At 36.2% G+C, this 144,179-nt stretch overlaps 1 protein-coding gene across 1 annotated transcript; it reads right to left on the reverse strand.

The window, feature by feature from the left end:
- Nucleotides 1-6,950: 6,950 nt before the first annotated feature.
- On the reverse strand, nucleotides 6,951-113,273 carry klu (zinc finger protein klumpfuss). The gene is made up of 2 exons (XM_081744353.1): nucleotides 113,020-113,273; nucleotides 6,951-27,531 (listed from the first exon to the last, which is right to left on the reverse strand). Exon 2 carries the CDS (start codon nucleotides 27,104-27,106, stop codon nucleotides 24,890-24,892), a length of 2,217 nt encoding a protein of 738 aa, XP_081600479.1. The 5' UTR covers nucleotides 27,107-27,531; nucleotides 113,020-113,273; the 3' UTR covers nucleotides 6,951-24,889.
- Nucleotides 113,274-144,179: the final 30,906 nt, after the last annotated feature.

Consider the following 144,179-nt stretch of genomic DNA (forward strand, 5'->3'; position numbering starts at 1 on the left):
CGAACCCGCCTCGCAAAGAAAAAAACTTCGCAACACGACAAATATTTGTACGCTTTTTAAAAATAAAAACCATATTCGTTTAACAGAGAAATGATTGATATATTATAGATTTAATCCTACACTTCACCTCTACTCTTTCGTTTCTTGTGGGCCACAGAAGCTCAGTGGTAGAGCGTTCACCTCTGGTGCATGACATCCTTGGTTCGATCACAGACCGCACCAAGTGAGCTTTGTGGTGGGCAAACACCATGTGCGTGGATTTTATCCCCCTTTCTTCATTCCGCCATTTCATTCATTTCTCATCTTGACCGTCTCCTTGAGCCTCTCCGGCATAATAATCGTGGGACGGAAACCTGAATTATTTCATTTATTTTTTTTTTTTCATTTCATGCTTATAAGAAACGATCTAGTGTTATCATTTTTTTTCTTTGGGAATATAGACGACAGCACTTAACATTACTTGTAGTCGTCTCATATGCAAAATATCACCTGTTCAACATTGCATAGACGTTGCTTCTTGTGGTATTGGACAAAATCCCGCCAAAAATATTTCCGTGTATGCTTCTGGACAGGACAACTACAGAAACAAGTACTGGTGAACCAAAGTCCGTAAAAAGGGCGAATAAAAATCACTCATATTTTTAGCCCATTTATCGTTCATTTGTTTATCTTGAATAAAAAAAAAACGAATAGTTTCATTGTGCTGTTGGAAACTCTCACTTATTCATCAGTAATTACCCTTAAGGAAAAAAAAAAGTTTTCTAAACTTTCATGCAAGAAAATATGTATTTAAATAAGCATCGGGGTAGAATGACGGGACCATATTCTCTTATCCCATCATTAGAACTGCTCAGGTTGGGTACCAATAGTATTTTTTACTCCAACCCGTAAATTGAAATTATTATCGATTGTTTAGCTGTAACATAAGTACTCGTAATATTTTGAGGAACACTGCATACGACTTTTGTTGTATTAAGAAAAATCAGTCAGTTATTCTGAAATGTAGTAGAAATAGAGATCAAGTAAATTATCAGTATATTAAAAACTGTAAAAATAAATAAAAAGTCACTTACCTTTTACAGCACGCTTTTTTATCAGCGGTAATGTAATTGTCTCGTAGGGAAGTAGTCCCAAGCTCGAGCAAAACTCCAAATAAACATTAGTAAAACATTCTTTTTAATTGACAACTTTGAAATTCTTGTTGCCATAGTAGTTCCCTCATCGCAGAACCAATAACAGAAAACAGCTCAGTTGATTTATAATCTGCAAATTTCTCTTAAGTTCAGATGTGCTTATTGCTTTGTTAACATCGATTTGTGGTACTTATTTATATAAAGCCGCTTTGTGCACACTGTATATTGTTGTTTTTTCTTCTTTCTTGCACCAATAAAGCATATTTTTGAAAAGTTTACATAAACCCAGTTGTATACGGTTTATTTTGAGTGTAGCAACATTGCAGATATTTGTAAAGCTTACATAATTCTCAATGCATTTATTGGTTTTGTTTCAAGTAGTAACGGCCTTTGAGTAAAGGCATGTTTGCAAAAAGTAAACTTTTATCGTCTTTAGTGTAGACGAAATAGTATATGAACTATGCATTCTTCCCTTAGTTTGAAGCTATAAGAGTTTAATGTGACATCCCCCAAAACCCACCATTGCTTCGCAGTAAAAAAATAAATAAATAAATAAATAAAAATAAATCATCGTTTGTGGTAACACTAGGATGTGTTTGTTGTTATGTAAAACGTCATAGCAAAAATATGTATCTTCGAAGACAAGGAAATGAAAAGACAACGAATTTCACAAAGAATCGTTTATTCAAAATATATTCTCAAATGCAATATCGAAGCATTCTGCAGAGAGAATATACAGTGTAGTTTTAAGTGTACAGAGGTGTACGCAACAAAGACATTTGAGCAAATGTGGAAATATAACCGAAGGGATTTTTTTTTTCTTTTGCACAACTTTTTACATTGTTTTACTTGTTACAAAAAAAAGGGTGACCCCTTTTTAACATTACACAATGATGTTACAAGCCACATTTTAGTTCACAGGAACTTTAATAATTGCCGGTCAATGCATATATATTTAAAAATTGCATTTAAATATTTACGATTCATTTTCAAATATATATGCTACATTTAAAAATATGTACTTTTTCCTATGGTACCAATTTTTGTGATAGTTCAATAATTTTATTTTATTTGTAATTTACAGAAATTACTAATCCTTCCAACGATTTTTAGAAAATCGTTACTAGATCCTACTCTACAAATATGTTTATCCTTTTCCCTTTTTACAAAAACAACAGAGGGGTTTTTCAATTATTTTTTTTAACAAATCAAGAACATCACAGTCGATATCCATGTTTATATAACGAGGTACAAACTTATAAATTTATAACTTTACAACTCTTTTAGAGTTGATTTTCTATTTCATTCACGATTGTAGAGGTTACACGACCCTTCAACATTAAACAGTCTTACGGGGAAGGTTTTTTTTTTTTGTGATTTTCAATTACCTTATCTATATATCACTCTGTTTTCAAATTCGGATCATATAAATACTCAATTAACAAATTTCTACAATTTAACACTACTGTTGCTATAAAAGTTGAAGTGTGTTACTTTTTGTGTCTGTTTATGTATGTATGTATGAATGTGTGTGAGTGTGTGTGTGTATGTGTGTTTGAAAACATATAATAAAATGTATGTGAGAATAATAGAAAGATCTCTGCTATGTATGAGTTTTTAAAAATGTATCTTGAATGTTGAATAAAGTATTAAGTTTTCCATTAAATCACAAGATTCTAAGTCACTCTTTTGTGATTAAAGATTTTTTTTAATTAGCAAGATTATGAGTGTACATGTGTTCTAAATCTAATTTTTGAAAGTGGAAGCTAAATCGGTCTTAACTTTATTTTTCTTCTTTTGTAATATTCAAAATATATATTATCACTACTGATATTCAGAGTGAAAAATATATTTTCAAATGCAAATACAATAATGTGTTGAAAGAATTCTTTCTACCGCATTTCTTTCTAAAGAAAAAGTTACTTTGTAAAGAGTTGGACTCTTATTATACAGTATTATGTAATAATAATATGTTGATCTTAATAGATCTATCACAACAGAGAAAAAAGTGCAATAAGATTTATTTCAACAATGCTAGCACATGTCTTGTCTTTCAATCTTTATGTATTGGAAACACGCTGTCGGGGAAACTCGTGTAAAATTTTACCTGTATTCACTGCAACAACACCTTAAAGGTAGGCAACTCAAATTACTTCTTTATAACTAGAGAAACAAGACGAAGCTTTATTTAGATCATGAACAATTGTTGTTCTCAATGATGCTACTTACTAATTAAGATTTTTTTTTCGAATAAACATAATTACAAAAGTGGATTCAAACGATGTTATGTAAAGAGAAAAGTGTCAAAAGGTATTTGAAGTTTAAAAGACAAAACATGTGCTATTCAAATTACTTCAACTACGACCCTCAAGCTATATGTTTGGATTGTAAGGGTACAATATTTCATCTTCCCAAATATGGTAAAAGTTTGAAAAGGCATCGCTATGCAGATGTGTTTCCACAAATCTTAAAACAGATACCGTACAGAGCACTGATTTGAAATGTAACCTAGATACGTATTTACTGGATCCTCTCTAAGTACAGGCGATGAGATGTATCTAATACTTCAATTATAATGATTTGTACTTTTCTTAAAAATTCCTTAATCTATCAGCACTCTACAAAACAACCAATGCACAATTATTTTTATAATTGTTATCATATTCCTGAGAGACATGAAATTTAAATTATCTTTTAGTTACTTCAATTTTACAAAGTATGTATACCCAACATTTTAACGATTAGGCAGTGAAGATTTCTCTAAACTTCTATAAGAAGCTAAAAGGAATGGTATATTTGAAATGGAGAAGCTAGCCAACTGCTTGACATTTTAAGTGGAAAACAAAATCTTGCCCTCAAAAAATCTCACTGACTCTCAATCAAGTTCACAATTGCGATTATTGTGGGCTTAAAAGATACTGCGAGACAAAATCCATATATGTTTAGATTCAACAAGTAAATAAAACCTATGAAAAAGTACAGAATATGTTACATCTTGAGCAAAATATTTTCAGTTTATTTTTATGTTTAAACACTGGCTCTGAAACATTATTGTTATCTACATACTAAAAGTATTTTGCGTGATACTTTGACATTCTTACAACCCACGCATGTAGTTGCGCAGTAAGAAAACATTCAAACAGACGGATAAAGGAGCAAGGATCTGCAAAAATATAAAAATACAAAGGTACTTTTTCTTAATTCTGCATTTGAAAGATTTAACAGCCGAAGCACTGAAATATTCTGTGCTATTCTTATTTTATTTATCTTTTTCATTGTAAGAGAAAATACAACTCTTGATTTTTGAGACATAGAAACGAATAGTTTGGTGATATGTTAGAAGTAAGCAAATAGCAAGTGCAAATTGAGGGCATATGTGGAGGAACCTGGGACTGGAAATGGCGCCAAGTAGAAAATTACCTTACTTTTTTTGATATGATAATTTATATTCAGGTTGACAGCAGTCTTTTGAAAGCTTGGAATACTAATATTTAATTTAATCCATAATATTTATTTTTATGTTTGCTGAAATTGAACGGACATCTTATTGTAAGGCAGTAATTAATAAAATCCTTGTCGTATTGCTCGAATTTTGAGAAGAAATTGAATATACGTTTTAGGAAATTTTACACCCATATACTGTATTACATGCGCAAGTCATCACAGCCTTATATTTAACCCAGAAGCTTACATTGTATGCCACATATGGAAATTATTAGGTGCCATTGCGTTCATAGTATCGTGCAATAAATATATATTAATAGTTTTGTATAATAAACAAGAGATTTCATAGAACAATTCACATTTGTTGTATCGCCTTAAAAGTAGGGAATCCAGTACATGCAGTTTAACCATTTATTGAGTTTAATTGACAATGCGACTAGTAAAATCACTGACAGACATGGATTTTCAGTTTTTCATAACTGTGCAGAGAATGTGAATTTTAAATATAACATCAGTGCAATTAGTTACCAATGATAATAGTAAATCAAAGCGCCGGAGCCCGTACGTCTTTCAATATACTCTTTTTGCCATTGTATTAGACACACAGTTTTTTTCTTTGAAAGTAAGTTCAGAAGATTGGATACCGCCGATACAGAGATATGAATTAGTTCAATTTCAATAACCTTTCCCGACTCTTTAAGATGTTTGACGTCTTCTTGACTCCTCTATATTGTACAACAGCATTCCAGAAAGTTACAGTTCAGTGACTCTGGATATGCAATTTGGATACAACTGCTCCATTTCATAGTAATATTCTTTACCCTTTACGGGCATACGGTACAGACATTTCCAGGCCCGCATACGACTCTATACTTAGTTAAAAATTTGGTAATTCCATATATATATTCATTCTTAAAATATTACTTTTTTGCAAAAAAAAAAAAAAAAATAATAATAATAATACACAGTAAAATATTTTTCCCCAAATTTAAATAAGATAGAGTGGTGTTTATACGCTAGCCAATACGGTAATAGTTTTAAGCCTTCATTAATAAGACATAGCTTCTATTTATTTATCGAATTAGATATTATTTTCCCAGCAATGTCAGGTTAGGCTGAAATGTTCTATCCTTTTTACTTCGGTTACTTTAATTGTGGTAGCTTCGTTGCAGTTCCTCCACAATATTCCTCAATTGTTTGAAGGTAATCTAATATGATTTTAATGGGAATACCTCAGTACTACGGTTGATACCATAAAGGGTATGCTTCAGTAAATGTATACGTTTTCAGAAAATACAATCGTCTCGTATTTATGAACATGAATCATTTGTAAACACTTGGAAACGCCCTATACACTACCACCTGTTTTGAGACACAGGAGCCAAAAAATTCAACAATCATTTTTTTTAGAATAAATTTAAAAACAACAATTTTCTACACCTCTACATAAGTTACTATTCATATATATATATATATACATATATATTTATTTATTTATATATTTATATATAAAACATTTTGAGGCAAACGGGAAAACAGTAAACTGCCTTGACAACAAGGACTTCGACACATTTTAACATTAAATGCCACTGTGTATCATATTTGGGTTATCACATGTGACAACCACTACACCTGAAAGAAGTGAAAAGTGACAATTCCAAACATCTTTGTCCAGTTTTCTTAGGAAATGTTCGGAACGCCAAATTGACAAAAATAAACCAACGTAAGTAGTTGTACTTCATCTCATTGAGAGATAGCGATTCTGGCACTGTGCTTTTCAAAGTTAAACAGCAAAATGAGTACGGTAAATAAAGAAAACATACAGTAAAACCTGTCCATGTTGGCCACGTTTGGTTTTTACAGTAAACGTCTTAACTTATGTAAGACATATATTTAAAAAAAAAACAATGTCCAATTTGACGGAGTACTATTAGCGTATGCCTATATCTACATGGCTTCACAGATATAGCGGTCAAATTAAACAAACGTGGCCAATTTAATTGGTTTCAACTGCATTTAGAGAGCGTATAAATTTGACTGACTACAGAATCATATAATTTACAATTACAGAGTGAGCGTTAAGTTGCTACACTTCTGAAAATAAAAAATAATGCCCTATGTAAATGAACACTTTTTTTTCTTTCTTAGGAACAGATTTATACTTCTGCACATTCTTTTTTCTTTTAATCAATTAAATGATTAAATGAGATGTTTTAATTGATTAAATTATGATCAATTAAATGATTTTAGGTCAATTAAATGACAACACTATTTATTACGACTATATGTGAGATCCTATTGTAGACAAAAAAATCACATTTGTTTCATTTTATTTTTCAAATAAGTATATGGCAAGATACTGGTTGATTTATCTAATTAAAAAAAACTTTCAAATGACGAAACAATTTAATTGCAATTTTGATACAAATGCAATTTGCTTTGTCATGTACAATTTCTGACAAGATCGGAAAACTTAACATTTTCTTTTTTTTTTCAGACATCAACACATCAATTAGAATGGACAAAGATCTGGTAAAATACTGCATGAAGCAGGATTGATGATATTTACAATGGAAACGTGTAAATAGCTCTTACACTTTTTTTTCTGTTTTGTTATTACCATTTCTTTTAAAGCATTTCTCTTCTATCTTTACACGAAGTTGAATGCAATATTCTTATGCACACTTTCCGAGTATCCTCTTTTCTGTGACCTAACATCCGACTTACAGTAGCGCAAAATTTCACCTTTGCTCTAGAAGGATCAAAAATATATAAAATTAACAGCTAAGACAGTTCTGCACGAAAAAAATAATTAAAAAATAATCACTGAAAAAACTGGCACTTGTAATTCAGAATAAAATCCTTATTAAAAAATAAGTATTCTGAAAAATTATTTCTTTGATGAAACTGGCCACCATTATTTGGCACTTACAAAAATCTCAGCGTTGAGTTTGTAATAAAAAAAAAAGAGTGAGTACACTATACCTCGCAATCATTTGCACTCAGCACATAATTATCGTAATTATATTTATTCTGCGTGTGAGTAAATACACTTAACTAAAGAATGCCCTTTTTTATTATTTTACTGTCTTTATGCTGCCTTCCAAGAAGTTGTTAGACAACACATTAACTTTGATTTCAGGTATATTTTAACGTAAAATTTTATGGGTATTTTAAACATAACATGTTGGAATGATCGTTTTAGTTTGGTATTTTTTTAAAAAAAAGCATAATCTACGTATGTAGAAAGTAAGCACACACACACGGAGAGAGAGAGAAAGACAAAAATACAAATATACTGGTAACATAAATATATTATAAATTGCTCAAAAGACGAATTATAATGAACATGTATTTCTTTTTTAAAATTTTGCATCCAACTTTATTTTAGACTACTTTTGTCCAGTAATTTATGTGACAAATTTTACACAATAGTTTGAATCTTATCAACTCAACACAATTTAACATGTTTCCAAATACACAATATATTCACTATTTTTTTTCTTTTCTGTAACAGAAAACCACCATTTGGGTTACTGGCCGTAATTTTTGTGTATGAATGGATGCCCAGGTACAAATATGAGTTTCTCTCTCTCTCTCTCTGTATATATATATATATATATATATATATATATATATATATATATATATATATATATATATATATATACGTGTGTGTTAGTGTGAGTCCTTATACGTAAATTACAATTATGTTTAGATTCCTTCAACTTCAGATATTTTTCTAGCCGAAACAATTTTGAATTACATTTCTTTGCGCCAATGATTCATTATGAAATTAGATAAAATTTATATGATATGTATATTAATATAAACCTTGGTATTTTTTTTTAAAGTTTGAACCAATTAATGATCTAGTTACTAGGTTAAATACAAAAACAAAACCAAGAAATTCTGCAATGAAGAAATTTCATAAAAAAAAAATGAAAGTATACATTGCATATAGCGAATAGTGCTTAAAAATTTATTATATACAGAGCTTATCCCAAGTTCAGTGTCCTCTACACCAGTGGTTTTCAACCGTTTCGGCATAGCGCCTGTTTGGATGAATGCGACTGAGCTTCCCCCATCATCTTAACCCAATCCACCTAAGCATAATGCTGAACGTAAGATTTGGACTAACATATGCAGTCTAACAACCACAAAAGGGATTCAATTCTTAAAAATCCGCATTCAAGAATATATATATATATATATATATATATATATACCAACATCCTTTTTTTTTAGAAATCTGGGGTTTGAATCCAAGATGGTCGCCATGATGAGACTGTACAGTAATGAATACGGTTCTACCTCTATTACTCCTGTCCAACAAATGGTGTTACTTCGTCTAGCTGTTCCACATTTAGAAGGAACCCTTCCCTTATATTGTATATTGTGAATGCATTCAAAACTCGGAGTTCCCTGTGGTACCATTTAATATTTTTGAGTTAATTTTTCTTATGAATTAATTTAGTCTGATATAAAAACATTTAAGGGGTTTGACCCCCCCAAAAATTTAAAAAAAAAAACTCAGAAGTTGAAAAATAAGAACCATCCTAAGATATATGTAAAAAATGAAAGGAAGTCTTGTTTCTATATTTTGTCTTACATTAGCTATGTTTTCCCTTACTTTTCCTTTAGGTGTCTTGCATCAAACGCCCCGTAAATAGTTTATAGCACCTTTTCCTTCCAATGCTCTACACAAATAATGGTTCCTGGATGATTAATTATACTATTTTAAATTATGAAGTGGAAAGGAAATCTTCAATTTTAATTATTTTATTTTATTTGTCTTCTACCGACATACAAAATGTTTTAGAAAGTATATATTGGTTTCTCTGAATTTCACGAAATCTAATCTTTCTCACATAATAAAATAATAATTTTAATAAATTAACACAATTTTAACCAAAAAAAAAAAAGAAAGAAAGAGAAAGAAAAAGAATATGTCAAACAAGACCATGTGAGTTAGTAATCAACATTATCGTGTTTCATAATCGGTTGTTTTCGGGTTAAAACTCGGCACTCGAAATTCAAAATTCAGCTTTTCTCAGGGAACTACCTCAGTTTCCATGTCACTTGAGTTCATTTTGAGTTTAGCGTCCCGTTCAGCAGCGAGGCTATATGAGACATGGATCTACAGTTGAACGTGGGATCCGAAATACATGAGCTTGCGCCGGGAATCAGAACCCGGTCTCCCACGGCAAAGGCGCGTACGCTAACCGCTTAGCTACGAGAGAGCACGGTACCTTCTCTATAGACCCTGGCCTATTTCCTTCCACTATTTTCTTAACTGTTGATATTGTTGTTAATTGTTAATGTCTGTTAATTAATTGGCTTTGTCAATTGTATCTTAAAGTTTATTAAATAGATCAATAAATAAATAGAGTATGTTATAGTACTTTTCCCCTCTTAACTACAATAGGTCTATTAAGTTCATCACCGTATTAGGAAAAAAAATATCGCAACTGTATGCCGTGTAGCGTTGCCAATGAAAGGAGAAAATTTATCGTCTTGTCTCGATCTCGTCTCGAAAGCGTGAGAAGAAAATGAAATGAAATGAAATATTTCCCTAGGAGCAGAGACAACAAAGAACAAACCGTTTGCTGTAAACTTAAATTGCAAGTCGGCCAAGCTTGCATCCAGCTTGACTGGAAAAACATTCAAGCATGCTGCTAGCTGGATTCCAGTAACAAAGTTAGATGGGGGCAACCTTGCTTTCAGTGTTCCATTCAAGCTTGAAGCAAGCGTTTTACATGTCAAGTCAACAGCCAATGAACGACCAGTGATGCTATGACGCTGTGATAAGGGTCTAAAGCATCACTTGAAACTACAACAGAAATCAGATTGTATAAAAGCATGCGTTTCAAGTTCAAGCGTAGAAAGCCAAATGCCAACTAGCCGAAAGCTTTCTTGCTACTAGGGTTAAGTTTTACGTCCCATGATTATGCCGGCTAGGCTAAAGGAGACGGGGATGATGAGAAATGAATGAAATGGTAGAATTAGGAAAGTGGGAAGAAACAGCAGAATCCCGAGAAAACCCCCACACACTGTTTGTCCACCACAAAGCTCACTTGCCGTGATCTGGGATCGAACCAAGGACCCTATGCACCTGAGGTGAACGCTCTACTACTGGAGAGCGAGAGAAAAGTCAAGGCAAGAAGTGTGAATTTTTCAAACTCGACACGCGTCGAGAAATTTTTCGAGTCTCGAGGACAACATTTGTTCAATTATGTCTTAGATCTCAAACTATGAATTTGTAAAGTGATTGCGTGAACACAATGAAGACCATGCATCAACATTTAAAGATACTGGAGTCATTATATAATATCCTTTAATAATAAATATGATTTAAGGTTAGTTTAAAAGGACAATTTTTGCTGATAGATGTCACTACAGTCTTCGCATCTCTCTCATGTATTTTTTACCTTTCACGAAAATTCACGATTTCTCTTACAAATTCCAATCTAGAGATTTCAAAGTTTTAGAGAAGGAACTTCATAACCTATCGAAGACAACAATCCGTGCCGATTTTTTATTTAGAATTTTCTTCATTGTTGAAATGGCTTGTTTATTGAAAGGGATATCCAAACCTTTAACATCATAACTGTTTCAACAATGAAGAAAATTCTAAATAAGAAATCGGCACGGATTGTTGCCTTCGATAGGTTATGAAGTTCCTTCTCCAAAAATTTAAAGTCTGTATGTTAAAATTTGTAAGAGAAATTGTAAATTTTCGTGAAAGGTAAAAAATACATGAGAGAGATACGAATACTCTAGTGACATCTATTGACAAAACTTGTCCCTTTAGACCAACCTTAAATGTTGTTATATCACACCCTTTCATGGATCTCTCGTAACGCGGAAGGATTAGTTTAACTGCTTAGATGAAGTTAAGACGAAAATTCGAGAATAAATTTTGTACATGAATTTACAAAACGTTACAAGAAATGTTTCGAGACGAGACAAGACAAGAAAACGATATTTTTCTTCTTCTCGTCTCGGAGTAACACTAATGTTTTGCAGTGACATTAGAAAATGTAGAAATTGATAAAGGCGTATCTCTGACGTATTACTAAACTAATTAATCGATCCGTATTTAAATCCTTTGACGAAGCTCTATAGGACAAGACCTGCAGTTTAAAGTTGGGTAAGAACAACTTTAGTGCTTTCAATGTTCTCCCATCGGGAACCGAGCCCATAGCCCTAGACTAGCAATGACAAATGCTTCGTTAACGTATAAAACAAACCAATCCAACCTTTATGGGCTTGAGTCGCTCTCAACGCCATCTCATAGCGATTGGCTGAACTACTTCCAGCCTAGCGTCTAACGCGTGGTCAGCGCGCTGCGTCGTCCTGTCTGTGAAATATTGAACTACCTACATACTGTTCTGTAGCCCGATCCCAACCCATTCTACCTAATAATTCAATTTCACTAAAGTGGCTTTTAGCAGTATCCTATTTGGCTCTCGAACGATTACAAACATTAAAACTGAAAATGAAATAAAATATTCGAGTTTTACGTCGCACGTTTATGCCGGCTAGGTTAAAGGAGACGGTGATAATGAGAAATAAATGAATTGAAGGTCGAAGGAAACGGGAGGACCCTGAGAAAAAAAAAACACGCACAAGGTATTTGTGCACCACAAAGCTGATTTGGCGTAAGCTGGGATCGAACCAAGGACCCCATGAACTAGAGGTGAACGCTCTGCCACTGAGCCACCACGGCCCTTGCAAACATTAAAGTCAATCATATTGTACAGTCATGTTCAAAAGTACGTTTTTCGATGTTTTCTTCCCCATTAATTAAAAAAATGATGAACTGATTTTACGATGTTAGAAGAGCTTATATCAATTAACGAATCACGGCTTCCTGTGTTTGCTTCTTTATGGGAAATTGTTGAAATTTTAACGCATTGAAGTGGTTCTGATTCCGGTGGTTTAAACTTTAGGTCTTGGTTTCAAATATCCTCGGTGCCAAACAGTGTTGCTAAACACCAAACAACCAATTAACAAATAAGTGGGTTACGAAATTATGAGAGGAAACCAATTTTTATGCATGATTGTTGGTGGATATTGATGATACTAGAACTCAATAAGACGCGATACTTAGGTTAAGAAACGGAGCCTTCTTCTTAATATCTTTGAAGCAAACAGTATTTAGGAGAAGAACCTCCATATAAAATCTTTGATTAATAATTAGAAATAGAGAGTTTTAACAATAGTAATTGAACTGAGACAAAATAAGCTGTAATTACGCGACACCATATAAACATGTTGACATGTAAAAATTAAACTGTTCAACATGTCACATCTGATCTAAGATATAGATAGATGTTTATCTTAAATTATTATGGATGACAAACCGCTTAATCTCAATATGTTAGCTTTAAGGTGACTTTTGCCAGTTCGGAAGTAAGGGAAATTCTTAATAGCATTTTCATTGCTAACAGTGAGCTCGATGCTGCGAATGCTATGCAAAAAAGATGATAACTTCTGAATGTTCACAGACGTAATCACTTTAAACATCGGTGACAATGCTCTATCTGCTTTCTCTTGATGTTTTTCTCCGTGGGGATCACGTGACCTATATTTCACAGTCCAGCCAATCGATAAATGCAAGGTCGTGGGGGTGGAGCAACGTCCTCTGACGTCAAAGCACCGATCGGAGACTGTCACGTGACATAAAGAACACCCGCCTACGTTCTTTTTCGGAGCCACACCCTTTACCCGTCACACTTCGATGATAAAGCACGTGAGTGCATACCTCTTTTTCGCGCTTATGCTCACTCCGGTGTCGCGAAAACTTTCTCGACTCGACGCACCGTCTTCTTCGCGGTCTAATCACCGAGAGCAAATTACATAAGATTTTTTTCAAGGAACTGTGACATAGGTTTGGGAAAGAAAAAAATAAATTAGATCTTCTAGACTTTATATTATTTTATAAAACACGTTAGAGTAATATCGGGCTAGTACCTTGTATCAGTGATTTCAGATTTACCCGGGGTTGATAAACAGTACTGTGAATATACTAATAACTCACATTGGGCACGAACGGAATTATCTTAGGCCCCCTCCCCCAGAAATCATCGCTACATTGAACGAAAGCTAGGAATAAAGAGCTTTGAATGAGCAATTTCAGAAAGTAAAATGATTTATCCGTATCGGGAACACATCTCTAATCCTAACACAGAGAAAGGAAGAAAAACAAGTTATCACACGTCGAAAAACATTCAGATGGTGTCTTTTTCGTTATGCTATAAGATGAGGGACTCACGGGAGGCGCCATATAGCTCGCCCCCTCTGAAAATCAGTCATCTATTACGTATGAATGTAATGTTAACTCAAGTTAGTCCCCCCAAAAAATGTCATCGCCCCCCTGGTACACAGACAACATCAAGCGTAGACTTAATTTCTCTTATACACCAGATGGTGGTGGACAAACACCGTCGGCGTGGGTTTTTCGAGGTTCTCCCTTTCCATTCCACTTTCGTCGTTTCGCGATTGATATAAGTTTCATCATTACAAATAGTTTAAGATATATCCCAAGCCAATGCAATATGCCAAATGCTCTCCCAGTGGCGGCTGGTACTATATGTTGCATGGTTGTGCAACCGGATATTTTTTTAAATACTAAAAATATTTTTAAGTGTTAAAGTAGTGTATCAGTAAAAAATAAACCTTTGCTCTTGAGCGCAAAACAGTATTGATGCATTTCTGAAAAAAGTCAATTAAAAAACGGAAAGAAAGAGAGAGATTTACCTTTCCAGTGGCAGCGAACGTTGCCACTGGAAGCAGTAACATTGAGCATATGGCAGCGAGCTCCTATCTCTTAACATGGGGAAGTGGATTTATTCTTGCAACGCTCCTATCTTCCCGTATTGGTCGTTTACGGTTGCATTTTTTCCGCAACTGGTCAGCTTCTGTAATAGTTACGAATTCCTCCGCTTAGCAGCGCTTGACTCAGTTGATAGGGTGAGGAAGATACAGACGCGTGGAAGAAAGAAGTTATTCACAAAACATAAACTCGCAAAGAACAAATATAAGTCTGGTGGTAGCAGGGACGGATCCAGGCTGAAAGTTTGGGGGGCGGTCGTTCGAAGTCAATAGATTTTATTTAACATTTATAATACAAAGGTGAAAATTCTTGGGATAAGATTTATTTTTAAAAAAAAATCCTATTCTGGAAGGGGGAGGGGGGTCAATCGAGTCTCCAAGAAGAAAATGTCTTACTACGGGTCTAATTCCTAGCTCTGTGTCCTTCGTGCACATGATTCCGTGTTCGATTTCCGGCGGAGAGCATAAATTAATATCAAATCATTCACTTCCAATACTCATCTGTCTTCTTTAGCCTAATTTGCTGGAATGTTAAACTATTTTTTTTTTTTTTTAATTTTCAAAGGAAAACATCTTAGATTTCATGCTTCTTTACAGACAAAAAATACGTGGTTCCTGAAAATGGACTTTTTGTTCCGTATATTTATACTGTACAAAGAAATGCTAACAAAATGCGTATTGTCGGAGGAGAGAGGTGTTTCTGAACCCCAAAGAAAATAAAGCGGAAAATATTTGCGGTAGCGATGCTTTCTATTCAGAGAAACTTGGCGAGCAGCATTTCAGATTTCAATAAAGTCATAGAAAAATTTGAAGCCCGAAAGATCGAAGAAAGACCTTCCATTCTAAAAAAAAATGCATAGTTTATATAATTAAATAATTTTGTTTAACTGCGTGCATGCAATTTTCTTGCTTTTTTTTTTTTTCTTTCTTCTTTTCGGATTAACGCCATCATTCATGGCTTACAGCACATACTATATATTCAATTTATCTCGTGTCCAATAACATGAGTGCAGAGGTTTTGTATATAAATAGTGTATAAACGTACATTGATAGTGGTTGTTTGAAAAAAAGGAAATAGCTTATATATTAAATTAATATTCGAGAAATAATTTAATCAATAATATACAAATAGAGCTTAAAAGACTTTCCTCTTCATATTTCCTGAATATTTCTTGGATAGGACTCAAGAATGCTGGGGGAGGGGAACACTTGCGCGTACCTACATACCTTTGATATTGCAACATTGCAACCGGTGCTTGTACAGACTACGAGCCGCTACTGTGCTCTCCTACAGGAAATCGAACCCAGGACCCCGTGGACTAAGGGAACACGCGCTAACCACTAGATCAATAAGGACGGCATTACATATTTGTAATTGTTCGTTGATTAATCCATAATTAAAGAATAACAGTGATTCTTCTTCCAATTCTACTAGTTTAAATGCTTGACTTAGCTCTTTTCGAACTGTTACACAAAGCCCCTTCGTTGCTAAGCAGTTCGCGTACGCGTCTTTAGCGTGAAGGACCAGGGATCGACTCCCGGCGGGAACTCATGTGGGTTCGAATCCCACATTAAAGTGTAGATCCACGTCTTATATAGCCTCGCTGCTGAAAGCAATGCTAAATTCAAAATTAAATTGTTATATAAAAAGTAGTATGATAAACTTAGGACTTAGTCATATAACTAAAACGACTTTTTTTTTTAAAAAAAAAGTAATGTATAAATATTTCAGAAAGTAAAGCAATTAAAATACGGCAGGTAATAGCAAAGTCCAATAAACAGAGAAAGAGATTCCTTGGTGTATAGTATTTGTAGAAAAAGATGCCATTTACATTAGGAAAGATAAGAAAAAAAGTATCTAATATTTCTGAACTATTCCTTATATAATGTTTAATTGTCTACATAATTGTGGATAAATTCCCTGTAACATGCACCGTGTGAAATCAATGGAATTTGAAGAATATCCCTTGTGCCAAGCGTTTAGAGAAACCCACCGTCATATGTACTTACAAGGGGGAAAGTGCCCTGGTATTCACTCACTCCAAAATACTGGCAAAGAGGCTTATTTTTTCTTCTGTATACATGTAAAAGGAAGAGAACAAACATTTTCAATTACGAAATGAAAAATCGCCCAAAACCCAATGCCTACCCGTCAACTTGAGGGCCGCTTTGTGCACCTGAGCTCTTCTGTCTGCGGATTCTCCTACCCCCGCTAAGAAAAGGAAACCTAGAACGATCTCTCATCCTGGTAATATTCATATCGTCAAGACATTTAATCGACACGATCCATACAATAACCGTATTTAAAAAGATTTTTTAAAAAATCGCACAAATTGAAGCTTCGAATTAAAAATCATGTCGCGTGTATGCATAGTAGACACATTAGTGTTCGTTTTCAATAGAGTTTCATGCATATATCTCTTTTCTGACTTTTTTTTTTATTAGCTGCGACGAAGAGAAGACGAGAGAAAAAAAAAGTACAAAGCTTGGGCAGAAGTTATCATTCACAGCGTGTTATGACGCAAGCAAGCAGGTGGTGTGTAACCATAGCAACGCAAATATCCTAGAGGCGCATGCTTCGATCTACGCATTGTAATAGCGCGTGAGTGAAAACTGTTTGAGAAGTTGCCAGGGGAATCAGTTGCACCGAGTTTAACAGGCAGTGCGGTGCTCGGTTGCCGGTAGTCGCTACTGGGAACTCCGATGACACCTCGCCGCTTATAAACGGTGCACGTAAAGATAGGTATTTCGACAGTAACACTCTACAAAGTAATTAAGTTATAGCCAAAACCAATAAACAATGAAGTTAATAAAAGGTTGTTCTACTTAGAACTAAAATTTAAGTAATGCACTTGAGTATATATATATATAACCACTTGGCGAAACAACCCTTTTCGTGATCCTGAGCCACTCGAACACCATCTGTTAGCGACCAACTGAACTGCTTCCAACCTAGCCACGAATTTGTGGTCAGCGCCGTCACATCTTTTATTCACGTGGCTCCCCAGTTTGGCACACGACGCTGGGTGGAAACACCGGCCGGGAATCGAACCCGGGACCACGTGGACATGAGTCCGACGCTGTAACCACTAGACTACGGTGTCCCTAAAATACAGTTGAGTATCCCAAGTTAAAATGTAGCATTCGTTATTATATTTCAATTTGTTATTTTGTACCTGACATAGAAAGTATATGCATACAAAATGATGATTTAGATACATCTCAAATTGCGAATTCCAACCGGGTGTCATGAAGATTTTACGGGGAACAAAGTTCAAAAGTATTTCCGTTTCATCTTACTCTTAGCACTTCAGAAGAAAATAAATTATTATTCAACTGATTAATTGTTGTATAATATCCTGATTAATTGTTGTATAATATCCTATACTGAATTTAATATTAAAAAAAAACAAAGAAAAAAGAAATAATGATGGTGAATATAGAAGGCATAATTCATGCTCTTTTGTGACGCAATATTGAACTGATACAAGCGGTTGCCGACAATCATTTAATGTTACAAAAAAAAAAGTGCATATAATCTTAAAATAATATGAAATGTAATTTTGACTTACGTTTATCTCCTGCAAGTTAAAGAAACGAGAGATAAATGCACATGAGTTATTGCGACGAAACGGAAAAACTTCTAGAAAAAAACATGGGCACGATGTATAACGCTAAGGTTTCTTACAAGACAAGATGCGACACAGCTCTCCCGATATAAACAATACACTTCCCGAGACATCACGCTCAAAGACAACTTTTGACCACTGTCTTAACTCTTCTCAACTCCTGTTTTGCTGACAAATCTGTCTATCGATAACGCACATGTCCTGGGAACAAACTAGGAACTTCTCTCAGAGAAGAATACTATCGCGATCCACCGTGGTCCGCTATACAGGGTGTTACAAACATTGTCACAACGTTTTGATTCCTCACATCAAAATAAGAAAAAAAATCATATGAACCTGTGGTCGTAAGTGCAGAGTTTCATAGCAATATAGAGTGCTGAGAACGTGAAAAAAAAATGAACTTTAAAGGTCCATAGTTCCACTACAATAGGACTGATCGTAGTGCCGTCAAGACATCACTGAGAAACTAGTATGTGAACTATCCTAATATACAACTTTCAGAACTTCCGGTACTTGCACATGCACAATCATTTTCAGAGAGGCTGTTTGGGAGTACTTGATCACTCTCCACCTATCTCTCTTAAAAAAAACTAGTGTGCAAGTGCCAGAATATTCTTAAACATGAATATTTGGATAGTTAACATACCAGTTCCTAAGTGATGTCTTGAATCGACTGCGATAGGTCCCATAGTAGTGGAGCTATTAACTTTTAAAATTCACTTGTTTCACGTTTTCGGCACCTTATGACTCCGAAACTATCCGCTTTTGGGCACAGCTCCATATGAACCTCTTTTTTTTCTTATTTTGATGTGAGGAATATATTCATTCCCAGAATATTATAATACATTTTTGTAAACCCTTGTATAATCGTAAAGATTATTTGTAGTAATTAGAATTGTTATCACTTTCACCAGAAAATCCGTTGTTGCATTTTGGGGGGCGCGGTGGCTCAGTGGTAGAGCGTTCACCTCCGGTGCTTGGGGTCCTTGGTTCCATCCCAGCTCGCGCCGTGTGGACTTTGTAGTGGACAAACACCATGCTCGTGGGTTTTCTCGGGGTTATTCCACCATTTCACTCATTTCTCATTATCACCATCTCGTTTAGCCTAACCGGCATAACCGTGGGACGTTACACTTAAAGATTTCATTTCATTTTTTTCCTTGTTGCAATTTGTGATGCAGTCTTGACCTACGTATCTCAGCTAGTCCCTTCGTTTAGGTGAATTGTACGAAGTCTTCTAAAGTTGTTTTGTATACTAATGTTTGTAGTTACACATTCTAATGGAGTATACAGATAAAGCAAAAACAGCAAAATATTGCTCTTAAGTATCTCATGCTCATAAAATTTCACTGATAAAACACCAAACACCATTTTTTTTCGAACCACAACTGATCACAGGTAAATCTTTAGTGCTTCACTAAGAATTCACTTCTGAAATTCAGGCGCACGAAAAAGTGAAAACAGAAATTTACTAATTATATATATATATATACGTACAGAAAAACACAAAACGTCGTTTCAAGCACTTGTTGTCAGATTAAAGCAGACAGTTCCTTCATATAGATGCAATTAAATAATTTGAGATTTCATAAAGTAAGATGATACGCTTAAATGAGACACGGACACAACATAACGACAGGGGCAGAGTTGGAACTCGCAAAACATCGTTCCAAGAGTAAGTACTGCCGTATTGTCAGTCACAACACTCAAGTTCTGTCACGAGTAACACCAAAGCAATGCGGATAATTGTTTTTTTTTTTCACATACTTTGTGAATGTCAATATTTTTGATACACATTTTTCTTTTAAGATGAGCGAATTATTACGGGAGAGGAAAAATGTCCAAAGATCTCATTGTAGTGGGGACACTTGGTCCAAAAAGTGTTATTTTTTAATTAGAGTCATTCTGCGTGAGATTTTCTTGGGTTTCCCTCATTTCCACTAGGCAAATGCCGGGATTGTACCTAACATACAGGTCCCAGGTCGCTTCCTTCCTTCCCCAATCCTCTCTTTCTTCCGTTTCCTCGGATAGTGTGAGCGCCAAGGGACGTTATCCCTCACACGTGACGGATTAATGTCCCGGGTTTGATTCCCGGTGGGGTCACTCGTTCTAAAAAGTGTAACACGCTTTTTCAGGCCAGTCACCCTGAATTAGGTTTTCCTCATTCACACCAGCCAAATGTCCGGGTGGTACCTAACATATAGGTCCCAGGCCGTTTCCTTCCTTCCCCAATCCTTTCTTCCTCCCCTTTCCCCGGATTGTGTGCTCGCCGAGGGACGTCATCCCTCAAATCGTGACGGGCTAAATGGCCTTAGATGCCAAAAGCCAAGAAATCTAAATCCTAAATCCTAGTGACGGATTAACATGGCCATCGACGCAGAAGAGCTGAAAAAACTAATTCCTAATTCTATCCTAAAGGTTTCATTTAGAAATGAGAGTATGTCCTCCTGATTAGTATTTGAGAAAATAGATTCCTTTTGTAAACTTAAAAATTGATCTTGAACGAAAAACATGTTACATATTAACGTGAAACTGATGTTACATATTAACGTGAATTATGCCTTCATTACATCCACAAGACAACATGAAGCTCTTACAACAGAAATGCACGCACTTTTTGAGAGAAGACAGCCTTTACCGAGATGATACAGCTCCAAATATCATCTTATGGGCAACACTATATTACCCCCATCAATCTCATTATGATTCTAACAAGATGATGACTATGCAGTAGAGTTAAAGAGATATAGCCCAAATTTTTAATTGATTATTAGATCTTAATTTCTGATTAACTAAAATATGGTATAAAGATGAAAATTATTTGAATAGGTAGGTCGGATTGAGTTAAAGAAAATAACGGTTCAGGGTCGATTTACATGCGTAGTTTCCGACAAAATCCACAAAAAATGAATTCTTATTGGATTCTAAGAAGAAATCTGTTTTCGATCATTAACAACAGTATTCTGACACCTTAATAGGACATTAAACTTTTATCTGTAATCACATATAAGGTATCCGAAAAATAGTGAGAATGGGAGAAGACTATTTTAAATTGTATTTGCTGTATTTCTATATAGACTGCGTAAGTGTTTCGTATAAATTATTATTTTGTATGGGAGAGAAACAAGAACATTATGAAATAAGCGTAAATGTGGGTGTGGAGAAGAATAACTAAATGAAAAACTCAATGAAAAAGTATTATCAAAATGTGATGATAGTTAAAACAGACAAAAAATAAACTGATTTAAACATTAGTTCTGAAGAAATAATCTAATTAGCGATGTGTTAAAAGATAAAGTAGGTTGTAAAAAAGGGAAGGGAAGAATAAGAGTCCAATTTATATCATATTCAAATATGGCAATTCTTACATCTAAACGAAGTGAGAAACGGAGAACTGTGATAACATATCGGAACTTCCTGCGAGAAGTGACCTGCTATTAACAGACATGGATGTCAAAGTCCGGGACCCATGGGGACTACATTGGGGATAGACGACTCTGGTGATTTCAGTGAGCTCGAATCACATTCAGGATTGCGAGACTGACTCCGAGTAAGTCACAATAGCAAAATGACCATTTCTCGCCTGATGGCTGCTTTTAACCGCCGAGTTAATATGACCCATGAACCTACAGTTTAATAAGAAATCCGTACTACCGTAATACATTCAATGATGTTTTACCGAGATTCGAACCTAGGACCATGTGCACCAAAATACTCGCTCTAACCACAAGACCAGCTGGGAACACAAATAATGAAGATGTGCCCTGCCGTTTGCACAACGAAAATGGCATTTCTCGATTGCAAAATATGATGATTCTATGATAGAACAAAAGCAAGTAAAAATTAAATGTCTCCGATTTTACGTTTAACTTGCTTGTATTGAAATTGGATAACTCTCCAAAGAGAATCCGTACATTAATTCTAGTACAAAACTATTCTATAACTGAAATAATTTATTCCTAAATTTGAAAACATAAACATCCAGTACATTCTACGCTTAACAAAACAGAACGAATTTTATTCACACAACCTGCGTCTTATTTTTGTATCTCGTATCATTATTATTCAGTGATTGCATCATTCTCTTTCTCCCAAGATAAACTTCGAATTACTCCGGAAGTATAACTGCTAACACATTTGCATACCCACTCCTGCATTAACAGATTGTTTTGTCAATCACTTTGGGACAATTGCACTAACAGAAATATAGCTCTCTCTCCACTAGGCCAGTAGCTAGCGCTCTCTCCTTTGGTTCCGGATTCGATCCCCGGTGGGAGAGTATTGAACGCATCAGGGTGGTTTGGATTCCACTTTAAACTGTAGGATCAGGTCTCCTATACAAACAAATAAAGAAACAAATTGAGAAATATTTTTTGTTGATGTCCATCGAATATAATTCTAAGGTACCGAAAGTCACAGTGAAGTGATTTACTCAAAAGAAATAATTAAAAAGAACTGTATATAACCGGCGTGACAACTTTCGTGATGACTATACAATGATAAATAAGGACCGGGTCAAGCTTAAATTGAAGTACATGACAATATGAAATACTTATAATTACTACGAGTACTAACAATGTTAGTTTCTAAAACATTTTTTAAAATAACGAATTTCAATATCCTAAGAAAAAAAACACTTATCTCGTTAAAAAGTGCTAGGATTAGATAATTCTTAGTTTAATTCCCAGTGCCAGACGCCCAGGTAGATATTCTGTCCAGCAAAATCGGGAATTGTTTGTTTGTACGATGATCAGCGCATCTCCTGTAAGTACCCGGGTACTAAAATTACGTACCTAATGATGTAACAGCAAGAGTTTTTTTATTGTCAACGCGAATTTCAGTTACATCCTAGTAACGGAGGGTAAAATTGTACAACTAAACCTACATATGTAGTTTCCGTATGATAGATTTTTGTTTGTCGGTTGAAGAAATTACGAAGGCCTAAAAATTATATTTAAAAAGGTGGATTATTTTGGTCGGTAATAGAATTCCAAATCATTTGTGTACACAGTAATATGCGGAGTTCTTACTTTAACAACAAGCACTGACACTAATGAATCACGGTAGCACACCGATAATTCTACATCAATCAGACCAGAAGTATTGAAGTGGCATAAAATATATATGGTTTTGATTAGACCCGAAACTTGTATCGAGTACCCTAGAGACAATAGCTAAACTTACATGCGTAGAATCGATTTTATTTTGAATAACAGTTTTGCGAACGATAAGTGTAAGATACGTAATAGAATCGGTGTATTCTTTCACAAACAGGAAATTGTTTTGTTCCAACAAGAGCATGCCTTGTCTTACAAACAGCGCGTCATTTTCTTACGCCTAATGTCCCTAGTAACCGTGTCAATTGGTAAGAAATCGTCAGAAAATAATAAATAAATAAATAAATAAGATAATTTCTAATTAATGGCAAAAAGTCAAAATATAGCCTAGACGAAACATAATTAATAATGATAAATATTAATGCATCTGTGAAATCCTCCCCTTTGTTGGTTCCGAACATTCAACAAAATCTTTCTATTAAAAATTCTCTCCAATATACAAACCTGTGCTAATGTCTGATTACAGGTTTATTATTAGTTTTAATTAACATTTGCTAATTTCTAATTGTAATTAACTGCCGCTACCAGAAAAATGGAATGTATTTTAGTCATAGAGAAATAAAATGAACTAAATTCATATATTTTTTCCTACACTAAAACTTAAACAAAACTAAAGTATGGAAAAGAAAGCTAGAAGGCTAATTAAGCTATACGACTGTGGAAGCTGATAGTTTCTTACTTGTACAAAGAAATAAAAGAACATTCAAAAGCGGAACATGAAAGTATAACGCAGAGGACACTGAATGGTAGCTCAAATTAAGTTAACATTTCACTTAAAATAATGAAGTAATTAGACAATAATTTCTGAAAGAGAAGAATTTAAAATATTAATATTCAAACTATCGTTATTTAAGTTCAGATTAGAACATTTCATGTCAACAAACAAAACCATTAAGTAGATCATCGTTTCTAGACAATTAATTTTTAATCAGAAGTTGAAGGATTCGTTCGAGTTATAATGTATATATTAACCAACCAATTCCTAATAGTTCGTACCAAATCTGAAAACAATATACTTTCTCATATACCCAAAAAATTATCTTTCTAAGTTGTTCTATTTTCGTTCACATGTTAATTTTACTTTCTTCTTTTTTACTAACCACAGATTTTGTTCAATATAGAACAAGAAAAATAATAACTTTATAACAATCACAGCATGAATTAAAACAAATCGACCTCTATTCGCCCCAGTTGACGCAACAAATTTCAGTTCACTTTTTCCTAATAACATATAACGAAACACAAGCGTCAAAAAAATTAAAAAGCTAGTGATTTGGAGGGAATATATTAAAATGGATACAGCAATTAAAAGGAAATGATCTCACAACACAAGACAGACAAACCACAGCCACTTATATCCCACAACAATTACACCAGAAAATAATAGCAACAATTAACAACGTTTGATGGACTTATGAAGCTGAACCCGTCAGCTAACATTTCCTTGAATAAACGGCATTTTTGCCTGGGACAATAAACAACAATCAATTTTGCTACTAGTAACATCAAGTTTACCTTCTGAAGATACCCAATGAATTGCCTCTTCTACTCACTTCACAACCTGAATCCCAAAAGACCAGAAATATGCCAAGATATTTTCAACCCTCCTGCTTAATTAAACCGACGCTCTTTGAAGAGCATCACCAACTGACATCAAACATAATGGACGACCCAGTCATCCAAACAATCAAGAGCGGAATCATCAATAACAGGCATTATGAGCCCTTCAATCATTTTCCTTAGCCGTTGTTTCCATCGGTTGAGGCGCTGGTGAATGTACTGATAAGGAACTAATGGCTTGAGACGGCGAGAGCGGTTGGTCGGGAGTTAAGAGTGGCGATGGTGACACGGAGTGTTCTTCTGACAGACTTCTCTGCGGTCCACTCCGTGAAGACTCGGATTCTTCTAGACTACTGGATTCCTGGAGTTCGTATCTTGTGTGGGTTCTCATGTGACGAGTAATCATGTCTCGTCTGCAAGCGGCGTATGGACATTGGGGACACTTGTAGGGTTTCTCTCCCGTATGAGTACGCTGGTGGGTTGAAAGATGATCAGACCGGGAGAAGACTTGCCCACATACTCTGCAAGTGTACGGCTTCACCCCCGTGTGAAGTCGCATGTGCCGTGTTAACATATCACTTCGCGCGAAGGACCGTTTGCACACTTCGCAGAGATAGGCTTTGGAAGCTGAATCCGATTGCCGACTCTTATGCCGAGAAGCCATGTGCTTGGCAAGTCGATCGTGAAGGCTAAACATTTGTCCACAAACGGGACAAACGTAAGCTACATCTGACCCTGGTGGCATTTCTTCCACCACCGGTGATACCTCTAGGTTGTAACGAACAGCTACTGATTCTTTGGTTGTTGGGGATGCTACGTCGCCCTTCACTACCGGAACAGAGACAAGTCCAGCAACACCACGGGGAAGGAACCCTGGACTATCGATGGGCACTCGAGCCACAAGATGGGGTGGCAGTCCTGCCTTAGTGGATAATGATTCTGTGCTTGTGCTACTTCCCATGCGTTCCCTGCTTCCCTTCATAGATAAATCCAGCGGAGAATCTTGAGGTGAAGACTGATCTGATTCCAGGGACCCGCCCTTTTGCGGGATTGTCAAAGGATGAGGCACGGGCCTGCCGTGTCTAAGGACAGTCCCCCGAAAGGGGTCACGTGGGGCAGAAGGTTCCGTCTTTGCAGTTGCCCCTGCTGCACCTTCGAACCACATTTGCAAATCGGAGTCCGAGTGACTTCTTCTTCGGAATATGTCCGGCAGGTATTTGGTGTGCAGATAGTGCTCAAAGCTATATATAGGGGACGGGGAAATCGGGGTACCCGGGGTGTTGGGTGTGTTGGGGGTGAGTGGGGAAACGGGGGAGGCAGGGATTCCACCACCAGGATAAAACCTTTCTTGGGGATGAGAAGGATCCAGAGCTTTCGGATCTCTGACTGTTAACGTTCCGCAATGTGCACACGAACATCCTGTATACCTGAGAGCCGTACATTGGGTGCCAGCACCCATTTCTTCTTCATCACAGTTCTTCACTTGAAGTCGGGGTGGTACTTGAATCACACTAGGGGCTTCTAATCCTACACCTACTCTCATGCCGTCGGCACTTTCTTCTTCTTCATCAATACTACTGTCCTTAATCCTTAACGGACTGAAACTAATTTTGGGCGAATCAGTGGTTGAAATTTGTGGAGAACCTGTGGAGCTATGTGGCGACTTATTGGAAGAGGAAGCAGGGCTAAACACATCTTCTTCCTCTTCGGATATAGCTCCGTAATGGTATCGTTCCCGGTCAAGACTATCAAAACGAAAAACTTCACTTTTAGCTTGTCCCAAAGGACTGGTAGGACAACCCTTCCCCTCAGCACTTGTAGCAGTAAGCGGCATTTGTATCACACTATGACAAACTTGAGGTTCCGAAGGTGCCATATCTGGTTCTGGCCACTCCTTAACACTTTCCGTAATGACGTTTCTGTCCTCCTGTTCGACACCTGACGACTGTCTTTTCGAAACCTGTTCCTCGTCCAATCTCTCACTTTCAAACTTACCTGCGTCCCCAGAATCCAATTCGGGGCGAGAACTGTACATGTGTTTCGTGTTTTTTAGCAAAGGCAGGCTCAACAATGAGTCGCTACCATTGGTATCATTTCGCGAATCAGTATTTCGCACGGTCACTGAAGTACAATTAACAGAAGTGGTTGTTACCTGTGTTGTAAGTTTGTCTAGAACCTGACTAAGACGTTTCCTTTTCCGCTGCTTGTTGTTGCTTTTGTTATTATTGATGTTAGCGGTGCTGGTAGTATTGTTGTTCTCAGGTCCTGGTTTGTTGTTGTTGTTATTGTTGTTGTTGACATTATGTTGTGTTGTTGTTTGATCCAAAGGACTTCGCTGTACCTGGGTTTCTGCCATATCACTTCCCTGAACTTGACGCCACATCCCACCGTACTAGTTCTACCGTCTCCAACAGACTCATCCAAACGGAGCGATACCTTTTCATTGCTAACGAGAGATGCGACACTTCTTGCCGGGCACAGACACCACACACAAGAGCACACTCGCTGAAGTTCTTTTTCGCACTGCCGCCTCTTCAAAGTTGACTTCCCCCCGAACACACACTCACACACACTGCGTTGGCCGACAGTCTATCTCACTCACTCACTCACGTTGAAGAAATCCAGCGCCAGATTGCGCGCGCGCTGCTTGGAGTGGGAGTTGAAGGAGGGAGGCACCGCTAGCCGCAGGGTAGGTGGAGCCTTACCACGCCTGTCCGTGACGAGCCTGGCTTGGACTAGCAGTGCGATTCCGTGTGAGGTCAAGTCAGTTCAGAGTCCACTTAAAGCTGCTGTCCTCTCGGCATCCAGCTGCAAAAGACATCAACATCATTAGTAAATCAAGATCTTCCTACTGTCTTGGAAACAAAACATGCATTATGAAAGTGTCCTACCAAGAAGAGAGAAAAAATAAATGGCATTCATTACATTTATCTGTAACACAGTCAAGTGTTTACCAGCAAATTCTTCCGCCTCTCTCGTTTCATTTTCCACGTGCAGTTCAGGGGATAGTGGAATCGATTCAGGACTGTGTTTCTTAGACTTGTATACATACATATTAAGACACTTAATTCGTACTGTATTTTGATATAAACGTTAATAAATCACTTATATATCTATGTGTAATATGTAGTGAACACTTAAACCAAGACATACCAATAATAATATATAAAAGTACTCCTGAAACTAAACGTACAATAAAGTTTTTAACATTACAATCAACTAAAATATAAAATTCAAAGAAATTAGAATAGTCACAATGTGGTACGAAACAGTATAAGAAAACATCATTCAGATTATGTATTTTCCATCAGTAAGTCACACCATACAACCTGAAATCGAAATCATAACGCTGATGAACTTCCTCGCGGCTAAGAGGTTGGCGTATGCGCTTTTGATGTGGGAGACCAGGGTTCCGTTCCCGTCGGAAGCTCATGTGGTTTGAATACCACCTTAAGTGTAGGTCTACATCTAATATGGCGTCACTGCTAAATGGAGCATGGTAGCTCAGTGGTAGAGCGCTCGCGTTTGATGCGTACGGTTTCTGGTTCGATCCCCAAAAAAATAAGTTTGTAGTGGACAACGTCCTGCTGATGGGTTTTCTCGGGGTACTCCCGTTTCCCCCACATTCTCCTACCAATTATTCGATTGTTATTCACTTTCCTAAATCATCCGTCTCCCTTAGCCTAATGGGTATAACCGTGGGAAGTTAAAATGAAAGATTTTATTTCATTATTTCTTTTCACTTTTGGAATCGGTGGCGGCTGAAGGGAAGTCACATTGGTGACAAAAAAATCAATTTTATCGTTATAACGTAATGGAAGAAAGCTGAATACATGAATGAGTGCAGTAGGTAAGATTTATTCCCTTACCATATAGCGACAAACCATAAAATTTTCTGTGTGAACTGACTTCCTTCTAGGTCCAGCACTGTTTTCAAATACTTTTAGTGTCTTTACAACAAATGACGGATTTGTACTTTATAGTTCTTATAACTAAAATATTTGCACCAATAGTGCTTTTTTTTTTTAAAAAAATCCTTAAACTTTTATAGTTCTTTTTTTAAAAAAATAAATACAACAAATAAACTGGAATGAAATATCGTACACTCTATGTTATATTGCTGACTAATAATACCAGCACATAAACTATTCTCAGAATACATATCATTTATTACAGCCACACTAGTGGGTCTTATAAAATTGTAATGATAGTACGTCCATCAGTTACTCCACAGGATAACTCTGCAACGAAAATAAATTTTTGAAGAAGTTTTCTTGCAATAGACAGCTAGAGCCGTTACCTCGACCTAATTCGTTACTCGAGTCAATCTGTTAACATTTCAAGCTAACGGTGACTCCCATTTAATATCTACAGCATTTCTTAGATTCTATGCAACTTGCAAAGAAGCAAAGTAATATCGGTTGCCTATAATGAAAGGATATATAGATAATTAACTATGATTATTCCACATTCTATTCCGCGGCGGGAACTCACGTGGTTCGGATTCCATGTTAATCAGTAGGTTCACGTCTCATATAGCCTCGCTGGTGAACGGGACGTTAAACTAAAAATCAACTCAACAACACATCCCTTTTAAAACCTATAACATTCCCTAACTTCTATGCAATCTGCAAACTAGCAAAGAAATGTTGAATGCCTAAATTAAAAGGGTACACAGTAGCCTATAGATAATTAATTATCCATATTTCATATCCCATTTAAAATCTATAGCATCCCCTATCTTCTTTGCAACCTGCAAAGTAGCAAATAAATGTTGGTTGCCTACGACAAAGGATATATAGCTTTTCTTATTGCAAATATCCGGTATCCCACACATGGATTCATATTTACTGTCTTTAGCAGAGTTTAGGCTATTAGACTCATTCAGTGAACCATGTGCGATTGTATTGTTACTACGTCCGTCTGTTACTACACATAATAAACCTTAAACGATAATCAATTTTAGAAGTTAGTTTTCTATCAATAGACACTTCAATCCATTAATATATTCACGGGTAACCGTGACTTTAACGGTGAATATCTATATCCGGTTCATTCATAAATGCACGTTTCGCGTGAACTTCGAAATGCAGACTTCAAAATATATAAGAGTTTCGGGTTGCATAAATATCTAGGAGAAAATATTCTTAATTCTTATTATAAATGCAAGGTCATAACTTAATGCTGTTTTAGTGTTAAATAATTCATTACATAAAATCAATAAATTAATGAGGCGATTGTGCGAACGCAGTGACTATCATAGGTATCCTGCCAGTATTGGCCAATCACTTGCTGAAACTGAGAAGCTTCCATGCTCCACGGTCTTCCGCTAACCTTTTCGTATTCACGTACGATTTTTTCTGTTTTGATATCGTCCATTAACTGCAGCCTCCTTCGCCCTCTCCCTCTCTTTCCTGCCACTATACCCTCTAACACGTCCCTCATGATATAAAGCCTGTCACAATCATCTTGGCATTTCAGCTAAACGAATAAAACGCAAGCTCTGACGCGATGTTGCCAAGTGCTAAGGGAAGTGGCTATGGCTAAGCGGACGAACTATAGGGCGATCAGGTGGCAGAGGATAGACGTGGATGTGTACAAAATAAACGTGGCAATACCGCTGGCCTCTCATTTGCTAGTAGCATTTAAAGGGAACTTGGAGCGCCGCCTTCAATTGCCAAGATGTTTGTTACGCCGGCTAGTTCTTTCTTAGCCAATGTCACAATAAGTTTCTCTTTCTCTTCTTATTAATATCTAAAATTGTGTTTTTTTTCACCATTTCTTACACCCTCTCATTCGTTTTTCCGCTCGACCCAGCTAATTCTTTAAATTCTTCTCCACACCCACATTTCGAAAGCTTCCAGTCGTTCGAACACAATAAAGAGTATTTGTAAATGTTTAAGGATACACAATTCGTTATACGATAAAGGCTACTCTAATAATAAACATTCTTTAATTGTTGTTATATCACACCCTTCATTAACCTCTGGCAACACGGAAGTATTCATATAAACTCCAAGTGAAATTAACAACAAAAAATCAGGGTAAAAATTTTGTACCTACATTTACGAAACAATACGAGGAAAAGTTTACTAAAATCGTGATGAGACGGTAAAGGATTTCTCGAGAATCGAGACGATACAAAAGGAAAAAACGAGAGAAGTAATAAAATCTTCTATCTCGTCTCGTGTGCAACACTAATTTACTAACGATTTAGTTTCCAACATTAGCATTGCTCTGTTTTGGTGCAACTATGTATTTTCATTTTTCTTAATTAACGTATAAACTGTGAAGAATCAATTTTATGTGAAGACAGACCAATAGCAAATCAGTATTGAAATTAAAAAAAAATATTTTTACATCCTTACCGGAAGATGGCTCTACTATTCTAGTGGGATCTTAGGTATAATAATTCCAGTAGGCTTTAAACTCACAAAGGAAAAGCGAGCTCTATAGTTATAGGCTATCTAGAGTCCTAAAATAATGGTGGAAGTTCGGTTTTTATTTATGTTCTCTGTGAGTAGCATTGCTATATAGAAGATCTACAGTTTATAGTGAAATCTGGATCAATTTAATACGTTCGATATACTCTCAGAGGAATCCAGTCTGCGATCATGTGCACAGAGGACGCAAACGCTAGCCATTAGACCAGCAAGAGGGGAAAATAATGATCGTGACCGGAGATTATAATTATTTAGAGCTAAGGTTACGGATTATGCGTGCTTCAAGAAGTTTTTATATTGGTTTTACATCTGGTGAAGACACAAATGCATGAATGTTATGAGGTAATTGGAAAGGCATTAAGACGTAGCGAATTCCAGTCTAATGAACTAGAAACAGGGTCAACCAGCAATTAAATAATCAACAAGCCGTTTACAGATAATGAGGACGCTCTGCTTCAATCTTGAGTGAGATTGAATTGGATTGGATTTGAGTTTACCGTCCCGTTCAGGAAGGCTATATGAGACGTCGTCCTACAGCTTAACGTGAAATCCAAACCACATTATGTCCCAGCAGAAATCAAATCCGGGTCTCCTATGCCAAAAGCGAATCTTAAATGAGACCATGAATGGTTTAGATTCCACGTTCACGAAGTATAGAACAAAAATTAAATTAAATTAAATCATCAAGTTTTACGTCAGAGGGTTATTCTGGCTAGGGTAAAGGAGATGGTGATGATGAGAAATGAAGCAAATGGTGGAATGAATAAAGTGGAAGCAAACGGAAGAACCCCGAGAAAACTCACGCACACGGTGTTTGTCCACCACAAAGTTCACTTTGCGTGAACTGGGATCGAACCAAGGACCCCATGCACCAGAGGTGAACGATGTACCACCGAGCCAACACAACTCTTTTGATGCATAGAACATTCACAATGCTGAAGCCGCAGTGAATTTAGCGTCCATTCCCACCACCGAGGCTATGAGACATGAACCTGCAGTTTAAGGTGGAAGTTCCCACAACCGTAATTTATTCAAATTCCAATCGGAAAATCAAACACGGGAACTTATGCTTCAGAGCGCGCTATCCACTAGACAAGAAGTAAGGGCCATTTTCTAAAAGAAAAAAATGCTAATTAATTACTGGATATAAGAAAATGATAACAAATCAAGGTGAAAAATCAACTAGCAGCATTAACAAGTTATTCCAGCAAACGTTTGAATTACTCAATCGAAACATAAACAAACGCCTGCGCATGGATGCAAATATACATGGTGTTTCAAAACAACACCAGCAACGTTTGGGAGGTGATTCCTGACTCCAAGATAAGACAAAAAATATAGACCAACCAGGGTGCACAAATGCTTCCTTTCGGAGTTGTAGGCTGCCGAAAACATGAAAAAAAAAAAAAAAAAACAAGAATTTTAAAGGTATATAGCTGTAAAACTATGGGACCTAGTAAAGTCCGGTCAAGACTTCACTTGGGAACTAGTATGTGCCCTACCCAAATATCCAAGTTTCAGAATTCTCCGCTACTTCCGCAACAATTTTTATAGAGATAGTTGGTGAGTACTTCAAATTATATGCCCGTAGCCGAACTCCCTCTATGAAAATTGTTTCGTGAGACCTTAGGATACTAAAACATGTATTTTTGGATAGTGCACATACTAGTTCCTAAGTGAAGTCTTGGCCCGACTACTGTACATCCCATGGTATTGGAGCTATGTACCTTTAAAGTTCATTTTTTCATGTTTTCGGCAGACTATAACTCCGAAAAGAAGCATTTGTTCACCCAAGTTGGTTTATACTTTTTGTCTTATCTTGGTGTCAGAATCATCTCCCAAGCAGTGTCGGTGTTGTTTTGAAACACCCTGTATAAGACATAAATATGTAAATACGTAAGATAAGAACATAACAATCATTTTCTCACGACATGAAAGGTCCGTTGACACGAACTGAAGCGGAATTAAAGGTTTGATATCGAATTTTTGAAGTTCCGAGAATTTTGTCCTTGAACACACTCAGAGCTTCAGTGACAGCGATGTAATTAGTGCGAAATTTTGTCCCTATGTTCACCGTTTGTTTACACGTAACGACCTTAATACAGAGAGACATCACAGAATATACAGAACGTTACATAAACGGCTTTTTTTCTCTCTTCGTCTCTCCGTTACACAAGAAACATAAACAGAAGGCACACATCTAACAAGTATCTTCCTCCCTCAGTGACTTGATTGAAAGTGCAATAATCAATAGCCCGATTTCCGTCACGTGTTGGACCTTGTTCGGAGAACAAGGCACGTGAAAGTCTTGCTAGTCGCGTGACATCGAAGATGTGCAATGGTTTCCAGTAATCTGGAGAGCAACCCATTTATGCTTCCCCATATCTGCAAGGATCTAAATAAATAGACGTGCATTTTTTCACTCTATCACTCTGATATATTACGTAAGGGCTCATCTAGCTGATTCCGCTCGACATGGAGTCCGTGGATTTTAAATGTTAATGTTTGTTTCCAGTTTTTACATGATTTCTTGAACTTACAATGGTTCATTCGTATCCTCAAAGCATGCAACCTTAATTTAACCCATTTACCGAAGAGTCATACAATGATGAAATTTTGCATGAGTCTTGTAACAATACGACGTTCCATTGTTAGTTTTCTACGTTCATGTATTTTTAAAGTTAAATCTCTTATGTGATTTTGAAGATTGATGTCAGGTTTATCGTACGCAACCAGTTTTCCTCTTGAGTAAAACGGGATTACCTAGTACACAGGGGTAAACTTTGACAAGTTCGAATAAAATTTCAAAATTCCACAATATCTATAACACACCCAATTTTTTTTAAAAAAAACATACTTTCTTTAAATAATTAACTAACAAAATAAAATAAATCATAATAAAATTTTAAAATAAAACAAAATATTAAAAAAAAACTTTTTTTTTAATAACAGACAAAATAAATCATATTAACATTTATTGCACATCTGATGAAATCTGTGCTTTCTAGCTATCTGCAATATCAAGATTAGATTTTGAATATCAATATACAAGCAGAATACACGTTTTTCGTACGAAAAGAATGCGTTTCATTTTGGACATAAAGAGCTGAATTTATATTACGGCATCGGAAGCGTCCCTGTTCCTCTCAACGATCCCAAAAGCTATGGATTCGACACTAACATCGGTCATTTTCGATCATTTTAAAATATATCCACCCTTCTCCTCCCCTAAGTTACACAGTCAAAGTGAAGTAATGAACACCATTCCAGGCCCGAGTCTCATCTATGTTGAAAATTTGATCGAAATAAAATGAAATGAAATCTTTAAGTTTTACGTCCCACGGTTATGCCGGTTAGGCTAAAGGAGACGGTGATGATGAGAGATGAGTGAAATAGTGGAATGAAGAAAGTGGGAGGAAACGGGAGAACTCCGAGAATACCGACGAGCACGGTGTTTGTCCACCAAAAAAATTGATCGAGATCGATCAGGTGGTTCAAACGGTACGAAGTCACAAACATAGTTACTTTCATTTTTTATACATTGCACATCTTTAATAGTTACTTTTCTACACATTTACCAGATTTCGATAAATTATTTTGTCATGAAATTGAAAAAAACAAAAAAATTTAAAAAATCTTTAAACAAATGTAACTTTATATTTAAAATTTATGATGCCTATTCAATAAATTATTCCGTTATGTAAATATAATTTCATTTTTACTAAAAACAAGGGCAGAATGTAACTTCTACTAATCTAAAAGTCTTAATTAAATCGAAAGTGATATTTTATTTTTTATGTAACTTTAATTAATAAAACAACTAATATAACCACTATTAAATTAAAAGCTACTAAGCAAACAAAAATATTAAAAAAGAAAAAAATAAATACAATAGCTGAAAGCGTCACTATCCTGTGTTTTTTGTTTACTTTTATATTCTACACCTTTTTTTTTATTATTGGTAACATGCGGTAACCCCTTTCGGGTAGGCAACCAACAGTGCGTGCTAATAACCGAAGCAGCTAAACACATCGAAACAATTCAAGCATAAATTAATTGTCAATTAATCGTTACACTGACCTTCAAATAATGCAATTTTCAAGTACCTAATACCGTTAAAAAATCAATATGTTTACAGTTCTGTACTTAAAGAAACTAACAATTTCAGTTCATAAAAAAATAACATGTTCATGTTCATGTTCTAATTACACTGTTCGTGTATACTTTTTAATGTCCTGTAAACTGCTAAAAGTGTGAACGTAACATTATCCTCTGAAAGAAAAATATTATGCTTTTAAATGCAAATTTTAACTCCTTAACTTACCATTCATTTCCCACATGCCGGTAAAAATTAATATATTTTCTATTAACAAATCTTTAATGAATGTTGTTGTTATCCTAGTGGCAGCTATACCGCTTTAAGAGTAAGATACTTTAAAATCCGGAATATATTCGTGTCATCAAAATTGTGAATATACAAACTGGAAAATAATTTCTGAAGTGGGTATTTCAGAGTAAATTACCTTTGGAAACTCTCAAAAGTTGTTCAGGAAAATACACATTTTAGTCCAATTACAATGCTTAAGATAAAATTACCGAGTATATTCGGTATCACATTAAAATACCGAGTATATTCGCTTTCTCAGCGCCAGCTAACTGTGAAAGTGAACATTATCCATCTGGAACTAATGGTATCATACAACAACATATTCGTAATTTAAATAAAATTTACAAAATATTTCCATATACCCATATATTCTCATATTCTTCTTCGTACGCTAACCTATAGGAAGCGAGATGTACAAGTAGGTCCGACTTAGAGACCAAGGAGCCAAGCAATTAACAAAATCGGACCCTTCTTTCTGGTGTCTAATCGTCCGAAAAGTAAACTTTATTTTTTCATTAATTAATTAACGTACTTTGATTCTAGAAAATAGACAGGTACACTTAAAAATGACAAATTTATTTTTTATTTATTTCTGATAAATTGATATTATTGTCTTTAGTGTGCATAATTTCATCCTCTAATCTAAGCTCCTCCAAGGCTAGAGTTCCTAGGCTAAAGGTTACCGCTAAGTACAAGATCGTTTCATACAGCTCCTTGAAGTATAGGGACAAAATATTCATTCCAATAAAAGTTAAAGCACGCAAATTACGTAAATAATATTTTACAAGTTTTATTTAACCTTTTTATTAAGAAGAAAAATTAGTTTCCTCATTTTCACATTAAGGGATGCCGTTTTATAAAAAAAAATGGAAAGAAAGATAAAAGAAAAAAGACATTTGGTCTCGTAATGCTCTTTGCTCTAACTGAAGAAGAACACTGATTCATCCTATGAAAGCAATTTGGATAGACACCAAACAATATTTCTTGTGAGAAAACTCTTGATCTTTTGGACCAGTTTGTCGCTCTCAGTGTAAAGAAAGCTTTACAAAGAGCGTTTAGTGTAGTTGGGCTATGAATACGTTACGGAAATAGATTTATGGTTCTTCTTCTCCTGTTTTCAATATTTTAAAATAGATTTCTTTTTCTTTTAATTTTACAATTTTAAAACTTCCGCAATATTATTTGTGTTTAATTGATTTCATTTGATTTTGAGTTCTGCGTCCCTTCTACTGGTGAGGCTATATGAGACGTGTACCTACAGGTTAACGTAGAATCCGAACCACTGAGCTTCCGCCCGGAATCGAACCCAGGTCTTCCACACCGAAGGCACGTATGCTAACCGCATAGCCACTAGGAAGCTATATTAGTATTTAACGTAAAACACCTTGTCCAAAAAAAAAAAAAAAAGACACAGGAAATGTATCCAGGTTAAGTTCTCCATTATAACACTAGCAAGGACAGTAGATAAGTATCGTTAATAAGATACTGCCAAAATGGCATTTTTTTTCTTAAATTTTAATTTCTGATCGACCAAAATATTGTCCAGCTCTAATCAGTCGATTTATGCGGGACATCATATTCTACTGGCTAGAACGTTGGATTCATGTCCGCGTGGTACAGAGTTCGATTCCTGGCCGGCGCTTCACAATATTCGGCGTCCAACCACAGTCGTGAGGCAAACTGGGGAGCCACGTGAATAAAAGACAAACACAAGGTTTAGAAAGCTCATAATACGCTTGTTACAGACAAGGAGTCACAGCGCTTTGGCCACGAGTTCGTTGTTAAGCTGAACGTAGTTCAGGCCGTCGCTAACAGATGGCATTGAAGCGGATCATGCCCACAAAAAACGGCTGTCATGCCAAGTGGTTTGGTTTCTTTCTATCAGTCAATATATGACATCAAGTTGAACAGTATAAGGTATGTGCGAATAAATTGTTATATGCAATTTTTGAGAAAATATAAAATACATGATTTTTTTGACAAGCTAAAGAAATACGCGATTCGCTGCCAATAACAAGTACCAGTTTTCATTTTCGAGCGGGGAAAGGATACATGATTTTTTTTTCTGAAATTTAAATTTAAAATGTATATTTTCCTTTCATCATAATAGTTACATCATTGTCATCATCATCATAGCTATTCTGCGATTATTGGCAGGTTACTTGTCACAACTTAGAAGCTGCCATGCGCTCCACAGTTTTCTGCTGACCTGTTCGTCTTCACGTAAGATTTTTCTGTTTAGATATTGCCCAACAATTGTAGCCTCCTTTGTCCAACAATTGTAGCCGGCACGGTGGCTCAGTGATAGAGCGCTTACCTCTGGTGTGTGAGGTCCCTGGTTTGATCCCGGCCAAGTAAGTTTGTGATGGACAACATTGTGTCCGTGTGTTTTCTCGGGGTACTCCCCGTTTCCTTCCACATCCTCATTTCACTAATTCTTCCACCATTATTCACTTGTTTTAATCATCAGTCTCCCTTAGCCTAAAGGGCATAACCGTGGGACGTTAAAGTGAAAGATATCATTGGAACATTTCGCAAACAACGTATTACACTGAAACTTTTTGAACTTCTCGAAGATGACTTGAGAGTCAAATAAAGTGCACCAGGGCGTCGCGGAGCGCAGTTTGAGAAACTTTGATGTAGTGGACATTTAATTTCAACTTGACAGTTTCTTTGCGTGTCATAATTTATCAATTAGGAATTTATATGCAGAAACACAGTGTTTCTCTAATGTGGCATTTGTCTTTTTCTTTCTTTTTTTTCTTTCGCGGTTGTTCTTTGATCTGTAACGAAGGTGTCAGAGTATCGGACGTAGTTTTTTGGGTGCTGATTACGTAATGAGGCCGTGGGTGGTGACGTGCCTGCTGCAGTGCGTCGTGCGGTGTAGCATGGACAGCTGCAATTCTCTACCGCACTCTCGACACTCAACGCCCCCAACAGTGGGAGGAAGGCATGGGTCTGCATTGAAGACACGGAACTAGGGAGCGCATCGGGATTTAAAGTATAAGCATCCTCCCGCACAAATAACCCTGCATCAAAGTAAATGGGAGGCTTTGTTTGCTTTATTTGGTTTGTATGCAGATATTCAGTGGATTCACCACGCCATTTAAAAGCTGATTTAATCAACAGTACACAAAGTTCATGCCAGTGGCGGATTTAGCCCGGGGCTGAGGGGTCCTAGTCCTCTCCCGATTTTTCAGTGACAAATAACTGACACTATTATTTATATATATATTTTTTTGAAAGTTTATAGTAATTTTTGCTTTTTATTTCTTTATTGGAGTATTTTTGAAATATTAGATATAGTTTCAGTTAGTTTTTCTGTTATGCAATGTGTAAAACAATACTGGAGGTCCACAAGGTGAACGTCCAACCTAGCCATAATATACATCGGAAGAGAGTTAGGTCGGAAACTTCTGTAGGACGCATTGAACAATTGTAAACTCACGATATACCTATCATAGTATGTGTTCTGGCTGCCTCCTTTTCCCAGTTTTCACCTTCTAGATCCGCCATTGGTGTATGCAGTAAGAACAGCACCACTGCATGCAAAATATTTGTTGTATGAAAACATATAAACATTTTACACATATTCATTTATCTGACAAAGTCCTGAAGAGAATGGGGCGTCTTTTCTGTCTGTCCTCGAAGTTCTTGTCTACGTATCGTAGTCACGTTAAGATTACTTAGATCAATTAGAGAAATGTCCCTGTTCGGGAAAATTTTAAAATGAAAGTTAACTTCTGGCGAGAGGGGTCTACGGTTCGACCACATGCCATGTAGTTTTGTGGTGGACAACATCCTGTCCGTGGGTTTTTCCGGGGTGCTCCCGTTTTCTTCCACATTCTCATACCACCAAATTTTCCACTATCATACACTTGCCTTTAGCATTCACCTCGCTTAGACTACAGAACATAAACCTGGGACGTTAGACTGAAAGATTTCAGTTTTCATTGTCAAATGACATAAACAGAAATCGAGCAATTCATGTGTTTGACAACGAATTTACAATGGATTTCGATTTGGATTTCATTTCAGTTTAGCGTCCCTTTCAGCAGCGAGGCTATATGAGACGTGGACCTACAGCTTACGTGGAATCCGAACTGTATGAGCTCCCGCCGGGAATCAAGCCTGGGTGTCCCACGCCAAAGGTGCATACGCTAACCACTTATCCACCAGGGAGCTCCAATTTACAATTCAATCACCAGCAGTGACAATTAACAGAGATGTAATTGGAAGGAAGTCAACCAGGGATTATATTTAAACCTACCATCTGGTGGAACTTGATTAAGAACCTGAATTTTCTATCATAAAATAACATAATGAATTTATTATTTTATATTGCCTTCTTTAGATTGACCAAGAAATTATGTTAAAATTCTATTAGGATAGACTTCTCCAAATGCACTGTATGTTAAGTGTCTTTATATTCTGAAGTAAACTTTTTCTAGTCGTTGTGCCTTCATAGCTCTTCATGCATCCAAATAATCACAATATGTTTCATGTATCTATTCATTTCAGGCACAGGATTTCCAGTGAAACCACCACCTGTATGTCAGCCAGCCAGTCTTGAAAAGCACCTACTGCAACTGACGCTTGTCCTCACTCAATTGATGCCGTTCGCCATGAAAATGAATAAAGATGCAAAATAAATTGATAATTAAATTGCACCTAGATCCTCTTATGATATAACCTGGACCTACTATGCTATTCTTACTCTTAACGAGAAAGGGCATAACCCTCTAAACGGGTAATCGTGGGAAAAACATATTATAGTTCAGAGAGCATAACTGCTGAAATTTCAAATAATATTGCTTGTGTTGCTGACCACACATCCCCGTCCCACCCTCGAGGGCACGTTGGCTGAGTGGTAGAGCGCTCACCTCTGGTGAGAGATGTTGTTGGTTCGATTACAGACCATGGTGGTTACGTTCGATTCCAAACCATTAGTTAGGTTCTGTCGTTTACTACTGCACTCATGTTGTAACAATTCTGTCATAATCTTCGATATTCATTAATAAGTCGTCTCCTTTAGCCTAAAGGGCATAATCGTGGGACGCTAAACTGCAAATTTCACTTTCTTCTCCCCCTCGTACACACACGCACTTTTATATTACCTGTTGGGTTGTTGTATTAAGCTCTCCGGAGTTTCGTACTAGATAATGTTAATGTGAGAAGTACATTTCTCACAGTTTTAGTGGATTAGGGAGAAAGTATAGACTATTATTAATTATCTGTAAGCTCCTTGCTAAGTCTTATAAAGAGAGTAAGTACCCGTCGTTCACCGGTTTTAATTCAGAGTCTGGATAAACGGAAGAGTAACTTTTCCATAACAATTCTCTTCTCTCTGTGTCTATCCTTTGATGCTATGCAATCCCGCAACACCAAAACGAATGCTGGTTGCGTGCAAGACCAGGCGTTCTTAGAAAATAGTGAAAAAAATAAAAATGTGCATATCTTTCTCCCCTGAAACCCCCCGCCTGAGCCCAAAGTTTAAAATATGGGTCTCGTAGGCAGATCAGCTCTGCCATATATGCAACACGTGCATTTGCACCAGGCAACAAAATCTGTCATAACTATATGATTTAAAATAAAAACTTCTTGTTGGAAACATACTTCATGATGATGGTAGTTAAATTTATTAATCTAATATTTTATTTGAATACTACATTTATAAATCATGTTTAGGTCGCATTAGTTTATGATCACATAGACAGTGCTAAAGCAAATGGTCAAACAAATCCCAGCATGAATTGATTGATTGTTGTCAAATACAAGGACAATTCTCGAACAGTAACGAACACCTATTCCATTTAATTTGTTATCACAGTTTTGATATGAAAGATAGTGCTGCCTTTATCACAAATGAGTTCCTTATCATCAAAGGTGGAAACATTAAAAAAAAAATAACAGATGCAGAGGGAAAATGAAGAAATAAAGATAAAAGAGCTAGTTGCTCTGGAATTGCAAACTGATATATTGAGATCGAAGCTCGATATTAAATTCTATATAAGAAAATAACATCTTTCCTCTTCAATTGCATTTACTAATATAATAAATTATTATTTAAAGAAAGAGGGGACACAATGATAATATATTTGCACTGTTTAGGGCTTTCTGAGTGCAAGTGCACTTTATCTCCCCTTCATTGTTTATGGTGTGATAGTACACCTAAAATCGTGGATTTTAAGATTTTTTTTTGTTCTCTCTGGGCGGCCAATTGCCTAGGGACGGCCCTGTTCGTAGGCAATTAGATCTGATGAAGATATATTCGTGTACAAAGGTTGGCGTCTGCAGATCACTCCTTTCTATGAGAAACCCTGTCCATAGACACACATAATATTTCATTATATTAAAGACGTGGGTTTTGGCATAATAGGGGAACACTAGACAAGATATCATACCGACGGCTTAGTGTCATAGGAACGTATCTACAAAAAGTTAGTTTTCCAGAATCGCGAAAGGAATTTTATTTTCGTATTTCATTTTAGTTTGGGATAATCCAAAATGCTTTTAATTTTATCACCCATTTTTTTTTTTTTTTTTACAAGGAAGTCCGGCTTATAATCATTTCACCTCTGATATGTCAAAAATGTTTGTATCTTAAAACAAAAAATATGTAGATACATTCCTATGACACTAAGCCGTCGATATATCACATAAATATTACAAAAGTAGTAGACATTTCAGCAATACAATTTATTAATTAATTACATAATTTAGGATAGCGTATCATTCACTTCAACTGTTCGAAACAAAAGTGAAATAATAAATAATTCCTGTCTTTGGGGATGAAGTTTCGAACATTGATCATATTCATGATAAGAACTTGTTCCACGTAATGACTACTCACCATATCTTTAAAATAAATAAGATATATATGATTTTTTTGTGCGATTACATACTATACGAATAGACGTTTTACATTGTATTATCCTGAAACAGATTGATGATCACTTTAGACTGGAAGGAATAGAGGACATCAAGAAATAAGTACGAGTAGAAGTTGCGACAGAAATTCGACCAAGCACAATATTAATAATTCCCTGCACATCTCAGTATTTGTCTAATGAGACTGAGGAAAAACAATAAAAACGCCTCCCTCAGCGAATCGACCGCGGGGTTCGAACTACTCTCTCAAATTGGAGCAGATAATTTTTAACCTTCATACTACACGCTTGCTTTGAGAAGAAGATCAATTTTAATTCAACAAAAGGGTGTAAAATTTAAGAAACAAGAATTTTAGGAGGAAAAAAGAATCAAAAGATTGTGATTTTGGACAATAATTAGTTTTTAGATCAGGTGCCACAAAATTTTTAAACTGCCCTTAAATTGAGTTTTCATAACTTCTGCGGAATAAGCTCATCATACTGAGTTAAGTGATAGTTTGGGTTTGGCTACACTATATGTAGTTACCCAGATTTAAGGCGTACAAAAAAATTTTAATTGAAATATATTTGATTTTTTTTATTTTTTTAAAAACAAGTGCTGCAATGCTATATAGTTTTATCATTATTTCTGTGGAGTTATGGAAATGGCTTCAATTTAAAATACCCGCCATTAGGTGTTCATAATGTAACTAATATAACGCTGTTGCCAAGTTTCGTATAACTATAAAAAGTGGGAATGATCCTTTCACAAAAAAAAAAAGAAAGAAAAAAAGAAAAAATCAGAAAATAGTTATTCAAAGTTCAACGTACATAAAATTTTGCGAGTATTGTTTTAGTTCTTGGTGGAAGATAGGAAAAGTTTGACGTGAAAATAGGGATAAAAAAACATTAACGTTAACTCCGAAGCCGGATCGATAATTTCCGGATTCCTTTTTCTATTTTGAGAATAATGTGAAAATGGTTTGTAACATAGAAGTCTGTAAACCGGATTCGTTTCTCTTCTCCGGACGTCCCTAGATCCAGCAGTGAAGGTTTTTACTTTTTTTTTTAATGGACACACCCACGCTTTTGTACGCCCACATCGGCAAACAGTGGTCTTTAAAGGAGATATACCCAACGAACAAAGCCAGAGTCAAGTAAAATATAGGTTACGTTTAAAGCTGTCCAAAAGAATAAAACAAATTATAACCAGCAATAATACAAATAATGGCTTCATATTAATGTGCCACTGTGATTTTTCATAATTGTACTTTATGTTTTTGTTAATTAATATTCGTTCTAAATCTGATTTTCAAATAAGTAATGGAGCGCAAATATTGTTCTAAATACCTTATTTCTCGTCTTTCTTTTTTAATTCGTATTTTATACACAACAGTTTTTTTTAAATACCAATAACCTGAAATCAAATGCTGTTTATCTATGATTTTCGGATTTAGGAATTATATTTCTAGGCTTTCGGCATCTAAAACCATTTACGGCGTCACGCATGAGGAATGACGTCAGTTGGTGATCATATTATCCGATGAAAGGGAAGGAAAAAAGGGTTAAGGAAGGAAGGAAGCGGTCTAGGATCGATATGTTAGGTACCATCGACGCATTTGTCTAGTGTGAATGAGGAAAACTCAGGAAAACCTCCCTCAGGATGGCAGGCCTGAAAAAAAGTTTCTACAGTTTTTCGACCAAGTGTCTCACCAGGAATCGAACCCGGGACCGATCACACCAAAAGAGGATAGCATTAGAGACTACGCTACGCGGGGCTATGCTGTTTGTCTATACCATACGTTTACTTTTGGATCAAAAGATCCAATATATTTTAATCAAAAAATTTTCTTGTACGCCTTATATCTGGAGAACTACATATAATGTAGCCAAACCCAAACTATCACTTATTTCTCTTCATATAATTCTCAATTAAAGCACGCATATCCGTCGTGTCTGCTTTGGTTTGCACATCACTGCCTGTTTTGCTAAAATATATTTCTAACCACTAATAGAATGTCTAAAAGCTTTCTAAATACTGCACTCCCAAACCTGAAACTTTCCGTTAAGAGGCTTATTTTGATCTCCGTTGTCCGCGTAATAAAATTTCCATTTAATGAAGGGAATTTAACAAGATTTTCGCCAGTAAATTCATGGGGCCGTGAAATATTTCCGTTTAACACAGGTTTCCATTTAATAAAGAGTCCGTTGGCTGAAGACGTGCTTTATTGTAATATTTTAGGTTTCGCTTTCAGCGATGGAAATCTAGGCATTTCAACATTGGATATTAGAAAAAAAAACTAAAAGATTTGAAAGCATCAATACGCCAATTAAAACCAGATTGCAATATGTAAAGTTTAACTCTTTCACGATCAGTGCACAGTTTGAATAAGAGAAACTCACCACCTGCTTCCGTTAATGAGAGAAACTTTCCATTTCTCAATTTAATTTTCAATTCTAAATGTTCATATTTGACAGAAGAAATCCTTGACACTTATCTAGGATTTGCAAGTAATAAATCTCTACAGGGTGGTCCAGATGAGAGGATAGATGACTAGATTGACAGTCTTAAGCATTGCTTTGTTATAATTACAGTGGTTAATTGTACGAGTTTAGACAATCTCACAAAGTTAGTTTACTGGAAGGAGGGTGTAGATTAAAAAAGTATCAGGATTCTGTCAAAAATTTAAAGGAACGGCAACATTTGCGTCATGTCGGAATGACACTGATACACTTAGTGTGGTTTCTCAGGCTAAAATCTCTGTGGAAAGTTGAGCAGGCATGCAGCGGTCTGTACAGAAAATCCTCCTTGACTATTAGGAAAATTAAGTAAACATCTGTACAGTATTTTTTGTGTTCATTGTAAGTTTTGCAAGGATTAATTCGTAGTAAATATAAATACTGTAAATTGACTAAGATATGTACAGCATCTTATTTTATCTTAGTTAGTCTATTATATGCATGTACTTTTTTTCCTAGGACTACCTTCGTTAACCAGTAACCTATCTTTTAGGCCAGCCACTCTGAGTGAGGTTTTCCTCATTTACAACAAGCTACTTCCTTCCGCTAGGTTCTAGGCCGCTTTCCTCTTCCCATTTCCTCGGATACTTTGATCGCCGAATGACGTCATCCCTCATACATGACGGGCGAACATAGCCATAGATGCCGAAAGCCCAGAAATCTAATTTCAAAGTCCTAAACGATTAGAACGAAGCGGTCGGTATCAAATATGAGGGGGAGAGTACAAGAGGTGAATAGTTTTCAATTCCTGGGTAGTATTATTGTTGACGACATGAAGTGCAAACACGAAATAAAAGCAAGGATAGGAATGGTGAAATAATCATTATGGAGAAGACAACTACTTTGTGGGTTCTTGAATAAAGAGTTCAGAAAAAGATTTGTAAAATGCTTCGTGTGAAGTTTTGAACTCTACGGGGCAGAAGCATGAACATTACGCAAAAATGATTTAAGAAAAGAAAGAAAAAAGACTGGAAGCTTTCGAAATGTGTATGTGGAGAAGAATGGAGGGAATAACATACGACGAACGGAAAACGAATTAGAAGGTGTTATAAATAGGAAGGGAGGAAAGAACTATGTTAAGTGTAATTGAAGAGATTAAGAGAATCTGGTTGAAACATGAGCTGACATGGAACTGTGTAATAAGATACTTACTGGAAGGTATTGTGGCGGGACAAAGAGATAAGGGAAGATAAAAGGCAGAATTTATGGACGATATTAAAACAGAAAATTCTTACGTGAAGAAGAAAAGATTAGCTGAAGATGGTGGTGCATAAACAACCCCACCTGCTTAAACAACTGGTAAGAAGAAAAGCGGAAAGTGACCTCCTCTTCTTTTTCTTTTACGTCCTCATTTTTATGTTATATGGACCAGCTTACGGACGGAAATTTACATCATTTTACGGACTAAAATTGTCGGACCGAAAATAACGTCAATGTATGGAGGCCATAAGATTTTCAGTTTGAGGCCAATAATGGCAGAATGCTCATGATTATGATGTATTGTTTATATCGAAATTTCTCTAGCTTGCAAGTAAAATTGTTCAATGACCTTAGTTGCTAATTACATGTAAATAGCAATCGGAAAAGTATTCTAATTGCGAAACATGATAATGTGTTACTTCCTAAACTTGCTGGATCTTGTATAATTCATTGATTGAAACAGAAACAAGGTTTTCGTGAATGGAAAAGAAAACGAGCTGAGAAGCCCACACCCTTTACAGAAACTCGGCAACACGATCTGAAGAACACGAAGGAGGCTACGCGCCTTCAGGCGTCTCGCAGAACAATTCCGAAAGAGTAGGAGAAGTCACTTTTTTTTTTTTCGAGCAAAGCAGCAGGTAGATGTTCTCCTTGCTCCCCGCACCGTTGACTTCTGGTCGTGGAGCTCTTTAACAGAAGCTCTTACCTGGACCGCTTTCAGCAACGAAAGAAAGCAGTTGCGTCCGACTCAAACGCCCCGGAAAGCAAACCACGAGATTGTTGCCAACCGATGACTTTTTTTCAGTATTTCTGAACATTTAAGAAATTTAGAAAGAAATAACGACATCACATTCACATCATGTAACATTTAGTTTATTCACAAGTTGGTCAATCATAAATCTTGGCTTCACAAAGTAGGATGCGCGTTACTGGTAGAATTTGTGTATGTCACTGTTAAGAGTGCGTACACCAATGTTTGGATCATACAGGGTGGCCCAAAAGTAGGTATACATCTCTGAATTGATCAAGTATAACATTCTAGTTTACGGGTTTATTTGCTTCTACTGTTCCGAGCTTAAGATATAAGTGAAAACACATTAAGAACAAAAAAAAAAAAAAAAAAAAAAAACTAAATCACTGATGGATAACAACAAGAAATGATATAAATGCAATGAACTGATCAGTACAGTATTGTATGCCTTCTTTTGGACCACCCTACATGTTTCCCTATTAGGAGTATGCGTGTCGATCATAGAACAAAAGAAATAACACTGGATACAACTTAACCATGTTACTTAACCGTGAACTGGAACAGGTACATCAACCTGTTCCAGTAGATGTTGTTGATCTTGAATTTAACGTCCCCTTCAGCAGCGAGGATGTATAAGACATGGACATAGGGTCTACTGATTAACGTGGAATCAGAACCACATGAGCTACCGCCGGGAATAGAACCAGGGCCTCCATCGCCAAAGGCGCGTATGCCAACCTCTTAGCCATGAAGGAGCTCCAAAGCCATAAAATTCATTTTCCTGATTTTCTCGTAAAGTACGCATAAGAATGCTATCCTCAACCATGTACTTTGTTGAACACAATGTGATTTATCGATTGATGAACAACAAACGAAGTTTAAGGATTACTCAATAAACTTAGGTTATATACAGGGTGTCTCAAAAGTTCCCTGACATTGGTAAATCTGTTATTATCAGAGTTACAACAAAACATAAGAGAGGAAACCATCTTTCAATCTAAAGTGAAGTTTTTTTTTTTTTTTTTTTAATCGGACGAGCCATTTGGGCTGTGCACTCTTTATGCGCCCAATGTTAAGTGAAAATGCAACGTTGCCATTTGACAGTAACTTTATCACTTATGTTGGGGTCCAGGTAATAATTACAATATATATTATAAACCATACAGTGTAATATTGTGTTGTTATTTTATAAAACTATACTTCGTTATCAGTGTGGCATGGTTATTGTATACGGTACCATTACTCTTTTCAAGTTTACAAAACAATTGGTTTATCTTGATTTTCTCCAAAAATAGCGCATGAGAACTTACATATTAGGGATGAGTAAAACTGTTTTTTTTTCTTACAAAACCAGAAACTGGTTCGCTTTTCCCCAAAACCGGTTCCGTTTTCCACTAAAGCTGGTTTCTAATAGGAAACCGAAACCGGTTTTGATACAAAACGGAACCGGTTTTGATGGTAAACCAAACCTATTTTATAACGTAAACCGGTTCTTGATAAAAAAAACTGAAACTGGTTTTGGTATAAAATATCAACTGGTTTTGATAGAAAAACAGTTTAAATAAGATCTATGCTTTGGTGTATTTCATTTTTTATTTATTTATTTATTTATTTATTTATTTTTTTTGTTCTATTATACAGTCATGACTTCGTAGAATGTCACTGCCAGAGCAGCATAGAACAATAAGTTTGAGATTTCTGTTTTACTTCGTTATGGAATGCCAAGGTTATGAAGAATGGGACCTCTGTTAACTTGGGTTCTGGTACACAGCTAGGGTGCACAGATCATGATGCTACATCAACCTTCACAGCATAGGCCGTTCTCACTACATTGCCTTGCTCCAAGACCTTAGATTAAAGCAGCCGTCACAACTCTGGCGTAGACGTTAATAATTACAATACTTAGTAACTGTCGCGTTCCAAGCTCCTATTGTATGATAGCTATCTAGATTTTTTAAATTTTTTTTAATATTACTAACCAAAAGATTTCTTAAATATACAATTTTTTAATATTCCCATTTATCATTATGTTGATTATTCAACTGGTTTGGTGTCCCTTTTTAGCACCGAGGCAGTATGGGACGAAAAAAACACAATTTGAATGGGGATTCGAACCACATGAATTCCCATCGCGAATAAAACCCGGGTCTCTCGCGAAAAAGGACGAGTACATACCTGTACATGTTATGTTTTTAAAATATTGCAAATCAAATACTAATATTAAAATATATGGCATTTGTTAATTTGAACGGAGCTTAATATCCATAACTCAAAATCGTGCCTTTGTGACACAAGGCTCTACAAGTGGCTTCTTCGTGGCTATGTGATTCACCAACGCGTCTCCGGCGCGGTAGACCCTGGTTTATTCTCGGTGGTAGCTCATGTGGTTCGCGTCCCATGTTAAGCTATAGGTTCATGTCTCATATAGACTTACTGCTGAAAGAGACGCTAAACCCCAACTGAACTAATGAGCGCGTATCTATAAATTAGCATGGTGTCCGAGTAGAATGCGCTATAGCCTATCCCAGGAATCAAACTTGGAGATCTAAATATACATTGTTATTTTTTTTAAGAATTACGTAACTAGGTTTCAGGGAAAATATCTAAAAAAAATAATGGAATGTTTTATATATGAAGGCAAGTCGTGCAACTGGCTCAGCCACTCGCATGCCCTATATTACGAAGTTATGTTGTTTCCAAACTAAAATAAAATGAAATATTTTAGTTTAACGTCCCACGTTTATGCCCGTTAGGCTAAGGGAGGCGGATGATTAAGGCAAATGAATGATAATGGAAGTATTGGTGGAATGAGAATGCGGGAGGAAACAAAAGTACTTCAAGAAAACCCACGGACACAATGTTGTCCTAAATAAACTTACTTGGCCGGGATCGAATCAGGAACCCTACACTCCAGAGGTAAGCGTTCAACCACTAAGTCATCGCCTTCCAAAGTAAAGCATTACATAGGCCTTGTAATGTATGATGGTTTATTCTTGTGTTAAACAAATAAATTCTTAGAAATATGCAGCTGTTAAAAAGAAAAATGTCCAAGCACAATTCAGAGTCTGCTTTCAATCATACGAGGATCGGTTGGAAAGTTTCTGGCCTGACCCAGAAGGAAGCATTTTTGATTCAGAATTTTGTTTTGTGTTAGAGAGCGGGCATTAAATGTATTCTCTACGAGGTTACGTGCTCTAACGTTGAACCTCTCTTTCTCTGCGATTGGAGTCGTGATCCAGATTGAAGCCATCTCTAAATGGGCAGCGGTGCAATGGTTCTATACTCTCCGCGAAGGGTTGGATGATAGATTCCTGAAGACATGCATAACATCCTACAGAGCAATCCTGTATCTTACACAGCAATGAAGTGGTGGAAGAATGAAATAAAATCTGAGGGGGCAATTAAGAGTTTAGAATTGTTGAATTTGAATTTGAATTTATTAGGATCACACACTGAGACATATAAGATTTCGTTGTTAATACTACCGTGCTCGTGGGTTTTCTCGGGGTTCTCCCGTTTCCTTCCACTTTCTTCATTCCACCATTTCACTCATCTCTCATAATCACCGTCTCCTTTAGCCTAACCGGCATAACCGTGGGACGTAAAACTCAAAGATTGCATTTCGTTGTTAATACATCCGTCCGTCCGTTACTCCGCACGATAACTAGTGAAAGGGTGCGAATTTTGTAATTCTGTTTTTCGCAATGGATTGCCTGAAATATTATCTCCACCAAGTACGTTACTGGAATCATATGTTAAATGATAACGTTTACTTAAACTGTGTACATTAAGCTAATTTTTGAATTCCGTTGTTTCAGCCTGAGGGAGACGCATGATTAATGAAAGTGTATGACGATGGGATAAGTGGTGGAATGAAAATTGGAAGTATACGGGAGTACCCGTGAAAACCCAGGAACACGATGTCGTCCACCACAAAGTTGGGGTAAACCTCAGAGTCATATTGGGACGATGATAGAACAATAAAACAAAATGGCGTTTACAGGGGATTGAACCCGGGTGATCAAGTTAGACGGTAGGTTCATAAATAGATGTTTCAATAATAGCTGCAACGTGACATGATTTAATTTTAAAAATAGGTGATAGAAAGTCTAATACAGTAGCTCGTACTTAAGTAAAAAAAAAAAAAACTGAAAAATAAGCGCGGTGATAGAATCAACTTTCAAAGAGTTGGCAGCATTGATGGGGCAGGAATTTGCTTTCCCCCGCAGACAACAGGAATCTCTTCTATTTGCTACTACTTCAAGCAACGCACATCTTAGTTAATTGCTTTACGAGAAATCTAATCAAGGCAAAAGAAGAAGAAAAAGAGAAAAAGACAGAGACGTCAACTCTCCACAGACCATGTGACCACGCCTCCATGCTATTTGAAGAAAAAAGGAAAACATTTTTAAAAAACGCTATAAACATTGAAAAAAGATAATTACGAGTATGAAATAATTAGTTTGAGTCATCAAATTTTACCTTCCAGTATTCTGGCCTATGGGTATATTCCAAGTATACTCTACAAATTAACGGCAAAGAACAACTAGGCTATGTTTGAAATTCCGAACGAAAGTAGAATAATTGTTGGATCATGTTTGTTTCTATCCACCGAGATCTACCACTGCTTATATAGTATACTGTGAAAACTCCCTTAACGGAAACCTCTCAATAACGGACCCCTCCATAGTACAGACATATTTTGTAACAGGCATAAATATACAGGGTGTCTCAAAAGTTCCCTGATATAGGGTAACTCTGTTATTATCAGAGTTATAGCAAAATGTATGAGGAGGAACCGTCTCCAAATATGACGTTTTCAATCTAATGTGAAGGATTTTTTTTTTAATCGGACGAGCCGTTTGGGCTGTAACTCTTTATGTGCCCAATGTTAAATGAAAATGCAACGTTGCCATTTACCTGGACTTACAACGTAAGTGAATGAAGTTACTGTTTCAAATGGGGACTGGCCATCGACACGTTAGCATAAAAGACAGTAACTTCAATCACTTATGTTATGGGCTCAGATAAATAGTAACGTTGCATGGGCGCATAAAGAATGTACAGCTCAAACGGCTCGTCCGATTTAAAAAAAAAAACCTTCATTTTAGATTGAAAACACCATATTTGGAGATGGTTTCCCCTCTTACATTTAGTTGTAACTCTGATAATAACGGAGTTACCCTATGCCAGGGAACTTTTGAGACACCCTGTATGCATTATTGCGCGATATTGCGTCCTCCTTTTTACGGACATTCTTAGATATACAGATGCCCTTCTTTTCGCCCAAGGTTTTGGTAACCTCTTCAGCCGCGATTGTATATATCACTTAACGAAAGTTCTGTTAATTCTTTCATTTTTGTCTAGGCCTACCTAAAGGTCTCTTACAGAAACCTTTGAAACCAGAACTCTATAAGCCTCCTCATACAAGCAATATGCACCGTTAATCTTTGTTGTAATAACTCCCATAATATACAATGCAGCAATGTGCAGTTAATACGCAAAAGTTTTCAATTAACCAAAAAATGCCTTCATTCATTAAAGAAAAAAAAAAGCTAACATAATAATTTACGAAAAATAGATTTATGGAGAAATTATTGAAATTTAAGTTTCAATATTGCATTTTATTTTAATAATTTTACTTTCAAAACTAGAAGGGATTCCCAGAATGCATTGCGTGGCTTAATAAGTGTAATTGCAACTGTTTCGCGGCGTGGCAGTTGAGAAACCCTGATATAAAGTAATATTTCTTTTGTGACTTAAATGTCACTGGTTACGTGTGATTCGATCATTGTCACGGACGAGGTCAGATTACTATCGATTATCAGAACTACAATACCTCTTTCGAGTTTCGATCCTCTGACTTTTAACATACACACCCCTTTGCATGCATGTTTTCTGACAGTTATTTTTTTCTTTTTTTTATCTTTACAGTTTTGTAAGGTCATTCGCCAAGTACAGCAAAGGTAGTGAATACTTAATTCCCCATAAAAATGTGTGCTCCCGTAATGCACACGTAACGTCACGAACTACATGCTATATCTATGGCAGCTCCATCTCCCATCCTCTATATCCATCTAAGTTTCGAGATGTTCTCCACCCGCCTCCACTTAGGACCCCCACTGCTCCCGAGCGGATTCCCCGTCCCTGGCCGGCCTCAAGGTCGCTCATGATGACGTGAGCGAAGACCTCGAGACCAGCCAATCAATAGTTCAAGCAGGGGTGCCATACACCTTCAAAAGTTACTATCCAAACATATTTTGATGCAAGCTGGCAAACTGAATTTACTAAAAATATATCTTTTTAACACTGGAGAGTTCTTATTATCATGTTTACATGAAAATTGCTTACTGTCAAAATGATTCTCTGTCCTATTTTGAGTACAATTTCTTGCAGAAATGAATCTAAATAATATGTTTTAGGTCATGACTACAATTTCAGAAGACTGACTGACAGGATTGTCGTGGAAAGTTTAAATAATATAAGCAAAATCGTGCAGTAAATTACGCCTTCCCTTCTTTGAAATATTTCAGTAAATACTTTAAAAAAATAGTAAAGCAATCGCTCAATATTTATGTTTACAATTTTTTTCTGTTTTTTTTTTTTTACTTTTTTGCAATTTAGTTTAGTTACTGTTCTAATTAATGATTGCTGGCAATGTGTAGTTAATGTTGCAAGCATAAACCAACGGAGCAAAACTAAAATAAGGAGCTGTAATAACTATAATAACTATAATAATAATAATAATAATAATAATAATAATAGTAATAATAATAATAATAATAATAATAATAACGAATTATAGTTACTTGAAATACATTTTTGAGCACGATGTTAAAACTTCCTCGATAATTTACTTTGTCAGCTGAAATATGAATAGGTGATTGCAGTTAAAAACAGATTTTACAAGAAAGAACTGGTTAAGAAATTAAATCTTCCAACTGACTGACAGTGCTCAAGATTTAGATCCATTTGGCTGCATGGAATGTTTTACTTTCACTTGAAAAATAAGCTTTTGATCTATTTTTCTCTTTGAGATGTTTCACTTCCATTTCTAGAACAAGATTTAGAACGATTTGGCCCATGGAGATATGTTTACTTATACTTATTTTACAGAACAATATTGAAATTCATTTAGCTGACTAAAGTGTCAGTTTTATTCAATGTATGTTTATCTTATACCAACATTTAGATTCATTTGACTAATAGAAATGTGTTACTTATATTCGTATTTCTAGAACAATATTTAAATCTATTTGGCTGGCTGCACTGTTTTACTTGCATTTCTAGAACCAGTATTAGATTCATTTGGCTGATTCAGGTGTTTTACTTGCATTTCTAAAACAAATATTAATTCCATTTTGCTGATTGAGATCTTTTACCTACAATTCTAGAATAAGGTTTGAACCCATTTGACAGTAAGATAGTTTATTTACATTTCTGGAACAAGCATTAGACCTATTTGGCCGATTAAAATGTTTTGTTACATTTTTAGAACTAGTTTTAGACCCATTTTGTTGATTGGCATGCTTTATTTGAATTTTTAGAACAAGCTTTCGACCAGTTTTGGCTGATTGAGATGTTTTACTTGCATTTCTAGAACAAGCTGTTGACCGGTTTGGCTGATTGAGGTGTTTCACTTGCATTTCTAGAACAAGCTGTAGACCGGTTTGGCTGATTGAGGTGTTTCACTTGCATTTCTAGAACAAGCTTTAGACCAGTTTGGTTGATTGAGGTGTTTCACTTGCATTCTAGAACAAGCTTCAGACCGGTTTGGCTGAATGAGATGTTTTACTTATTTTCTCTATGAAAGATTCTAAGTAATGCCCGTTCTAAAGACTTTTAATAAGAACGTAATGTACTGAAACGAGAATCTTATTCTAAATATTATTTGGTCTAGGAATTAATTCGTGCGGGTGGACAAGAGATGGCGCAACGAACGGAGCGTCCCACAGTTCTGTGTATCCACACATGTGTTGCAAACCCCTGTCATCGCGTATCGTTCGTAGTATAGGGCAGTGGATTAAAGCATCAACAACACCAGTTTGTAGTTAAGTGAACATGGCGCAATTTGTGCCTGATAAAGTGTTTTTGCGGGGTGTCCTGCTGCATTACTTTAACATGCAGAAAAGTGCGACTGAAAGTCATCGTATTTTGGTGGAAGTGTATGGTGACCATGCTCTAGCTGAGCGATCGTGTCAGAAGTGGTTTGCACGGTTTAGAAGTGGTGATTTCGGCTTGGCAGACCAAGAGCGAGCTGGACAGCCAAAAAAAAATTCAAGACAAAGAATTGACAGCATTGCTCGAGCAGGATTCGTGTCAAACGCAGGAACAACTTGCATCAGTATTAGGCGTTGATCAAACAACAGTCTCCAAACGCTTGAAAGCCATGGGAATGATTCAAAAGATGTCACATTGGGTTCCACATGAATTGAAAGACAGAGACGTTGAAAGACGAAAAACCATTTGCGAATTGCTGCTTCAACGACAAAGCAGAAAGGGGTTTCTGCATCGAATTATTACGGGTGATGAGAAGTGGATCCATTACGAGAACCCTAAACGAAAAAAGGCCTGGGTGAAACCAGGTGAACCAGGTCCATCACAACCAAAACGAGATATTCACTGTGCAAAGGTTATGCTGTGCATATGGTAGGATATGAAAGGTGTGGTGTACTATGAGCTGCTGCAACCGGGTGAAACTATGAATGGAGAACGTTATCGACGACAATTAATGCGTTTGAAGCAAGCTCTGGCCAGAACACGACCAGAATGGGAGAACAGACATGATAAACTTATTGTTCAACATGATAACGCTCGCCCACATGTCGCAAAACCGGTCAAAACCTATTTAGAAAATGTCGGATGGGAAGTTTTACCCCATCCGCCGTATTCACCAGACGTTGCTCCTTCGGACTACTACTTGTTCGATTGCATGAACAACGATTTGATTGGACAGCGGTTTACTTCTTCAGAAGATATCGAAACATGGGTCTCTGACTGGATCGATTCCAAGGATGAGGACTTCTTTCGCCACGGAATCCGTACATTGCCTGACAGATGGGCGAAAGTGGTGGCTAGCGATGGGCAATATTTTTCTTAAGGTATTTATGTATTTTGTGTTTGTACTACAGCTTCAATGTGTGCGTACCAACCGCACGAATTAATTCCTAGACCAAATATTTTAAAGAAAAACCCAACAGAAATTAACCGTTCTCACATTGGATGATCGACCTTAAGAATAATTTCAAATCGTCCTAATGCGAGACGGCTGCACAGAGACAGGATGTCCAATAATGTGTATCATCCAGACTCCTTTTTATAAATCACAATTTCTCATAACTTACAGTTAGCCTTGAAATTACCCTAAATTATATTTGCTAAATTTTACTTATATGTCTTAATTAGAGAGTAACTTTTTTTTTAACCTGAATGCTTTAATGCCTTACAAGACATTAATAGAGTTAGACGAGCCACACCATTGTGAAGGGAGCTTGAAGTTCGGTAAGTTCAACGTTCCTTTGGAAGCTATTTTAAGATACTTCAAATTGCAGGTTACATTTGAATAAATACTTTATTTTAACATGGTTCTTTAAAATGACGTATTATACTAAATCAGTCAAGAAACTTCTATTAACGTTAATACAATGTATTTTCAAAATAAACTTTGATCAACCTCTAGTCGACTCATTTCACATGATAAACAATATGAGTTATTAATTGCATTTCCTTTCAGCACCGGGGCTACATGGCACGTGGGTTTACAGTTTTATGAGCGAAAAATGAAATGAAATCTTTAAGTTTTACGTCGCACGATTATGCCGGCTAGACTAAAGCAGACGGCGATGATGAGAAATGGTGGAATGAAGAAAGTGGGAAGAAACGGGAGAACCCCGAGAAAACCCCCACACACGGCGTTTGTCCACCACAAAACTCACTTAGCGCGAGCTGGGATTGAACCAAGGACCCATTTTCCAGAGGTAAACACTCTACCACTGAACCACCGCGGCGCAGTTTTATGTGGGATTCGAACCACAATATATTCTTTCGGGAATCGAACTTAGGCCCTCCCGCAGTAAAGGTGAATATGCTAACCATACACTCACAAAGCATGAACATGAGTGTATTTTAATGTGGAATGATCAACAAAATTGTAAAATTTTGGGAGTGGAAAAAAATTGACTTTGAATGTTTATTGGTTTAAAAAAGGAAGTATTACAACCCTCATATATTTTGCGAACCTGCGGGCACATTTAAGCTTCAATACATATTTCAAATATTGACTTACGTCTTAGTTAAAGCACAACGTGCAGAAGTTACGTCAAAGGTAGACCTGCAGGTAGATGGGTATTTTATAGTTTATCGTCTCTTTCAACAGCGAGACTATGCGAGACGTGGATCTACAATTTAACGTGCACTCTAAAGCACATGAACTCCCGCCGGGAATCGAACCCGGCCTTCCCACGGGGTATACCTGCAGCTTAACGTGGGAATTGATCCCGGCTCTCCCAAGTTGAAGGCGCGTACACTTACCATTTAGCCACGGAAAAACTTTCGTTTTGAATTTTACAAATCCTACTAGTTTGTGTTTGGAACAATCATCAATAGAAGAGCTATTCATAGACAAAATCGATTAGAATAACGTAATGGAGCATTCCCATATATGAAGTTGGCAACAAGCCTTCCTTTCTACCAGCACCGCTGTACACATGGAAGGAGTCTTCCCTGCGCTTTGCGGTCGAAGCTGACAGATCACATGTGACAAATCAGCCACAACGGTATAAACTGCGTCCACGTGCATTGTAATGCAACTGGTTGCCGCTGCATCTAGACAATGTTCCGTTACGCGAATAATCCAGGGATTAATGGAATGTCATCGTTTCTGTAGCCTTCGCGAAATTCAAGTGCTTTATCTTTGTTTAAAGAGAGCACGTTAACTAATTAACTCTATGGCTTCAGGTTCACCGCCACAGATACAAAAGATGTCAATGATAATCCAACCCAATTTGTATCGTTATTAAGAAGGATTCAATGTTTATGAAAATGTGCCATCTGACGAAGCATGAGCTCCTTCGTGGCTAAAAGGTTAGCGTATGCGCCCTTGGTGTGGGAGACCCGGGTTAGATTCCCGGCGGAGCTCATGTTTTTCGGATACCACTTTAATCAGTAGGTCTACGTCTCACACATAGCCTCGCTGCTGAAAGGGACGTTAAACCCAAAATCCAAAATTCAATCTGACGAAGCAACATGGAAATTAGGCCTAACAGTGTGAAAGAGTGCGGTAGGAAACTACCAGCGCTGGTCCAGTGCTGATTGTTTACGTTGCCGAGGATTTGTCAATCAACTGATTTGTCAACGTAGCCCCTAAGAAAGAAGTAAGATTGTGATTGGAAATGAAAATGTAACTAAATGAATCTTTTTCAGTTCTACGTCCCATGATTATGCCGGGTAGGCTAAAGGAGACGGTAATGACAAATGAATGGAATTGTGAAATGAATAGCATGCGAAGAAATAGGAGAATCCCGAGAAAACCCACGCAGACGGTGTATGACTACCACAAAGCCCACTTGGCGCGAGCTGGGATCAAATCAAAGACCTCACTCACTACGGATAAACACTCTACCACTGAGCCTCGGTGGTCCTCAAAATGGCGATTGGGCATAGGAGATTGAAACCGTTAAAAAACGACGGTAAATCATTGTTCTGCTACGACATTATTTCTCCAGCATAAATGGATTTTAGTTGATTTTCTTTTCTCGTATACTTTAATGTTTTGAAAGTAATAGGAAAGTGGGGGACAAATCCAGGCCCGTATTTACTCTCGGGCCATAAGGGTGGCAAAAATGTTAAATACAGCCCCAACCGACCACTATGGTTATTTTAGTACTTCTAGATTTAAAGATTTGAATTAGGTTGATTTTAATTTAGCCTCCTATTTCAGCATTCAGGATATATGAGACAGAATTTGTTGTTTAAAGTTGGGCCCAATCCGCTGTAGTGCGTTCGATGCTGCCCAACCGGAAATAGAAGCAACACCTTATGAATCAAAGTGTCACACGCTAGCCGCTGGACCAACAATCAGGACACATTGTGGTGCAATAGGACGATTGTTGCCAGTGTTCACTCTTTACTACTGTATTACTGTATATGACAAACATATTGTAGCTGTAATGATTTCAGATGGCAATGTTTTCATTGTTCAGACATACTTTAATAGCTGAGATCGTACCTTAAGCAGACAACTTTTACCATTAATATAGGTCATATTCAATAGTGTTTTAATGTCCTAATCCTTTTGGCTCAAAAGCGAGGTTCGTGTTGTACTCCTAATAAAAACCCATATACTCCTTTATACAAATTATTTTCTTATTCATAGATGGGATTCGAACGTGGGTAAGATAACCTTGAAAACTTTTTTTTTAAAACGATAATGTACACTAATTTTTATAAACCTTCCACAAGAGTGTACACAATTCTGATGTCTTTCTCTGACACAATTTAAATTCTTAATCAATTGAAGAGTGGGTGCCTTTGTGTGACTAGTCCCGCCTTCGATTCTGGACGATAATGAAAAGTTATCGACGTTGACTTACGACGTTGCACGTAGGGGTATGAAACGGAGGTGATGACTACATGTAACCCGACTAAAACATCATTGGCCGATCATAATTCTTTGTGAGCTGTAAAATTAGGCTGAAATTATCAGCTCCGTTTAATATTTTATTCTAATAGATTATACGAAAAAGAAACAGATTTACTGAATCTTTAAGAAATTGAAACGAATCCTAAAATTTAACTCCATGTCCTTTCTACTATATTGTATTCACACTAGCAGTAAATGAGTATGTTTGAATTGCACACGAAAACAAATCATACTCACATTTCCACTATAATTTTGCAAACAGTAATCAATATATTTCATTGATATATACATGCCAACTCCACGTGGAGTGTCTCTGTTTATGCTGCAAGCTGATTCATTATGACAACATTAATGAAGATAATGATATGCTATAATTAGATTTACGTTATGAGAATATCAGTTACAATAATTACCTTCAATTACTTTACTCCAAGCAGTACCGTGGAATATATGGCCACGAGTTTTAATGCACACATTTTGAATTTGTACCGGGCTCTTTCTTGTTTTAAAATGTTATCATGTAAGTTTGAATTTTGATACATCAGTTCACTGCTTAAAAAATAAAGACAACCACCTGAACCTGCGCTATTTACACACCGCGCAATTCTTATATGAGCGTGAATCTCCTTCCCACTTCTCACTATATCTGTGCAAGTCACTTTACGAACACAAGTAAAGGACAAGAAGATTCTCAGAAAAGTTAGTTGCCATAGACAAACATATAAATGTAGTATTTTAATATATAAAATGCTGGAGGGAGTTTGTGGCAAATTTGGATAAGTGATAGATGATACCAAATGCAAATATTTATTTCTTATAATTCCATATCCGAGTACGCCTCATTGTGGGTCCACAAGCCTTCGAAGTTGCCCGCTGGTAATAGGTTTCGTCATTCAGATTAAAGCAAAGCGCCTGAAATGTCCATCAACCTGCTATACGTAGCTCCTCTACTGGTTGCCTTTCACAAGGGTATTAACATAATTGAAATATTAAACTAATAGGGCCAAAACGACGCCTAAAATGTGGAATAGAAAAATAAATACAAGTTTTTTTTTAATTTGAATGAAAACTGGAAAATCTACACAAAATTTGGAACCGACCAGCGAAAACGGCACATTTCTAGCAATTGTGGTTTTCGAGATCTCGTTGCCGAAAAGATTGGCCACAAACATGTAAACTTTTCTTGATAAAAACTGCAAAACATATTAACCTTTAATATATAGATAGCAAGAAATTTCATTTCAGGTTTTGGTTTGTTTTGTTTCGAGTATAACATGCCTTTTCAGCATCAAGAAATATGAAATGTGGACCTAGAGCTAATGAAATATGAACTACATGAGTTTCCATCGGGAATTAACCCCAGGTCTCCCTGCCAAAGATACATCCGCTAACAACCTTTTATTTATTTATTTATTTAATTCATCTTAATCGTAACACTTATCTTTTACATTGTTCTCTAATGAATCTTATTCAACATTCTAAGTTAATCCAATACAACAGGGACACAAACACAGAAATTCTTTGGACAGTTAAAAACGCTTCATCCTCTTCAGCGGGATTTGAACCTAGGATAGTCGAAGTTGAACGTCAGAGATCATTGCTATCGGCTAGTTACTTGGCCAGGAGAAAACTCATTTCTGAATTTCAAAATGTTAGTAGTCATATGAATGTAATAAATAATTGTTTTGTTATCGTAAAGCTTACGTTCTTTTTCATGTTTATGAAATGTAATTTCTCAGTATAGCGCTCAAAATAGGGATTAAAGAAAAACTACATATATTTCAAACACCGTACATATGAACTATTTACTATAGTTCATTAGTCTAAGACAATGGTTCCCAAACTCTTTTCTACTGACGACCCATTTTACACTTTTTATAATAATAATAATAATAATAATAATAATAATAATAATAATAATAATAATAATAATAATAATAATAATAATAATAAGTATAAGTATAAGTATAATGGTGTAAGATTAAGTTTACTGAGCACTGTTGCTACATCTGAAAGGGTTGACTGGACCAGTTTGACTAAAATTGATTTTAAGTTATTATTAGATCCACCGTGGCTTTTAAATTCTAAAATTTTGCGACCTACTCTTTGGGGCTGCGTGACATACCAATGTGTCTCTACACACTGGTTGGTAACCACTGGTCTAAGACATTAATCCCAGTCTCAGCGCTCGGGAAAAAATATTAAGAAGAAAATTTTCGTAGCGTTAACTTGAAGTACAATTCCAATAGGCCTATTTGTTATTTTTAAAACTGAACTGAAGTTTTCGAGTTCGTATCTTTATCATGTATTTACTACTCTATCCTATCTGTTTGCTGTTGGTACAAAATAAAGTTCTTAGAAAAACAAGAACATAATATCAGAGCTAACAATATTCTTGTAAAACTGAAAGAGTAATGGACTGACCAGACATTAAGAAAAATCAGAATAAAGCCACGACAAACTTAGTAAGTACAAATATCTGACGGGAACATTATATGGAATCAACAGAGTAATTTCAATCGCTGAATCTTACCTTATAATGTGATGGATTAAGGAAACGCAAAGAGTTGACCAGTAATCTGCAATGAAATTTATTACCAGATAATTTCGCATACGTGTATACGAATAACAAATAGACACGTTCAGAAGGTCACAAACACGTAAACATACACATATACATATGCATACACTGAAATACACACTTCTCATTTATATTTAAATGAGTCTATAACTGGTCCACCAACATTCAACAACTTCCAGTATTTATTATCGGGCTTCAAAAAACTAGTTTTCGCTTCACATTGGCTTGATTGATTCTTTGATAAGAACCTTTTCCCTCAACTCCCACAGACAGGTGCAGTGTTAACAACGAACAAGTCAATTGTTACGATCCGCCTGCTTTCGAAATCTTTAAACAACGTACTTTGCTGTTGCTGGCCTAAATTTTTAACCACATATCACAGATTACTGTCAAAATATCTTGCCTTAAACCATTTAATACGACTGCACTACAGGACTGTCTAACTTTTCTATTCATACAGTATTCCATATGTTTAAATATATATGCTTTGTACGTACTTCAAGTGGTTTGACTAATTAAACAACATTTCTTGTGTTGTTTACTCAAATGACGATCACATGTTTACAATTGTTACAATATAGATAGTAAATCGTACATACTTATAACTTTTTTTTTTCTGAGTGTTCTGTCTGAATACAAGTACAATCCATTTACCAATGTAGCTACTTGTGTCCACTACTAAGTCAGTACAGACAGTACCGGACTGGCCACGTTGGCTACTCGGCGATCGCCAAGGGCCCAAGGGGCCCTGTAGGGATCACGAGCCGTAGGCCCTGTTGGTCGAATTTTCGCGATCGCAAATGCTTTCTTGAGTTTTCCTACCAAAAAAGTTGCGGAAGCCTAAGTTCGTCTTTCCGAAAGAAGTCTTGTCGCCCCCCTTCCCTTGCTCATATCAGTACGGCCCCATGAACCAGTAAAACTTCGTACTTAGCAAAAGTTCCCTCTAGTCCGTAACGGCCTCTTGCGCTTATTCGCTTTTACCTGTTGTCTCATGCGTACACCATTCATATATACTACCCAACTCCCTTCTCCAGGCTCTCCTCTGGAAAACGGACGAGTCAGCTATGGGGAGGGGGCTTCTCCACTGAATAAAGGAGGGGCTTTTTCTCCACTGATAAAATAAATTCAAGCATGGGGAGGGGCTTTAAAGACCAGCACCAAGGGCCCTCAACTTGGCCAGTCCGACACTGAGTACAGGGGCAGTAAGCTCACTTGTTTTCACTTATTTCCGATGTTGTTCAGGAAATAGAGATATACGTATAAAATAACTTAGTCATTACGGGTTAATTACACATATCAACGATATAGGTATCCCTGACATTCTGTCTGTACTCAGAAAAAGTCAGATCTTTTGCAAGACTAAAATATGTATACAAATTGCGGAACCCAAAATACATGCTTCATTTAAAAGTATGCTATCAAGCATACGTCTTCTTTATACAGCCAAGCATGCACGTACATTTCTGCTTTGACTAGTCCATTCGACATAACTGCACTTGCGAATATGACGAAGCTATTTAACAAGGAGAAAGCACACTTTGGTAAATGAAGTTCGGGGCCATTTTTCGCGAGGCAGTAGTGCATATTTAAAGTGCTAATATTACAAACTGGGAGAGAGCTATAGCCACAAATAGAGAAAGCGTCTTAAAGTTTCCGACTCGCCATATAGTGAAAGATTGCCCCGAAGTTCATTTATCAAAGTTTTTGTTATCCTAGTAAGTGCATTGGCCTTCATGAAATCAATATATTTGCGAAACAACCGACCTGAGTTATTTCTCATCCGTTAATAGTATTATGGCCTTGTACTAAATAGTAAATTGAACACAAGTGCTGCTTCGTGTTCAAATATTTCTACGCAGAGCACACACTCTAACAGGTGAAGGGAACCGCAGTAGCAGGACCGTAGCGTTTATATATGCTGTGAAACTCGCTGATTGGTTAAATCGAAATTCAGAGCTTCTTTTAGGACCAAGACTATATAAGATATGGACTTACTGTTTAAGGTAGGATATGAAACCACCGTAATACAGTGAAATGAGAATCGAACCCGAGACCACCGAAGCTATCCACTAGACCAGAGAGGAGGATTCGGCATTTTTAGGGTTCTTAACATTACAATATTACATTAAATGGAATATATCGTTTGTTTTTCTTTTAAACAATCAAATGGATACAAATATTTTTTTATTCTTTTTTAGTTTAATGTACTACGATTATGCACTGGGACCATGGGAGACGATGATTATGAGATTGTTGATAATGGTGGAATAAACAAAGTGGAGGAGACGGGATATCTCCAATGAAAGTCACGCACACGATGTTTGTCCACTTCAAAGCCCACTTGGCAGGAGCTGGGACCGAACCACAAACCCCATGAGCCAGAGGTGAGCGCTCTACTATTTTATTTATTTACCGAACGTTCCTCAGTCACTTAATTTCCCAGGGACCGCGGTGGCAGAGCATTCATCTCTGGTGCATGGGGTCTTTGGTTCGATCCCAACTCACGGCAAGTGGGCTTTGTGGTGAACAAACACCGTGTGCGTGGTTTTCACTGGGTTTTCCAGTTTCCTTCCACTTCATTCATTCCACCATATCACTGATTTCTCATCATCACCATCTCTAGCCTAGCTGGCATAATGGTGGGACGTAAAACTGAAATATTTCATTTCAGTATACTTAATTTCCCTATGTACCACTATTTTATTTTATTTTCAATAACATCTCTTTTTTTAATAACAGGAACACGAACACAGAAACATCGAGGACAGTTAAAATTCCTAACTTTCTCTCATCGGGAATCGAACATGTGATACCACTAAACCAGTGTAGTCCCCAATACTATCTTTCTAAAATAAGCATCTTAAATATAAAGCGAGACATATCTGAATATCCATATGACGAACAAACAGCAGAAAGAAACGGTATTAAGTGTACCATCCCAGTGTTTAGGGTGGCCAATCTGAGCAGATGCTATATCTTCCTTGTGTTGTCTAAATGCATCCTGTCTGCAGCGGAAAGAAAATAAAATGCTGAAACAGAACGCCTCTTTTAATAATATTTGAAGAGAAAGTCTTTCTCGATACTATTGGCTGTGGGGAAAGAAAATATGTGCTTCTGACCAAGTGAACTTGGTTCGGTAGCAAATGACCTTCAAACTCATCGATTTCTTTCGTACGCGAATCAATACGTCTGGTCTACAAGAAAGGAGGGGGGAAAAAGTGAACACACTGTGAGCTGTTTCAACGCAGTGACTTTTCACCGATTAATCCGGCCTCACGAAAAGTCGCTTTAAAAATTAGTGAACATAGACCAACTACTTGATGAATTTGACGGTGGCGCCATTTTTGTTCTTTACCTCATTCATGTACATATGGATTTTTTTTTATAACTAAACTGGGATTTTAATGGTTTGATGTTCCTGATTTCTTTCTTATATCAATTTAAGTGATTCGTACTTGTTGATAAATTAAATGTTGTATGTTAAATTACATATAACTTAAATTTATTTAATGATCAAATTTAATTGTTTAAGGAATTATTAAATGTGTAGATATGTAATGCAAATTCATTTAAAAAACAAACAAAAAAAAACTAGATGTTTAACTAGAGTAACTAACTAACTCTATGGCCTATGGAAACCGGAGGTTCAATGCCGTGTTTATAAAAGCTCTCCATTGACTCCTATCCTTAGCCAACTGTATCCAGTTTCTACTTTGTATTCCTATTTCTGCGAGATCCATTTTAATATTGTCCTCCCATCTGCACCCAGGTCTTCCTAATGATCATTTTTCCAGTTAAAACTTTGAAAGCGTTCCTACTTTCTTCCATTCTGGTTACATGACCTGCTCACCTGAGGTCCCTAGGCTTGCTGTCCCAAAAAATGTTTGGCAAGCCATGCCGTGGTAACAGGATCCCACATTACATTGAAAAATTCATTGAAAATCCAGCTCATTCGAAATAAAACATTAAAAAAAAAAAAAAACAGTTCGTAACATAGCCTAAATCAATAGGCTAAAGCAGAAGAGGTAATTAAATACGCACACTTTGTTAATTGCTTGTTAATTGCACATTGTACTTCCAAATGAACAATTTTCAATACAGTTAAATTTGTACGTAATTCAACATACCTTCATATTACATTTATTACATAGCCAAAGACTTACAGAACTACTACTAGTAGTAGTACTAGTACTACTAATAAATTATTATTATTATTATTATTATTATTATTATTATTATTATTAGTAGTAGTAGTAGTAGTAGTAGTAGTAGTAGTAGTAGTAGTAGTAGTAGTAGTATTAAAGTTTAGCGAAATAAATATCAACATATGTGACATATACAGGTCGATGAATCTGGTTGAACTGAATAAAATTATATGGGTACGTGTAATTCCGACGGGGCACGGTGGTAGAGTGCTTACTCCTGGTATGTGGGGGTCCCTGGTTCGATCCCGCCAAATGGACTTTGTGGTGGACAAACGTCGTGTTCCGGGATTTTCTCCCACTTTATTCATTCCACCAACGCATTCATTTCTCATCATCACCGTATACTTTAGCCTAACCGGGCTAACCGTGGGACGTAAAAACTGAAGGAAAAGATTAGTCGATGGGTGTAGCCGAGCGGTGTAAGGCGCTAGGCTGACGATCGTAAGTGAAACCCATTTTGGTACGAGTCACTGTGAATTTTATTTGTCTTCATTGTTTTTGTGTTCGTGAATTAAATATTTCTAGAGTAAATAGTGTGTTGATGTTTAGCTTTGTACAAATGATTAAGACTCAGAGCGAAGAAACGTACTCTTACGAATGTACTACGGTACTCAGTTGTAAATATATGTTAAGAGTATTTCTTGGCACAGATGCAGATTATACTGTACGTTCCGTATCCAAAACTAGGCTTAACCTAAATTCTGTGGTTTTAAAGTTTATTCTAACAATTCCATTATAATTTGACTCATAAGTACTTCATTCCATCTAACACAAAGGAACTCTTGACTAAATTGCAATATGCAAAAGACAGGGCCTTGAGAATGAAAAGAACTATTTGTTCTCACATTTTTAAAAAGAACATCTTGAACGGTCTGAATGCCTATAATTTATAATAGAGAGCAATGCAAGATATTGAATGTTGGAAACAACAGTCATTATAAATGATTCATTTCCTGTTATAAAGAAAAGTTATGCTCAACAACTCCTGCGACCTTTAGCTACGATGACGCAGATAAACCCCAAAGGGTCAAGATAACGACACTATGGTGGACAAAGACGTTAAATAAATCTTATTATATATACTCAGAGAACGAAACAACATATGAACGCGATAAATGAGGTTTTGAATCTGTCCTCACAATCTCTTTCACATGTGAACCAACCAAACAAAAAAAAAAAAAAAATAAAATAAAATAAAATAAAAATGCAATCTAACGCAAGACAAGAACAAGTGTGAAATAGAATGAATGCGAACTCTATTTGTGGCAAAACAGAAAATATTCAATGCCATTCTTGTGCTTAAATAATTCCATTATTTAACAAAATGATGTTCCTGTCATTATTGAAAAACAGAAAACTACTTTAGATTATACATGAAAAGTAAGGAAAATCACGTGTGAATTTTGCTAAGACTTCTTTCTTACAACCAGTGTTTCTTTCAGGCATCTTTTTCCGGGGAAGACAGTGCCCCCAGAGTACTGAGAATGTCCCCCCGGGGGACACCAGGTTTATAAGTACTACAATAGTATCTATCAGTAGTGGGAGATAAATAGTTTCAGAATACAATAAAAAAAATAAACATCTTAATATTGCTAAAGGGTTCTAAAGCTCGTGCTGAAGAGATTAAGTGGTACCTTGTGCCTGTAACTAATAAATTTGAACATATAAGTGACAATTGAACGTCCTATTCCGCGTACTTCAGAAAAATGTAAGGCAAGTATTTGTAGATTTAGGGTGCCCCCTCCCCGAGCACATTTCCTGAAAGAAACTCTGCTCACAGCCTAGTTTTGGCAACGAATCTGTTTGTTTGATTGTTCGCTGTAACTAGAATCATTTTCGGTATGTAAATCCATTGATCGTAACCAGGGGGGGCGATTGCCCCCTCAGAAGAGGAAACTTTCTTATTTTATATATATAAATAAAACCCATCCCAAAGTTTGGAGCCCTTAAAAGTAGCAGTATGACAACCCACCGCCCCCCCCCAGTAATCGGTCCTGGATCCGCCCCTGATCGTAACTGATTGCAATGCGAATAATAACCTAAATAGCCTTCTCTGATTGACTTCCTTTGGTGGGAATATTTCGTGTTGTACGATTCGTAACGATAATGACTCAAGAGGCAGAAAATAAAATGAAATGAAATCATTCAGGTTAACGTCTCACGATTAGATCCTTTACGCTAAGGGGACGGATGATTAAGACAAGTGAATCATGATGGGAGAATTGGGAGAATGTAAATGTAGGAGGAAACGGAAGTACCTCGAGAAAACACACACGGACACGAATTTGTCCACCACAAACTTACTTAGCCCGGAATCAAACCAAGGACCCCATGCACCAAAGTTAAGCGCTCTACCACTGAGCCACCGTGGCCCCTTACTAATTTTTGGATTAGTAAAACTAGTCCCGCCCAAACCTTTGACCTGCTGTAAACTATACGCTAAAATCTTAAATAAGACCAATTATTTACATTTAACAAATTTAATTATTAATATTATTTAGTTTAGTCAATAATCGCCCAAAACTCCATACAATATTTTGTGTGTTATTCAAGAACCTCGTTATACACAATAATCGTGCAACTACCGACATCTGTTAGAGTCACGCGTGCAATTAACTCACGTAGTGACATCTATTAACAAAACTCTTTACTATTAGAATTTAGCATAATACAGTGAGATGTTTGCGTTTATTATAAGAAATTCTCGCCGTGCCCCTGTATCTTTCTACAACCAACACTGCACATATCATAAACAAGATTGTATAACATTCTAGGATAATTGAGTCAGAGTGACATTGAAAAAAAAAAAACGATCTACATTCCACGCATTGATGCAAACATTAAAACGATAACTTACTTCAGCATAATGATTAGCAGTGAGCTTCCAATTGTGGAAAAGTATATCCATTACTGATTTTGCTGCATTTACTTAACATTTAACAGGTTTGCTCCAAGCATTTTCTTCTATTTCTTGTTCCAAATAGTAATTAGTGAGATTTTTCATTCTTTCTTCGAATATCCGAAAAGTCCAAACCACAACTTTTTATGGCTGGTAACCCGAAAATTAAAAATAAATAAATAAATAAATAAATAAATAAAATCACACTGATACAAAGCAAGAAAGTGCAAGTCTACTAATGTGCCAGATTTGAAAGTGACTGTGTTTGTGACGTAATAACTTTTGAACCACCCGACCGATCTCGATCAAATTTTCAACATAGATGAGGTTCGGGCCTGAAATGATTTTTATCGTTTCACTTTTACAGTGCAACATAGGAGAGGGGGAGGGGGTTAATATGTAAAAATGTACAAAAATGACCAATATTAGTGTCGAATCCATAGTTTTGGGGTCGCTGAGGTGAACGGTGACACTTCCGATGCCGTCTAAATTCAGGCCCCACTTGCATTCCTACGAGGGCGTGGTGACATAAAAACAATAATTGAAAATAATAGATATTAGTGTCGAATTCATAATTTTTCGGGTCCCTAATTTGGTGACAGTTTTGGTGCCCTTTATGTCCAAAGTGAAATGTATTCTCCCTGTTTGAAGAACGAGCAATATATATATATATATATATATATATATATATATATATATATATATATATATATATATATATATATATATATATATATATACAACCCTATTTCGCGTCCTGGGTACGAGTACAGGAGAAATAGACTTTGTCCTAATTTTAAAGAGCAGCCATATCTTTCATAACCTTGTCCTTCCATAAGGACATGAAATAATGATCCGAAAAGTGAATTGAACAGAATTCACAGAAATATAATATTGTATGCAAAAACAAAAACAAAAAAAAAAAAAAAACAAAAAAAAAGAAGAAGCGAAGTACTTTGGTATATTCCACATGTCGAAACACAAAGCAGATGGGACAAATATTCAACGAACTGGCTCAAGTGTGTAAATGCATGTATGTACGTACACCTATCATAAAACAAGCGTGAAAAAAATTACCTCAATAAAAAAAACAATAATAGACGACGTACCCGTATTCGTTAACGACACGTATTTTGAAAATAAGCACGTACTTCATCAGGATATATCAAATATCTCGTTTTTACTTTCAGCTTACGCTACACACACACACACACACACACACATATATATATATATATATATATATATATATATATATATATATATATATATATATAGTACTGTAAATGTAATTTGATACCTGCCAATAATTATTACCAGCAGAAGAATGTGATGTTGTGTTCGTTGTGTAGTCATACACCGGATGCAAAATACGTACACAATAGCATATCGTTGCAAAGGTTATGAGACAACGTCCATTCACAACAAGGCATATAACTGGCAAAGCATAACTACTATTCTAATATCGTTTGTCTGGAAGGCAGAACATCACTTGGTTGTGCAATCTTCAGCCGGCACTCAAAAAGGAGATAAAATGTGCCGTCAATTTTAATTATTTTTTCTTCCCTGACGAGAAATAATTTCGATACATCGAGTTTTATAGGCAGTGGCTAAAAATAAAGTAACGTCAAATATACAGTATATGAATTGCTGATTTGAGAAACTTGTAAGTCAGCCATATGCCGAAAATGAGTTTACATACAGCTTTGTTTCTTGAAGGATATCAACATTGTTGGGTTGTGATATGTCAGGAGTCACTCTAATAGTTCGTGCAATATCGTGCTGCAACAGGTTTTCCTGAGTTGGAAACGTCACAAATCATTGACTTACGGCATTCTGGCATTACTGACTTATGACCTTTCTCAAATCAACGTCATTTTTATCTTTGATATCCTTTACCGTGTAGGGCTTTAAATTGTCCTAATTATTTCTCTAGTAGCTGTTCCTAGTTCGATTCCCGGTGAAAGACTATCGAATGTACTTCAGTGATTTAGATTCCACTATATACTGTAGATTTAGCCCCACATAGGTGCAGTTCTTATAAAGAAAGTAAATACAAAACAAACTCAAGAACTTAAACTAAGACTGTTAATAATGTACAAGATGACATTGAATTTTAAATTACGGGGGGGGGGGGGAATTCCCTTCTCACTTCATTCCAAATAAACTTTACTTTCTGTTTTTCATTTTAGTCATGCTCAAAATACAATGAATCTTATTGCTTGAGGTTGGTTGACATTTAGAAAACTGAACCAAAGTACTTGGTGTAACAGCTCTTTGTGGGACTGATCCACTCCAACACCATTTACTATTGACCGGCTGAAGTACGTCTAGTCTACTGACAGAAACATGGTCAGCGCTCTGCGTCACCCTGTCTCTAACCGGTGCATTCGAAGTTTTCTAGACCTAGTGGCGGTCGCAACTTTTATTCACGTGACTCCCCGGTTTGCTTCATGACGCAAAGTGGATGCCAAAAATTGGAAAGCACGAGCAGTTAACAAAGAATAATAGTGTAAGTTTCCTTGGAGGTATAAGAATTACTCTTATTAGTTAGTGATCAAAGCTACCAATGGTAAGTTGTTCAAAAGCTCAAAATTAAATAAATCTGGGGATGCGGCACAGGATCGACACGGCACAGGATCGACACGGCATACGACCGACAATTCAGCTCAGAAACCTGTTTCGGTCCTGTGCCGTGTCGATCCTGTGCCGTTTCGGTCCTATGCCGTGTCGGCCCTGTGCCGTGTCGATCCTATGCCGTGTCGATCCTACGCCGTTTCGTTCCTATGCCGTTTCGATCGTATGACGGTTCTCTCCTATATATCCTTGAGAAAATAATTGTTACTTAATATTGCGTAATTATAAAATAATGTATTTTTTATTATTTCGATCGTATGAAAGTTCTGCTGTCGATCCTATGCCGTGTCGATCCTGTGCCGTTTCGGTTCTGTGCCGTGTCGATCCTATGCCGTGTCGATCCTACGCCGTGTCGATCCTACGCCGTGTCGATCCTATGCCGTGTCGATCCTATGCCGTGTCGGTCCTGTGCATGTAACCCACGTATTCTTTCCCGCTCTTTCTAGACATCCAAGGTTATTGGTCGTGCTGTTGTTGATGGTTGATTGTTGAATCTTCTGTCAAATATTCCTAGGGCTATTTTTTTTCTTCTTTGGAAATCATACTTAATAAAAATAATTCTGTTATACTATTACTATTGTAGAATTAATACTTGTTAACCTTCCAAGTTTGTCATCAGAGCTGTTGTCCATATTCTTGAAGAGCCTTTGGCAACAGCGCCCCCAACGCACCACGTGGTTATTTTCAGTTTCCGGATGCCAGCTTTTCTTAACCAAATAATATGGTATGAACATGAGCTGTTGCATTGACTGCAGAAGTCCAGTTTCGCTCACATATCATGCTTTTTTTTTCTTTCTGTTGCAACCACCGTACGCTTACCATCACGCTATGAGTTTTCTAAGTGGCTGATTCACTTCGTTGCTACGGAGACAAATTACGCCATAGATCAGTCAGTGTGGAGAAGTAATTTATCTCAGAGTATAGGCTGATTTCCTTTTTCAGTTCCTTGCGTGAAATCATTAATGCATTATTTTTTTTTTATTTTTTTTTTAAAAATAAATTCAGCGTTAAATGTTTAGGCCCGTACTACTAAAGGATGAAAAAATTAAATGATAAAATAATTTGTGCAATGTAAATGTGCGAAGAAACGGAAGAGGAAGGGAAAACCCAAGGGAACGATATTGTCCACCATAATTTCACATAAGATAGGATCGAACTAGAGACCCCAGTACCATAGGTAAGCTCACTGCTACGAGTCACCGCGCCCCATCCAGAATAATAAAAAAATGTCGTCCACGTCAGAAAATGCACCAGGAATTTCACATTACAGAATTTGACACTGATTCTCCATCTAATACAAAGGAATTCCAAAATTTGGGTAAGAAAACACAGTAATGAATTAAAGTTTAATCATATAAATTTTACTTAATTAATTATTCCATATTTAGCATCGATAGGATGCAAACAATGTTCAATTCGAACCACTAGTTTGGTTTGTGTCGAAGAAGCAAGTGCCATCCCAACCGGGGATCTTTCCCGAAGTCACATGTACAGAAATCATATGCTTTTGCTACTGTTTTATCTTAATCTCTCTGAAATACGAATGTCAAAGCTCTATTTCACGAACAATCAAGGAAAATTATTGGGGAAGGAAGAGGGAATTGTAGTGTTATATATGGCACGCCAGAATACAATTCGTGAGACCCTGTGAAATTCTGGAAATGAAGTCGCCGAGAATCAAACTCAACACCAATAGAACTTCATTAACAACCACACTGATGCATTTTATTACAGCAATTATTTCGATTCTTGACTGCAAGCAAATTAGCATATGCTGAACTGTATTGATAAAAAAAGGTGTAGAAGTTCATAGAATATTTATAACAATTAATACATTTTCAATGATCACGGTACTCATTATTATCAATGACGACGCGAGAGGGGTAAGAGAGCGGGCGACCACCGGTATCTACCTCTGCCCCCCCCCCCTCAGCAAGGCCGTCTTTACTATATGTGCAACAAGTGCATTTGCATAGCGCGGCAAGTTTCGAGGGGTAACAAACTCTGTCATTACTATATTATTTAAAATTAATATTCTTGTTGGTTCGTTATGATGGTAGTTAAATTTACTAAATTGTACTTTGTATTTTAATACTACATTCATAAATCATGTTTAGGCCGCATTAGTTTAAGGTCACATGGACAGTGCTAAAGCAAGTGGTCAAACAAATTCCAGCATGAATTGCTTGATTGTTGTCAAATACAAGTACTCAATTCTTGAACAGTAGCGGACACCTGTTCCATTTAGTTAGTTATCATAGTTTTGATATAAAAACTAGTCTTGTGTTGGTCACAAACAAGTTCCTTATCATTGAAGGTGGAAACAAGTTTTTTTTTAATCTTTTTAACAGATATAGAAGGAAAATCAACAAATAAAGATGAAAGAGGTAGCTGCACTTGAATTACAAACTGATATATTGAGATTGGATTCTCTAAAAAAGGATTACCATCTTTCCTCTGCAGATGTGTTTTCTTTATCGTTCACTAAAATAATCGATTATTATTTAAAGAAAAAGAAAAAAACAGACACAACGAGATTGTATTTGTAGTGTTTAGGCCTCTCTGAGTGCGAGTGCACTCTCCCTCTTCTTCGTTGTTCACGATGGACTAGCATACTTAAAATCATGGTTTTTAAGATTTGTTCTTTCTGGAGAAAAGGGGGCGGCAATTGCCTTGGGCCGGCCCTGCTCGCACTCATGCATGCATATCAACAATCAGCTGAGAGGTTTAAGGAGGATGAAGCTCCTCTGACTACGGGCCTCCAAAACACACGTGTTAGTCACTTGGCCACTCTAAAAGAATCAGAGGCAATAAAGATGGGAGTTACTGTGCTAACTGCACACCTCTTTCCTAAAATCCACCTGGCCGGCCATAGACTTTCAAGAAATGCAAGAAAAGTAGTGTTATATAGCTAAAGACGATTGACGATTACTGCCATGCCTCAACAATCTTTTTTTTTTTTTTTTTTTTTGAGTGAACGTCCCAAGATCCATCGAGGCTAAGGCAAACGGTGATAATGAGCCGGGTGATAGTGCTGGAATAACGAAAGTGAGAGGAAACGGAAGAACCTAGGGAAAACCCATGTACACGTTCTTTGTCCACCACAAACCCCACTTGGTTCGGACTGGGATCAAACCTAGGACCATATGTAACAAAGGTGGAAGTTCTTCTACTTAGCTACTGCAGCCCCTTAATAATGTAATATTTTCTGATAGTAATTTTGAAAAATTTATATATATCTGGCATCGAAGTAGAGTGATCGTCTTTACTGTATGTGTATATGTCCGGGGATCGATTTCCGGAAAGTCCTTAACTCTAAGCGTAATGTGGGAAGTAAAATTAATAAACTCAAATAACTCATCAGTCGTAGAATGTTCGCCTCTGGTGCCTGGGGACCCTGGATCGATCCCAGTTCGTGCCAAGTTAACTTCATGGTGGACAAACTGTGTGCGTGGGTTTCCTCGGGATTCTTCCGTTTCCTCCCACTTTCTTCATTCCACCATTTCATTCCCTTCTCATCATCACCGCCTCCTTTAGCCTAACCTGTATAATCGTTGGACGTAAAGCTCAAAGATTTAGTTTCATTTCAAAGAATTCACTAAAAATCAGCTCGTAATGGTTTACGAGAAATTAATAAGAAGACAATTTTAACATAATTGCAATTACAGTTTGAAAACTTAAGTATTTTTCTATGATTATTCCATTTATGGTCTTACAGCCGACTTCACCTACTTTCAGCTGATCTCAGACACGTGCACACACACACACACACTCACAAATGCTCAGTACATTATAATAAACACAAACGCATCACAACATGTTATTAGCTTACTTTTACTTTCTGCCATTTCTAGCCAGGAGATATGCACAAGAAGCACTGAGATCAACAACAACAATAATAATAATAATAATAATAATAACAATAATAATAATAATAATAATAATAATAATAATAATAATAATAATAATAATAATAATAATAATAATAATAATAATAATAATGGCAAGGGGATGGCCTTGATTATCCTTACGGGTCTCGGTACACGGGAGCTATGTTCGATTCCCGGTGGGATTTTATGTCTTTCCGCCCATGTCTCATCCTATATCAATGATGATTTCAGGGGATAGGTAGGATAGAAATCTTCCCCCCTCCCCCCAAGCGGGATCATGTTTCTGATTATTTGTTATTTGGTTTGATTTGGACTTTAGTATCCTGTTAAAAACCATGACTATATACCGGACGTACAGCATAACGTGAGATCCGAAACACGTGAGGTCCCAACGGGAATCCAACACGGGTCTCCTACTATGAAGGTGTGTAGGCATATCTTATAGCCACGAGGGATTTCATGCTTCCGACTGTGTTGAATTGCGGTTACCAAAATTTCTGCAATACCATTTTTCACTACATACGTATTAAAAAGACCCCTCCACCCCCGCTGGGAAATCTGAAATGATCACTGCCCTCCATAGTGGAAAGAAACGCAAAACACACAAATACACACACACAAATAACAACAAACAGTGCTGATTTCAGAAGATTTCCTTCGGAGGAACTATCAACTCACGGATGTGAAATGTAGTCCTGCGAAAATTAGAGATATGGCTTTCGGGGTGGGGGTGGGGGGATTCGTCCAGGCGATCCCCTGAAATCATCACTGACAACAGTAAAAATAATAACAACAACATACTAATAATAACAATAAAATTAGCCCCAATTTCCCATATTAAATCTAGCTTACTAAAACCATGGCACCTTTATAAAATGCGGGGGTGGTATGCAAAACATCCCCCGTATGGTATTGCTAATTTTCATGACCTGTCCACAAAACTATACAACATCGATTATATGTAATCGTTCAGCACAATTTAGTAAAATAATAATAATTATTAATATCCTACAAAAGCACGACGAGTGAGTACTTTAAATAGCCTAATGTAAACAATACTTATTAGAGACTACTGTTTCTGTCAGTTCGATTTGAAATATTTACATTTGCACACATTAAATTCAATAAAAATACTCAACGGCAAACGTTTCCACTAAGGATACCCGAGAAAAAAATTGGTATTACATTCAAATGTTATTAATAAGAACCGATACTTTCTTACAGCAACCTTGGTGTTAAGGTCCGTGTCTAGAAAGTTTTGTTTTACTATATATATATATATATATATATATATATATATATATATATATATATATATATATATATATATATATATATATATATATATATACCTTCTTTCAAGAATTAAACCGTGAACTAGTGTGCATGGTAACAAATATGCTTTTCAAAAAAAAAAAAAAAGAAAAGAAAGAAAGAAAGAAAAGTGGAGAAAACATTAATTTCTAACTAAATGTGCACGGGGAGTTATTACGAAACTGACAACGATGTCATACAAGTCCTAGGTTCAATATACGAAGTACAGATAATGAAAATCATTTAAGAATATTGTTTCTCTGCAGACACACGATTTTCACGTGGTTGATGTAAAAATTACTGATAAAATGTATTTTGGATATTAAAAATACGCGTACACGAAATTTACTTAATCATGACACACACGACACTCAAAAATACATACACGTGCATAAAACGATATATATATATATATATATATATATATATATATATATATATGCAGGTCATGACCTTCGTCGCAGTAAAAACCAGGTCACAAGGCTATCTGAAAATACTCACAATTGGCGGCCGTTTTGAAACTGGTAGTTTCAAAATTTTCACTGCACCAACATGGCAAGTACAACAAAACATCTATACACAAACACTTATTACATATGGGTATTAGTGCACGCACAGCCAAGAAAACTCACGTTCCTCCGCTGATCCTGAGCGCGCGTTCAATGCACCTGCCAAACACTGGCTCTCTCGCCCGTGATCTGCTTTAACACAAACTCCACAGAGCAGCACCCAACGCACATCGTACATCAGGGAGCCAGCACACACGAAACTTGCCGAAGTTTAGACGAGTCACGCCGATGTCGTTAGCGCAGGTCGCTGTGTCTATGATTCGTCCGACAGCGAAGACGCAAGATGCGTTTTCTGACGGGGGATTCCCCACAGATATGCAGGAGGCTCGTGCGTAGATGCGTCATAAGGGAGGGAAATAGGTCTCCCAAAGTATTGACTAAAAGTTCCACGAGCTTTAATTGTCATTTTATTACGAAAAAAGAAGTAGCAAAAATGATAGTATTTGAGTGAAAAATTGCCTCTCAGAGAATTTTTAGCCTCGGTAGAGCATTTCAATTTTTATTCTGGGTAATTTTATTGTGTCATAGAGCCCGATGAATTATATTAATTTCAAGTACATATTTATTTTTCAATTATGCTAACTTAACCGAGTTGGTGTAGCAAACTAGAGGCTCCGAGTTCAAATTCCGCCACGATCAGTTTTTTTTCAATTATTCAGATCTCCGGATACAGTTAAAGTGACTACAATTTTATTTACTTTTACGCAGACGCACATTAATAAACCCATTTATTCTAAGGGGCCACAAGAGCTTTGTGGTAGAGCACTTACTACGGTGCGCTGCATAGGGCCCCTGGTTCGAACCCCGGCCAAGCAAGTTTGTGGTGGACAACATCGTACTCGGGGATTTTTTCGGGATACATTCACGTGTATAAAGCGTTCCCTTCCACATTCTCATTCCACCATCATTCATTTACCTTAATCATCTGTCCCTCTTAGCCTAAAAGTATAATCATCGGACTGAAAAATTTTACTTGGCCAGTTCTGCGGTAACCTACTATTTGATGCATATGTATTAGTCGTACAGACTAGCTTCGTTAACTTCAACTCAAAAAAACTTGGTTTCTGAATATAATCTAATGTGTTTTATATCTGTTCCCAATTGTGTTTCTATCAGCACCATTCAACAAAATTATCTTCATACAATCAAGTTACCACACATTTCCCTAAATCAGCGTTTCTCAAAGTGTGTTTCGCGGAACCCAGAAGCTCCTAGAGGTTCCATATAAACCGTCCTCGAGGAAGTAAATACAAAATTCGCAAGTCTCTATTTCATCTAAAAGTTGGTTTGAATTTTGGGTCGTTCGGAATTTGTTTCTGGAAGTTTTAACCGGAATTACAAAAAAAAAAAAAAAAAAAAAAAGACTTTTTGAAAAAAATGGCAAAAGCTTCTTTCCGATACTTCTTTCGAACTATAATGAAAAAGGTTTCGAAATTCGAAAAACTAAAAATCTTATGGGAGGGCTTTCACCCCTTTTTCGAGTGGGAAATTTCAACTTTTCGGACATTTTTTGATGTACAAGCCAATTGTCAAAGAAGCGAATATAAAAAACGGAAGTTTCTATATCATCTAGAAGCGGGTTAGAATTTAGACAAGTCACTTAGTATTATCGTCGAAAAATTGGCATTACTATTATAAATTGTCGAAAAATTTAATACTATTTTCGTGGGTTTCGCTATTTTGGACGTGAAAGGGTTCCGTGAATGAAAAAGTTTGAGAAACACTGCCCTAAATATTCAACTGTAACTGGGTGTAGCCAAGTGGCTTTCGTGGGTGGATAAACCCAAGTGCATGGGTTCTTCCGTTTCCTCCCACTTTCTTCATTTCACAATTTCATTCATTTTCATCATCAGCGTCTCTTTTATATTATACGGCAACACAGAGAGACGTTAAATTAAATGATATCCCTTTTTACAACTGGGTGTTAACAATCAAGCTGGGTCTAAGAGCTCAAGCTATTATAAAATGGTATCGCATCCTAGGATCCTTATTTAAAACAATGACCCAAATATAATATAGCGGTTTTCAAAGTGGCCACCAAGGTCCTCATGTATGACCTTTATTCTATATCACACTCATAGGCTTAAATTATGCATGTTCTACCTCTTCCAATTTTATTTGGGTGTTTCAACACTTTCGAACCACCCTGTACGCACTTATAAACATTGAGAGACCACTTTCCTTATGAATGAGAATTGCTGTCTCGTTTCTGAGAAAATATTTTCTCGGTGCACAGAAAAAAAAATGTTTCTCAAATTTAAGGAAGTATTTGTAACGTGAGTCTGATTAAAAATTGAGCTTCAATTGAAAAACCTGAACCATCATCATCATCAGCATAGGTATTCTGCCATTATTGGCAAGTCACATGAACCAAATTGGCTAAATTCGGATGTGAAAAAAAATGCTTTCTTTTGGTAACAGCACGACTGACTGATATGATGCCTTTCGATGTACCCCTTCCCCAAAACTCACCTTCTGCCACATTTCTGCTTGCTAACTCATAAGGACCTTCTTCTGAAAGGCATTACCTACATTCGGTAATTTAGTCTAGTTAACTTGACCAAACAGAGGACGGAACTCAAGAGGTTTAGGAGGATGGGGCTTAACAGCACAAAAAAAAAAAAAAAACTGAACCCCTACTGGTAATGAAACCGAGATATATTCGATGAACTTAATATCTTCAAATATAATAGAAGATCTCAATTTGAAACGAAAAAAAAGTAATTTCTAATCGTGGTAATTATCCTAAATGAGTTAATTACCGAACACATAAGCTTGAAATGTTCTCAGAGTAGTCTATCCCCCCCACATAGAAGAGGCATTCATTGTTCAATACATATCTGCCTTAGTGATGTCTCAATAGCGAAGAGAACTTTACGCGTTCCTAACGAGTTGATTGTGGAGATGTGAGGGCGTCAGTTCTGAAGCTGCTTTTGAAAAGATGAGATTTCATCTCCCGCGTTTGCTCTACCGGAGCCACATTGTGCGTCATAACATGGTTGATGCTTGTTCTCTAATTTAAGCAGTCTCTGTATTTACGTCATGAGCTGCATAATAATCTGCAGAACAGGCTTGGAGCAACATATCTGCATCAATAAATGTATTGCATCCCATAATAAGTTATTGCATATGATTTCCTTCTAATGAAAGATATTTTTATAGGAAATTAAATATTTTAGTCATGACCCTTAAGCACACTGTGGTTGTGCTTTAGTTTATCTCAATCAGAAAGTCGCATGTTCAGAACCGATACCGGACATCCACATAGTAAAGAAAAAGAGAAAAAAACGATGTTTCAGAATTCCAAGTATTAACTAGAGATGGAGTGGGTCAGTGGGTCGTGGGTCAAGCTTTGTGAGTGGATCAATAAGTCGTAGGTCAACAGGGCATAATCCACTGCGACTCACCACCCACTGTGACCCACTCTGACTCACCGACCCACTCTGCTCAGTGCATTCTAGACAGCATCTTCTGAACGCAGGTAAATTATCTATTTTTTTTTTTTTACTTTCAAGGCCTCCATTTTTCTTTCTTTTTCATCGTTTGTTTCTATTCACTTACCCGAGATGAGTATATCTAAGTGGAAAAAGAACTTAAAACACTTTTGGATATTGATATTTGTAATTGTAATAATAGCAATAGGACTTACTACTTGGGTTAGGGTTTCAACTTCGATATACAGTCGAATTTTATATGCCATAGTTTACCTTGATTTGAGACTTTCAAATTATCAAATTAAAACACCTGAGTCTGTCAGCTACGCTAACATGCAAACCTCAAAATATTTAGGAGCTACATGTTGCATAAACATCTAGGCAAAAAGTATTTAGAAATTTATAATCCTCATTATGAATGCAAGGTTTCTCACTCTCGCTAACTCCTAATAGTTCACAAGCAGGTTAGTAGATGTCGGTAGCTGCACTGATTCCTACCTGACTCCAAGAGATGTCGCTGGCTTGTAGGAAATTTGCAAGCGAAGCTGAAAGAATGGGGAAACAAATAGGTATAGTATATATTGTTCATGATCTACAGGACTTATCCGATCTTAATCAAACTTGACATCACCCTTGACTTCCTCAATAAGTATGTGAAACGCTTTCCTGTGCATACATTTGGTCCCTATGCTATGGGCCATCCGAGTTGGTGTTTGGACTTAATCAAATTCACAAGAAAATGTTATTTAGATTACTTATAATAATCTAATAACATATAATAACCAAATAGCCAAATAAACTTTAATTTGTAATTTAAAAGAATATAAGATCAGTTTTTCCACAATCTGGAACCTCGCGAATTCTTATCTTGTACGTGTATCATAGTAACCTAACTTGGTTCAAACAGAATAGTATAAATATTATGTAAAGTTAGATAAATTTAAATTTGCTGGAAAATCATTTTTCCTGCAGTATCTCTCTCTATCTCTTCCTTTCTCTCTACTTTTTCCTTAAAAAATCTAAAATAGTATTTTGCTATCTTTTATTCAGACATCCCAGACAGTCGTTTATCTGACACAGAGAAGACGCGAAAATGTCAGAGGTCGAGAGAAACTGGGATGGGACCATGTATGTTTCCTTCACCATGACTGATTAAATTTGTACTCAAGTAAGGATAACATGTTGCTCATCCAGCTCTGAACATAAGCTGAGCAAAAGAATTTAGCATTATATCCAAACTTTCAACATGGTTAGGTTGGAATGATTTGCGTTTAACGTACCTGTTCAGCGCTAAGTTTATAATATATACGAGAATTTTTTCAAAAGTTTCCGAACTGACATAGAGATATCACTCAACTAGTAATAAGCCATTCACGTCATGTATTGCCATCTATGGAAGAAATAATGTATCAGTTTAACCTGTATAACTGCGTCAGTTCATTGGAGGCAGTCATTTGAATCAGTCACTGTGGGTTAACACTGGAATATCGCGCCACTAGTAATAAGCCATTCACGGCATTTAGTGCCATCTATGGAAGAAATAATATATCAGTTTTAATTGTCTAGCTGCGTCAGTTCGTTGGAAATAGTCATTTGAATCAATCACTGTGGGTTAACACTGAAATATCGCACCACTAGTAATAAGCCATTCACGGCATGTAGTGCCATCTATGGAAGAAGTAATGCATCAGTTTCAGCTGCCTAGCTGCGACAGTTTGTTGGAGGCAATCATTTGAATCAGTCGTTGAGTGTAGAGCTCGTTTACTGCATGACAATGCTCCAGTACACAGGACCGTTGTTGTCAAGACTGTACCAAACAAAGAAAGCAAAAACCCTTCACCAAAAGGATGGGGAACGCTCTGATGTACAAGCACTTGTTTCAGTCTACATATCTGACGTTTGATGTGTATGATTGCGCTGAACAACAATAGATGAACAGAACACTTAAAAGAAAAGATCTGGATGATCTGAGGTGATCTGAAGATATGAAATGACCTGAGAAAGGCTCAATTCTTTAAAGGAGAATTACAAATTTCCATTGCTGTTGACCACGCGCAGTTTTCTGAATTCAACTGGACGTAACACGTTTCGTTTAACCTTTATTAAAACATACTCTACCCATGTATACTATTTTATACAAATATACACTGGTAAAGCAATACACAAGTCCTATAAAAAAACTACAGTTGTCACAGTTTTGATACTGTCTTCACCAGGTACAAAGCAGAACCATTTTGTGTCTTGGTTAGACACTGTAACATAAACATAATATAAATGTAACTTTCATAGGACTTGTGTATATCTTATCAGTGTGTGTTTCATCTATGGTTTGCTTTCTTAGTGTGTATATAACAAAAATTGAACCATTCCATCTTGGTTGTGGTAAGTGTCGATAAAGTTTAATGTAATTTCCTTTCAAAAGAGTTTTTTTTTTTTTTTTTTAACAGAAAGTCTTATGAAACCATTTTCTTCATCATTGTAAAAGACAATTCAGCACATCTTCTTTGGTAGTGATCTTCAAATTACAATTACTGTAATATACTCTAAGATGTGTATCATTGTTAAGAATCTGTGTATCAGTGTTGGAAGACAAATAGTCATAAATACAAGTGTTATTTCACAATGTATCTTTTAATATTTCACAAATGTGCTATTTCACAATGTATTCTTTTAAAAATATTTCACAATGTATTTCGCTAATGAGCTATTTCATAATGCATTTCTAAAAAAAAAAATATTTCACAATGCATTTCAGAAATGTGGTATTTCGCAACATATTTCACAAATGTGCTGTTCCACAAAGTATTTTTTTAATATTTCACAATTTATTTTTTAAAATATTTCACAAATGTGATATTTCACAAATGTAATACTACCCAATGTGTTTTTTTAAAACATTTCACAAATATGCCATTTGAGAATGTGTTTTTTTTAAATATTACAGCACACGAATAAATGAAAAATCAGTTTCAGCATAGAGTTGTTGAGTAAAGAGCATCAACTATTAGCGACAAGGTACGATATATTTTTCAGCACCATGAAAATTAGTTTTTTTTTTATTTTCTCAGAAAGTGCACATAAGAATTTACCGTCAAGCATATATTTTTTAAATCTTCAAGTCATCTATCGATTCACGTACGTCTCATCTTTCGCACGATACCATAGTTAAAACAAGCAATTAAAAGTTCTAAGAGTTAATTACTATATGTTGGGCTGTATACCATTAACATGCTATGTACTTATTAGTCTTGCTGGTATTATAATAAAAAGCTTGATGAGATTATATACTTCAGTGTCAGTATAGCCTTAATAGGTGGCTGCTTACCATATAGTATCAGTTCATTTTCTCGAAAACGACGCATAAGGCTCTACACTCACCTTTTCATATTGTTCAGATCGATCAAATATATCAATTAGAATATACAATCTTTAGGTGTTTTTTTTTTTTCGTAATATACTAATAATGTTACAGAAGTGTTATTTATCTTTTCCATAATATGCTAAGGGACATCGTTTATAGCGTTTCGCTGGAAACTCTGTTAGCAAATGCGAGGATTCTGCTCATCTGTTTGTGTCACCTGCCCGTGTTGTAGCGCGTCTGCTTAGCCACATCTCTTTATCACGTAACAACGTCGCGTCACAGCTGTCCTCTCATTCGAATAGCCCACACGCCATCGACTATGTTCCTCTGTTTAGTATCATTTCTTAGTCATAGAAACGAAAAATGCTAAGATTCAGCGCATTTTCATTACGATTCAAATATTCTGCTGTGTATATATGTGTATATATTAATATTTCGGGTTTAGGGTTGAGTTTAATGTAAAGTGGAGCTACCGCTTCACGTGGGATCTGAAGCCATGATCTCCAAATGCAAGTTGATAAGTACTCAACCACAACGAAGCCTTGTGTGTTCCGTACAGATTGTAATCGTTGCTCGCTCGGACTCAAATTTACAATTCTCAGTGAGGCTCGAATACAATCATCTCAAGTGAGGTTCATGTTAGCTCAAGTGGTCACTCTATCTCGGACTCACTATCCTTAATGTGGCTTACCCTAGCTAAGGGCTTTGGGTCACAAACCTTAGTGAATCTCGTGCTTATTAGCCCCAATGAGATTCATGCCATCCCATGCTCGCACTTGGTTGAGTTGGACTCGCTATACTCAACGATTCTTGCGGTCACTAATCTTATTCGGGAGCACAGTGGTTCAGCGGTAAAGCGTTCACATCTGGTGCGAGTGTCCATGATTTAATCCCACGCCACGTGAGTTTGTGATAGACAACATGGTGTGCGTGTTTTCTTGTGGAGGTTCTTCCGTTGCACAATCCTTCACTTTCATTAAACAGCTATCTCCTTTGGGTAACAGAACATAATCGTGAAACGTAAAACTAGAATTTTCATTTCGCTATCGTCATTGGGGCTCGTGTTCTTACTCACTGTTCATTTATAGATCTCGTGAGTTTCAATTATAGAGCCTACGGCCAAAGAGACAAGCCCACAAGTTTGTAACTTCCCTAAGAACATTTTTTAAATAATGCCACCATGTACACCACGTGACGGAATTTGGTTATATTGAAAGTAACTGAATGGTATGCAACCAACCTGGCGTGTATAGTTGGGTTGCATATTAGAAAGGGGTAGTTTTTGTTTATCTATATCTATAGGAGGATATAGGTCAATTTCAACATTATGAATCATATGGGAAACAGATTTTTGATTGGTCATATCGTGGGATCAAATGGATAAGTCACCTCTATCGAAGAACTGAAATTCTAATATTTGATCCCGTACACCCTGGTCAAAAATGATAGTGGTCTGGTCCTGACATTGTGTGTCTCCCGAATGAACAAATAGAGTAAATATATAAAGGAGTTTTGGTAAATCAAACCTTTTAAAAAACTGGCTAAGAATAAGTAAATTATTACTACATTATATTGAAAATAGTTGTCAGGTTTTATGTATTTGTATTGAATTCTGAGATGTATTTTATGTCAATAAATTTTATGTATTATGTATTGTATTCGTATTCGATAAATTACGCCTTCCTTGTTGAAATCACTGAAACGATCAGCTTACATTTCTGTTCGTGAAGGAGCAACCCAACTTCCCCTGCCTTATCCACCACACGCACACACGATCCCATGCTCTCCCGTTGCTCTTGAACTTGTGCGTCCTTGACTATGAGCCGCTGTAAGATGTCCTTCACCTATCGCCCTAGCTAGGTTCCCATGGCGACCGAGCCTGGGCTATTGTCGTCATTGGCCACGTGACCTAGTCAATCGGCTGAGCACGGACCACATGGAAAACGGCGTATGGTAGCCATGGTAACGTCAAAGAAATGCCTCATCTCCCGCTACCCTGTTGAGTTTCCGAGTATTTTACATGTTTTCTTGCTTCTTCCTTGCCATTTCCTTTTCCCCCTTTACTCAAATAGACGGAAGTCCAACGAAACACTGCGAGATAAGAATTCCTTTTTCCCTCTTGGCAACACGATTCTCCCATCCGCTCTTCAACCCCTCATCCTACTTTCCAATAGCAAAAAAACACAAGCAATCAGGAGAAAAAGAGTTTACCCATTAAAGCACAACACTCCAAGTCTTCTTACGCGAACTTTCTTCAATAATAGACAGGTGTTATCGAAACACACACAAACTGAACTAATAATGTAAGTTCCCACGACAATTTTTCTAAACATATAAACTGTTCACAGAACTTTTAAACACAGGATTTCCCAGGGAAAATGGTCGAATTTCGTGAAGTTGCTGTCCAGGAATGATTGCACTTAGCCGCTTATATAATATTGCGCTTTATTTGGCAAATAAATTAGTTTGTTCAGTGCCATAACAAATTCAGCACTACCAAAATCCACTATACTGTCACAAAAAATGTTTGCATGTTATAGATATGTCACATTGACTTGACACCTATTCTTCCATTCCAGGCGCTGCTATCGGCTGGAGGAAGCCCACTCCCTTTCGCTTAGCAACAGCTGAACCCATATTGGCTCAACGTGTGGGTGTGTCGAGGGTGTGAGCTTTAGTTCGCATTTTTGCCATGGCTCAAAACATTTTGGCAGCACTATAGTATGTTTTTGTGTGCATCATGATGAAACTTTTTTTTTTTTTTTTTTTTTTTTTACAAATTGAGAATCACCTACTTTTAAAAGTATCTTCCACCACGTTAAGACACCCTCTCACATTGCTCGTTTTGTTTTACATGCATTGGATGTTCGTTTTGGAGATCAGTGGATCTAACGTCAAGTTTTCCTTCCTTGGTCCCCGAGAAGCTCCGATGTTACACAATTGGATTTTTTTTTGTATTTTTTTATCAAAGACAGTATGTACCGTATTAAAATTGATAATTCAAACTGTCTGAAGGCAAGAATCAACAAAGTAATTGGCATTATTATATAATAAATGTTTTACAGAGTACGGCGTGCAATTGATTGTCGCCTGGGCGTATGTTGTGCTATGAATGGTGCACACATTGAAACATATACAAACAAGCACTAACGTTTTTTTACGACAGTATGTCCCGGGTTCGACCCCCGGCTAGTGCTTCCCAATTTTCTGCGTCCACTCAGCTTCGTGAGGAAAACTGGGGATCATGAGAACAAAAGGCGTGAGGGCCACTAGATCTAGAAAGTTCCTGATGCGCCTGCTAGTGACATGGCGACAGGGGTGCCCACAAGGGGGGTATGACGCAAACTGCGTCATTGAAATATTTGGGGGGGTTAAAATCTATGTAAATATGTTTGAGGGGATTAAAAATTAATCGAAAAGACATTTTTTTCATGGAAGAACACCTATGGATAGACAATTGCGGGGGGTGCGTCATGGACATAAGGGGGGGGGCACTGCAGCACGCTAATCACGTGTTCGTCACAAGGTTGTACGTAGTTTAGTTGATCGCTAACAGATGGTGTTGGAGCGGTTCAGGCCCACAAAAAGAAAAGCTATGCCAAGTGGTTTAGCTTGTAATGGATTTTGATAGCACTGCATTGTTTTGTACTGAATAAACAATTTGAGTTACCAAATAAAACGATGTATCATTGTATCATTGAGTAACCTAAATGTCGTCACTCCAGCTCACAAGTCTCGAGAAATCTGACCATTTTTTCTCGAAGACTCTGTGTTATAGAAAATAAACGAAAAAATATATATGTGCACAAACGCCGCAAGAGTACTTTCAGGATTCTTAGTACCATAAATCCCGAAAACTCTTTGAAGTTCTATAGCGAAAAACTAATAATGATAGGAAAGACGGGTATGAAATTGAACAGAAAGCCATGCCTGTAGCTTTCAAAGGTATTCCATTCAGGACTCTAAGATAATTGTGTATGGGATTCCACAAAGAAAGGAAGAAATTTCCGAAAACTCTGTGAAGAAAAGGTAGATCGAAATAAGCATTCTCCATGGATTGACTGCCAAGGATACATGCTTCAGGTAAGGCATGTCAGTACTTCGCGCAGACGGAAGATGGTACTTTATGCACTATGCATTTAGCGTAATTCCAACAATATATATTACCTGCAAGAAGGAGAACCTAAGAAAAATAGCACTACATGGTCATTATATATTTAGTATATAATAGCCATAGCTCAGTAAAATAATGATTGATCCTAGTGTAAACACTTGGTAGTCACAGGAGACCCAAGTTGTTATTGGTCCCTTCAAGCTTAATTAATAAAACTAAGTGTATGACTAATCGAGGATGCGTTTCCGATGCGTTACACCGCGCAGTAAACGCGACCTAGGTGGCTACTCGGTAATTTTACTTTCCCCAGAGTTATAAAGCATACTGTGAACCAGTTGGGGTTTCCAGGTCTTTTCTGCCAGGTCCAGGTCTATAATAGCAGAGTTCCAATACTCTGCACAAAGCATCTTCAAAGCAGATGTTTCTTGCTAAAATCCCCTTGCCTGGTAACACGTCTTTCCTTTTTTTCCTTCCTTTAGACCTCATTGACAGGTTACATGAATCTTGTAGCTGTCATAAAGAAATCTTGTAACCCTATCATATTTCACTATGTAAACAGTCTTGAAAGGGGCATACTACATTTTTTTCATCTTGCAAAGAGTTGAACCATGTTCAACTTTCTGAAACGTCTTGCTTACTACCTGCTATCGCCCTCCCGTTGACATAAAGAAAGAAAAAAAAACAGTTTCGCCGCTTCCGAAACAATGGATTCTTTTGGACGGGGAAGAGAAGCGCGCCAGAATACACGTTTTTAATGAGGAAGTTCACTATTTGTCCACCAGAGTGCAGTGCTGCATGGATGGAGATAACTTTCTTGCTTTCAGAAAGTTGTAAGATGTAAACAGTAAATAGAAAAATTGGGTTGCAAGTGTTTCTTTTATGACAGCTACAAGATTCAGGTAAAATGGAAACGTGGTCTTAGACATATTTTACTGATTCCGAAACAGCAGGTGGTCTATTGTTCCGAAACGTACCAAATACGCTCGAGCCGACGTTTTCTGCGCGTTTTTATTGCTTTAGTGTTTGCAGCGAATCGTGATTAGCCACCCACGTTTAAATACATGATCAGCGTATTCCAGGCGTACGGATTAGCAATAAAGACGCGTTGCGAACGTTTCGAATAGCCGCCTACTTATTGTTGGTAAATATCAAGGAAGCTTTCTAGGCATCCTACCCCCAAAACAGGCATGTCTTATGAAGGGAAAAAAAACTAATAGTTTCGCATAGATTTTTGCTAAAGCTAATTTGTGGATATGTACTTGTAATCAGGGCCGTGCCGTGGAAAATCAGCGCCCGGGGCGAGAGTATACGACGGCGCCCCCATACATATATTCCAATCAATTTTTCCTATCTGTTTTCCTTTTTTCTCCCGAATTTTTCGCCCCCTTACTTCAGCGCCCTGGGCCGTTGCCCTGCTCGCCCCCCCCCCCGTCCCAGGGCACGGCCCTGCTTGTAATAAACCTCTTGTAGACTGTTTCATTACAGTAAATGCGAATTTTAACAATGAAAAATATGCGGATTGAAGTCGCAAACATAAGTTTTAGCAAAAGAAATGTGCCAATTAAAGAAAAAAAGTGAGTTTCAGTGAAGAAAAGAGTAAATTGAGGTCATAGTCATGAGTTATAGTACAAAAGAATGTGCTGGTTAAAGTCAAAATGGGAGATATAGTGAAGAAAAGGGTGTGTATTGAAGTTGTAAACATGAGTTTTGGTAAAACAAAGTGAAATCATAAACACAAGTTTTAGTGAAGAAATCCACTCACATTGAAGTCATAAACGTGGTTCTAGCAAAGAAATTCATGCAAATTTAAGTCGCAAACGTGAATTTTATGAAGAAATATCTATGCAGATTGAAATGGTATACATGCGTTTCAAAAAAGGAAAGCATGCGGATTGAAGTGCGGAGTGTGAGTTTTAGTAAATAACAGATTGAGAAACTCTTAACTCAAGTAATTTTTGGTCTCTACGAGTTTGCAGGAAATTGAAGATAGTTTTGCTGGCCATATTCTAGCAACGTTAAAGATGGAGCAGTTAGAAAAGAATATAATACTTGAAAAATAATGCGCAATATATATGTTGGGGTCTTCTCCCGAGCAAGGAAGTATTTATTATTGAAAATCGCGTTGGATCTATTATGCCATTCACAATACGAAATCACTATTGTCTATTAAAAGAGCTTGTTTGCCGTGGTTCGCAACATTACCTGTCCAAGGATAAGGAAAATAGATTAGCGAAGTAGAAAAATGTCTTGTTTGCCCCAAATCTGTTGTGTATTAATATCCCAAATACAAAATGTAACTGAAAAGACCAAGGGAGTGAGTTTCTTTTGATAGTCAGTGGTCTGGATTCTCGGACCACTTTTTTTTTTTTTTTTTTTTTTAGTTGCTTGCTTTCTTCGATTGAATATGAAAGGGCACGTGCCCTTATTCTAAGTCCTGCTTGATTTTTTTTCGTTTCTTTTCTTACGGTTTTCTAAGGGACCATCTGTCTCCGTAATACAAGACAGATCTCTCGCGTTCTACCCACGCAACGCAATACAATACATGCTTTAACTTCTTCGTTGCCAAACTTCTTCACACTGGGCGAAACGCGTGCCCAGGGCTTCTTGTTCGTTTTTTTTCCTTTCATCTCTTTCATCCTTTGCGAAAAAAAAAGTCTTTAAAAGGTTTAAGAGAGTTCAGTATTATTTTCCTTTTAAAAGTAGAAACGGGATGTTTTGAAATAGGAATAACATTCGAAGTACGTTAGAAGAAAAAAGTACTGTATTTGACACAAAGACCAAAAGAAGAGAATGTGTTTCGTATTTGGATTTTGCTCCCGTGATGAGAATTTGCTTTCTTCTTTGTAGCTTGATCCTGTTTTCAATCTGAAGCTAATATTACCTACAAATTACTGGTAATAATTTTTAATATTAATCATTGTTTTCATATTTTTCATGTTCATGCTCATGTGTAACTTGACAGTGATGTGAGATGTATATTGAAGTGATTGGTTCTGGTTGAATTGGAAAATTTTGTAATGCATTAACAATTCATTCCTCTTACGCCCATAGCCCTACTCGTAACTCACTCATTATTTAAATTTGATCTTGAAGGACGGAGAAACATAAACTACTATTTGGCCTATTGCTGTTACACCTAAACCCCAGGTGGAATTTATATAATTATATCTATCTCATCTTAAATGCAGGAGAAACATAAATTTATCTTTGACCTATTCCTGTTACGTCTAAACCCCAGGTGGCATATATGCCATTATACCTATGTCTTAAATACAGAAGAAAAATAAATTCATGATTTGCCTATTCTTTTTACGCTTATAACTCTGATGATAATCAATATCATTATATCTGTTTTATCTTGGAGGAAGAAAAAATAGATATTCCTGTTTGGCCTATTTATGTTACGCCTAAACCCAAGACGGTATTTGTATCATTATATCTATCTCAGGAGAAAAATAAATTAATGATTTGCCTATTTCTGTTACGCTTATAACTCTGATTATAATCAATATCATTATCTCTATTTTATCTTGGAGGAAGAAAAATAGATATTCCTGTTTGGCCTATTTATGTTACGCCTAAACCCAAGACAAAATAGGTATTTGTATCATTATATCTATCTCATCTTAAATACAAAGAAAAATAAATTAATGATTTGCCTATCCCTGTTATGCCTGTAGCCCTGCTGGTAATTTATACCATTATCCCTATTTCATTTCACAGTTTGTTAGATGTAAGTTAAACAGAAACTCCTGGTTGGTCTGTTCCTGTTTCGTCTAATCTTCCGAGAGGTATACACTCAATGACCTAGATATATTTTCTTACACTTCCCCATTTTCTCTAATTCAATTTCCAAATGGAAATAAAAAGATTCCACAATTTTTTCTTTAAAAGAGAAAAGAAAAAAAAAAGAAAAAAGAAACCACAGTTTCCCGACAGAAGAAAATGTACCAATGATTATCGATGTTGACCAAGAAAATATAGGAGCAAGGAAAGTAATGAAATGTACTAAACGTATGATAAGAGAAGATGAATACAGACTGTAGGGTAGGAGCTACAAAATGTAGAACTAAAACATTCAGAAATCTTTAAAAAATTATAATAATGTTACATATCTATTATCGTTCCATAAAAATAAAAAAAAAATTAAAAAAAACATTTTAACAACTTAAAAGAATTTGTTAGTAAAATAGGTAGATAACAAAAAAAAAAAAAAAAAAAAAAAAAACATAAATGTAAGCTATATTCCCATTGCTACCATCAATCCTCCTACACGAGGGTAAGAAATGTAATTTCCAACTGAATGTTCTGTGAGATCACAGGCTGATGCTCGTATCCTCAGTCTCATGCTCGCATCACTTGCTCATTCCCCTTTCCCCAGAAAGAACAAATCTTAAAAGATATGATTTTAAGTATGCTAGCCCATTATGAACAACAAGTGGGATGGAAACAGCACTCGCACTCAGAAAGACCTGAACACTACAAGTACGATCTCGTTGTGTTTGCTTTTTAAACAACAATGTACATTACGTTACTGAAAGATAAAGCAAACAGACCTGGTAATTCTGGTAATTCTTTTTATAGAATTACCAGAAAGGTGGTAATTCTTTTTTTTATAGAATTCATTACCAAGCTTCAATCTCAATATATCAGTTTGCAATTCCAGCAAAGATCTTTTATCTTTATTTCTTGATTTTCTTTTTACATCTGTTCTCATGGTCTCATCTTCAATGTTCAAAACTTGTTTGTGACAAAGACAAGACTAGTTTTCACATCAAAATTGTTTTAACTAACTAAATGGAACAGGTGTTTGCTACTGTTCGAGAATTGAGTACTTCTATTTGATAACAATTAAGCAATCCATGCTGGGACTTATTTGACCATTTGCTTTAGCACTGTCCATGTGACCTTAAACTAATGCGCCCTAAACATGATTTATGAATGCAGTATTCAAATAGAAGGCTAACTTAGTAAATTTAACTATCATCATCATGTAGTCTGCTGCCAACAAAAAAAATATTTATTTTAAATAATATAGTTATGACAGATTTTACCGCCCCTCAAAACTTGCCGCTCCGTGTAAATGCACATCTTGCACATAAGGTAGAGCCAACCCTGAGTTAATCAACTTCGTCGCTAACAGTTAGACACATATTTGATCACTTCGCCACATTAAATTGTCTTAAGACTAGCTGTTCCTTCCGAGGTTTCGGCCTGCTGTAAACTAGGTTGAAATCGTGGTTATCTAGAAATTCTTATTGTTTCCAAGTCTTCTTTTTCTATTATATCCCATAGGCAAAACAAGCTATTCCATCGTAAGAGAAACAACAGATATATATACATGTCTGGCATATTCTCTGATGGAGCACATGTTTTGTCGTAAACGACATTCTAAAAACAGTTTGTGAAGATGTTATGTTTACACTGCAGAAAAAAAATCGCCCACGTTGCATGTACATATCAAGACCTTAAAGGCAGAGGGGAGTAAGTAATTTTTATTAAATTTTCAGGAGAGACAGAAAAAAGTGACTTACTTTTTTTTTTTGCCTTTAAGTGCCTTCGGACTTATATCCAATTTTATTGTTGCTATTTGATAAAGTATTCATAATACAACTACAAGCTTTCTAAGAATAAGATATATCAGATCTGGCAATAATTCATTTTTAGAAAATAATGACTTACTCCCCTCTGTCTTTAAGGTCCGAATATTATTGTCAAGCTATGACGGAAAATGATATGTACCGTATATCATGAAACGAACCCCAAACTCGTAATGTTTGTATTTGTTTTTCAGATTTTCTTTATCTGTATATAGGCTACTGTATGTTCTATGGAGCTTAACTATCAGACGTATCTATCGTAATTTCTATACAACATAAACTAGGCGAGCATCCAGAAACTTCTGTTGTGAGGGGTCTGACTGCCCACAGACTATTTGACTGACCATAGACTGATTATCCGGCTACTGACATGACCCCGACAAGAATCATGACATTTAAGAGTCTTCATCCCGGCGAAATTAAAATAACGCTAATTTTACAGTAATTATGTGATATCTTCAAATAGATAAAAGATGATTGAAATATGGAACAAGAGCGCCCTAGACAATATTATTTTGCGTGAGGTACCGTTATCACAAGTCACCTAGTGGCTTTATGTTTTTAGCTGTTTAGAAACGCGAAAATAAATGAAGATTTTCAAAATGGCTCGAAATCGAAAGCAGATAAATGAATTGTGATAACGGTTTCTAATGTAAAATAATATTGTCTAGGGCGCTCTTGTTCCACATTTCGATTATCTTTTATCTATTTGAAGATATCACATAATTAATGTAAAATTAGCGGTATTTTAATTTCGCCGGGATGAAGACTCTTAATTTACTTACTTGAGTTGAAAATAGTCTTTGCAATAAGACATGAGAATATTTAATACTTGATACATAAATTCTTTTTGCACTCTCCACCAAAAATGAGCTTGACAAATTGTGAACTTTTGATGATACCAATTGCTACTTTCTCTAATTATATGGATTTAGAACACAGTTGGAAGTCTTCATAGTGCTTGTCTCAGGAAGCGCGTGCAGACGCTCAAAAGCAGGCCAGGAAGAAAGTGAAATCAAACCAAAACAAAAATCTAGTATTTATGGAATGTCCAAGAAATGTTCAACAAATTAGGTATTTACTATAATAAATATCGACAGAGTGGAAGTGTGACTTGTTAACGTGAAACATGGTTTGAAGAAATATGTAATTGACGAAGCCAAGTAACTGTCACTGCGATTAAAAGTTTACCTACACGATGATATTAATTGACTGGTACTTACATACACTCATGTCCAAAATTATTGTCTTATGTCTATAAATATGTTGTTGTACTAATATAATTTGATAACGAATTCGCCCCGTATTTCTTATAATATCAGTATGTGTATAATCGGCAAAGACATGTGTGTGGCAAATTACATGTCAAATGAGCTGTAAATAAGAACAATAAAACGAAAATAGAACTTTCTTGCCCATTTACCAACATTTTGTTTTACTCATTTTAGTTTTCGTATTTACAATTCTTTTCATATAAAATTTATCACAAATATACATTTCCCGATTATACACATAGCATCAGTATTAAAAATATCCTGCAAAATCATTATCAAATTATATTCTTACAAGAAGGCAGTTATATATATGCAACAATCATTTTGGACATGAGTGTACATTGACAGCAGCGGAATGGGAATGTAGGAGGAAACATGTTTCCTACGAGTTGAGTTGAATTGTTAAGTTGAGTATTAGTTTAGCGTTCCGTTCAGCAGCGAGGCTATATCAGACGTGGACCTATTGATTAACGTGGAATCCGAACCACATGAGCTCCCGCGAGGAATCGAACCCGGGACTACCATGCCAATGACGCGCGCGCTAACCGCTTACACACGGAGCTCCATGTTGCCTATGAAAAGAGACGAGACAAGAAATAAAGTTTTCTCGTCTCATCTTGTATTTTTTTTGAAAGGTTCTTGTCATTTTTCGAAAAAAGTATGAAATATTTCAGTTTAACGTCCCACGTTTATGCCTGTTATGTTAAGGTGACAATGATTAAAGTAAGCGGATGCTGATGGAGTGAGATTGTGGAAGGAAACGGAAATATCTCAAGAAAATCCACGGATACAATATTGCCCACTACAAACTAACTTGGTCGGGATCGAACCAGGGACCTCAGTGAACGCTCTACCACTGACCCATTGTACACCCGCTTGCGCTCACGAAACTCATTAGGTCTTATGCAGAGTCGTTCTGGCGCGTGACTAGAGCCATACTAAAGAGTTCGACTAACCTATTTTTCCTGCAGTAGTCACGTCTGTAGTATAACGCTAATCATCCGTCAAAACGACTCTGATAAAGCGGATTGTGTCTCTCGCTTCCTCGAGACCAGGCTCTGGCTAGCAATCCATTAATAGAGCTCCTCTTCCCATGGGCTAACACTTAATTACTGAGCTCGAATTTCTGACTCGTGAGTTTGGAAATCTCGACAGTGCCAGAAATCAGGGGCCCACCTCAGAGTAAGAGGGTGCACCGGGTTCGAATCCCCAGATATTCCTAACGCAACATATATTTGCACACTTTCTCAATAAAACTACGTACATTTGTTTAACAAGGAAATGATTGATAAGGGATGAAAATTTGATTTTACCTTTATCTGTACTTAGGCCCTATTCTCTTATAGAAAACAATCTTGTTCTATTGTTGTTTTTTTTCGAAAGCGTAGGTGCAAGTATTTTACAATTATTAACCTTCTTTTCAGGTGCAGAATAATACCTGTTCAATGCTACATAGACGTAGTGGCTTGTGATATTGGACCCCTCCTCCCAAACTTTGGACCCCTCCCAATAAAAATTTCTGGGTACGCGTCTGCCAGAAATATGTTATACTTGACGATACCAATCAGTTGAGCTTTGATGAATTAACTTTAAGTTTCAGCTGATTGTTAAACGAGAAATTAAAAACAAAGAGGCCTCATCCCAGCGAAATTAAAATACCGCTAACTTTACAGTAAATATGTGATATCTTCCATTAGATACCGTTATCACGACTCACTTATCTGCATTCGATTTCGAGACATTTTGAAAATCTGCATTTATTGTCGCGTTTTTAGACAGCTGAAAACGGAAAGTCACTAGGTGACTTGTGATAATGGTACCTCACGCAAAATAATATTGTCTAGGGCGCTCTTGTTCCACATTTCGATTATCTTTTATCTATTGAAAAATACCACATAATTGCTGTAAAATTAGCGGTATTTTAATTTCGCTGGGATTAGGCCTCTTAACGAAAAGGAAACAAAGTTTTGCTCTTTTATTCAGAAATATATTGACGTTGGCAACCATGATTGATGCAAGGAGCTTTTCTGACCACCTCATGTGGAATGACAGCGGACAGGTTAGAACCGAAGGGGCAGAAGCGCGTTTTACAACTGCGGGGGTGAAATTCAGGTTGTTTGGGACTTCAGGCAACGGGATTTGAAAAATGCGTCTTTTCACTCACTCCAAACAACAATTACGAAGCGTTCGCCCACGATCCAGGAATTCAGTAGAAGACGCAATATTAGGTCGAGGTTGCCAAGTTTCGTGGTTAGAAATTGTACTGTACAAAAGAGAAAGTAGCTGTTTGTGCTACCTGTATTGAAAATTATGTTTTCTTGATTATCCTAATGTTATTAGCTCCTGAAAGTAATGTAAATTCAAGCGACGTTGTATTTTGAAACAAGTTTCCAAAATAATATTTAAATTTAAATGTAATAAAAAAAACGTTTCTCTGAGTAAAGTAATTGGTTTATTGTCATTACAAAGCAATGTTTTCCAAACCATGGTCCGCGGGCAACAAGTAGTTGTCAAAGCCTCCTTTCTGGTCCTCTTAGGTTGGACATTAGTCCGACAAAAGCTATTATTATTATTATTATTATTATTATTATTATTATTATTAAGTTATAGAAATGCCAGAAACTTACAGTAAAGTCAATAATCATTTCAGCTACAGCAATTGTTCTCAAAAGTACTGAGACGCAACTTGAAAAGAAAATCATAAAACATCTCTTAAGAGTCTTCATCCCGGCGAAATTAAAATACCGCTAATTTTACAGTAATTATGTCATGTCTTCAAATATATAAAAGGTAATTGAAATATGAAACAAGAGCGCCCTAGACAATATTATTTTGCGTGAGGTACCGTTATCAGAAGTCACCTAGTAGTGGCTTTCCGTTTTCAGCTGTTTAGAAACGCGAAAATAAATGCCGATTTTCAAAATGGCTCGAAATCGAAAGCAGATAAGTGAGTCGTGATAACGGTTTCTCATGTAAAATGATATTGTTTAGGGTGCTCTTGTTCCACATTTCGATTATCTTTTATCTATTTGAAGATATCACATAATTAATGTAAAATTAGCGGTATTTTAATTTCGCCGGGATGAAACGTGTACAAAAATCAGTAATACTAGACACCTGCCATATGGTCAGGAAGTTCTTTGGTGAAAAAGAACTATTCAAACAATCTACACTTTTAGTATAATTAACTATCGTATTTTTTTTAATTTTTTGTTTTGGATCAACTATCAGATCTGCTTATACCTTATTGGAAGGGTGAAAATAATTCAAGCTTCAGTTATCTCTCCATTTAATGTTGTTTCTTAAGAATCAAGTCTTCTCTGAATTGTTCATATAATAAGGCAACACGTCCGGATCAAATTCTATACGAAATCCGAAGTCCGTTGATTCAAGGTCCGTTAATTCGAAGGTTTACTCTATTGCTAGTTTTCTTCTTTATTTGACTACGTATTGACAGCATCTGGTATTTTAAACTGCAGTTTTCCTCTGTGACATTGATCAAATTACCATAGTTGGACTGTACATTTATGATTGACAAAAAAGAAATTTCTCTGGAAACAAAACCAATCTGTTTCCATTGAATCAATACAATATGATTTACTGGATTTGAAATTTTTATTGCATCTTCGGGCAGTGACCGTTCAACAGTTTTAACGTTAGAAGTTGCCTGAAGGAGAAAGCAATAGAATATAGGTGGTAAAGGCAAGGGCGAAATTATGCTCCTTATGTACGTTTTCTTCTTCTGGCGTCGTGTTGTCCTTGGGTAATATACCAATGAGTTACCCAAACCATTGCAGGTCCCTTCTTCTTCACTTAGAGTAGCACTCTACTATATAAAGAAATAACTATACAGTGCCGTCAGAAAAAAAATACAAGAGCCAAGAGCAGTACAGTCAAGGACGAAAGTAATTTCCTAGTCTTGAAACCATTTTCGTCGTTCATTTCATTTTCTTCCGAAAATTAAAGGACCAACGGAACTCACCCGATCGGGAACAAGCCTGACACGGAAATAGACCTTGAAAAATTAAATAAAATGTTTTCAGGGTCGGCCCTAGGCAATTTACTGCCCCTTGCAATAGCATCATTTTACGCCCCCTTTCTCTACAAAGAACAAATCTTAAAAGCCACGATTCAAGTATGCTACTCCATCATGAACAAAGAAGGGGAGGGAAAGTGCACTCGCACTCAGAAAAGCCTAAATATTATAAATACAATCTCGTGGTATCTGTTTTACTCTTATGCTTGTGAAAGATAAAGCAAACACATCCCTAGAGGAAAGATTGTAATCCTTTTTATAGGATTCAATATCGAGCTTCAATATATTAGTTTGCAATTCCAGTACAACTACCTCTTTTATCTTTATTTCTTGATTTTCTTTCTACATCCGTTATTTAAAAAATACTTTAAAAATAGCACGAATGATTGGTTCAAAAAAACGAATCATTATTCGAGAGCTTTTCAAAGAAATAAAGATCTCATACGGGTCCGAACAAACCACTTTAACTGCCTATTAGCAAATGAGAGGAATGAGTGCAATATTCGTTCCTTACACGTCGCTTTTGATCCACGAGGTTCTGGCCGAAAAAAAATTCCTATGTGTTCAGTCCCGCCGTACTTTCCGTATATAGGACCATGCGACTGCTGTCTCTTCCCAAAAATTAGAACCGTGTTAAAAGAAGGATGTTTTGAAACCATTCCCAACATTGAGAGAGAGATGACTGCGCAGTTGACGACTCTGAAGAAAGACGACTTTCAGAAGTTCTTCCAACCGTGGACTCAACGTTGGAATAAATACATCGCAAGCCAAGAGGAGTATTTTGAAGGAGATTGATTGATGTTTGATGTAAACTTACTACTTTATTTGTAATAACATAATTCATCGTACTTTTTTGAACACACTTTGTATTTGATGAATGAGTTTATCGATTGGTGTATGTAAAAACTTTCTCAAGCTAGCTATCCTGAATGAGTTTTTCCTCATTCGCACGGGGAAAATGCCGGGGTGGTACAGAAGATATAAATCTCAGTCCGCTTCTTCTCTGTCCCAATTATTTCTTCCTTCCCATTCCCCGGATAATTGCCGAGGGACATTATCCCTCATACGTGACGGGCTTAGGGATGCGCACGAGACGAGTGGAGACAGGATTTTCCTGACAAAATTCGAGTCGAGACATGGTTCTTGCAATAGAGAAATATACATTTTTCGAGTCGAGATATCACTTTTACAGCACAGTTTCGAGACGAGACAGCCACAATTCTTGTCTCGTGCGCATCCCTAGACGGGCTAACGTAGTCATAGATGTCTAGGGTCTAAGGTCCAGAAACATATTTACTAATCCTAATCCTGATTCGTATGTCTCATCTTCTTCGCACAATTTATTTTTCGTTAAGAGTCTTCATCCCGCCGAAATTAAAATACCGCTAATTTTACAGTAATTATGTGATATCTTCAAATAGATAAAAGATAATTGAAATGTGGAACAAGAGCGCCCTAGACAATATTATTTTGCGTGAGGTACCGTTATCGCAAGTCACCTAGTGGCTTTCCGTTTTTAGCTGTTTAGAAACGCGAAAATAAATGCCGATTTTCAAAATGGCTCGAAATCGAAAGCAGATAAGTGAGTCGTGATAACAGTTTCTCATGTAAAATCATATTGTCTAGGGCGCTCTTGTTCCATATTTCAATTATCTTTTATCATTTTGAAGATATCACATAATTACTGTAAGATTAGCGGTGTTTTAATTTCGCCGGGATGAAGACTCTTAAAAGCTAAAAATATTGTAGAATTTTCGGGTCAATATAAGACACGTCTACTAGCCCTCAGCTATATGGGCAAAAATCTAGGGTAAGAATTGAAAATCCGAAGCAGTAACTTCTATAGAATTATCCTGATTAGACTAAGGAGAAACCTAATTACATCATCTTAGAAGTTGGTCGGTTTGAACAGGTTTCTCAGTTACTCGTCCTTGCCTTGAGCTAGAGATACAGGCACTAACACCATAGCATGCGATCTGAGTTATGACCCTAAGAGAAATTGAATGCGGTTCTTTCTGAGACGTGGGTAATTACCCTATGACACAAGTAATAAAGATACTTCGGAATCAACACCCACATTGAATTGTTCCACACAGCCTTAGCAGCGGATCTAAATTTGAGGACAATCATATACATTGTGACCTTCACTTATTTAAGTACATTAGCATTCAATATTTTGGAATGCAATGTAAACGTTTTCAAGAATAAACAACACCTAACAGCGGGCTGGTAACAGGAATGAAAGTAGACGAAAGATTCCAAAGAAAGACTTGGAGAAGAAGAGGAAGAAAGTAGAGTAAATTTCTCTTCAAATTCTCCGCACCGGCTGCCGCTAGATTGGGTTCCTTCTTCTGTCACAGAACAAGCAGTTCAACTGCTCCAGCATTCCGCACACGCCTAGCTGATAGGTTTCCAGTCAGAGTTGCCAAAAGTGTTCATTTTGCCAGCAAAATATTATTGTGAAGATCGCGTTATTCTTTCAAACAATAGAACAGATCAATATTAACAGATAAAAACCATATTCACGAAGAAATTACATGTCGATTAATATCACGGAATTCGTGTTATTATTATTCAGTTCAAAATCTTTTGTCGTCGCGAATTCTGTCGAGGAATTTGAAGCTTAAAATATATACAAACCATAATCATGCCTGTTGGTCTGTATGGTTGTGAAACATGGTCACTTACTCTGAGGGAAGAACATAGACTGAAAGTATTACACCCTGAGACGAATATTTGGACCCAAGAGGAACGGGAATGGGGAATGGCGGAAACTTCATAACGAGGAACTACATACGTAATTTATACTGTTTACCAAACATTGTTAGAGTTATCAAGTCAAGGAGGCACAGGTGGGCCCGGTCATGTAGCTAGAATGAAAGAAAGTAGGAACGCTTTCAAAATTTTAACTGGAAATCCAATCGGGAAATAATTATTAGGAAGACTTAGGTGCAGGTAGGAGGACAATATAAAGATGAATCTCACAGAAATAGGAATGGAACCAGTGTCGTATTTAAGGGGACTTCCGGGCTTAAGCCCCCCCCTTCCGAAATCTTACTATAGTAAAGTATATGAAATGTCTTGCAGAATTTTCATATTTTCAGCAAAGCCCCCGAAACAAAATTTTAAATACGCCACTGAATGGAACAAAGTAGAAACTGGATCCAGTTGGCTGAGGATAGAAGTCAGCGGAGAGCTTTTTTGAACGTGGGATTGAATCTCCGAATTCCATAGGCTACAGAGTTTGTTAGTTAATAATAATAATAATAATAATAATAATAATAATAATAATAATAATAATAATAATAATAATAATAATAATAATAATAATAATAATAATAATAATTTGAATCTATCTTTACAGAGATACTTCCAAGTCGGATTATGGTTATTTAAATGCCTTTATTTGGGTGATGTGTGGTCAGTATATCAGTTCTCATCATCTGTACTCCTAGCTTTAAGACTGGAATTTGCCACCTCTTAATTCAAGTAGCTCTCCATTTGCTTTCACGATGCTGATTCAACACTAAAATTTATCTCCAAATTAACGGGGAACGAACCAAAAGAGCGAAGTTCAATACCAAAATATTGAAATTGATTGGAAAACCATTGTATTTTTAATCGGTAAGCGTCTTTATTGCGGAAAAAATCGTCCTCCATTGATCTTTGAAAGTGGATTTATACGAAATTGGATACACAACATAGATAATAAATCATCTCATTATTTACCTTCCTATATCTCAACTTAATGATTCCATATATATATATATACAGTGGCGGATCCAGGATATGATCAAGGGAGGGGCTAAACCGTAATTTGCCGTTTTATCCAGTGTAAAGCTGAATTGAAGCCCATTTTATCCAGTGTAAACCTGAGCGTCAAGGGGGGGGGCTATAGCCCCGTAGCCCCCCCTTAGATCCGCCCTTGTGTATATATATATATATATATATATATATATATATATATATATATATATATATGTGTGTGTGTGTGTGTGTGTGTGTATGTATGTTTTTGCTGGAATGAGAATGTGGGACGAAACGGAAGAATCTCGAGAAAACCCACGGATACGGTATTGTCCGCTACAATCTTACGTGGCATGAAGTCGAACCAGGGACCCTTAACACCAGAGGTGAACGCTTTCCCCCCGAGGCACCGTATTTCACAATTTTGTTCATCTCGTTTTACATTGATTCTAAAGGAGAAAGTCAAGAGTTGAAATATTGCCATGCGAAGAGATGGCAACACTGTTCAAATGGAGCATCCTTTGCCTCGGGGCTTCCCCCAGACAAGTTCAGCCACACCGAAACATTCCGAACGACGACCTCCCCCGCTCCCAGTGAAGTAGGCAAAGAAAGATGGACGAAAAAAATTAAGGAGATAAAAAAAAACTAATAAAAAGAACATGAATAGTCCCTGTTTTTTGTTTCAGCATTGATTCTTGTTAACTTGTCCTGGGATGACATGTTCACAGGTCAGGAGGTTAGACGATTTGCCCTGCAGGGCATATATTCCTCCTACACGATGTCCACTAACGGACTCCCACGCGCAAGAGAAATCACTCTGCTTATCAGACGCAGTTAAGACTTCAACTGATGTCAGAATGCTTAAATAGTAAATTGTCTTTAACCGCAAGGAGACATTAAAAAGTCAAAAGAACAACATATTAAGGTTTCTTACAGACTGATCCGGCCTCAAGAAAGTACGTATCAAGCAGCATAAATCTGTTAAACACTCAAAAATACTTTCTTTATATTAGACAAGGAAAAGTTCTCTGGTCTTCGCGTGGGGAAAATAAGGACTACGGAAAGTATTTCGAAGATAGCTATGCAGACCTATTTTTGTTTTCAGAATAATTGGCAAAACAAGTTCGATTTTACTTACGTTGTGTAAACTCATAAACGTACAATTATTTCTATTGAAAAGTTTATATACCGTGTTTCACGCATCCAAATTATAAGAGAATCCTTTTCTGAAATAAGATAAAATCTTTCACTTTAACGTACCACAATTATATCTCTTAGGCTAAGGAGGACGGATAATCAAGCCAAGTGAATAATGATGGACGAATTTGTGGAATGGTAATGTGGGAGGAAAATAAGTTCTCCGAAAAAGAAACACAGACAGGATGTTGTTCACGACAAACTTATTTGGCCGGGGATCGAAGCAAAGAACCTACGGTCCAGAGGTAAGCTCTCTAATAAATTATATAGTTATAAATATAGAGAATAAATAAACCTTAGAATAAAATACAAGTATAGAGAAACTAAATTATATAGTTATAGAAAGGTATAAATTATGTAGTTCCTCGTTATGAAGTTTTCGCCATTCCCGTTCCTCTTGGGTCCGAATATCCGTCTCAGAATCCTATTCTGAAATGTTTTCAGTCTAGATTCTCCCTTCAGAGTAAGCGACCATGTTTCGCAATTATACAGCACGACAGGAATGATTATCGTTTTATACGTTTTAAGCTTCGCATTCTTCCGACAGAATTCGCGACAACAAAATATTTTGAATTGAATAATAACACGAATTCTCTGCTTTTAGTCGACATTGATCACAAATATCATTTGATATTTTAACGCATTCATACTTTGCAGTATTAATATGCAGACGAACTTCCATGTTTTTAGTTTTCTCCTGCATTTCTTTCTACTCTTCTCATCATCACCGTCTCTTTTAGCCTAGCCGTGGGACGTAAAACTCAAAGATTTCATTTCATTTTTTCTTTCTATTGTTCTTCTATCATCCCCTATTCAATGTATGTTAGGTTAATTAATATACAACACAACATGCAATTAGTAAGCAAGAATCGCGTTTGTTCTAAATCTGTGGAGAAAAAGGTGCAACTAAGCTTGCATTATACAACAGATAACCACACGATCCCTTCGAACGGATAACTAAGAAGAAATCTCTTAGTGGAAAAACTTGCTGCCGTCTTGAGTAGGGACTACTCGGGTGCTGGGGTCAAGGTCAAGTGAGGGAGTACGCGGGGGTGGTTTGTGACAGGTAGGAAAGCGGAATTTGTTTTTCAAGGGCAGTACACAACTTCTTGTTCATTTTCAGAATTCCATTCCCCAAGGCAGACTGATGCATTGTTCCTACTGTGACGTGACGTGTATCTATCTACTACCAATATATATATACGTGCAACACAAGGAAAGTCTACCTGACAATTTAACAGACATCCAAATGAAATTTATGACTGCTTTTAAGGAATGGCAATGGTATTACGACATCTTGGAAACATGGTTACTGTTCACTTCTGTGTGAATGTCACAGACTCGATTCCAGATTACACCGGTGTGAAAAATGAATGGTAAAAGAAGTATTGCTAACCTTTGGGATTTAAACATTTTTTCGGTTTCAGATCTAAGAGGAGAAAACGTTAAACAATTATTTTGTTAATTGTGTAAATGCTTGCAAAAAACTAAGAATGTTGAAATCTTTTTATTATTTTAAAAAAAAATCTTGTGCATAGGGATTACCTTCTCCTTGCTTACCATATAAATTCATTTTCACGGCTAGAAATTTTCCAGTTAGGCCTATATGAGGGTAATATAGCTAATTGCTGATTAAAAGCATGAAATAATAAACATCTTTTAGTTTAACGTCCCACGTTTACGCTCTTTAGGCTAAGGGAGATGGATGATTACGGCAAGAGAATGATGTTGGAAGAATTGGTGGAATGAGAATGTAGGGAGGAAACGGGAGTACCCCGAGAAAACCCACGATGTTGTCCACCACAATCCTACTAGGTCGTAGATCGAAACACGGACCACATGCAACAGAGATTAGCGCCCTACCACTGAGCCCCCTCAATTATCAAAGAAATGCTGTTACTAGTGTAAACTTTTAAGGATGAAACTTCAAAAATATTTGTTCAGTAAGTTCTCTTTTCAGTTTATATTCCGATTAGAGAGAAGTTTATGCTTTATCTTTAGATGTTATTTCTACAACTCAACCTAAGTACAAGACTTGATCAGCAACTGTTCTAAAATGTTCGTGAATTTAATATGTCTGTATCAGAATTCTTTTAACATTTAACATTTGTCGACTTGTAATATATTTCTCGTTGGTTAAGTGTTTCAATTAAATACTACTACTATTACTATTACTTATAATAATAATAATAATAATAATAATAATAATAATAATAATAATAATAATAATAATAATAATAATAATAATAATAATAATTTTATTTGTAGTGCTGTGAACAGCTCATTGACAAAAATACAACACTATATAAAAACCATTATGCAATCATTTAAAACAGATCAAAAAAAAAATTGTAGTATAGAATAAATATTAGAGCAGGTTAAGGCCCTAGTCAGAAAATTAATATATTCAAATTACAAGATTAGAGCTGATTTTAAAATAAGATTAAAATTGAAACAGTCATTATCATAAAATGCTATTTATAGAACTACGGAAATTAAAGCTTCATTGAACTATCGTTTAAGAAATAAGTCAACCTTGCATAAAATTACATAGTATATCCGGTATGTAAAAGATACTGGTTACTTATTGTCATATTTTCACATAAAATATTAGTTCTTTAACTAAAATATTATAAGTAAAGATATTCTGAAGATATATAATAACAATAAAATCAAGTCCCTTGTCATAAAGTTAAAATAGTTTAATTTTGTATAACTTGCTCTATTGTTTCTCCTAACATATGGTCATTTTAAATTGTTATAAGATATTGCCACTCTTCTCAATATTTCGCGTTTTGAATTTAGTGCTACCAATGTCGACTGACTTCTTACACTATGACTCGGTACTTTTATTCCTATATTGGGCAGCGGTGGCCCAGTGCTTGAGAGTTCACCTCTGGTGCATGGAGTCCGGGGTTCAAACCCTGCTCGCATCAAGTGAACTTTGTAGTGGACATACATGGTGTGCGTGCGTTTCCTTGGGGTTCTACCGTTTCCTCCCACTTTCTTCTTTCCACTATTTCATTCATTACTCATCATCACCGTCTCCTTTAGCCTAGCCGGCATAACCGTGGGACGTAAAACTCAAAGATTTCATTTTCTTATTCCTATGTTTTCCAAGCAGTGATCGCTATTATATCTGTTATCCAATACAATTTTAATCAAGTAATTATCCATAAAAATCCCTCCTTCTGATTGAGATTGAAGTCCCCAAAAAGCTAACTAATATTCATACTCATGTGAGTTAACTAATATTCATACTCATAGTAGTCCTTTTTTTTTCATTTTGTAACATAATAGTCGTACAAAACATTTTCTGTGCTGCTTCGATTTTGTTAACAAGAATATTGGACAAACTGTTTCAAGTGACTGAACCAAATTCAAGTTTGGATCTAACAAGTGTCTTATAGAAGTATACATAATAACTACTATTTAAAAAAAAAATCAGGCCATTGATTAAAGAGAAAACCTATTGTTTTTCTCCTTGATTAGAATAACTCATTTATATGATTATCACATTTCAATTGTTTGTCATAAATAATACCTAGATCTTTAATTTGTTCTACTTTGTTTATTCTTACTTCATTAATTTTATATTTGCTGACAAAATACAGTGTTATTAGTAAATGTCATATATTTTTCTTTCAGAGTTAATTGTTAATGAGTTATTTTTGCAATGATTAATTGCATCTAAGTTTTTCTGCAGGACATAATCATACTTATTATTAACTATTCTAAAGAGCTTTATGTCATCCGTGTATTATAGTATTTTAATAATAATAATAATAATAATAATAATAATAATAATAATACTGTTGCCGCACATTGTAACACATGTTGATTTAAAAAAAAAAAGTATTTGCCAAAACGTTTTTCTTACTAGATCTGGTGAATACACCTAAAGCAAATGATAAAATTTATTTTTTTCGGTTAAAGTGAACAAACAAATAAATAAATAAAATATATGAATCACCGTACTAAACTTTCTAAGATTTATGAAGTTGAAATACTTCACGCTGCACATTTATTACGGAAACATTTATTTGTGAAATTGAAGTAAATTTATAATTAGTGGTTTCGGAAGACATTAACCAAAGAAAATTCTCCTCCAAGAATGAACTATCATTTTAGAACTTTTCATGGGAAATCACTTACGAAACATCATAGTCGTTAATTGAATATTTATTTATCAAATATGAACAAGTTGTCAGCATCGTATTTGAGAAAATCATTAAAAAATAACTCAAATATGAACTGTCTCTTGAGTTTTCTTGTCTTTTTTCTTTCTTTCGTTCTTTTCTTTCTTTCTTTCTTTTCTTTTTTTCTCTTGGGAGAAGTGGCTTATCCTATATTGTACGGTATTAATCGAACATTTATTTATGAAATAGGAACAGAATTTCCTGAATCATTTTTTGAGAAAACCACCCGAAAATAACTCACCACACCCCACTGTTATTTTTCAGTTTACCCCTGTCTGTGACACACTATTATGGTTCAGTAAGGAAATTATTTCGTCGTTAAAAAAAATAACCCTTCTTTATACTTGAACTAAATTTTTACACTAAATATAATTGTCATTTACTAGAAAACCAAAATTCTTATCTAGAATTCCTTATGATGGACGATGTATTCCGGAAGCAATATGGTAACATGGTTGAAAATGGAATACTGTTTGTCTCATAATAAATTTACTTGACAAGAATGATAGTTTACATACTGAATAGAATTAAATGTCAAAATCGAAAATGATAGAAATAAAAACTAGTTCTACTAATCAACTTGTTACATCTTTAATTGGAGACAATAATATAAATCTTAGCACAATTGTTGGGAAGCAAACAACTATCATTAGTTATTCAGAGGAATGTTCGACTTATAGTACAAATATAGTAATAACCACTTCTAAATTCATTAGACTTAACTCCAAAGAAGAGTTACTTGTTTTTTTACTACTTTAAGTTTTACGTGCCACGATTATGCTGGCTAGGCTAAAGAAGACATTGATGATGAAAATGGAATGAAAATGGTAGAAGGAAGATAGTAGGAGGAAATGGGAGAACCCCGGAAAAACCCATGCACACAGTGTTTGTCCAGCACAGAGCTTACATGCACCAGAGGTGAATGCTCCACCACGCTGACTCCTTCTTTACCACTTTATTTAACCCAAATATTTATTTCATCAACAATTATTTCTTCTTGATGTTAAATTCTAATAATATGATCTACTAAAATGTCTCTAATCAAATCAACCCAACTACAAATAATACTTGAAACTACAAAGGTTGTTCCAACCTCTCTCACTGACATTCATGAAGAAAACTATTTCGTAATAAGAGATACAGAATAGGTCTACTCTTTGAACACCTACACTACCATTAACACTTTGATTATAGCCATGTAATTGCAATTATAGCTCTGCTCCCTAACAATATTGCCATTGAATGTCCAGTTAAGTGTTTCGCAAATGCATGAAGCACTTAACTCTAGATTATGTAAAAAATAAATAAATAAATAAATAAATAAAATAAAATAAATAAAATAAAATAAAATAAATCAAATTAACTACAACTTGGGTATTTTAATTCCTCAGTATTTCTTGCCACAGATTCAAGCCAACACTTAGTCGAGTTCACCTATCAAGTTCAGAACAGCCTTCAGGAATCTCATATCTTGATACTTGTTTGTGTCTTGCCAAAATTCAGTGAAATCTTGCAATATATAACATCCACTCGAACTTAAACTTTAGCAGATTTAACAAGCGTCGTTCGTTTTCGGCAAGTAATTAACGTATTATATTGTATTAGTAACCCATTCAGCAATAGACAATATCAAAATTATCGTTAAGCTCTTAACATTTTAGTGACTTTTCGTGACTTACAGCAAATTCCAATACTGATGGCAGATTTTGCAATAGGCTTGAAAGTGTAAAACCACTAGAGGTGAGATTTATTTTGACATTGGTGTCAAGGTCAAACGACATGCAGTTTTTGCACAAGGCCATAGAACTTATAATAAAGCTGTAGGTTCTTCTATTTATATGAGAATTGATAAATTGCTTCTGATCATGTTAGAAAGTCTACAAAACAATATTTCAGCTATTGAAAACATAGAACACTTAAAAAAATCATTAACCTGGAACACTTGTCAAATATTAAGTTAAAATAAGCAGGTTGTAGAAGTTTCAGATTTCAATAAAATACTTCAGAAGAAAATCATTGTGCAAATCTTCCAAGAGTAAAACGCGAGACACGTTGCAAAGCACTAGCTTCTTTTAAATTTTTACCAGAATTATTGACGAAAATTTCGACAATATGGTTTATATGATTAACAATTGAGACAATCAGTGGAAAAGCAAGTTATCTCACAAATTTCTGCGAATACGGTATAATGTTCAGTTAAAACTACCAGCCTGTTTCAATTTTCAGGTGTTCTACAATCTACTTTCATAGTTTTATGAATATATTTTGAAGCGCGTAGTTTCGGAAAAAGTAATAACAACACATCTCTGAATAACCATTCACGATTCTATTTGAACAACTATCATAGTAAAAAATGTTTATAACTATGCCTTTTTCTGTATTTTTGATCTTCATTATTGATTATTAGAATAATACATTAAAATTTCACATATTGTTAATAAATTAGTTTTTTTTATGTGTTTACCTTAAGTTAATTTTCGTCAAGAATGTTTTTTTCTTGTCACTATAAGAGGAGAAAGTGTTTTAGAACGGAATAATATTAATTGACGTGTATAAGTCAATACCTAAGCAGTATGGTATCTCTAATCCTAAATTTAAGTCTATCCGTTCCCTTTAATTACATAATTCCCAGTTTTGAAAGTGAAATGAAATAGTTCAGTCTAACGTCCCACAACTATGCCCTTTAGGCTAAGGGGAGACGGGTGATTAAGACAAGTGAATGATGATGGAAGAATCGGTGGAATGAGAATATGGAGGAAACGGGAGTACCCGAGAAACCCCATGGGCATGACGTTCACCACAAACTTACTTGGTCGGAAATTGAACCAGGATCTCGACGCATCAGAAGTAAGCGTTCCACCAGTAGCCCCCACAATTTCCAGTTTTGTATATACTCTTTTGGGCTACAAATGAAGTAGCTGGCAGTCAATCTTATCTAATCTACTGAAGAGGCACGTGGGCTAGAACCCGCTTTCAGGTAGAACATGTGAGAACAAGACATTTTAATTACCAGAGAATTCTGGATTAGAACTGAACCTAGTCTAAGGACAAGAGGATTTTCAGCTTACATTTGATATTTCTAAAGAAACCCAGTATCACAAACATTTCATATAATATACGATCTACAGAAATCATTCAATTTTAACCAAACTTGGCATGTTTCTAAAGGAAACCAATAACAAGAAAAAAGTACGATCTACAGAACTCACTCGATCTTAACCAAATTTGGCATGTTTCTAATGAAAACCAATAAAAGAAAATATAACATCTACAGAATTAAAACGAACTTAACCAAACTTAGCATGGGGTATCTTTTAACTTACTTAGTACTAATAGAAGATATTTCTCTGTGGCCATGAAATTTGGAATTTTGACCTACTAGAACTTTCACAAAAAAATCGCTAATTGCTGTTAAGAAGAATTTGAACAAAATACATGCAGAAAAGCTGCAAATCATTACTTTTCAAATTTGTTTTTGAGTAAATGGAGTTTGTACTTAAGTAAAAATTTCCTAAAATCAATGAACGATCACTAATTGTTATGAACAATCATATAAACTAATATTTACGAACCCTACATTTTACTGGAAGAGATTCAACTTTATAACTAAAATTTAATTCTGGGCAATATCTTGTTAATAAAATAATAATAATAATAATAATAATAAAATAGAATAACTTGAAGCATTATTGTATCATAAGAATTTTATGATACTAACACGAGATATTTTTCTACCGAAGTTTATATAAATATGAAAATGCTTGCACGTTTAATAATGAATCGTAATTTTAATTTTATTACATTTAAATACAATTGTATTATATGACTTCGTATATATTTTTTTAAATATTGACTCATGACTGTGTTTGTAACGAGATATAACAGTAATCAATCAACCTAATTTCGTTTCATGATTTTTCGTCTAATAAACACTGGTAAAAAATTCAAGACGAAACGCTGACTAAATAAAAAGAAAGCTGTTCCAATAATTAAAAAAAAATCTCTGAATTTCAAGTGATGTATAAGATACATGCTGCCAGTGCAGCGGTCTTATAAAGTTCATGTCTTAAAATAATCGCCTGAAGACTAAATAATTTGAAAGAAAAATATTTATCCCTACATATTATAAGAGAATAATACATATTTGTAATAAGATACAAATTGGAGACATCGGGATCGATTCCAGGTGGAGCCAAATATCTTAAATATTCCACCTTCAGCAAACGACCCGGGTCCAATCAGAGATCTTTCTTTTTCATTAAAAAAGTTACAAGTACAAAATCATTATTTTGCAAATAATCTAGTGTCTAATTTTGCAACTCGTTTCAATTCAAATTTGATTTTTCTTTTTTATCTGAGATAATGAGAGGACATAGTGGTGGTGAAACATTACTACGTGCGTGCGTAATGATGTTAAAGAAACTCTTACCTGGTTTCGCGAATAACTCGTAATATATCAGTAAATTCAGAAGTTTCTGCACAAATCACTATTAGAAAGTCCCACCAATCCATTCTGATACAACCTTCCAATAACCAGAATACTCAAAACCACTGTGCGTCACTACATATACAGTTAAACTGATATTACGACACAAGATCCAAAGCGTCGACTTGGCACCCTGAATAGCTACTAGGTTCATACCTTCCCTCCAAGGGTACTTTTATACGTCATAAGCGTGCATTAGTGTGTGTGTGTGAGAGAGTGTATATAGAGAAAAGTCTTCTTCCTTAAGCAGGGTGAGGGAGTGGTTACTCGGGGCGGGGCTAACCATCCCCCTTCAGGGAGAAAGCACATATGCCCCAGGTGGTGGAGATAGGGTGACAGTTCCCATGGTCCGAGGTGGGTGAGTGGGAGAACATAACGCATTACACAACAATGAGGGGCTTTTAAAAAACGCAAGCAGGCATCAACCAAAATATTGAAGCCCGCGAAATGTCATCTTTTCATCTCCCACTACTTTCCCTTTTTCTAACGCTCCATGTGACTAGAGGATTCACATTCCTATACATTCCCCCATCTCCATAATGACGCTGTGAAAAAAAAAAGACTGATGCAAGACGGATTGATAATACCTGATGAAGCTATTTCAAATTATGCACAATACTATTTTATGAGAATTTCTAAATAAATAATAAGAAGTGAAGGTTTGTAATATTTTGCCAAATTCTATTCAATAAATCAATGTTTCTTAAAGCGTAGTCTGCGAGTCACAAGTGGTTCTCGAGGTTGGTACCCTTAAATGAAACATTATTAAGTTTTACGTCTCATGTTTATGCCGCTAGGCTAAGGGAGACGGTGATGATGAAAAAGAGATGAAATGGTAGAATGAATAAAGTTGAAGGAAATGGGAGAACCCCGAGAAAACCCATGCACACGATGTTTGTCTACCACAAATCCCATGGGCGAGAGCTAGGATCGAACCAAGGACTCCATACACCAGAGGTGAACACTGTACTACTGAGCCACCGCGGTCCCTAAACATCGTTATTATTATTATTATTATTATTATTATTATTATTATTATTATTATTATTATTATTATTAACTTTATCTTGAGTGCTGTGAACAGCTTATGTGCAAGAATTCAACACTATGTTAAAGCCATTATATAACCATTTTAAACAGACCCGAATATTTATAATATAGAATGTATATTAGTGTTGTTGACTTAGCAGCTTAAGAGTCCCTATCACTGCAAAATTAAAATACCGCTAATTTTACAAAACAATATGTGATATCTTCAAATAGATAAAAGATAATCGAAAAGTGGAACAAGACCTCCTTAGATGATGTTATTTTGCATGAAGTACCATTATCACGAGTCACCTAGTAGCTTTCCGTATGCACTTATTTGGAAACGCGAAAATAAATGCCGATTTTCTAAATGGTTGGAAATTGAAAGCAGATACATGAGTCTTGATAACGGTATCTCACGCAAAATAATATTGTCTAGGGAGGTCTTGTTCCACTTTTCGATTATCTTTTATCTATTTGAAGATATCACATAGTTACTGTAAAATTAGCGGTATTTTAATTTCGCAATGATGAGGCCTCTCAAGGCCCTTGCCATATTCAAATTATGAGGTTTAAGCTTATTTATAAAACAAGAATAAATTATTATTATTATTATTATTATTATTATTATTATTATTATTATTATTATTATTATTATTATTATTATTAACAACAACAACAATAATAATAATAATAATAATAATAATAATAATAATAATAATAAACAGTCAGTTACATAATATAACACTAGCATCAATTACCCACTTCGTTGGGTTAAAATAAGAAAAAATAGTATATTCTGTTAATCAGTCACTTTTTACTATTACTGAAGCGCTGAAACAAAGAAAATATGATGAAATATCAGAATATAATAAGTAATCTATATAAATAAAATAATAAATATTACTATTGTGGTTTGAGTTTGGATCTGAAGGACATCGGAAGTGTCACTGTTCATCCTAGTGATCCCAAAATCTATGAATTTGGCACTAATATCTGTCATTTTCAATCATTTACACACACACACACACACACACACACACACATATATATATATATATATATATATATATATATATATATATATATATATATATATATATATATATATATATATATGCCGTGGCGGTTCCAAGGGGGAGCTATAGGGGCTATAGCCCCCCTTGACGCTCAGATATACACTGGATAAAATGGGCTTCGATCCTGCTTTACACTGGATAAAACGGCAAAATATGGTTTAGCCCCTCCCTTGATCATATCCTGGATCCGCCCCTGTATATATATATATATATATATATATATATATATATATATATCTTCCCCTCCGCCAAGTTGTGGGGCTGAATTTGGATTTAAACGGCATCGGAAGTGTCAGTGTTAACCTCAGCGACACCGTAAACTATGGATTCGACACTAATATTTGTTACTTTGATCATTTTTGAATTTCTCCCCGTCTTCTATGTTGAATCGCCAAAGTTAAAAGATAAATACCGTCGCAGACTTGAATCTCATCTATGTTAAAAATTTAATCGAGATCGGTCGGGTGGTTCAAGAGTTGCTAAGTCACAAACATAGTCACTTTCATTTTTATATAAATATCTTAGCCTTTGGCTAGGTGGGGGCTTTGCCCTCAGATCCCTTTGTTTTCTAGGCCTACGGATTTGCTCCTCTTAAACCCACAGTTCTACCAAATTTCAAGTTTATTTTTATATTTCAGCTATCTAAAAATTGAGATTTTGTATCCCAAGAAAACGCCCATTTAAATAAAATGGGAATTTCTTCATCCTCCCTTTTGACCCCTTAAAAACTAAAAATATTCACTTTTGGCAATTTTTTGTGGGTTAGTCCCGGGAGGCTACAATCATGACAAATTTCATCATTCTGATCTTGCCGCAAGTGCCTAAACATTTTGGTGTGTAGAAGAAGTCAGATATAAATAACATGGGAAAGATTTCTCAGTTCTCCATAAAACCACACTACAGTTGGAAATTTTTATTTTTGGTGATATACTTAGGTATCGCTAACGAAAGCATACAAACATACTGAATTTCAAGTTTTTATTCCAAGTACCTAAAATATGAGATTATAGATCAAGAAAAAAGAAAGGTCAATTTAAATAACATGGTGAATTTCTTCATCGCCTCTTCAGACCCTAAAAAATAAATAAATAAATAAATAAATAAATAAATAAATAAATAAATAAATAAATAAATATAGTGATCCCAACCATTTTGTGTCAGTTACTCCCGGAAAGCTACAATCATGCCAAATTTCAACGTTCCACGTCAACCAGAAATACCCCTCTACTTTATGTCAGTTCAACTAGTTTTATTTTATATTTACACTGATTAAAAATTCTTAAATTTGAGAAACCTTTTTTCATATCTTTGCACCGAAACAATATTTTCTTAGAAATGAGAATTGTCAATTCTCATTCATAAGGAAAGTAGCAGTATATTTTCTCGTTCCGCTTTATATAACCTCATCTACTTTTCTTCATTTCTCATTACTGAGAGTTTCAAACTCTTGTTTCTAAGAAAAGATATTCTCGGTGCGCGGGTAAGAAACGGTTTCTCAGATTTAAGAAAGTATTTTTAACAGTGTAGGATAGTATGTGAGTGAGCAAATGAATATGTCCTGAAATGCAATCTAAAGAACTGAACACCCTTCGAAAATACAGAGATGAGAGGAAAAAAAAACTCCTTTTCCCCTTGACTCCCGTTCTTGGTGGCCATGGCTGTAGAGTTTATCGTAAACTGCTAAACAAGATTCAAATTAGAATAGCAAATTTTGTAACAGTATTTCCCGGTAGTGAAATATAGTATGATTATTCTTATTTATTTTATTGTTGCTACGTGAATATGAAATGGAAGGCAAGGTGTGGTTCAATGGTACAGCGGTCACTTCTAGTGCAAGAGAACACCGGATACAGTGGTACTATTCTATTTTTTTAACAACCAGTTCTCTCTCTCTCTCTCTCTCTCTTCACACACACACACACACACACACATATATATATATATAGTAGAGGGGAAGATAGGTGACATGTAGCGACCTACACAGCATACAAATGGTGTGATGAAATTATCTTGCACTTTGAATATCTTGGAAACGAATTATCCAAGATAGATGGTTGTCAAAATGTATTAGAAAGACCTTCATCTAGCAATGGATCGACAATTGTTAATAATGGTATGTGTGAGTTTCAAACCCTCACTACTTCACTCATGTGATCCAATTCTCATTCTTGATATCTGAGCATTTGAAATTAAGAGGCCTCATCCCAGAAAAATTAAAATACCTTTAATTTTACAGTAATTATGTGATATCTTCAAATAGATAAAAGATAATCGAAATATGGAACAAGAGCGCCCTAGACAATATTATTTTACATGAGATACCGTTATCACGATTCACTTATCTGCTTTCGATTTCGAGCCATTTTGAAAATCGGCATTTATTTTCGCGTTTCTAAACGGCTGAAAACGGAAAGCCACTAGGTGACTTGTGATAACAGTACCTCACGCAAAATAATATTGTCTAGGGCGCTCTTGTTCCACATTTCAATTATCTTTTATCTATTTGAAGATATCACATGATTACTGTAAAATTAGCGGTATTTTAATTTCGCCGGGATGAAGACTCTTAAGGAATAAACGTCTATACCTTCTTCTGAGGCATCGCACGTTTAACCCTGTAGCTGTAAGAATTTCTAAAAGCAAAGACACTTAAAATAAAATTTACCGTTCCCCCCGCCCTCCATTAATCTTCTTGTATGTACAGAGCAAAGTAATGTTCTTCAAATAAGTCAATTGTTTTTGGCTGGGAAAATTTTGAATTCTACAAGCTCTGAAATTCGCAATGCACACACTTGCTATGCTAATAGAAAGACAAAAAATACAAAAATCTTATCTGCGTGATTTATTTTCGATTGCCGAAAATGGTGTCTGATACGTAAAGTTGCTACTGCCCAGTTTGTTTTTGATATAAATTGTTTATAAATCCTGAACAAACGAAAATTTTATGAGAACAATAGTGAACAAACGATTTGCATGGTTTAATTTTCAAATTCTCAAAATGGGTTCTGTCAGGTTTAAACACATACTTTGTTGGCTTCTTTCTTTCACGCCTGGCTTGGTGATGTGTCTGTGTGCGTATGTAGGTTTATTTAGGTATAACAAACGGTTCTGCGAACTCGAAATATTTTAACACACCGAATCGGTGCGAACCGGCTGAATGGCACCACTGACCGGGTATATTCCAGGTCATGTGAGTCAGTGGTCTACAACATCGTGTTTTCTCCTAATTCCCCGGTTTCCTCCTACATTCTCATTCCCCAAATAATTTCACCACCATTCACTTCCATGAATCATCCGAACCTTTTAGCCGTAAGAGCATAAGCGTGGGACGTTTAATTAAAAAGAAAAAGGGATTGTAAACATGAAATATGAAAATAAACCATTTTTATATATAACAAACAAGTAGTAATGTTTCAGTGTACAGCACGTGAAAGAATTTGGTTTTTCGCAGTACACTACGTGCGAATTGAAGTTTATCTTTTTAGCGACGCAACAATAGAAGTTTCTCTGCCGTCTATTATTATTATTATTATTATTATTATTATTATTATTATTATTATTATTATTATTATTATTATTATTATTATTATTATTATTATTATTATTAAGTATTCTGCTTTTGGCAGGTCCTATGACTAATGAGTTTTTTTCTAGGTTTTGCCCTGAAAATACTTTTTTTCACGTGTCTTGATTTTATACTTTCTCTATTCACTCCCAATATTTTCTCCTATGTTTCAAATAATCGATCAGTTGTGTTCTTCTTCTTCCTATTCCTCGCTTTCCTTCCATCTTCCCTTCTATGGCGGTATGAAGAAGACAATTTCTTCGCAAGATGTGTCCAATCCAATTGTCCTTACTACGAAGGATGCTCGCTAAAATGTCCTCTTCTCTCCTATCCGTTTTAAAACATCTTCGTTTGTTGCTCTCTGGGTCCATTTTATCTTCTTCATCTTCCTCCAACAGCACATTTCGAAGCTCTTTAAATATTTCTTCTCTAACTTCCGTAATGTCCAAGTCTCTGTATCATACAGTCCAATTCTCCATATATAGCACTTGATCAACTTCTTCTTTAGTCTAATATTGAGCCTGCTAGTTACGAGTGATCTTTTCTTGTTGAATGCTTCTTTAGCTATGGCAATTCTTGGCCTGATCTCTTAGGCACAGTAAGCATCTCAATGCTACCTATTCGCTCCATATAGATCAATATTGAAACCAGAAATTATAATGGCTTTTTATCTCCTTCAGTTTTAGTAGAGGGTTAGAGATGGATAAAAAGTGTCTCATTGGGACCCTGAATTGATTGCAGGAAGCCACTTCTTACTATCCTTGTGGTTTCTTTCTGGTAGAATGTTATGTTTTCCCATTGGTCAGTTCCGATAGATTTCCACGCTTGTGATTGGCTGTTTGAACGGGCCAATGAGAGAGCAGATAGGGAGATTAATGGTGTATATATGCTTGAGTAGTTTTTTTTTTTTTTTTTTTTTTTTTGTATCACTCAGTGTACGTCTGATGAGGATCTTGGTTAGAAGATCGAAACGTCACGTGTAAATGTGTTTTTATATTAAATAAGTGTAGTCTTGTTCAGCAGTGTGTTTCTTTTTATGATTTGACTTGCAAGACGTATGATTATGATTGTGTGTCAGTTAGAGTTTTTGGTATATATTTATCAACGTTAAAACAACAAATGATGGATTTCTACCACATCCGGGTTCAGCATCGCCTCCATAAATGTGCTCAATTTATAACTTATATCCTCTATAACTTTCCAAAAGTCAATGATGATACATCAAGTAATATTTAAGATTTAGTGTCTCCCGAACGGATGCTCGGACAGACAGAGTAAATATATATAAAGTCGTTTTTGATAAACCAAGTTCCTTAATAGATGAGAAATTTAAGAGAAAAAATTGAAAGGAGCGAAAGCGATTTTTTTAAAGTACATATTTTGTCATTCTATCGTTGGTATTGAATTCGTCTGCAACAATCAAAAGTTTGCCACAATGAAAAGAACAAAATGTTATAAAATTTTCGCCTTGACATTCATATATTACTTCATTCTGTGCTCAGTGACAGAATTTCATTGTCCTTGTGCAAACGACTACGAGAAAGGGTGCAAATGACAGCACTGGATTTCTCCACAACAATTAAAAGGTTACAACAATGGAGAAAAAAGCATAATAAAATTTTTGCCTGGAAATTCATAGATTTCTACATTCTTTGCTAAATGCCAGAATTTTATATCCTAGAACAAGCAATAACGAGAGAAACATTGGATTTCTATGCAACAATTAAAAGCTTACAATAATGGAAAGAACAAAATGTCAAAAATTGTCATCTTGTGATTCATACATTACATCACGCTATACTAGATGCCAGAGTTTCCGAGACCTAGAACAATTGATAACGGGAGTGACATTCAATTCCCATGCAACAATTAGTTGAACTCGACAGTGAACGAGTCAACAATTTGAAAATCTACACTGGACAATTTTTGCTATAGCCATTATCTTCAAACAGACTAACAGCGAAGAACATAATTCAGTATTTGTATTAGTCATTTTTTGTGCATATAAATTCACATTGAAAAGATAGGACGATAGCAATGCCATCTCTTATCACAGAAACAAACTTTCTGTGGCTTTACAGTATCATTAAACTGGTCCGTAAGTTAGCTATTATTGCAAATATAGACAGTGCATAATTATATTTCATTCGTGATAGAATGGTTGTCTTCCGATTTTACATATAATTAGAATTCAGTGATGAATGTTTCTTCGAAAATCCCTGTTTCTCCTTACCTACCTTTCAGGCTTCCTAAAACACAAACCAATCTAGTACGGACTACACATCATATTGCTGGAGACTGGCCGTAAATATGACGACAAAGGGAACATATAGCATCGATATGTTATACTATCTGAAAAATAAAGTGTATAATAGGCTTTTGGAGATGCAACATCCCAGCTTACTTTTCGGAAACTGGATTAGTAGCAAAACACTTGAGAGTATAGTAGTACTTTCTGTTTAGCTTTTCTATCTTTTTATAGCTGTTTAAAGCTTTAGTAAGGAAGTTATAAATGGCACATCTAGTTCCTTCATAGAATTGAACCAGGAATGTTATATGTATATATATGCTTTCCTTTTTTCATTGAAACGGCAGGGAAATGTTCAGTTTAAAATATTTAAAAATCGGAAAACAAACTGTAGCCTCGTAGAATTTGGCTGCAATATTTTTGGAAATGGATGTAAAATTAGTTTGCTTCTTTCATGAAACTGGAGGACAACTTCGCAGACTTTGTAACGCCAATCCCTTTTCTTGGCGTCACTACAGATACAGTTTTCAATTACGAATATACATCTATTAAGATATAATTCTCAGAGTATTTTCTTTTTCTTTTACTATACCTTCACAAGAAAAAGTCCAGGAGCTTGGTTTCCCTAGGGCGTTGCTTGGTGTCTGCTTGATTAGAGATGTTGTACACTTACGTTCATAAATTTATTTTCTGTAAGTTTCCTCCTCCAATAGCATAGAAATGAATAAGTCAACCATAGTCCGCATTTCTGTAAATAAAACAGATAGATTAGTTTAATACAAGTGTTGTTGCATATTGCAAATTGACGTAGGCTTTTAGAAATTATTAAGAAATGAGGCGCCTAGTATCAAAATCCGACAAATTCATTTCTTTTATTTATTTATTTATTTTTACCGAAATTGAATTATATAGCCTATCGTTTGTTATATGTTTGATCTAAAGGAATTCCATGGAAACAGCATTTTGTTTTAAAGTTTAATATTTCATACTAAATAACTAGTTCAAATATGGGAATTTGTACGCGTGTAGAATATATATGGAGCTTCACTGCACGTTTTGGGAGATTACTCGAAACCAAGCGAAATGGATTGAGCGGATTTTGATACTAGAAGCCTCAAATGAAGTATTACCGTAAAATGTATACCGGATATTTCAGATAAAATGTCCAGTGCTTATAAATCACCAATTCTTGGAGATAAAATGAAATGAAATGAAATCTTTAAGTTTTACGTCCCACGGTTATGCCGGTTAGGCTAAAGGAGACGGTGATTATGAGAAATGAGTGAAATGAAGAAAGTGGGAGGAAACGGGAGAACCCCGAGAAAACCCACGATTACGGTGTTTGTCCACCACAAAGTTCACTTGGCGGGGGCTGGGATCGAACCCGGGACCCCAAGCACCAGAGGTGAACACTCTACCACTGAGCCACCGCACCCCCAGGAGATAAAATGAGGAAACAAGAAGTGAGATATGAAAATGTTTAAGGGCATATCGAACGGAGCAATCAGTTTGCCTCACAGGGCCATCCACAATCTGGTAGTCACTCGCAACTTTTTAGGGGCAAGTATGTCGTCTAATATATAGTCAATAAGATTATCGAAAGAAACTAGGAATATATACTGCCGTCCTAAGCGAAAATACCTTAACTCCACATTTTTCGAAATCGAGATATTGGTATGGGAATGTTCGTAGTACAATTCTGCAATTATCTAAAGTGAAATTGACGTGGTTTTTACCAATAGGAAGGGGGAAGGGGGTAATGACGTCACGAGTGTTTACCTTATGTTCAAAACTGTAACTGAAATTAAGCAAAAAGACCATATGTGGCAATTCATAAGCAAAAATATTTAACTGTATTCCCACACAAATTTTAGATCGTGAAAATATATTTAATAAAGTTTTACTGAAATGCAACAAATTTGAACATACAGCCTAAGCCAAAACGCTTTTTGCTTATTTTCTCGTAAGTATGTGAAATGGAGATAAGGCCTTTTCACTTAGCAGGGCAGTATAGTCCATGTGGGGGGCTATTTACGAAGACCAAGATATTTTGTTTTCTTTTCCTATGATATTCTAGTGTAGATAAATATAAGCAATTCTGTAAACTTGTTCTAACACGAAAAATGAAACATCCTACAAAAGTTGTTGGTTTTGGGATATCTTTTAAATGATATGTTCGATGACACATTTCCACTTAACTGTTAGGGTTATCCCAAGACCCCATGATAGAGGAACCTGTAGAACAAACACAGCGCTCCATTTGATGCGTTCTCTGACATTTCCGTATCTCATTTTTATATTTTTTTGTTTGTTTGTTTTTGCTTCACTACTTTGAAAATGAAATGAAATCTTTAAGTTTTACGTCCCACAGTTATGCCAGTTAGGGTAAAAGAGATGGTGATGATGAGAAATGGATGAAATGGTGGAATGAAGAAGGTGGGAGGAAACGGAAGAACACCGAAGTAAACCCACTCGCATGATGTTTGTACACCACAAAACTCACTTGGCACGAGCTGGGATCGAACCAAGAACCCCATGCATCAGAGGTGAACACTCTACCATGGAGCTACCGTGGCCCTGCTTGACTCCTTTATTTGCAGCTGTCTGTAATTTATAAGCATTGGGCATTTTATCGGAAACACTCATATATGCACTACATGCACAGAAAACTTGTCCATAATCCGGCCATACCGTAATGCGGTGTTTTCTGGTGGCTCTTTGGAATGAAGAGGAAAAACGTGTCACCCACAGAAACCTTTATTTGTTCTACGTACATGTAATCAAATAACTTGACGTTTCATGCTGTTTCTACCTAATAGCGCAGTTAGTCAAGGTTTATCATCAGTATTGGACATCGGACCAAAGGGTACCCAATCAAATATGACGGGTAACTAGTTTCCGATATCTGGGTAGTATTATTAATGAGTAGTTGAATATACCCATGCTTCGCACAGGGGCTGTATTTGGAAGTCAGCGCCTGTGGGAATATCACCATCGATCTCAGCGACCGTGAAAACTATGGATTTGTTACTAATATCGGTCTTTTGGGGCTATTTTTACATGTCTCGGTGTCTTCCCCTCCCCCGCTGACTCCCGGCCCGCATACAATTGTAACTAAATTTGCAAGTCATCACTAGTGGAAGTGTCATCATTGATTTCAGTGACCACGAAAACTATGGATTTTACACTAATATCAGTCATTTTAGGTTACTTTTATATGTATCGGTATCTCATCCCTCCCCGGTGACCCCCGGCCCGGAGGCGAATAGCGTGAATTTGGAAGTTAATGTGATCGGAGTTTTACTATTGATTTTTCAGCGACCGCAAAAACTATGAATTCGACATTAATATCGGTCATTTTCTACTACTTGTTACATGTTCCGGTAAACCTCCCCTGAGACCCCCTGGTTCGAAATTTGAAGAAAGGGCTTCGTCTTGATCTGGGGTCTGGGCCAAGGTACCCCTGACCAAAATTTGGTAACTCTCGGTCCACTCGTCTGGTCCCCAGGCTGCACACAGACAGACAAACACACAAACTCTTTATTTTATTTATATTAGATGATATGAAGTGCAAACGTGAAATAAAAGCAAAGATAGGAATGGTGAAAGAAGCCTTTAGCAGGAAGAAAGGTCTGTTCTATAGGACCTTGAACAAATATTGAGAAAAAGACTCACAAAATGCTTCGAGTGGAATTTTGTGTACTGTTTGGGGCAGAAGCATCAATATTACGCAAAAATGGTGAAAAACGACTAGAAGGTTCCGAAATGGGGGATTGTAGAAAAATGTGAAGAAATAGTTGAAAATGAATGAGATGCTGTTAGAAACGGTGGAGAGAAAAGAACGATTCTAGATGTATTCGAAAAGAGGAAGATAAACTGGTTGGGACATTGGTTAAGAAGGAACTGTATCATGAGGGACGTGTTAGAAGGTATAGTGGCAGGAGAGAGAGAAAGAGAGAGAGAAAAGGAGACTACAATTAATGAACGATATCAAAACAGAGAAACCACATGTGAAGACGAAGTGTTTCATGTTTAACCTATTTTGTTTTCGAAATACCCTGTTGCTTGTCTTAACTACGAATATTTCGATTTCGAAATGGCACTACAATAACGTTTATAACACTTTTTGTTTCATGTGTCTTCGATAAATAGGAGTGAAGAAATGGACTCCTTTGTAAACCCTTACGAAAACGCTTTAAATGTAGTTTAAAGATCAAATAAATTACCTCCGTAGTTTAAAGGTTAAAGAATTTGCATCCGTAGTTTAAAGGTTCAATGATTCTGAAACCTGGATATTATATGCATTTTAAAGGTATTCATATTAATAGTTTGAAGTAACTGCTAATTCCTTCCATTTGTTAAGACTTCGACATTTGCTTAAATACGGCTTGAATGAAGGATAAACAGTTAGAAGTAGCTGTGAGTACTTTCAGGAAAATAAAGTCCTGGATACATTATTTCTATTAAAAGTACACTTTGGCTACAATTGCAATGTTTTCCATCGAATGGGAAAGGGAGTTCTCTCAGTTAATCTTATAGAAACTTAATCTCGTTCACTCCTACTTGTACCGACAAATTCTTCTCCGTTCGATGTTCATCAGGACAGTAGGACCAGTAGAGGCAGGCAGTGACAAAACTAGGAGAGGGGGCAAACGGAGCTTGTGCTCAAGGCGTCGGATTTTGGGGGGGGGGGGACGCGAAACTGGGCTTTTTTTGTATCCAATATAAGGCAAAGAAAGGAGCTTTAGCAAACTAATGTAGAAAATTAGCTCAGAAACATAACAAGACAACAACGACTCTCTAATCTTAGGATTATATCCATAGAGCATAAATTAGCTTCAGAACTATCTTTTGCATTGTAAAAAACCTTTGCAGCCAAAAGAGTCCACGAAGTTTAATTTTAGTTCCAGCATTATGTGTTTTCATTTAACTTACATCTATTATACTTGAAAGATTTGCAAAGTGTCCGAGTATAATTCTGGAGAACACAGATTGAGTGTTTGCCATAAGTAAATATTCTATCCCAAAGCAACAGACCGTTGATTCATTCTACACATAGGGTAGGGGAAAAAAACAAGGAATGTCACAAAACTACATTTTCGAGAAAACGGCGTTTTAATATTGAAAACCACATAAAAAGAATAGGGTTAGTTAAATCTTTGTCCCTTTTTACATGGACATTTCTACATCTACGCATGCGTGGCATATACAGTCAAATAGTACCAAGAGTCACCAACAGATAGGATCACGCACCCAAAAAAGTACATAGATGGACATTCCTTGTTTTTTTTTTCCTTACCCTTCATATGCACTTGCCGATGTAATTCCAGAAACATTGTGATTTGCAGCTATTATGATACGACCATAAGAATATATCAAGCATGCTACTTTCAGATTATTTCGCAATCAAATACTAAACGGCGTGACAAACATCTTGGCATTTGAAGGCGGCGCTCCAAGTTCCCTTTAAACGCTGCTAGCAAATGAGAGGCCTGCGGTATTGCCACGTTTATTTTGTACACATTCGCTTCAGTCTATTTCCCTATCACCTACTCGCGCTGTAGTTCGTCTGCTTAGCCAATTCATAGTCGCACCCCTTTACCACTTGGCAACGTCGCGTCAGAGCTTGCGTTTTATTCGTTTAGCTTAAATGCCGAGATGTTTGTCACAGGCTCTAATTCGTTTGATAATTTATCTTGTTGTACTAAAAATTAAATTACGTACTGCAATTTTCAAATCAAGCGTTACCACCTGAAGAAAAAATGGAATAAGGGAATTATTGTTTGATGCCAACATCAGGTGTAGTCGGGGAGCGTTTTGGTTTGGTTGGTCAGAGGGGCGATATGGCGAGTTCTTGCCCCAGGAGACAAGCCTAGTTGCGTCGCTGGGGACAGGGTGCCTGCTACACAGTTTAATCCAAACCAATAGATGGATTCATGGCTGCTTCGGTGTTATCATTCTGCGGTTGAAATTGAAATCAAGGATCGATCTAGAGACGACGAGAGTATATCGGACAACATATTAAAAATAAGGAAGTTGCTATCCGTCATGGATCCCGGCACTTCTTATGAGAAGAACACTACTGCCTAGATATATTAGTTAACTCTTTGAAGGACGGTGATCACTTACGGTAATCATCTTTTCAATATTTCTGTACGCTTTGGTGCTGATGGTTAGAAACACAATCCACTTAAGAGTCTTCATCCCGGCAAAATTAAAATACCGCTAATTTTACTGTAATTATGTGATATCTTCAAATAGATAAAAGATAATTTAAATATGGAACAAGAGCGCCCTAGACAATGCTATTTTGCGTGAGGTACCATTATCACAAGTCACCTAGCGGCTTTCCGTTTTCAGCTGTTTAGAAACGCAAAAATAAATGCCGATTTTCAAAATGGCTCGAAATCGAAAGCAGATAAGTGAGTCGTGATGGTTTCTCATGTAAAATAATATTGTCTAGGGCGCTCTTGTTCCACATTTCGATTATCTTTTATCTATTTGAAGATACCACATAATTCCTGTAAAATTAGCGGTATTTTAATTTCGCCGGGATGAAGACTCTTGTTTTTTTTTTTTTTTTTTTTTTACATATTTCCCAATAGATGATATAAGCATTATCTCGAAATAGCATTTTTTTTTTTGAAAAGCATGACAAATACCATAGTTCGTACGTCTCACTCAAAATGTCAGTCTCTTTTTTCTGCCCCTCAAAGAGTTCAGCAATAAGATTTTTTTTTTTTTTTTTTAAGAAAGAACCCGACTAGGCTATTAATGCATGTATTTTTCTTTACTATGACATATCTTCACAGAACACAACGCAAACACGATAAATTTTACACATGTGGTATTTGATAATTTCACGACGTTAAGAGTAATAATTAGTGAAGAAGGACAAACTTAACCACGTTTTCATCTTTTTTTGTATAATTTTAAGCCACCTGTTGCTTGACCCAGTCTTTATCCGCCTTTCTTTCCTCCTCTTCCTGCCCCCCTCTCCAAACACAAGTTTCTGTGTTCTAGCTCTTGTACCATTGCCAAGAAAATAAGGCAAAACAGGCGTGGTGAGGGCTTGATTATACTGGTTGGGCACGTAGCTCGGATTAAAGTCCTACACTCTAAACGCCTCGTTAATGTAATCATAAAAATAACTTCGCATACACACATACAAGCGAAACACAATGCACACATATTATATATATATACAAAGTAATTGAAAACACTTTCTCACATATACATACGCATATATTTTCTAGAAAGTTTGTGAATTAATACCACGCATTTCATGAATGAAATAAGATGTAGGTCTAAGAGCATGTATTGAACAGAGTAGAAAGGTATTAATGCTTTGACCACGCAATATCCAGTTAAACGTTCATAATTTGTACCAACCGCTTTCTTCCAGAGACTCTTCCTATCAATTTCCGTGATACAGCCGAAACATTTTTTTTATACTCCTCGCATTAACAAAAGATGAGGTTTTTGAAATGACGTCGTTTCCGGGCCTGGGTATCATTACTGGTGCAATCCGAACACTTGCTGAATAGCACTGGAATTGAGGTGAGAACCAGGGACCTCCCGCTTACAAGACGAGAAGTCTGAGTTCTCAATTAACCTTGCTAGAGGATCGACATACAATAATTAAATCAACCTTAGCATGAGGAACTCACTTAAATATCAATTTTCAATTTTGATCTGTTTTGGTCTTCGTTTTGCACGTCAAAGTTAAACGATTGTTGCGTATAACAGTAACTAAAGCCTGTGACAAACATCTTGGCATTTCAGCTAAACGAATAAAACGCAAACTCTGACACAACGTTGCCGAGTAGTAAAGGGGTATGGCTATTGCTAAGCTGACGAACTAAAACGCGATCAGTTGATAGGGGATAGATGTGGATGTGTACAAAATAAAAGGTGGCAATACCGCTGCTCTCTCATTTGCTAGCAGCATTTAAAGGGAACTTGGAGTGCCGCCTTCAAATACCAAGATATTTGTCACGCCATATAAAATAAATCCTTAGCACAAGCATTTTCCAACAAAATATATGGTATCTCAGAACTGGGCATCAATAATTCTTATTCATCTCCTAATTCTGCTTGATATCATTCTCACAAATTCATTTTGTTCTTCTGGGTCTTCCGAAAGGTTACCTTTGTTCACTGTTCCCCAGTTAAGCTCTTTACAAAATGATTTTTCTGTGGGAAAACTTGTACTGTTATGGCAACGCATTTATAAACTGTTATTCCTTAGTAACGCTTAAGTCTGGTCTTGGACGCCTGTCACCTCTTTAAGTGCGCCACAGCGTCCAGCGCTAGTTTTCTAACTAGCTACTAACTGACTAACTGTATAGCCTATGGAACCCGGAGGGTCAATGTCGCGTTCATAAAACCTCTCCATTGATATCTATCCTTGGCCAGCTGGATCCAGTTTCCACTTCGTGTTTCTATTTCTCCTTAATATCGTCTTCCCACCTGCGCTTACGTCTTCCTAACGGCCGTTTTCCCATTGAATTCCCAGTTAAAACTTTGGAAGTGTTCCACTTTCTCCCATTCTGACTACATGGCCTGCCCACCTGAGCCTCCTAGATTTGACAACCCTAACAATGTTTCATAAACGATATAAATTACGTAGTTCTTTGTTATGAAGTTTCCACGATTCTCCATTCCCGTTCCTCTTAGTCCGAATATTCGTCTAATGATCTTATTCTCAAATACTTTCAGTCTACGTTCTTCCCTCAGAGTAACTCACCATGTTTCGCAACCATTACAAAACAACAGACATGATTATCGTTTTGTAATTTTTAAGCTTCAAATTCCTCGACAGAATTCACGAATGCGAAAGATTTTGAACTGAATAACAACATGTATTCCCTGCTTTTAGTTGACATTTAACTTATTCGTGAATATAGTTTATTTCTGTTAATATTGATCCTAGATATTTGAAAGTATCTACTTTGTCGAAAGTATTACTTGGTATTTTAACGCATCCATAATTTACAGTATCACGATCCCGACGAACTTCCAAGTATTTAGTTTTCTCTGCATTTAATTCTAAACCAATGTCCCTGCAAGCGTTTAATAGGATTTCTGCATTTCTTTCTATTTTCCTCCTATCATCCCATTTTAAATTTACATCATCAACGTACGCCATAATCTAATGAATATCATCAGCTCTAGGTCCTGGTTGATATCTTTAATTTTCCTTATAGTGTACTGCAGAACAAGGTTGAATAATAATGGCGACAAGGTATCTCCTTGTTTCAGGCCATTTTCGACGTGAAAGCTCGTTGACAAGAATTTTCCTACCCAGACTTTACTTTGGGATTTATTTAAACATATCGTAATTAATTTAGCCCGCTTTTTCGGTATTCCAAATTCTGTAAGAATGTTGTACAATGTTTCTCTCCTAACCGTGTCATAGAAAACTGAACACAACTTTTCTTCATCTTAATTACTTTATAACAGCTCTACTAACGTTGGGCTATCTATATATTACTGCAAAACACTGTGCTCATATGTTTGTCGCCAACTCCTTTCGACAATAAGATCTTGGAAACTACAAACTCTAAAAATATCACTTTCGCTGGTTGATTCAAAATTTTGTGTAGATTTGCCAGTTCTAGTTGAAATGCACAGGAAAGCGTGTCATTATTTTTCTCTGTCCAACGTTTCAGGAATCGTTTTGAGCTCATAAGATTAATGATAATGCTAGGACGTTGATAACGTTAATATCCTTGTGTAAGGCAACCAGTAAAAGAGATACATAAAGCAGGTTGACGGGCATTGCAGGCGCTTTGCTTTAATCTGATTGACAAAGCCTATGGCATGCAAGTAAATTCGAAGACATGTTGAGACGTAATGTACAGGAAAACATATCATTATTTTTGTATTGCAAGTTTTATGGGTTATTTTGACCTCATAAGATTAACAACACCGCTAGCGCGTTACCAAAGTTGATACCCTTGAGTTAGGTAACCAGTAGAAGAAATACGTATAGTGAGTTGACGGATAACGTAGGCGGTTTGCTTTAATCTGAATGGCAAAACGTATTGCATGCAGACAAATTTAAAGGTTTGTTAAGCTGCAATGAGGCATACTCGGGTACGGATTCAGATAAAACGTCCAGTGCTTATAAATCCGAAACGGCTGAGAATAAAAAGATGAAACAAAAACTGAGATAGGAAAATGTCATAGGGCGCATCACATGGTGTTGTCGTGGTGACCCCAAGGGCCCTCCTTCAAGGGGGCCCAGGGGCCAACTTCAAATTTTCAAATGGGAACATGTATTGAATCATACCTCATTCAGTAGTCCTTGAAATACGAAACAACTTTTGTAGGAAACAATTTTCGATTTGGGGCACCGTTTTCAAAATGGCCGCAAAAAGTCCTGTATCAGTTTAAAGTTGGCACCTGGGCCCCCTTCACGGAGTTTCCTGAGGGCCACCACAACACCACCACTTGGTATGCTTTATCATCTTTACTATCTCAGTTTTTGTTTCATCTCTCTATTCTCAGCCGTTTCTGATTTAGGAATATAAGCACTGGACGTTTTATCTGATACAGGACCCACTTTTTGCGGCCATTTTGAAAACGGTGGCCCAAATGGAAAATTGTTTCCTACAAAAGTTGTTTCGTTTTTCAAGTACTATTGAATGAGCTATGATTCAATACGTGTTCCCATTTGAAAATTTGAAGTTGGCCCCTGGGCCCCCTTGAAGGAGGGCCCTGGGGGTCTCCACAACAACACCATGTGATGCACCCTATGACATTTTCCTATCTCAGTTTTTGTTTCATCTTTTTATTTTCAGCCATTTCGGATTTATAAGCACTGGACGTTTTATTTGATATAAGACCCACTTTTTGCGGCCATTTAAAAACGGTGGCCCAAATGGAAAATTGTTTCCTACAAAAGTTGTTTCGTTTTTCAAGTACTATTGAATGAACTATGATTCAATACGTGTTCCCATTTGAAAATTTGAAGTTGGCCCCTGGGCCCCCTTGAAGGAGGGCCCTGGGGGTCACCACAACACCACCATGTGATGCGCCCTATGACATTTTCCTATCTCAGTTTTTGTTTCATCTTTTAGTTCTCAGCCGTATCTGATTTATAAGCACTGGACGTTTTATCTGAAACACCCTGTATATATATATATATATATATATATATATATATATATATATATATATATATATATATATATATATATATATATATATATATATATATATATATATATATATATATATAACTCTTTTGATAATATATGTCATTTCTCCAAGTTTGGCACAAATTCACTCCAACATCTATATATTAAAATGCTACGTTTGTATGTTTGCCTATAGCAATTCACTTTCTTTGTGGGCCTCCCGTCCTTCACTTGTGTTTATAAAGGGGCATGTGCAGATGTAGTGATGATGTAGGAAGGAGGTTCATAGTCATATTAGAATGATGCTCTGTGTCTACAGTTATCACAGGTTCAGTTAGTCACATAAAAAAGGAAAAAAGAAAGAGAGAAAAAAGAAAAACACGTTTGTGTTATAGGAGATACGAACAAGAAGCCCGACAGTTCCCACACATTTTCAGTTTTCAGAATGGATTTGAATTTTCCCAGTTTACTGTCAAACAGAACATCTGTTGGTTGAGAGTGGTTAAGGGTAAGATCTTTATAGGTGTTATCCTGAAGTAAAGAATCCGTAATATATATATATATAAGAGTGTGTGCGTGTGTGTGTAAAAGTGGCGGGAGGCGGAAGATACCACACATCTGTTGAACGCTACCGATGCATAGAACAACTTACGGATTGATGCGTGATTTTTCTTTTATTTTCTTTTTTTCTTTCGTTTTCCCTCCCGATACTTAAAAAGTGTGGAAAGGGGATTTGTTTCACTTGGGGATGATTTTTTTTTTTATTAGAACTGATGTCATCTTAATGAAATGACGAAATGCTTATATGTTTTGTGACTTATTTCTGACTTGCTGCGCCCAACGAGTTCGCAGAATAAAGAAAAGCAGTTCGGTTAGTTTCTACACTAAATCATATGCGTCCATGTGACTCTTAAAACGTTTGTACTTGAGTTTTTGCACAGAAGGACATCAACATCAGAGTACGGAAACTACTGTATTAACATGATATCCAAACCAGGACAGGGTCTAGAATCCGCTGTACTTAGCGGGTGACAGACACTCATGCAAAATTAATCATGGCAGGATAGGACATTTCCCACCAGACACCCTCGCCTTCAAGGGAAACGACCTACCGAAAGTTTGTTTCTAAGATTTGTTAATTGTGCTTGTAAACAATAAAAAATGTAATACAAAAAGGATACATGTATCCTCGGTACATCATCTCTCTCGCCACCTTTACCAAGTTAGAAAACCCAAGACCTATCGTAAAATATTTTAAAAATACGAATTTTTGTTAAAATATCTGTAATGATTTCTGCTCTTTTCTCAACTGTTTGCTAATTCTTCAACAACCGGGGATGGTACCACGGACCCTACGCCCCAGAGGTAAGCACATTCCCATTGAGACACATGGCCTCAAATACAGAGTCATTATAAACGACTGGACAGATTTCGCACCTCTAGAACAACCGTATTACTGTATATATTGCGATATATATTTTTTTTACCACACACATAGAAAAACTCAAAAAGTTTTTGTTAACAATTACAAATGTTCGGTATGTGCCCCTTTAGTAATTCGACATATATCAAGCCAAAAATCAAGTTCTTCCCACACTCGGCGCAGTATGTCCCTATCAATAAGTTTAAAAGCATAGTTGATGCGGGCTCTCAGCTCTGACAGGTTTACTGGGAGAGGAGGTGTGAACACTGAAACTTTCACATAACCCCATACAAAAAAAAAAAAAAAAAAATACAAAAAAAAACGAAGGTCTACGAATGGGGTTAGGTTAGGAGAGCGTGGAGACCATGACATGAAATGCTTTCTCGGCGCCTGTCGCCATCTTGCCTCACTGCTTACTGCTGCGCTCTCGTGAGAGAAACCTGAAGTATACCTGCAACAAACAAAACTTTTTGAGTTTTCTATGTTACTGTTGAGTTTTGTTACAATATCTCAATTACTAGAGCTACAGTAAATTTATGAGCTTCAATCATTTATAATAACCCTGTATATAAATAAGTCTGTGGTAAATTAATCTCATCAAAAAATATTGTTTTGGTGCAAACAAAAGCAACTTTTCTCTTGGAAGGTCGAAACTTACAATAACATTACCTAAGAGAAGAGTAAATCACTGTTTCCTGTTCTATGTGTCTCCTGTTCTTAGTGACGGTCGCTAAAGACAATAGGGCTTGGTAACTGTGGTAACGTTCAACTCATTAGCAATTAGAGAGTGGCACTAATACCACTTTAATAATATAACAACTGATTAAGAAAGAAAAAGCTAGACTAGTTTGTTGTCTTACTATACTACCATAATTCCTCACAAGTAATACTTTTATGTCTGGTATAGACGACGTTATAGAGCTGAAAAATGAATGTGATTTTGCACACTAATTAGATTTTTTTAAAAAATATATACCCCCGTCGTTTGATTAATATAAAAAAAGTTCCATTACTCAGTCACCTATTATTACTGAAACTTTCTCTGATAGACGATATTTATAGGTTATTTTCAATTGTTTCTATAGGCCTACATATACAGGGTGTTTTAAACGAACACCGACAACGTTTGGGAGGTGATTCCTGACACCAAGATAAGACAAAAAGTATAGACCAACTTGGGTGCACAAATGCTTCTTTACGGAGTTATAGGCTGCGGAAAACGTTTAAAAAATGAACTTTAAAGGTCCATAGCTCCAAAACTATGGGACCTGTCGTAGTCGGATCAAGACTTCACTTAGAAACTAGTATGTGCCCTATCCAAATACCAACGTTTTAGAATCATGTGGTACTTCTGCAACATTTTTTATAGAAGGAGTTGATGAATACTTCAAATTATATGCCCTTAGCCAAATTCCCTCTAGAACAGTGTTTCTCAAACTGTTTCATTCATGGAACCCTTTCATGTCTAAAATAAAATATCGGAACCCACGGAAATAGTATTAAATTATTCGACAATTTATAATAGTAATGCAAATTTTTCGACGATAATACTAAGTGACTCATCTAAATTTTAATCCGCTTCTAGATGATATAGAAACTTCCGTTTTTATATTCGCTTCTTTGACATTGACTTGTACATCGAAAAATATCTGAAAAGTTGAAATTTCCCATTTGAAAAAGGGGTGAAAGCCCTCCCAGAAGATTTTTGGTTTTTAGAATTTCGAAACCTTTTTCATTATGGTTCGAAAGAAGTATAGGACAGGAGTTTTTGCCAGTTTTGATTTTTTCAAAAAGTAGTTTGTTGAAACTTCCAAAAACTAATTCCGAATGACCCAAAATTCAAACCAACTTTTAGGTGAGATAGAGACTTGCGAATTTTTTATTCCCTTCCTCGCGGACGGTTTATGTGGAACCCCTAGAAACCCTTTGCGGAACTTCTGGGTTCCGCGGAACAAACTTTGAGAAACGCTGCTCTAGAAATTTTTTTCTGTGAGTACCTCAGGATTCTGAAACTTTGATATTTCTATAGTCTACATATTAGTTTTTAAGTGAAGTTCTTGACCCCACTATTGCAGGTCATATAGATTTCCAGCTTTGGACCTTTAAGCTTCATTTTTTTTCATGTTTTCGACAGCCTTCGAAAAGAAGCATTTGTGCACCCAGGTTGGTCTTTACTTTTTGTCTTACCTTGGTGTCATGAATCATCTCCCAAACGTTGTTGGTGTTGTTTTGAAACACCCTATATATATATATATATATATATATATATATATATATATATATATATATATATATATATATACCCCTCTTCCTCAAGTTTTCTCGCGGAATTTGGATTTAAAGGGCAGGGGAAGTGTCACTGTTCATCTCAGCGACGCCGAAAACAATGGATTCAACACAAGTATCGGTCATATTCGATCATTTTTATATATATTTCCCTCATCCTCCCCTCCCCTAAATTGCGCCGTAAAAGTGAAATAACAAAACCCATCCTAGGTTCAAATCTCATCTATGTTGAAAATTTGACTGAGATCAGTCGGGGGGTTCAAGGGTTATGGAATCACAAACATAGTCGCTTTCATTTTTATTTATATAGATATAACTTTATGGCCTTTAGAACCCGGATGTTCAAAGCCGTATTCACAAAAATTTTCTACTGACTTCTATCCTTAGCCAACTAGATCCAGTTTCTACTTTGTATTCCTATTTCTGCGAGATCCATCTTATTATTGTCCTATCATCAGCACCCCTAGGTCTTCCTATTGGTAGTTTTCCGATTGGATTTTCAGTTAAAACTTTGAAAGCGTTTCTACTTTCTTCCATTCTGGCTACAAGACCTGCCCACCTGAGCCTCCTAGACTACATGACCCTAACAATGTTTGGTAAACAGTATCAATTATTATGTTCCTCATTAGGAAGTTTCTTCCATTCCCTATTCTCGTTCCTCTTGGGTCCGAACATCTCAGGATTTTATTCGCAAATGCTTTCGGTCTATGTTCTTCCCTGAGAGTAAGCGAAAATGTTTCAAACCATACAGCACAACAGAAACTTCAAATTCCTCGACAGAAGTCGCGACGACAAAAGATTTTGAACTGAATAATGACACGAATTTCCTGTTTTCAGTTGACATTTAATTTCTTCTTGAATATGTTTTGAGCCAATAGGTACAAAACAGATACTTTCGTTTGAAAGGTTGTTTAACTGTAAATAAACGAGATATGATTTGTTACGTTGGTGCAATTAGACTGGGGGCAACCGACATTTAACAATTTTCAACGAAATGTGGATAAAAAGCAGAAGTCGTCAAGGAGTTTAAGAAGATTTTTTTTTGAAGTATACCTCTTTAATTTTAGTGTATATGATCAAGGTAATGTGTTCATTAAATTTTAGAAATCAATACCTCCAATAGGAGAAAGGATAATAGAAAAAATCACTGGATTCATAACATCTTCAAGCTGTGTAACAGCTAAAAACTCAAATGGCCAGTTACCTAGAAGGTTACTAATCACGGCTTTCACGAGCTTTTTTTTTTCTGGAGCATACAATAAGATATAATATGTTAGTCCTAATCATACCTTGAACACTAACAAAAAAAGCCACGCGAAAAGACAATGACCTCTATAAAACAGTGAGTAATATATCTCGACGACATGCAAACAATAGCATTTGGTTTGGACTACTGTCAATTGTTCTAAATGCCCTGCAACCAGGAATTCTCCGCTTCGAATCAATGTGGAGCCAATAAAATTTCATGTGCAGTTTCTGTCTTGTTTTTGTTGATGTCTCTACGTTTCCTTTCTTTTTTTTTCTTTCTTCTAAGCTTCCCATTAAAGTTGGTAAATAAATCTAGTAGACACACAATGAGACCACACACTTATAAGGCAACGTTTCCTTTAGGAATGGGGAAGTGTGCAGAGTAAAGGCTGGAGATGGTTTTTCACTCCGGTCTTAAAGTGAAGTTCGTTTGTCGAATTAGATGAATAAATGGTCTTGTTGTTTTTAACCATTAGATAGATCCGCTACTTACGTAGCAAATAGTCTGCTGTAATCGCTTTGGGATTTTACGTTACACACATATGTTTAGTAGGTAGAATGTTTTCCAGAAGGCAAAGTTTCTTAACATGATAATCGTGACAATTACACGCTAAGTGAAGACATTTGAAGTGGCATGCTTTATATTTCTACATGAATGATTTATTTATTTACTAGCGTTGATTACCCGCATCACTGGGTTGAAATAAAAATTTTAAACGCACAACTCATTATCTTATCTGTTTGGTACCCGTGAGGTATGCATTTTTAAATATAAGTATTAGGGTAACTGGCTGCAATAACGCCACCATTCTTAGTTTTTCGAGAATTTTACATTTAATATTTGACGAAAAAAATAAATGGTGCATTGTTTAGTAGCGGTGCTTGCTAATTGCAACATAATGCAAAGAACCTGGAAAAAATATATGTAGTATAAATAATACATAAAAATATCACTCAAAGTGAACTGGCGTTATTGCATACACTGTGGATACAAAAGTGCCAGGTTGTCATTTTCATATTATCATGTAACCAATGAACTGAGATACGTTGGAACAAGTAAATGAGATGAAACAAGAATCGCAGTGTCCGTAAGAGGCAATAGTCATTGCAAGTTCCGTGATACCACCTCTTACAGGCTCCACATTGCAACCAATCAATAGTTTTACCAGTATCATCGTAATAGTACCCTTTGCAAGTAACGCAATAGTAGGAGCTATCTTTGCGATGACATGTTATCGAACTTTTACCTTCGCCATTCTTTTTATAACTGCCCTCTTTCTTTTGTCCACCCGGTTGCAAAATTGACCAATTATACTTCAAGTTAGGACGTTCGTAAAACAGACTTCTAGTCACTACCACTGCTTGGACGCTTTTTGATCTACTGCTTCCACGAAGAGATCTGTTAATTTTTGGAGTTGGAATAAGTTCGGTGACATAGCTGTTACTGGAGAATGTAAAGGGAGAATACTGAGACGCAGCATTAGCTACAGGATCACGGATACATGCAGATGATGTGGACGGCTAGGGGCTGTTAATATCTTTAGTGGATGGCTGGTTATTGTTGTTCAGTAGGAGCTTGTGTCCAGTAGAAAACACTGAAGAGATGGTACTTGGTGCAAAGGTTTTTTTTTCTGGGAGTTCTAAATGATTGAGTGGGTATATGTCAGTAGCTTGAAAAGTAGATATTGGGTTCTGAGGTGTGGCAGCTTTAACCCAGACAGTAACGCCATTGTTTCTATCGCATTCGGCGTTATTGCAGCCACACAACATAATAAACATATCATCGTTTCACTGCTCTCTACTAACACATTGACTCATGGAAACACAGTCGATACACTCGTCACTGACCATTGTGTTTTATTTAAAAATACCGTTTAAATTCCTACACACTATGCGCCTGTAGTGATATTAATATAAAGGACTTCAAAAACTTAAGTTTTCTGTTTTGAATTTTCTGGTCTGAATTGATAACACAAAAGCTGCACAAAACACACGTTACACAACAAGAAAGTAATACATGCGCGAAAACAACAGATGTGCCTCCTATGCTTTGGCACATTTCAGACTGCTGCCACGTGTTTAGTTTCTGTGCTGTAAACAGTTGAAAAACAAACGGCGTTATTGTATCCCTGGCGTTATTGTAGACAGATATACTATTATTGTGGGCTGAATTTAGATTTAAACAGCATCGGAAGTATCACTGTTCATCTCAGTTCCCCCGAAAACTATGGAATCAACACTAACATCGGTCATTTTCGATCATATATATATATATATATACAGTGGCGGATAGAGGATATGATCAAGGGAGTAGCTAAGCCATAGTTTGCCGCTTTATCCAGCATAAAGCAGGATTGAAGCCCATTTTATTCAGTGTATACCTGAGCGTCAAGGGAATGGCTATAGCCCCTCTTAGATCCGCCCCTATATATATATATATATATATATATATATACGTATATCCTTCCTTCCCCTAAGTTGCACCATCAAAGTGAAATAATAAAATAGGATCATAATGAAGTTTTGATAAGCTAAACTTATTAAAAAGTATTATGAAGCAAAGAGTGATACGGGTTTCATTTTGACTATATGGTTAGCATGCTCACCTTCTACGTGAGAGACCCTGGTTCAATTCCCGTTCGCAGCTCAAGTGGGTCGGATTCCACATACTTTGCAAATCCATGTCTCATATACGTTCATTGATGAAAGAGACGGTAAATTCCAAATGTCACATTTACTTAAGTGGAAGGATTTTTGAACATATTTTTTTTTTTTTAGCTTTGAAATGTCCTGGCTACGTTATGTTGTCTTAAAACTACTATCTTGTCTTATTTCTAAGCTGAACACAATAGCTGTTGGAGCTGTGGTTTGAAATTTTAGTATTGTTTTGATACATTGTCAGTTCTTTTGTGTACGTAGTATTGCTTGATATGATCGATAGGTGGAATGATGGTTAGATCAAATGCAAACTCACATTTTATCTAAAATGGGAGATATACGAGGATGATTCAGAGAGTAATGGCTCCAAGCCCACTACTTGGCCAATTGTACTGAAAATATTCTGAACTGTTTGTCATTAATGCACTGATGGTAAAGCTACAGAATGTCACTTGTTTCGCCTTCCTATCTCTTCTCGTTCCAGAGTAATGGAGTAATCTATGGCATCCAGTGGTGACATCTGGCGGGCTGTCATTGAATTTTTGACTGCAGAAGGTTGTGCTTCCATGAACATATATGGCCGGCGACCAGTAGTTGATACACCATTACGATCCAGAAACGAAGCGTCAGTCTATGGAGTACCGCCACACGTCCTCTCCTCCAACAAAAAATTGAAAGTTGTCCCATGCTGGCAAAGTGTTGTTGACATTTTGCCTCATCCTGCCTATAGTCCGGATCTTGCGCCCTGCTAGTTTTGGCACTTCCCGAAACTTAAGGATCACCTTAAGGGCTAGCGCGAATGTTGTGACGCAGAGATGAAAGCACCAGTTCGGCAATAGTGTCACCAGCAGCCATCACAATTCTTCGCCGACGACGGCATGAAGAACCTTGTTTCGCGTTGGCGCAACTGCGTTGCCCGTGATGGGGACTATGTTCAAAAATGATGCCACCATTTGTAGCTGACACTACAAGCTTTCCACTAATACCTGTATCGGTACTATCTGTGAAACATAAATAAAGGTAACGCCTTGGAGGCATTACTTTCTGAATCACACTCGTAGCTTTCATCTGTGATTGGTAGCTAATAAAGTGTTAGGCGAAATGATAATTAGGTAAAGTGGAATACATTTACTACAGTTGAGCGTGATAATCATCTGGTTCCCAAAACCCCACATGTGGACAAAAGTGGCTAAGCGGTAAAGCGTTCATCTCTAGTGCGTACTGTCCCTGGATTGATGCCAGCTCAAGCCCAGTGTACTCCCTGGTGGAAGAACACCATGTGTTGGATTTTTCTCGGGGTTGTCCCGTTTCTCCAATTTTTTCACTTCAATTTAGTATTATCACCACCGTCTTCTTTAGCTTCGGTGCAATCGACCTAGTCGTGGGTCGTAACAATTCCATTTCAAGAACTCACATATTTAGGTTCTGCAGAAACGATTTACAGTGCAAAGCATAAGAGTTTTTATTATTAATATTATTATTATGCTTAAGATTCTTACTTCGGTTTGCTTCTTTGAAATCACGCAATTCTTTACAACTGGGCTAATCAATCAGAAATAAAAGGATTTCGAGTTCCAAATGACACAAATTGCTCATTAGCGTGTATGGAAGGGGAGTAATCGCCCCGTATTCAAATGGTTTTAACATGGTATAAACAGGATTTGAGCAAGGTAGAACCAAAGTGTGAACAATAAAATAAGTGCACAATGTTTGATTTTTTTTGACTAAATATAATATTAATTTATACAAACTTAATATCGTAGCTTTTAGTGATCTTTTGTTAATTTCTTCAACAAAATTATCTACAGATTTAAAAGCTCTATTTCTCATGATTCATAATGGAAAGCAAGATTGGAGTGGCATCTCGGGTCCAAGATTTGAACTATTGCATAACAATCATTCGTTAAAGACATATTGAGATTTCAATTTTATTCATTTTGAACTACTACTACTACTACTACTACTACTACTACTACTACTACTACTACTACTACTACTACTACTACTACTAATAATAATAATAATAATAATAATAATAATAATAAAACTCCTGTCTCTATATTTTATTATTATTATTATTATTATTATTATTATTATTATTATTATTATTATTATTATTATTATTATTATTATTATTATTATTATTATTATTATTATTATTACATAGTGCATACAGCACTCTCATTGGACATAAGTAAATACGCAAAAATTTAAGAAAATTGGATCGAGAAAAAATACTGAAAAATTGAATGCAAAATTTAACCTCGAAATGGCAAGTGAAACAGAGTCGTGTAAGAACAACACTGTAACAAAAAAAAAAAAAAAGCTAACTATATCAAATGGGAAACCCAGATGTTCACCGTAATAGAAATATTAAGTTCTCTTTATTAGAGCACATCTTGCAATTATGGTAGGATTACTATTAGACTCCTATCTGATCTTATTGCTTTAATCTTTCCACCTCGTTCTTGACTTCTCCAATAATTTCTTTCTCAAGTAGAACTATATGCCATGCTTGTATTTTCTATATGAGCAGCAAGTGACATGTCTTACACTTCATAGATGTTAATACTGAGCCTGTTTATAATATTTGTTCCCGTCAAGCCAATATTACGACTGTATATTATTTTCAAACTAGAAATTATCACACTTGTTATCCCAAACAGCCATAGGCCACGCATATATGTTTCATGTAAAGCCCATTCCTACTAGAATATACGCTAAATTTTACTGAATGCATGTCCTTTAGTGGGTAATGCACCTTAGAAGAGTAACAGGAGTATACCATGGGTGATACACATGCCTTATACAGTTTCAGCGTGTCCACTGTTGATTGAAGCGATGGTTAAAGCCTTAAGTTCTGTGTGATAATCGGTGATGTTCAAGACTGTGCAAGATTGACAAGTTCTAGACTGTGCAACTTTCTCCATTCATCCGTATTTTCCATCTAAGTAACGTGCCTCACTCATCTTAGTCATCTAGTTCTGATTATAAGTATGATAATCGGTGGCGAGTAGATTAACAAGTTCTGGACTGTGCAACTTTCTCCATTCATCCGTATTTTCCATCTAAGTAACGTGCCTCACTCATCTTAGTCATCTAGTTCTGATTATAAGTATGATAATCGGTGGCGAGTAGATTGACAAGTTCTAGACTGTGCAACTTTCTCCATTCACCTATATTTTCCATCTAAGTAACGTGTCTCACTCATCTTAGTCATCTAGTTCTGATTATAAGTATGATAATCGGTGGCGAGTAGATTGACAAGTTCTAGACTGTGCAACTTTCTCCATTCATCCGTATTTTCCATCTAAGTAACGTGCCTCACTCATCTTAGTCATCTAGTTCTGATTATAAGTATGATAATCGGTGGCGAGTAGATTGACAAGTTCTGGACTGTGCAACTTTCTCCATTCACCTATATTTTCCATCTAAGTAACGTGTCTCACTCATCTTAGTCATCTAGTTCTGATTATAAGTATGATAATCGGTGGCGAGTAGATTGACAAGTTCTAAACTGTGCAACTTTCTCCATTCACCTATATTTTCCATCTAAGTAACGTGTCTCACTCATCTTAGTCATCTAGTTCTGATTATTAGTATGATATTCGGTGACGAATAGATTGACAAGTTCTGGACTGTGCAACTTTCTCCATTCACCTATATTTTCCATCTAAGTAACGTGTCTCACTCATCTTAGTCATCTAGTTCTGATTATTAATATGATATTCGGTGGCGAGTAGATTGACAAGTTCTGGATTGTGCAACTTTCTCCATTCACCTATATTTTCCATCTAAGTAACGTGTCTCACTCATCTTAGACACGTGTTCTGATTATCACTTTGATTTTTGTTGGGAGTGTAAATTGACAAGTTCTGGACTGTGCAACTTTCTCCATTCACCTATATGTTCCATCCAAGTAAAGAAAGTGTCTCACCCAATTTACTGAATTATTTGTTACTTTTGTACCTGTGTTCATTTATATTACTCTTTTAATTGTGGTGCTGAATTAGTAGAGCCAGCTTCTTTCCTGTTGTTCTAAAGTGTATAATGAGGACTGGAATTTATGAAGCTGAAGTGAATTGATGCATTGATCATTATTAGCAAGGATACTATATATACAATAACTGAGTAATTATGGCTTCGTTTCACAGCGAGACACTTCCACATGCCAATTAAGAGACCTTCACAGAGTCTAGAAGGAAGAAACACTAAACTGTGTAGAGCCATAAGTGCATAAATCCGAAAGTACACAACTCCTAAAGTATATAGAAGTTGTAAAGGTTCCATAGCTCCACAAATTCTGCAGTGATGAATTTCTAAATCCATTTAGTAGCACAAACTTTAAAGCGCACGTCCTAAAACCCATCTAGATGTACAAGTCCCAGTTCTAAATCACACAAGTCTGTAAGTCTGTCTT

Source organism: Thermobia domestica, chromosome 17 (assembly GCF_964235325.1).
Source record: "Thermobia domestica chromosome 17, izTheDome1.hap1.1, whole genome shotgun sequence".
Taxonomy (NCBI): Eukaryota; Metazoa; Arthropoda; class Insecta; order Zygentoma; family Lepismatidae; genus Thermobia; species Thermobia domestica.

Excerpts from the sequence above, each read along its gene's own strand:
- klu (XM_081744353.1), bottom strand. The coding sequence starts at position 27,106 with ATGTGGCGTCAAGTTCAGGGAAGTGATATGGCAGAAACCCAGGTACAG.